Consider the following 144,179-nt stretch of genomic DNA (forward strand, 5'->3'; position numbering starts at 1 on the left):
AGAACTCAGACCCAGTTCCGAGAACATATCCTAAAGGTTTGGTTTCCTTGGAACCACTTCCATGACCAATGTTTGCACCAGTTAGTGGTTAATTAGGGAGGAGAATGACTGCCAGTGATGTAGAATACAGTGTTTATTATAGGGATTAGATCTTACACAATTGTGAGAGCTTGTGAAAAAATCTGTAATGCAAAACAGTGCCTTTGTGTCTGGTTATGGATTGGAAGGCAAGGTAGGTCAGCAATGCTGGCAGTCAGGAAGAAAATCTGGATGTAAAGCAGAGGAGAACCGGGATAAACCGGAAGTAGCAATAACAAACTCTAACCCTCGAGGAGAAACCAAACTCCGTGTCTTTTACTAACTTGAAACTCACGTGCGTAGGTGAATGTAGAGGAAGCTAGTGCCTTTTGCCACAGAGCTGGACAGGCTGCCAAACCAGGACACCAAGAAGCTCCCCAGTGGAACTGGATGAACTGGAGTCCTGGCTGATGCTCCAAGTCAGCAAAGTGAGCCAGCAAATGAGCAATAATGTACTCAAGCAGCATCAAGTCTTGCCCAACTCAGACATATATGTAAGATATCATATTAAAAATGCCTCCTCCCTTCTCATTTAGAGTCTTTATTTTGTGTAATGTCTGGGAAACATCATAGAATCAGTAAATGACTTAACCAGTAAAGTAAAGGAGAATGAATAGCTAAAGAAAAAAGTGAAAAAAAATGTGAAAAGGTGCAATGAATGAAGGCAATCTATTGATAAAATATATCATAAAAATACAAAATGGTATCCAGAGTAGTCAAAAGCTCAAAAATGTGGACACTGTCTTTCACACACTGTGGAACAGAGCATATAGTGGGATATTCACTCTTGAGGCATATTTAGAAATATATAGGTATATTTTACATCTATATCATTGTATACTTACATATTTGATGTACATATGTACTATGGGTATTAGATATATTTTGGACCCAATTCTAAAAATATTTCATAACAAAATAATTATAGATGTACAAAGGGAATTAGTTCCAGAGACACATATAATTTATTAACATTAATATAAACACCTAAAAGTTTTTTTAATTCTTAAAAGCACTATAATGCACCAATATAGCAGAATGACACACGGTCACTAAAAGAGATACAGAGCAGCGTTTCCCAAAGGTCTGAAGACCCCTGGTTCAGCAGAGTATTAAGAGATGTTACAAAGAAGCACTTCTCAATTATCAAATAATTTTCAGTGATGCTGGTTTAAGAAAAATTAGGCATTACAAACTTTTTTTAATCACAGGCTCTCTGTACACTCTGTTAACATTCAAGAGGGAGTACTGTCTGTGGGGTTTCCCAAATTTCTTTGTCTATGAAATCCTTTTCTGTTCAAGGAATATCTTTTCATTGTAATGTGTTGTGGAATTTAACTTGGAAATCCTAACATTGAGGGACTGTGAATCAGTGAGGAAGAATTTCACCTCTAAAAACACATGTAGGCTCATGTGTCAGTTTGGACACAGCAAGAAATATAGTATAAACGTAAGAGCACTACTCTGGATCAAGAGACCTCACTGATGACCAGACCAGTCACCCGTAGCTCCATGATCATGAGTAAACTATTTAATGTCTGTGATCTGCAGTTTGCATATTTTCAAAACAGAACATTCTTTGGGCTGGCCCAGTGGCATAATCGTTAAGTTCACGTGCTCTGCTGTCGTGGCCCGGGGTTCGTGGGTTCAGCTCCCCGGCACGGACATACGCACCACTTATCAAGTTATGCTGTGGCAGGCATCCCACATACAAAGTAAGGGAAGTTGGACACGGATATTAGCCCATGGTCAATCTTCCTCAGCAAAAACAGAAGGATTGGCAACAGATGTTAGCTGACAGCTAATCTTCCTCACCAAAAAAAAAAAAAAAGAACATTCTTCTATCTCTACTAAATGATGTTTTTAAGAAGCAAATATGATGTCAAGGATAAAAATATCTTGTAATATATAAGCACATATCTAGAGAATATTGATCAATATTACCATAATTATGAAAATAAAGATTATTCTGGTAAAAATAGTATATTTCTTCTACACTTCAACTACTGAGATTCATTTTTGCCAAGTTTTCCCAATTTATGAATTATTTTAGCCACCTACATTCCTTCATCCTAGGTAGATTGAATTAATAGTGCTTTTTATGTGTTTCCTTTTTTAGTATTATAGTGAATAATGATGTTGATTGTGATGGTGATGAAGTTCCATCTCTAAATTCAGTTTTCTGCACCCATTTTAATTCTGCAGATGGCTAGTAGAAGCTCCTACTTGAGGATTTTCCTGTTTTTTTAGTGTTCATTTTTCAGTAGGACAGAAGGTGAAACACTGACAGAGAATCTGTCTGCATTTGCATCTAAGCAAACTAAATTCTATTCTTTCACTTGTATTAGAACATAACAGGTTACAACATTCCTGTAAAAGGAGAAATAGCCACATTTGTTGTGAAGGAAATCACAAACTAAGACATTTTAAATGAACTGAAATGGTTTTCACAATGTTAGCTGAGGACCAGTGTGATATTGGAAGCTGGTGTTCATTGAAATAGAACGGAAGCCCCAATAAAAAAATGAAAGCACCACAAAAATACTAGTTTTCAACCTGTCAATTCATCAATGGTGCTATCTGGGATGGAAATTTTTCACTCAGAAGAAATGTTAAGTGCATAGGACAACGTGTCTTTGGTTGTCTTCGCCATGGAATTCATAATAGGTATTTGGGGAAATGGATTGATTGGAATAATCAACTACATAGACTGGGTAAGACACAGGAAAATTAGCTTCATTACTCTCATCCTCACCAGCTTATCCACAAGCAGAGTATGTTTCTTGATCATGACACTGATTGATTCATTTCTGCCGGTGCTGTCTGTAGATCCACATAGCATTGGTCAAATTGGAAAAACTAATATTCAGTTTTGCATGATGATCAACCACTTAAATGTCTGGTTTGACATCTCTCTCAGCATCTTCTATTTCCTGAAAGTAGCTACACTTTTTCCATCCTGTTTTTCTTTGATTAAAGTGGAGAATTAGCGGTGTGGTTATTATTATTTGTCAGAGGTTTTTGTTCTTTTTTCTTTTTAGCATCGCAGTAATGGACCAAATAATTCCTGATATTTAAAATATAGAAACAAACAAGACTTGGAAGAATAACATGTATGAAACACAAACTATTATTTTCTTAGTGCTCATCAGTGTTGAGATCACCTTGCCCGTAACTATTTCCATAGCATCGCTTCTTCTGTTACTTTTTTCTCTTTGGAGGCATATCTAGAGGATGAAGTTCAGTATCACAGGGTCCCAAGATCCCAGCAGTGAAGCTCATGGAAAAGCCACGAGAATGGTGACCTGTTTCTTTTCTCTTTTTGGTTTCTATTGTGTTGATTCTTATAATAGTTTACAGCCATTAATTGTCCCCTAACAGGCTGATTGGGACATTTGGTAAATTAATAGTATCTGCCCATCCTTTAGGCTATGCATTTATCCTAATTTTGAAAAAACAGCAAGCTGAAGCCAGCTGCTGTTAGTATTTGGGGGCAAGTGAAGTACTTGCTAAAAGAAAGGAAAACTTAAACTCAATAAAAAATGACTCTCAAAAAGGAAAATAAGTATGATAAGAATGTTTGGGGGACTTAAAAAATCTATTTCTATGTTCTCCCATTGGACTTTCTTACATTTTAAAACATGTTCCAGGAATAGAATCTTTTCTACATGTCTAGAAATAAATACATACATATTTAGAATTTTATAACTTACAACGTATTTATAACTTCCCAATTTTATAATGAAATCAGATGCATTTTTTTTTTTTTTGTGAGGAGATCAGCCCTGTGCTAACATCTGCCAATCCTCCTCTTTTTTTTGCTGAGGAAGACTGGCCTGGGCTAACATCCATGCCCATCTTCCTCCACTTTATATGGGAAGCCGCCACAGCATGGCCTGACAAGCAGTGCATCGGTGCACACCCGGGATCCAAACCAGCGAACCCCGGGTCACTGCAGCTGATCGCGTGCACTTAACCGCTTGCGCCACCGGGCCGGCCCTCCAGATGCATTTTTTTATAGGCTGAATGACACCTAAGGAGGTAGACAAACTGTGTTTTTCTTTAAGAAATATTCATAGCTGTGTAACACATTACCACAAATTTAGTGGCACGTGTATTATCTCACAGTTTTGGGGGCAAAGAGTCTGGCCATGATTTAGCTGTGTTCCATGATTCAGGATCTCACCAAGTGGAAATAAAAGTTTTGATGATGTTGCGTTCTATCTACAGGCTTCACTGAGGAAGAATTCACGTCCAAGCTCACTGAAGTTGTTGGCAGAATTCATTTTCTTGCGACCCTCTCCACAGGCACTTCATAACGTGGCTGCTTACTTCTTCAAGGCCAGGAAGAATCTCTCTCACTCAGGGGAGGCTCAGCTACTCTGTTAAAAACTTTTCCTGATTACATCAGGTCCATGAAGGATAACCTCCCCTTCAATTATCTTAAAATCAGTTGATTTTATCTGCAGAATCCCTTCATGCTTGCCATATTCCGCAGGCCAGAAGTCAGTCACAGGTCATGCCCACAGCTATGGGGAGGTAATTATACAGGATGTGAACATCAGGGATCTCTAATCACGAGGAGCAAAAGATTTGAATTTTGATGTAGTGCAATTTATTAGTTTATTCATTTTATGAATCATGCTTTTGGTATTGTTTCTAAGATGTCCGCCTAACTCAAGTTTAGAAAACTTTTTTTCCATGTTTTCTTCTAAAGTTTATAGTTGCTCCTGTTACATCTAGGTGTATGGTCAATTTTGAGTTAATTTTGTACAAGGTATGAAATAAGGTTCTAAATTCATCTTTATACATGTGAATAACTAATTGTTTATTCAACTTCATTGTTGACAAAAAGATTATTTCCCCATTGATTGCCTTGATACCTTTTTTGAAATCAAATTACAATGGATATAAACGTTAATCTGGGCTCTCAATTGTGCTTCCTAGATATATATGTCTATCTTCATGAGAGTACCAGACTATCCTGATTAATGCAGCCTACTAGTAAACTTTCATATTTGGAGCTATAATCCTCTAACATTGTTCTTTTTTAAAAAAAATTCTTTTGGCTATTCTGGGTGCTTTGCATTTCCATATACATTTTAAGAACAGTTTTTCGCTGTCGGCAAATAGAGCCTGCTGGGATTTGATAGGGATTGCACTGAGTATGTAGATCATCTCTTTACCTGAAGAGACTCTCCTTATTCCAGATTTCAGTTCAGTTGGTCCTCCTTCCTTGCACAGCTCTCTGATGACTTTAAAATATAATTTTGGCCAGTGATTCCCTGTATGCTTGTTGTTGTAGGAGGAAATTTTGTCTTTTTCAAGCTACTACATTGTACTAATGAGTGGGAGTTTTCACGGGTTAACTCTGAAGTATCAAAAAAAAGGATCAAATGAATAAGTAACAAGCCTCCATGCCTGCTCTGTACCAGACAGGCAAACAGGAACGCTCTTTACACAGCCAGTCTACTCACTACTCACAAAGACCATTGGATGAGGTTTGCATTATTATCTGCATTTTACTGATGATTATACTCAGGCAGAGATTAGTTTTAAAACAGAGTCCAAGATCAGAAATATATGATGCAGAGAGTCTGGGTTTTCCTTCCTGGCAGTCTGGCTCCAAGATCCTCTGCTAAAAACAGTTATACTGTAAAAACTGAAACTGCATAAAATCCAAAAGTGGAGGCAGATTCTAACATCTATTAACCTTAAAAATATGAAGTAATCAAAATGGATTAAACAGAGAATAAACTGAATATTCATACATACAGAAGTGTTGAAACTATAATGGAAACCATGTTCTTTTGAAGTTTCCAAGGAATATTTATAAAATTTATGAATACTTAAGTGAAATTAATATTTAAATATTAAATAGACTCAAGAGAGAAACTTTATCAAAAGCTTAGTCATGAGATATGTTTTGATAGCTATTCATAATGAGCTGAAAAGCCTGAATGAGAAAAGGTGGATTTAAACCTAGATGACCTCCCTGGGACTCATTTCCTATTTTGTAAATTATAAGATAATAACTCTTTCCATCCATGATGTGTGTGTCTGTGTGTGTGTGTGTGTGTGCGTGCGTGTGCTTATCATCTTGTGAAAAGTAAAATTATACATAAATGTTACTTATCAGCAATCAGCCTTTAGGGAGTATTGGCCTTACTGGGATTCCCAAGAAAACATTGCCACTTTGATAAGAAAAGCTTAGATTCTTTCTATGTGAATCTGACATTAAAATAAATAAATCCATAGTGATGAAGATCCTAGTTATGACCAAGCTCCATATAACAATTTAAATATTCACTGTATATTCTGTGTAGTAGGTTTTAAAATTTTACTAAATGACAAAGTTGATGAAGACAAATTATGGAGAGGTTAAACAAGGAAAAGTTGCAAAGCAATGAAAGAGAATATCTCTCTATTTGCATGGTGCAAATGTGAATTCAGATTTCATTTCAACATCGGTTATGAAATATTCCAGCCTATGGAAAGAGCATAAAGTATGTGAATAAGAGTTAACTTGAGCTGTTTGGAGAGTAACAATGTTTTTCAGAAAGACAGCATCAAGCTCTTTCACTAGCATACCCTGGTATTTTCCTGCGTTACGTTGGGCATGGGGTTTAAAAGAAACAATAACTTTACTATAAATTCAGAAATCAGCTGCACATAGAAGTTAAGGTCAGAGTATTAAAGGAATCATGACCAGTGATATTAGACTTGACTTTTTTTTTCTAGACATGATAAGTTTAAGTTTATTACAAAAATATTAATCCTAATAATGACAGAATTTATTCTGCGAAATTTTGTCAGTGGCCTCATAGCAATGGTGAACCACATTAACTGGGTCAAGAGACAAAAGATATCCTCAGCTGATCAAATTCTCACTGCTCTGGGGTCTGCAGAATTTGATTTCTCAGAGTAATATTAATAAATTGGTATACAACTGTTTAATCCAATTTTATATACTTCAGAAGTAAGAACTGTTGTTTGTATTGCCTGGACAATAACTGACAATTTTAGCATTTGGCTTGCTACTAGCATCAGCATATTTTATTTGCTCAAAGATAGCCAATATCTCCAGCCTTATATTTCTTTACCTGAAGTGGAGAGTTAAAGTGTAGTTCTCATGACACTGTTGAAGCCTATGTTCTCTTTGGTTTTTCATGTTGCAGTGGTAAGCACAGATGATAATACGCAGAAAAATGAAGATGAAGGAAACATCACTTGGAGGATCAAATTGAGGGACATTGTGCAACTTTCACATTTGACTGTAGTCACCCTGGCAAACTTCCTACCCTTGCCTACATCCCTGACATCTTCTCTGTTGTTAATCTGTTCCCCGTGGAAGGCTCTCAAGAAGATGCAGGTGAATGTCAAAGTATCCCAAGATCCCAGCTCCAATGTGCATATAAGAGCCGTGCAAACTCTCATCTCCTTTCTCTTGCTATTTGCTGTTTACTTCCTGGCTCTACTCATCTCATTTTGGAGTTCTAACATGCTGCAGAATGAGCTGGTTCTCATGCTTTGTGAGGGTCTTGGAATCTGTATCCTTCAAGCCACTTGTTTATCCTGATTTAGGCAAAGAAGAAGCTAAAATGACTTTCTGTCAGTTTTATGGCAGGTGAAATGCTGGCTGAAAAAATGGAAACCCTCAACTCCATAGATCGATAAGAGGGACTTTGTGTATGTTCTAGAAGAAAACAAGCTGATGGAGCCTGTAACATTTTACACTTCTTGCTGGTTTTTCCATAGTGTATGTAATTGAATAATTTTCAGTTTCACCTAGAAAAGTCTTACCTAAGCTTACCACATAAAGATGTATACATGTGTATGTGTGAAAAATATAATAAATATTGGAAATAACATACCATCACCAAATTTTTTTTCAAGTAAACAATATAATTATAAAAAATATCGTAAGAAATTCCACAGAAGTATGAAGCCATATGTGTTTCACATACATATTCTATGTTATCTTCTTATGATTGAAAAATGTATGGTCTATATTTATGCATTTTTAAGAACTGACAACTTATCTCAGGAAATCATTGCTATTTTTCATTGTAATTTGTACCATAGTGTGTTTAGATTTCATCATTGGAAATTTTAATCTTTTGCATGGTAAGGATATTCAATGCTAAATTACACATTGAAGATGTATGTTTGGCATAGATATTATTCCATCATGAATACCTACCTCATAGTTAATAGAGAGCAATCAGAACTGTTATTAAGAAGGGTGTAAACAATATCATTCAACAGTGACAAACACATTGAGAGTAAATTATATATATGTGTACAATAAACAATACTGAAGTATATTTGATTTAAAGAAGTAGGTGAAAAGGTTGGAAAAAAATGAATTCTACCATAGGCATAAAGATGAAAGGAACATGATCATGGTCTCTTTTTAATGTTGTTATATGTTTCCACATCTATTTAGAAAAGTCACTTCCTCAAGCTTTTGAATTAAGGATGACCATTTTTGAAATTGAGATGTGATGTAAAATATTTCAGTTTTCTCTTAAACCACCTCCGGGCCTTGAACTGTCAAAATTCTCCTACATCTACCATTCTTAAAATTCTTTTTAAATTTCTGATAGAAAACTCAAATCTTCCACATCTAAAATATACTCACCACAAGAATAGTAAAGACGTTATGGGGTATAATTCAGTGAACTTTTCTGCATACATTAACATGACATCTATTAAGTCTGTGTAATAATTATAGAGAATTTCTTAAAGATCTGTTTTACTATATTCTTTGGAAAATGATGAAATGGGAGAAACTGTGTTGGCATATTTATTGATAGCTAGTTCTATTATAAGAAAGAAACGTATAAGCTTACTCAACAACTGAATTCTACACAACAGTATTAATTCTTGGTGTTTTGAAATTTAACATTTTTTAAGTAAGGTAAGTAAATTATCATTAATATGCTGATTTTCAGTTACTCTTGATGAATCAGTACATGAAGGTGTTCTTTCAGGCTAAGCCCCAACGCTAAGAATGATATGTGTATCATAAGGCCATGGGGAAGATAGGTAGTGTTCTATCACAGTGAACTCTGCCACTTAGAAAACTGGATGAAGTCACATCTATCATTTAGAGTTCTCCCATTTAGCTGCCATCAACATCATCATCATCATCATCATCCTCATCCTCACGTATCTCTTCTAATAATATACTTGAAATGTTTCTATGCACACTTTTGACAATGTGTAAGTACTTTCCTAAAGACTATCACTGTGGGTAACTTATATTACTACACAATAAAGTTCAAGTGAAGCTAAATACATTTTAAAATTGAATTTATTTTAGTTTAAAATGTATTACTTGAGCAAATTATTTATAGATGATTGGAAACATCAGGAGATAACTAAAAGAGATGTAGCTTGCAGTGTAAATAAAATGCCTTTAATAAAAAACAGAAAGTAAATAAACCACTTCATGAACAAGCTCTTATTTCTATAGAGAGATCTTTAGGTGTCAAAGAAACAAATAGGAGTAAGCTCCTATATCTTGTACATCATCCTGGGTGATGATGAAATTCTAAGGCACAGAGCCCCATTTGCAACAACAGAAGCAGAGTAGGAGGACTCCTGAAAAATTTTAAGCCATGGAATAAGTTGACGTTACTGTAATTGATGTATTCTATTTTTCTCATTTGTGTGGCATTCTGAAATCAAGTGCTACTCCTTGACATCCCTGGAATGAGAGCCTGTGGTGATGACCCCGCAACAGACAAGCTGCCATCCAAGAAAAGTAACTTACATTACATTCATTGCCAGTTCTTTTTAACTTGGTGGAGAATGACCAGACCGTGATTTTATTCTATTATATGAGAAAAGTTTGGCAAAGAAGGGAATTGTGAAACTACTAACACTACTAAAGATAACACTTGTTATTTTTAACACTATTTGTTAGCACTACTAAAAATAAAAAATTTTCTTTCAGAGCTTGTTCTTACAAGCATTTTATTCCATTTCCCCCTAGAAGATGACCTATGGAATAGCCAAGGATTGTTCCTATCACTGAAACAATAAGCCTGAGAAAGTGAATATTCAAGATTAAAAATTCAATAGACAGATTTAATAACCAATTAGACATAGTAAACAGAGAATTAGTAATTGGAAAATAACTACCCAGAATGAAACATAAGAAGACAAAGAGGTGGAAAACACAGGCTAGAAGGTGGCAGACATGAAGGCTACAGTCAGAAAGTCTCGCAATCTTCTGGAGTTCTGGAAGACAGAAGAAAGAAAATGAGGTGGAAGCAATATTACTGAGATTTCTCCAAAGTGTTACAATGTATCAGTCCATTGATTATATAAACCATCAAACCTCAGGCAAGATAACTAAACCAATTTAACCTATAAACATTACAGGACACCAAAATCCAAGAGAAAAATCTCATATGTAGCCAGAGATAAAAAGGCAGATTACATTAAAAAGATCAGGTGTTTGAAAAACAGCTGATTTCAACAAAAAATGGAAGCTAGAACTGCATGGAATAATATTTTCAGTGTGTTTCAAAAAAAGAGCAGACTTTTGGTAAAGAGAAATTCAAAAGGATATATTTCACGTGGAAGAAATATTATTCCAAATAGAAAGTTGAGGATGCAAGAATGACTGAAAATTAATGTAAATGGTAAATATGTGTGTAAACTTAAATGAATCTTGACTGTCTAAAACAATCATGTTTTGAGGGATTAAAGTATATAATGAATTAAATATATAAAGAATGACAACATATAGACTGAGGGGAAAAATTTAGTAGAAAATGGTAGATTTAGTTGAATTGTATTTAACTCTTCATTTTCTATGAGGAGAGTCAGAGTATCACAATCAAGGAGCTTGCAATTCTACTCCTAGTTATATACCAAGATATCTGCATCAAATAATGTGTAAAAGAATGCTCATAGTAGCATTATTTAAGATAGCTAATAAAAGAAACAGCCTAGTTAACGGATGTTAACTAGACTTATTGTGGTGATCACTTGCCATAAATACAAATATTGAATCATTATGTTATACACCTGGAACTAATATAATGTTATATGTCAATTATACCTCAGAAAAAAAATCTAATGAAGATTAAAAAAAAAAAGAAACTGCTGAAATATCTGTCAGCTAAGAATGAATGAATATTTTGGTAAACTCAATCAATGGACTAACATTGAAGGGAATGAACCTTATGTACATGCAACAATGTGAAAAATCTGAAAACATAATGTTGAATTAAAAAGAAGCAACAAAATAATACATTATATGATTTTATTGATAAAAGTTTAAAAAGCAGGCAAAAGAAAGCTACAGAATTTAGAGTTGCACTTTTAGGTGGTAAAGTATAAAGAAAATCAAGGAAATGATCCTCACAATGTATGGATATTGGTCACCTACGGAGAAGTGGAGAAAGGTGTAGTGACTTGGAAAGTGGCCTGGAGGTGGGCTTGGGATGTTTGCCATATGCCATTTCTTGGCCTGCTTGGTGGTTACATGGGTGTTTGCTTTGTGATGAATAACTGCATTTCACATTTTTGTTTTGTCTGCTTCTAAGTGTGCATTATAATTTTTAATAAAACATTATCAATAAGGAGAAATTTCCCATAAAAATCAATCATTATTGTGTTCATTACATACCTGGGGGGAATACACCATCTATATATATGGTACTCAAGGCTAAGACAGATGTAGTGGTAACTTTCTTATTTTAGGTGCAATATGCAGAAATTTAAGATAATAGTATCGGCAGTCCTCGAAGCTTTCTTCGACCCTTAATTATCTATGTCCATGACAAAACTCTGACATGCTCCATCTAGTTTTCCTTTGCTCCTGAATTACTGATACACTAGGGGTAAAGGGTGAACATATTTTCCACAGTTAGGTTCGCATGGTACTTGTATTAGTTAGCTTTTGCTGAAAAACAAACCACTCCAAAACTTCACTGTCAAATTACAGTAGATATTTATGTCTCACATGCCTGCACAATTCAGTTTTTTTAGGCTGGATGGTGTTGGATGGCTCTGATGATGTTAATTGGGCTCTGCTGAGTATCTGGGAGCCAGTTATGGTTTGGCTGATGGGCAGTTTAGGCTGGATCTTGCTGGGGCAACTTAACTCCGTGAGTCTCTGATTCTCCTCTTGGGAGCAGTGCACTAGCTTGGGCAAATTCTCATGGTGATTGCAGAAGAGCAAGACTGGGCCAGCCCCAGGGTGGAAGCCATTCCAAACCTCTGCTTGTTTTTTTTTTTTTTTTGATTTTTGAGAGGAAGATCAGCCCTGAGCTAACATCCATGCCAATCCTCCTCTTTTTCCTGGGGAAGACCGGCCCTGAGCTAACATCTATTGCCAATCCTCCTCCTTTTTTTCCCTTTTTCTCCCCAAAGCCCCAGTAGATAGTTATATGTCGTAGTTGCACATCCTGCTATTTGCTGTATGTGGGATGCCGCCTCAGCATGGCCAGACAAACTGTGTGTTGGTGCGCGCCCGGGATCCAAACCCCGGGCCGCCAGTAGGGGAGTGCACGCACTAACGGCTAAGCCACGGTGCCAGCGCCCCCTCTACTTGTTTTAAGTCTACTATATCCCCATTTTTCAAAGCTAGTTTACATGATTGAGTTATGAATCAAGAGACAAGATATTCACATTGGCCATGGGTGCAGGATACAGCAATATTGCATGCCAAAGAGTATAGATATATGGGGACTAAAAAATTGTAGGAAAATGCGGGAATTGCATAAAAAAGAATTACAGGACTACCCCAGTCCTCCCTCTTGACTACAATTATTCATTTTCCCCCATACACAAATATACTCATTCCTTTTGAGCATCCCCCAAAGTCTCCTTCAGTTACAGCATTAGTCTTGAATTCCAGGACCCTCTGATCTACATCTCATTTGGTTATGGCACTTTTTCATCTAGAAAAGAGAAATTAAAAAGACACGTTGTCTACATGTCAAAGATGTATTACACAGGGTTAAAACAGGACAGGATAACCATAACAAACAGTACCATCAAAAGAGGGGACGAAGAGGAAACCTACAGCAATTCTGGCTCATAGAAATTCTGAAATCACACAGGGAAAATATTTTCGTGCCTTGATCCTTTGCAGTAGAGCATATTTCTTGATTAGGCCCCTGTTGTGCTTTTCAGTCCATTGTTCTCACCGCTCTTGGCTTTGCCTTCTGGGATGTCCTTCTTTCCCCATCATTATGTTTGAATAGCTTTGAAGAAGGCATTGGAAATATGCCCTTTGTGTACTGTGTTCAGCCTGCTTCTTGGTGCAGAAGGTTGGGGTCCAGATACCCTTTTACATTTTAAAGAGTCTCAGTCCAGACTGGCGGCAATTTTACAATAGAGCTGACTCAAAAACCTCTTTGCATTTTCTATGTATTTGATTATAATGTATTCCATGAGCCAAAAGTCATATCCAAACTGCTCGTCAGTACTTACTTTTCTCTGTATAGAGTAATTATGCCACTTTGGGCATATCAGGTTCCTGTTCGAAAACACTCTTAAGATTTAGCAAATCCCTCAATTCTTAGGCTCTCTATGACTTCTCTAAATCCTCTTTGCCAATTGGATGGTTCCTTTGGAAGTCATCTCTTTCTTTTAGTTCCATATAGTATACGAGTAAAATCAATCATTTGATGCTTTCAACATTTTGCCTCATGATCTCTTCACCCAGATACAGAAGTTCATTCTATTCATTTTCTGCCTTCCAAGTTATAATGAAAACAGAATCACAAATATTTCACAAGTTCTCAATGTGACACCTTTTTTATAGCCTTCTCTATCTGTTTTCTCAAAACTAAGGTCAGATATTTAGGCTCTTGTTGCCATTATAGCCCATTTCTAATACCAGTTTTTCTACGAGTTAGCTTTCACGTGCGTAACAACCAGAAAACTCAGTAATGGACAACAATGAACATTTATTTCTTATATGTGTCTAGAGACCAATGATCGAGGTTGGACTTTCCTAGACTGCTCTGCTGTTTTCAGATGGCCAATACTGTGTCTGGAGGTCAACTGGAGGCTAGTTGATCAAAGCTGGACCTGATGGAGCAACTTGGATCCTTATGTCTCTCATCCTTCTCCCTGGACCAGTTCGATAGTCTGGACATGCCCTTCTCATGGTGACAGTAGAATGTGTATAGCAGTGAACAAGGCCCAAAATGCAAGCTCCATTGATTTAAGCCCCAGTGACGCAGGACACTGCTTGCAAAATATCTGCTAACACCTAATTAGCCAAAACAAGTCACGCAGCCGAGCATAGAATCAAGGAATGGAAGAGATCCTCCCTCTCATGGTAACAGAGTAAAGCAAAGTTACAAGCTGAGGAATTGGGTTCAACTTAAGCAATCTACCATAGTATCTCACACGTTCTAAGCAACATTTATATTCTTTTATATACCTCGGTCTCTATTATCTTCTCTTATCTGGAATTCTTCATCTATAGCAAAATTGTAAAGAATTTTGAGAGCTCCATTTTGATTTATAATGCAGAGATGACTACTACTGCATTCTTTTCTGGAAATCTGCAAATTCAGTGTTGTTGCGGATGTTTCCTACCAGTCCCCCCATTTTCCAGATATCATCTTCTTCTCACCGTTTTCTGTTTATCAATAACTCCACTCTGTTAGTTCCTCCAAAGTTTGCATTGATCTTTTCTCTGGAATCTTACTGGTCAATTTGCTTCCTCTTTATTAAAAATACTGGGCAAGCAACCACTGTATGTGCACTTTTTTGTCATGTTTTTCCCCATCCTAGCATTATTTTTCTAAATTTTACATTTTGGGGACTCTTGTTATAGTAAGATGTATGGTGTTAATATGTTTCAATTTTGATGAAGCACCTAATATTTAAATACATTCAACTCATTTTCTTTTCATTGATGAGGTGATATAATCCAAGGGTATATTCCATCATCAAAACTCCACTCCAAGGTTGAGTTTAATCCATTGTCATCTTCCCTGGTTCTCCCTGTGAAATCTTCCATATTCCTTCTTTTAATGGCCTAATTTTACATGTTTTTATAGATTTTGATACATAACACATGTCATTCTTAACTTTTGAGCCACATTCAGATATATCTTAAATTCAATAATTAGTGCCAGAAATGTCTGCATGTTCTATTAATGTCTTTTGTAGTCATGTTAGCAGTAAGAACTCGGAGTGTGTCAGTGCCAGAGCCAGGACTGGGATTCAGGCTTATCTTCTATTTGGGCTGGTGTATAACCCCAGAACTGTCTTATTTCCAAAATCTTTGTGATTATCATGACACAACTTTAGCTCTAAATGGGAGTAAAAGTGATTCTTTATCAAGAACCAAATTGGGAAGAAGATTCTTAAGTCTGTCTCACAACATATACATTGATGTTCAAATGGAACAGCAGAGTGTGGATTTTCTCATATTAGTGAGAGATATTTCAGTATTAGGTCAAAGAAAAGCAAGTCAAACAGATTTATGGCTTATACAGCTGAAAATTCCAGGGATAGGGCAGCTTCTTTTATGGTTAGATTTAGATAACCATGACAGCTCTGGGCAAGCCCAAAGATAAGTCTTGAAAATTAGCATATTTGTTCTCAGCCTCCATAGTAACAATAGAATGAATTCTGTCACACTACTGTACCCTCCTATGACCTCAATACTCGTTACATGGAGGTAGACTCCCTACCAAAGATGTTATTCTTTATTACATTTAATAGCCTTCCCTCCCGTGGTAGGTAACATAATGGCCCCTCAACAATGTCCACATTCTAAGCCCCAGAACTGGTGACACACGTATGTTGCCAGACAAAGGGGAATTATGCATTGTAGATGGAATTAAGCTTGCTAATTAGCTGTTCTTGAAATGTGGAGATTATCCCGGATTCTCCAAGTGGGCCCACTGGAATCACAGGAGTCCTTTTAAGTGGAAGAGAGAGACAGGAGGATCAGTGTGAGAGAGGAGATGGGAAGATGGAAGCAGAGAGTGAAAAAATGTGGTTGCTGGCTTTGAAGGAGAAAAGAGACTTTGCCCTAAGGAATGCAGCCAGCCTCTAGGGCCTGGATAAGGCAAGGAATGGATTCTCTAAAGCCTCCAGGAGGAAGCACCCCTGCCAACACATGGATCTTATTCCACCTTGGTTTCAGACCAGTGAGACCCATTTCAGACTCCTGCTCTCCAGAACTGTATGATCACAAATTTGTGTTGTTGAAGCTACTAAGTTTGTGATAATTTATTATAACAGCAATAGGACACTAATTTACCTCCTTATGCAAAGCACTCTGATTTTTTTACCATAGAACTTGTGATATCTCTCTGTTTGGCTAATGACATTCATGGATTATTCAAATACTTGATTTCTGGCTTCTTTGTAGAAACTCTTTCTGAAAAGGACTGGTTAGATTCCAGAATATTTACCTATCCATGCGCTGCAGTTAATAGGCAGATCAGTTTCAGCCATATTGAGCACATTTACCATTTCCAAGAATATCTTTATTTCGGTATGCCAAAATGGCAATATGACTGGGACATGAACATAATTTATTCTTGGGAAATTTATCTGGGAGATTGGATTATACTCTTTAATTTCAAATGTCCTACTCCACAATCTCCAATCTCGGTAGTTGTGGTCTCCAATCTCACTCTCTGTGGCTCTATTGCCATGCTAGCATAGAGTTAGCATCAAAGGTTCAGCCACTGGTAACTCAAGACAATTTGTTTCAATTTTTAATTTCTTCTATCTTTAGGATCCCTTCCCAAATCATGTTCTTCAGGTGTGTGTTGGTATAAAATTAACAAAACCTTACAATTCTTTTGGCCTATATTACTTTCTCATGCATCACACTTTGTACCTTATCACTTGAGCCCTGCTGGGAGTTGAGTAGGAGTATAGGTCAAAACACTAAGAGGACGTAAGGATATGTTTTGATGAGAGTCAGCATTCCTCTCCAAAGGAACCATCTCAGGGAGAAGTCATGACATGTTTTTGAGGCAAGGGAAGACTATACTCCTCAGTGAGGAGATAGAGACTGGTTCATCTGACAAAGTGGGCTAAGTAAAATTGAGGGGTTCAAGGTCCCCCAGATTCTTTGAAGTCTCTCCATCCATCCCCATCCCAAATTCTAGGGTCTCTCTTCTTTTTAAAGAATGTAGTGCTGTGAATTCACTTTGCAATATGATTCATCTCTTCCTGGATTTGATATGGTTTGGTTTTCAGAAATTTCAGCCCTTCTCTACAGGAAAGAAGGATTTCTTTTATAATTATTATAGAAATATTCTGATCTTTTACTTAGACTGTAAACTAGGAATTTAAAGTCTTAAACTCATCATTTTCATTATCCAAGTTTTCTGGCACACTTAGAAACAACCAAGCAACCCATTGTACCTCTTATTTTCACTAAAATGTTTGATGGTAGCAACTACTTGCTCATCCAAAGCCTTGCCTTCCGTGGACACTTGATTATAGGTGTCTATGATGAAAATTTTAGTATTGGTTCAATGCATACCTTGAATTACCCCTTTACCAATGGAAACAGGGTCCTGAATGACCTTGTGTCTAATCATTAGAGAAAACCAAATCCAGAGAACTGAGGTTCAGTTCCAAGAACATATCCTAAAGGTTCAATTTCCTTGGAACTACTCCCATGACCAATGCTTGCATCAGTTAGGTTTTAATCAGGGAAGGAGAATCACTGTGAGTGATGTAGAATACAAGGTTTGTAATAGGGATTAGATTTTACACAATTGTGAGAGCTTGTGAAGAAGTCTGTAATGGAAGGTACTGCCTTTGTTTCTGGTTGTGGGTCGGTAGGCAAGGTGGGTCAGCAATGCTGGCAGTCAGGAAGAAAATCTGGGTGTAAAGCAAACGAGAACCAGGATAAACCAGAAGTGGCAATGAAAAACTCTAACCCTCCAGGAAAAGCCGAACTCCATGTCTGTTTCTAATTCAAACCTCATATATGTTGGTGAATGTAGAGGAAACTAGTGCCCTTTGCCTCAGCAGTGGACAGGCTCCCAAACCAGGACACCAAGAAGCTCCCCAGTGGAACTGGATGAACTGGAGTCCTGGCTAATGCTCCAAGTCAGCAAAGTGAGCCAGCAAATCAACAATAATGTACTCAAGCAGCATCAAGTCTTGTCCAATTCAGCCATATATGTAAGATATCATAGCAAAAATGTCTCCTCCCCCCTCATTTAGATCCGTTTATTTTGCTTAATGTTTGGGAAACATCATAGAGTCTGGCAAAGACTTACCCAGAAAAGTAAAGGAGAACGAATAGCTAGAGGAAAAACTGAAAAAAAAAAAAAAAAAGTGTAAAGATGCAGAGAATGAGGGCCATCTATTGGCAAAATGTATTATAAAAATACAAAAATGATATCCAGACTACTCAAAGGCTCAGAAACATGGACACTGTCTTTCATACACTGCAGGAAATAGTATATAGTGTGATATTCCCTCTTGAGGGGAATTTAATAGAAATATAGATATACTTTACATCTATGTCTATCTATACACACATACATATTTGATGTACATATGTACTATATGTATTTGATATATTTTGAACCAAATTCTAAAAATTCATCATAACAAAAATAATTACAGATGTGTAAAGGGAATTAGTTCCAGGGATGCGTATAATTTAACATTAATATAAGTGGGTAAAAAAATTTTTAGGTCTTAAAAGCACTATAATGCCCCAGAATGACACATGGTCACTAAAAGAGATGCAGAGCAGTGTTTCCCAAAGCTCCAAAAGTCACTGGTTCAGCAGGGTATTAATAGATGTTACAAGGAAGCAGTTCTCAGCTATCAATTAATTTTCGGTAAGGCTGGGTTAAGCAAAATTAAGCATCACAAAAATTTTTTTTAATCACAGGCTCTCTGTATACTCTGTCAATATTCAAGAGGGAGTACTGTCTGTGGGGTTTCCCAAATTTCTTTGTCTGTGAATCCTTTTCTGTTCAGGGAATATCTTTTCATTCTAATGTTTTGTGGAATTTAACTTGAGAAACACTAGTATTGAGGAACTGTGTATCAGTGAGGAATAATTTAATTTCTAAAAACAGGTGTAGGCTCCTGTGTCAGTTTGGATGCAACAACAAATATAGTAGAAAGGTAAGGCTGCTACTCTGGATCAAAGGACTTCATTGAAGGCCTGATCTGTCACCTGTGGGTACGTGATTTTGAGCAAACTATTTAAGTTCTGTGATCTCCAGTTTGCATATTTTCAAAAGAGTATTATTCTATCTCTACGAAATGATGTCTTTAAGATGCAAAAGTGATATCAAGGATAAAAATACCTTGCAATACATAAGCACACATCTAGAGAATGTGGATCAGTACTACTATAACTATCAAAATAAAGATTATACTAGTTTAATAGTATAATTCTTTTAAAAATGTCAACTACTGAGATTCCTTTCTGTTGAGTTTTCCCAATTTGTGAATTATTTGCAACCACATATGTTCCTTCAGCCTAGGTAGACTGAGTTGATAGTGCTTTTTATTTGTTTCGTTTTTTAGTACTGTAGTGAATGATGATGCTGATTGTGATGGTGATGAAGTTCCATCTCTAAATTCAATTTTAATTCTGCAGATGGCTCTTAGAAGCTCCTACTTGAGGATTTTCATGTTTTTTGTAATGCGCATTTTAGAGCAGGGCAGAAGGTGAAACACTGAAAGAGAATCTTTCTCCATTTGCATGTAAGCAAACTAAATTTTGTTTTTTCCCTCATGTTAGAACATAGGTTACAGCAGGCAATACTATAAATGGAGAAATGTCCATGTTTGTTGTGAAGGCAACCACAAACTAAGACATTTTAGATGAACTGAAGTTTTTTCACAGTGTTAGCTGAGGACCAGTGTGATAATAGAAGCTGGTGTTTATTGACACGGAATGGAAGCCCAATGAAAACAAAAAAGGGCCACAGATATCCTAGTTTTCAATCCATCAATACATCAGTAGGGCTATTTGGGATGGTAATTTTTCACTCAGAAGAAATGTCTAGTTCACAGGACAACATCTTTTTGGTTCTCTTAACTATGGGATTCATACTTGGTGCATGGGGAAAAGGATTGATTGGAGTAATGAACTATATCTTCTAGGCAAGACACAGGAAAATCGGCTTCATTGACCTCATCCTCATCAGCTTATCCACAAGCAGAGTACATTTCTTGATCATGACACTGATTGATTCATTTCTACCGGTGCTGTCTGTGGATCCACATAGCGTTGGTCAAATTGGAAAAACTAATATTCTGTTTTGCACGATGATCAACCACTTAAATGTCCGGTTTGACATCTCTCTCAGCATCTTCTATTTCCTGAAAGTAGCTACATTTTTTTGATCCTGTTTTTCTTAGATTAAAGTGGAGAATTAGCAGCGTGGTTATTATTATTTTTCTGAGGTCTTTCTTTTTTCTTTTTAGCATCACAGTGATAGACCAAATAATTCCTGATATTTAAAGTATAGAAACAAACAAGACTTGGAAGATTAATATGTACGAAACACAAACTGTTATTTTCTTAGTGCTCATCAGTGTTGAGATCACCTTGCCCGTAACAATTTCCATAGCATCGCTTCTTCTGTTACTTCTTTCTCTTTGGAGGCATATCTAGAGGATGAAGTTCAATATCACAGGGTCCCAAGATCCCAGCAGTGAAGCTCATGGAAAAGCCATGAGAATGGTGACTTGTTTCTTCTTTCTCTTTTTGATTTCTATTGTGTTGATTCTTATAATAGTTTACAGCCATTTATTGTCCCCTAACAGGCTGATGTGGACATTTGGTAAATTAATAGCATCTGCCCACCCTTTAGGCCATTCATTTATCTAATTATGAAAAAACAGCAAGCTGAAGCAAGCTGCTTTTATGATTAGAGGGCAGCTGAAGTGCTTTCTAAAAGAAAGGAAAACTTAAACTCAATAAGAAATGACTCTCAAAGGGGAAAATAAGTATGCTAAGAATGTTTTAGGAGTTTTAAAATTCTATTTCTATGTTCTCCAATTGGACTTTCTTGTATTTTAAAACCTATTCCTGGAATAGAATCTTTTTTACATGTCTAGAATTAAATATAAAAATTTTTATAATTATATAATTTACAATGTCTTCATAATTTCACAAATTTATAGAGAAATCAGATGCATTTTGTTATACATCAAGTGACACCTTAGGATGTAGGCAAACTGTATTGTTCTTTAAGAATTATCCGTCAGCTGTGTAACAGATTACCACAAATTTAGTGGCTTAAACCAACAAACGCACGTATTATATCACAATTTTGGGCGGTCAGGAGTCTAGGTAAGGTTTAGCTATGTTTTCTGCTTCAAAATCTCACCAAGTTGAGATAAAAGATTTGATGATATTGCATTCTATCTACAGGTTTCACTGGAGAAGAATCCACTTCCAAGCTCACTCAAGTTGTTGGCACAATTCATTTTCTTGAGGCCCTCTCCACAGGTACTTTATAACATGGTTGCTTACTTCTTCAAGGCCAGAGAGCCTCTCTCACTCAGGGCAGAACCAGCCACTCTGTTAAAACTACGCGATTACATCAGGTCCATGAAGGATAATCTCCTTTCAATTAACTAAAAATCAGTTGATTATATCTGCAAAATCCCTTCATGCTTGCCTATTCTGCAGGTCAGAAGTAAGTCACAGGTCCTTCCCACACTGAAGGAGATGGAATCATATAGTGTGTGAACATTAGGGAGAAATAATCATGGGGAGCTAAAGTTTTCAGTTTTGATGCAGTTCAGTTTATGAGTTTATTCATTTTATGAATCATGCTTTTGGTATTCTATCTCAGAGGTCTGTCTAACTCAAGTTTGGAAAATTTTTCTTCTATATTTTCTTCTAAATTTTATAGTTGTTCCTCTTACATTTAGGTCTATGATCAATTCTGAGTTAAAATTTTGTATATGGCATGAAATAAGGATCTAAATTCCTCTTTATAAATGTGAATATGTAACTGTTCCAACTTCATTTGTTGAAAAAAAGATCATTTCCCCATTGATTGCCTTGAGACCTTTTTTGAAATTAAATGACAATACATACAAATATTAATCTGGGCTCTCAATTATGGTTCATTGGTATATATGCGTGTCTTCATGAGAGAATCACACTATCCTCACTAATGCAGCCTTGCAGTAAACTTTGATATCAGGTACTGTAATCCTTCAAATTTGTTCTTTTTAAAAAATTATTTTGGCGATTCTCGATGCTTTGTATTTCCATATACATTTTAGGAATAGTTTTTCACTGTCTGCAAATAGAGGCTGCTGGGATTTGATAGGGATTGCACTGAATATGTAGGTCATCTCTTTACCTGAAGAGACTCTCCTCATTCCAGATTTCAGTTCAGTTGGTCCTCCTTCCATACACAGCTCTCTGATGAATTTAAAATATAATTTTGGCAAGTGATTCCCTGTATGCTTGTTGTTGTAGGAGGAAATTTTGTCTTTTTAAATCTGCTACATTGTACTAATGAGTGGGGGTTCTCACAAGGTTAACTCTGAAGTATCAAATAAAAGGATCAAATGAGTAAGTAACAAGCCTCCATGCCTGCTCTGTACCAGACAGGCAAACAGGAACGCGCTTTACACAGCCAGTCTACTCACTACTCACAAAGACCATTGGATGAGGATCCCATTATTATCTGCATTTTACTGATGAGTATACTGAGGCAGGGAGTAGTTTTAAAACTGGATCCAAGATTAGAGACATATGAAGTCGAGAATTTGGATTTTCCACCCTGGCAGTCTGGCTCCAAGATCCTATGCTGAAAACAGCTCTAGGTGCTATAAAAACTGAAATTGAATAAAATCCGAGGGTAGAGGTTGATTTTAACATCGATCAATCTTGAAAAATAATAGTCAAAAATGAATTAATCAGAAAGAAACACCTGTGTATTCATATATGGAAAAATCTGGAATCTGCAATGAAAAACATATTCTTTTGATGTGCCAAAGGAATATTTACAAAATCCATGAATATTTCAATTAAATATTAATGTTTAATATTAAATAGAATCAGAAACCTTATCAAAGACCTAAGCATGAGAGATATGTTTGATAGCTCTGAATGGTGGGTTGAAAAGCCTGCATGGGAGAAAAAGGAGATTTAAACCTAGATGATCTCATGACTGTGATTTTACATTTTGGAAAATACAGGACAATAATTCCAACCATGAGATGTATGTATGAATTTGTGTGTGTGTTTATAAACTTATAAACAATAAATGTATACATAAGTATTAGTTTTCAGCAACCAGCATTTAAGGTGTATTCGCTTTCCTGGGGTTCCCAAGAAAATCTTGGATGCTTTTAATAGGAAAAGGTTGAATTCTCTCTACAGGAATCTGGCATTAAAAAAAAAAAATACATAGTGATAATGATCCTAGTTATGAGCAAACTCCCTCTAAAAGTTCAGACATTTGCTCTATGTTCTATGTATTAGGTTTTTAAATTTTGCTAACAACTAAAGTTGATGAACACAAATTATGGAGAGGTTAAACAAGCAAAAAATTGCAAAACCATATGTCTTTATTTGCATGCTAGCAAATGAGAATTTAGCTTTCACTTCAACATCAGTTATGGAGTAATCCAGCCCATGGCAAGGACACACAGTGTATAAACAGGAGTTAATTTGAGCTGTTTGGGGAGTGACCATGTCTTTCAGAAAGACAGCATTGAGCTCTTCCATTAGCATACCCTGCTGCTTTCCTACTTGACATTGGTCACGGAGTTTAAAAGAAACAAGAACTTGACTCAACATTCCAGCTGCACATAGAAGTTAAAAACAGAATATTAAAGGAATCACGACTGGTGGTATTAGAGTTGGCTTTTCTTTTTCTAGACATGACGACTTTACTACCAAGCATTTTTTCCATCCTAATAACGACAGAATTTATTCTGGGAAATTTTGCCAATGGCTTCATAGCGCTGGTGAACTGCGTTGACTGGGTCAAGAGACAAAAGATGTCCTCAGCTGATCAAATTCTCATGGCTCTGGCGGTCTCCAGAATTGGTTTCCTCTGGGTAGTATTAATAAATTGGTATACAACTGTGCTTCCTCCAGTTTTATATAGTTTAGAATTAAGAATTGTTCTTCGTATTGCCTGGGCAGTAAGCAACCATTTTAGCATCTGGCTTGCTACTAGCCTCAGCATATTTTACTTGGTCAAGATAGCTAATTTCTCTAGCCTTATATTTCTTTACCTAAAGCGGAGAGTTAAAAGTGTACTTCTCGTAATACTGTTGGGGACTTTGGTCTTTTGGGTTTCTCATCTTGTAGTGCTGTGCATAGATGAGAATATGAAGACTAATGAATATGAAGGAAACATCACTCAGAAGACCAAATTGAGGGACATTCTACGCCTTTCAAATATAACTCTATTCACGCTACTATACTTCATACCCTTTACTCTGTTCCTGACATCTTTTCTGCTGTTAATCATTTCCTTGTGGAAACATCTCAAGAGGATGCAGCTCAACGGCCAAGGATCCCAAGATCCCAGCACCAAAGTCCACATAAGAGCTATGCAAACTGTGGTCTCCTTTCTCTTGCTATATGCCAGTTACTTCCTGGCCATAGTTATCTCAGTTTGGACTTCTATTAGGTTGCAGAATGAACTGCTTCTCATGCTTCCCGAGGGTCTCATAATGCTCTATCCTTCAAGCCACTCGTTTATCCTGATTTGGGGAAACAAGAAGCTAAGACAGACCTTGAAAAACGTAAGAAAGATGATAAGATTACCATACCATTAACCGATTTTTCTTGAGGTAAGCAAGCTAATTTTACAAAATACTGTAAGAAATTCCTCAGGATTAGGAAGCAATGTGTATTTCATACACAGATTGTATGTTATCATCTTCCAATGGAAAAATTTATGAGCTATATTCATGCATTTTTAACAACTGACTGCTTATCTCAGGAAATCATTGTTATTTTCCATTGTAATTAGGACCAAATTTATGTACCACAGTGTTTTTAGATTTTATTGTTTGAATCTCCGATATTTTCCATGGTAATGATATTCAATTCCAAATCACAACTTGAGGATGTAGTTTGGGATAGAAATTATTCCACCCTGAATTCTTACACCACGTTTCATAGAGAGCGATCAGAACTGTTGTAAGGAAAAGATGAACACAATAAAATTCAAGATTGACAAATATATTTAGTATAAATTTTATATATGTGTACAAAAAATAATACTGAAGAATATTAGATCTAATATGTCAGTGAAAAGCATAGAAAAAAATCAAGTTGCACAATGAGGCTGAAGAGAAGAGGGAAATGATCATGAACTGGTTTCAATGCTGTTATGTTTTCATATGCAGTTAGGAAAGTCATTTCTTACAGTTTTTGAATTAAGAAGAACTTTTTTTGAAGTTGAGATCTAATGTCAAATTATTCGATTTTCCCCTAAACCATCTTTGGGCCTCTGAATTGCCAATCACCTCCTCCATTTGCCACCTAAAGATTCTTTTCAAACTTCAGATAAGAACACTCAAATCTTCCCTATCTTAAAAATATATTCACAATAAGAATAGTAACAAATTATTTTACATAATTCAGTGACCTGTCTGCATATGTGAAAATGGTATCTATAATGTCTATATAATAATTGTAGGGAATACCTTCAAGATCTATTTTATTATAATCTTGTAGAAAAAGATGAAATAGAAAGTGTGTTAATATGTTATTGATAGCAAGTTCTATTATAAGAAATAAATGTATAAACTTGTTTAACAACTAAGTTTACTCCTCTATATTAATTCTTAGTACTATGAAATTTTAACAACATTATGTAAACCTTAAGATAAATTATTTCCACATCTGATTTATTCATTTGTTTTTAGTCATTTGTCAGCTCCAGTAGAATATAAACAGTGTAATGTGAGGATCTTGTCTATCTTGTTTTCTGCCGACTCCCCAGGACATAAAAGTGAGCCCACAGAATAGTTGGTCCAAACGATATTCTGATGACTAAATAAATGGATGAATAAACCATATTAGCACTGGAAAAACCAATGAAAATGAAAGTCCTCACAAAATCTACAGGTTGCATGGATTTCCTGGTTTTATTTCTTCACCGTTTAAATGCCTCTAAACAAATCTGCATGGTCTCTGTTCCAATTTCTGCTTTAGACTGGGTAGAGAAAATGCTGTCAGAAATAGGCTCCAAAACAGAGAGTGACTAAACACAAAATACACTTAATATTGCTCTTTTAGCAGTTCTGATGTGTCAGAGGAGCCTTCTCCATGCAGTTATCCAGCGAGCGAGGCTGATCTAAAGTATGCCATCTTTTACATGTGGCTTCCAAGATTGCCTATGGAGTCATCTCATTTCCAGAGATTGTGGAGGAGAAAGGTGTATGGATGAGTGTGCATCGGGAGAGTTTTGGGGACTGGTAGTAAATGGTGTACATAATTTTCACTCACTTGACATTGTTCAGATTTTGGTCACATTGGTACAACCATCTGTAAGGAAGACTGGGAAATATAGTCTCTCTATAGCCCAGAAAGAAGAGGAGAACATGCAATTTAGGAGACGGGAGTTTAGGGCACTTAGCAATAATTCAGTTGAAATAGCCAATAACAAAAGAAGTTCCTCCATCTAGAAGTATGTTGTATCTTGTTTAAGACACTTTGACAATTTTGTACATGTCCTTAGATCAGTCTTGAATATCAGTTCTTTTTTCTATTTCTTCATAAATTCTAAAGAATTTAAGTTCAAACTGAATATTCCTATCCTCTTAAAACCATAATTGATTCTAAACTGCAGCGTTTGTAGTTTCTTCATGTATATTCCCAGCAGATTTTGCTTATAACATCTGAGTTAGCTCCTACTATGTTATGTACTAATTATTTATAGTTATTTGTTCTAGGACTTGGATGTGTTCTTTGAACTGGAAATAATTGCATTAAATTTTTTCTGTAAATCATATTGAATCAACAAAAATATTTGATAGGTAAAAGGATCTTATTGATGAGTAACAAATAATGACTGAACTACTAAAATTTAATATTAATTAATTATACAATTAATTTTAATTTTAACATTTTCTATTCAAAATCTAAAATATTTGTGTTCAAATATATGACTCAGGGTAGATGAAAGTACAAATTAGTAGAAATTAATGTCTCATACTCTCATGTTTACACACCTGACTTCATCCTTTTAGTCATTACCACAAAGGAAAATTCACAGCTGCTGCCAAGGATAGGTGGACATCATTAGCATTTACTCTGGAAATTACATAGTAGGTGACTTGAACTACTAAGAAAAGTATTCATGAAGCTTTGTATCTCTTATCAGAACTGTTTGGTTTATCACTGAAATTACAATACGAATAGAATGAACTATTCTTCAATGAAGATCTCTGAAACTATATTACATGGCAGAATTTTGGCGGTAAGTTCTGGAATCATGATGAAAACATTTATAAAAGCATTATAAATGGATGTCAATAAGCAACTGTCTAACTATAAAGCTGTCAGCGAGGCACAACTGTAGAAATATTATCATAGAAATGTCATTTCAAACGAAAGTCTCCTTTCTGGTCGTAGCAACAAGCAAACTCATCTTAAGAATGCTTGGAAATCGGTTCATTGGGCTACTAAACTGCATTGAATGGATCAAGAATGGGAAGGTCTCTTCAGCTGATTTCATCCTCACCAGCTTGGCTATGGCCAGAATCATTCAACTGTGGATAACACTATTTGGTTCATTTATAATGGGGCTATCTCCACATCTGCATGCCACCAGTAAACTAACAAAAGTGGTTACTATTCTTTGGGCACTAACTGATCACTTTACCTGGTTTGTCACTTACCTAAGCATTTTCTGCTTCCTTAAGATAGCCAGTTTCTCCTACTTCTTTTTCATCTGGTTGAAGTGGAGAGTGAACGGAGTGGTTCTTGTGCTTTTCCTGAGTCTTTCTTCTTCTTGTCTGTTAACCTTTTAATGCAGGATGCTCTTAGTGAGTCGTGGATGAATACCCATAGAGTACATGAAAGACATGTGACTTGGCATTTAGATGTAGATAAAATTTTCCCTCTCAAAAGCCTTCTTCTTCCTAGCTTGACCTGTGTCATCCCCTTTCCTCTGTCCCTGACCTCTCTGCTCCTTTTATATCTGTCTTTGCTGAGACACCAAGAATTTGCAGCTCAACCTGATGGGTGTGAGGGCCTCCAGCACAGAGGCCCATAACAGGGCCATGAAAATGATGACAACCTTCCTCCTCCTCTTCGTCATTTACTTTATTTCCATTCTAGTAATAAGTTGGATCTTCCATAAGGTAGAGAGGTATTAGGTTATGATGTTGGTCACGGTGATTTTAACTATCTTTCCCTCAGGCTGCTCATTTACTATAATTTTGGGAAACAGTAAGCTAAGATAGATCACCTGAGACTACTGTAGCATCTTAAATTCTCTCTGAGAAAAGCAAAACTTTCAGCTTCATAGGCAGAATTTAAAAGGACTTCCTATATTCTGTGGGAAAATAGCTTAATAGAAAACCTTGTAAATTCATTTTCAATTTCAACATTTCTTCCATCGGGCCCTTTTAGGTGTTGTTAAACAGCACTGAAATTTCCCTTACAACTGTTGTTACCTGATAATATTTTCTCTAAGTGATCTGCAATAGTGTCTGATTAAAGGAAATATCTCTGCTAGAATAACACTTGCTTGTAAAAAATGAGTATATGAGATGAAGATTTTAAAAATACATAATAAAATATTAATAAATGTATAAGTAATATACAGTGCAATATGAATAAATGTATATGAAATCACAGTCATAGAAAGAGAAAAGAGTAATGAAATTTTTCCAGACTAAATATAATTTCAAAACTAGAATAGGAAAAGGGTTATAAAATGTTAAGTCTGATTTAAGTGTAATAATACTTTATATAAATATAAAAGAGTAAATATCAGTCTGGTGTTACTAATTTTGGAAAGAATCTGAGGCAATGGAAATTTTCGTACATTGTTCATTGGATTATAAATTGGTAAAACAACTTTGTGCTACAATAGGGCATTGTGTAATTAAAGTGAAGATGTATACCCTGAGACACATTAATTGCACTCATTTTCATACACTAAAAATCTTTGGTACTTGTGAACCAGGGTACATAGGCAAAAATGTGTATATTATTATTTTTATTTTTATTTTTTTGTGAGGATGATTGGCCCAAAACTAACATCTATTGTCAACCTTCCTCTCTTTTTTGAGGAAGATTAGCCCTGAGCTAACATCTGTGCCCATCTTCCTCTATTTTGTATATGGGATGCTGCCACAGCGTGGCTTAATGAGTAGTGTGTAGGTCTGTGCCCAGGATCCAAAGCAGCGAACTCTAGGCCGCAGAAGCAGAGCATGTGAACTTAACCACTATGCCACTGGGCTGGCCCCTATTATTTTTCTTAATAGCTGAAATTGAGAAGTCATGCAAATATGTATCAGTGATAAAAAGGATAAATGAATTATGGCATGCTGATGCAATAGGATTCTGTACATTAATGAAAATGAACAAATTAGATCTGCAAATTTTTTAAGTTCTTTGTTAGAGAAAAAAGATGTAGACATAGAAAACTAATTTGTAAAGCATAATGCATATTGAATGTAATGTTTGAATATGTTTGTATATATGTATCACTACTTTGTTATAATAAAATAACTCAGATTTATTCATAGTAGGTGGGAATGCAAATAAGTAGGTGGGAGAATTTTGCTTGCTAATAATGCTATTAAAATATGAAAGAGAGATTATATTCTGTATTATTATGTAGAGGATATATACATGTCTATATGAAATTGCAATAAAAGCAAAGAACTGTTTGTTTGAGGTCACTTTTGTCATCATCTTTAGATTGCAGTGAAGGAAAAAACTGGCAAGTACATCATCAGAAATATGTTGGTTTTAAGTTACTCTTGATGAAGTAGCAGAGGAGGTATTCTTTAAGTTTACCTGGATGCTGAGAATGATGTACATATCACAAGACCATGGAGAAGATGGGTAGTGTTCTCCCATCACAGTGAACTCTGTCTCTTAGAAAACTGGATGAAGACACATATATCAGTTAGAGTTCTTCCATTTAGCTGCCATCATCATCGTCATTATTATGTATCACATTTAATGATTTATATTTGAAATTATTACATACATAAGTTGGGCAATGTCTAAGTAATTTCCTAAAGATCATTGTGGGTAACTTATCTTAGTAAATAGCAAAGTCCAAGTCAAACTGAATACATTTAGAAATTGAGTGTTCTTTAGTTTAAGTGCATTACTTGAGCGAATTATTTATAGGTGGTCTTAAAATCACAGAGCCCTCTTTCTAACAATGGAAGTAGAATAAAAGGACTACTGAAAAATTCAGTAATGGAATAGGATTGTGTCCCTGTGATGTATTAATTTTTGCTTATTGGAATGGCATTTAGAGATCAAGTTCTGCTCCTTGTCTTTCCCCATAATGAAAGCCTGCGGTGATGATCTAGCAATAGACAAACTGCCATGCAAACAAATCCATTACCAGTTGCTTTCAACTTGGTGGAGAATGACTAGACCATGAGTTTATCTATTCTGTGACCAAAGTTTTGGAAAAGAAGGGAATTGTTACCATTTTCTTGTTAACACTACTAAAAATAAACAAAAACTTTAAGAGCTTGGTATTATGAGCATTTTATTCAGTTTCCCCATAGAAGATGACTTACAAAAGAAGAGCAAGAGATTGTCCTTATCACTGAAACAGTAAGACTGAAAAAACGAATAATCAAGATTAAGAATCCAATAGACATAATTGACAACCAATTATATACAGTGGAAGAGAGAATTAGTGAATTGAAAGATAACTACCCAGAATGAAGCATAAAGAGATAAAGACGTGGAAAATACAAGCTAGAGGGTAAGAGACACAAACGTTACAGTCAGAAAGTCTAACATACTTCTGAAGTTCTGGAAGATAGAGGAGAGAAAATGCAGTTGAAACAATATTGCTGAGATTTTTTTCCAGAAGTGGTAAAATGTTTTAGTTCATTGATTTAAGATCATAAATTAATGAGATAAGATAACAAAAAAATTTAACTTACAAACACTACAGGGAACCAAAGGACAAGGGAAAATCTCATAAATGGTCAAAGAAAAAGAGTAGATTGTATAAAAAGGAACAAATATTTGAATGATTTTTAAATGAGCTTGGAACATATCTGGGAGCCAGTTACAGTTAGGCTGATTGTCAGTTTAGGTCGGATCTCGCTGGGAAAACTTGACTCCAGAAGCATCTTATTCTCCTTGTAGGACCAGGGTACTAGCCTGGGCATGTTCTCATGGTATTTGAAGAAGAGCTATACTGGGCCAACCCTAATGTGGAAGTCATTTCCAATCCTTTGTGTCACGTCTACTAATTCCCAATTCATCAAAGCAAATTTACATGATTGATCTCTGAGCCAAGGGGCAAGGCAGTCATCCTGTCCATGGTGGAGGATACTACAAAATTATTTTCTGAAGGCTGTAGCTACAGTGAGAATTAAGGAATTTCAGAAAAATAAAGCAATCTATCCCAGTTTAACCTCTTAGCTAAATTATTCAGGTTCCTCCCATATATAAAATATGCTCATTCCTATCTGAGCATCTCTCAAAAGTCTTAATCACAGAATTAGGCTTGAATTCCAGAATCTTATGATCTACAGTCAGGTTGCTTATGTCTCCTCTTTATCTGGTAATCAAGGAATTCAAAAGACAAGCTATCTACCTGGCAAAGATATGGTACACAGGATCGAAACAGGAGAGGACAACCATAACAAACAGTCCAATTGAAAGAAGAGAATAATAGAAGACATACAGCATTTCCGGTTCATAGAAATTCTGAAATAATGTGTGAAAAATATTTTGATGAGCCTCCACTTTGTTTTGTTTTATAAAAATTTATTTATTTAAAAATTTTTTCCAGCTTTATAGAGGTAGAAGGACAAATAAAATTGCAATATATTTGAATTATATTACATAATCTTTGATATATGTATCCTTTATGCAAGAATTCCCACAATCAAGTTAATTAACACATCCATCACCTCACCCGTTTACCTTTTTTTATGAAAAAGCTTAAGATTTACTCTTAGCGAAATCAATTATGCAATATAGTATTATCAACTGTAGTTACCATGCTATACATTAGATCCTCAGAACTTATTCTTCTTATAACTGAAAGTTTGTGCCCTTTTAGCAACCTCTCCCCTTTTCCCTTACCTCCACGCCCTGGCAACCACTTTTCTATTCTGTTTCTAGGAGTTTGTCCTTTTTTTTCTTCAGATTTCACATATAAGAGACACTATGCATTGATTCTCTTCGCTGTCTGGGTTATTTCACTTAGCATAATGCCCTAAAGGTCCATCCATGTTGTCACAAATGGCAGGATCTCCTTCTTTTTTAAGACTGAATAGTATTTCACTACATATATATATATATATATATGTATATACATATATACCACATTTTCTTTATCCATTCATCCATGAACAGACAGGTTGTTTCCACACCATAACTATTGTGAAAAATGTTATGATACACATGGGAGTATATGGGGATATCTCTTCCAGATGGTGATTTTGTTTCCTTTGCATATATACCCAAACATGAGATTGCTGGATCATATGGTAGTTTATTTTTAATTTCCTGAGGAACCTCCATACTGTTTTCTATAGTGGATTTAGCAGTTTACATTCCCACCAAGTGTACAAGAGTTCCCTTTCCTCACATCCTTGCCAGTACTTACCTCTTACCATTTTGATAATAGCCATTCTAACAGGTGTGAGATGATATCTCACTGTGGTTTTGATTTGCATTTCCCTGGTGATTAGTGATGTTGAGCACCTCTTCATGTACCTGTTGGCCATTTGTATGTCTTCCTTGGGAAAATGTCTTTCAGGTCCTTTGCCCATCTTTAAATTGGATTATTTGTTTTTTTGCTATTGATTTGTATGAACACCTTGATTAATCCTTTATCAAATCTGTGATTTTCTCCCATTTCATAGGTTGCCTTTTCATTTTGTTGGTGGTTTCCTTTGCTTGTGTGTACGGAAGTTTTTTAATTTGAGGTAGTCCCACTTATTTATTTTTGCTTTTTTTTTGTCTTTGTTTGTGTCAAATCCAAAAAACATTGTCAAGAGCAAAGTCAAGGAGCTTACCCCTATATTTTTTTTCTAGGAGTTTTATGGCTTCTGGTTCATGTGTAATCTTTAATCCACTTTTAGTTGATTTTTGTGTATGATGTTGGATAGGAGTCCAATTTCATTCTTTTGCATGTGAATATCCTGTTTTCCCAACACCATTTACTGAAGAGACTATCCTTTCTTCATTGTATATTCTTGGTGCCATTGTCCAAAATTAATTCACCATATATGCATGGGTTTGTTCCTATGCTGACTACTCTGTTCCATTGATCTATGTATCTATTTCTATGCCAATACCATACTGTTTTGATTACTACAACTTTATAACACAGTTTGAAATCAGGAAGAGTGATGTCTCCAGCTTTATTCTTCTTTCTCAAGATTGTTTTGGCATTTCAGAGTCTTATAGTGCCATAAAAATTTTAAGATTGTTTTTCTGTTACTGTGAAAAATGCAGTTGGAACTTTGATAGGGATTGCATTGCATCTGTGGATTGCTTTAAATAGTATGGATATTTTAACATTATTGATTCTTCCAAGCCATGAACATGGAATATCCTTCCATTTATTTGTGTCTTCTTCAATATCTTTCATTAATGTCTTACAGTTTTCAGTACAGACTTTTCACCTCCTTGGTTAAATTTATACCTAAGTATTTTATTCTTTTTGATGCTATTGTAAATGAGATTTTTCTTAATTTCTTTTTCTGACAGTTTATTGTTAATGTACAGAAACACGATGACTTTTGTATATTTATTTTGTTTCCTGAATTTTTACTGAATTTGATTATTAGTTGTATCATTTTGTTGGTTGATTCTTTATGATTTTTTATATATTATGTCCTTTGCAAACAGAGACAATTATGCTTCTTCTTTTCTTGTTTGGATACCTTTTATTTCTTTCTCTTGCTTAAGTGCTCTGGCAGGGACTTCCAGTATTATTTTGAATAGGAGTGGAGAGAGTAAACACCCTTGTCTTGTTCCTGATCTCAGAGGAAAATCTTTCAACCATTCACCATTGAGTATGATGTTAGCTGTGGGCTTGTCATATATAGCGTTTATTATTCTGAGGTATGTTCCTTTTGTACTTAATTTGTTGAGAGTTTTTAACATGAAAAGATGTTGTTTTTTGTCAAATGCTTTTTTTGCATCTATTGAGATGATAATATGATTTTTATCTTTCACTCTATTAGTGTGGTGTGTCACATTTACTGATTTCCATATGTTGAACCATCTTTGCATCCCAGGGATAAATCCCAGTTGATCATGATATATGATCATTTTCTTAAAAGTTAAGATATAATTGACACATAATATTGTGTAAATTTGAGGTGTACAACGTGTTGTTTGAGTCTCAGTTCAGGCTGGCAGCAATTTTACAATAGAGCTCTCTCAAAACCATTTGTGTTTTCTAGGTATTTGATTCCAACCTATTCCATGAATAAAAAGCCATGCCTACAGGGGCCATCCCGGTGGCGCAAGCGGTTAAGTGCGTGCACTCCGCTGCGGTGGTCCGGGGTTCGCCGGTTTGGATCCTGAGCGTGCACCGACGCACTGCTTGACAAGCCACGCTGTGGCGGCGTCCCATATAAAGTGGAGGAAGATGGGCACGGATGTTAGCCCAGCGCCAGTCTTCCTCTGCAAAAAAAGAGGAAGATTGGCAGGTGTTAGCTCAGGGCTGATCTCCTCACAAAAAAAAAAAAAAAAAAAAAAAGCCATGCCTACACTTCTTTTCAAAACTTACTTCTCTCTCTGTAGATTAATCATGCCTCTTTAAGCATATCAGTTTGCTGTGGGACAATACTTAAGATTTAGCAAATCTTAGAATTCTTGGGTTGTTAGTCTTCTCTAAATTCTGTTTATAAATCTGACAGTTCCTTTCTTTTAGTGTCATATAATCTGCACCTAAAAACAATCATTTGATGCTTTCAACATTTTGTTTTGTGATCTTTTAACTTGGATACAAAAGCTCATTTCATTCATTTTCTGTCTTCCCAGTAATCTCGAAAGACAGAATTACAAATATTTCACAAAGACTGAACATGGGCTAACATTTTTAAAACCACCTCTATCATTTTCCTCAAAATCAGTGCCACATTTTGGTTGCCATAATATATTTGTTGCCATAATACCCCACTTTTAATACCAATTTTTGTACCAGTTATCTTTTACTGCATAGCAGCCACAAATCTCAGTGATAGACATCAATAACATTTGTTTCTTATATGTCTCTGAAGAACAGTGATTCTGGATAAATTTGCCTAGACATCTCTGCTATTTTCTGATGGGCTTAACTACGTGTCTGGGGATGAACTGGAGGTTAGTTGATCAAAGCTAGACCTGATGGAGCAACTTGGTTCCTCATATCTTTCATCCTCCTCCTTGGACCACTTCACTAGTCTGAACATATGCTTCTCATGGTGACAGAAGAAGCGCAAGGGTGAACAAAGCCCAGTATGCAAGCCTCAGTGACAGAAGTCCATCAATGCAAGACTATGCTTGCAAAATATCTGCTAACATCTAATTGGCCAAAATAAGTCATGTGGCTGAGCACCAAGGTAAGGAATAAAAAAGATCATCTCTCTAATGGTGAGAGGATATAGCAAAGTTACAGACTAAAGAATTGGGACCACCTGATGCAATCTACCATAGTATCCCACATATTATAAAAGCAACTCCAAGCAACATTTATGTTCTTGTGTATATCTGAGTCCCAATTTTCTAACCTTATCTGGAATTCTCCGTGTATAGTACAATCTTAAATATATATGAGAGCTCATGTTTATTCATATTAAGAGATGACTGCCACTGCCTTCTTTTCTGGAATTCTGCAAATTCTGTGTTTTTGTGGAAGTTTCCTACAGGTCCCCACATTTATCTCAGGTATAAAGTTATCATAATATTTTGCTTATCAATAACTCCATTCTGTTATTTCCTCCAAAAGTTGCTCATCTTTTCCCTGGAGTCTGACTGGTCAATGTCTTCTTCTCTTTAAAAAATACTGGGCAGGCAACCACTTTATGTGCATTTTTTTGTTCGTGTTTTTTCCCTTGCTAGCATTACTTCTCTAAATTTACCTTTTGAGGACCCTTGTTATAGTAAGATATAAGATGTTAATATGTTTCATTTTTGTTGAAAATACCTGTTTTTTAAATGAGTTCGATCCATTTTCTTGTCATTGAATAAGTAATATACTCCAAAGATATGTTCCATCATCAGTTAAACATCCACTCTAAGCTCGAATTTAGTCCATGGTCATCTTGCCTGGTTTTCTTTCTCACATCTTCTATGTATTTTCTTTTAATGTCCCAACATCACATATTTTTATTCATTTTTGTATCTAATATATACCATTTTTAATATCTGAGCCACATTCAAATATATCTTGAAATTCAGTAGCTAATGTCAGAAATGTCTCCATCGTCTATTAATGCTTTGTGTAGTCATCTCAGTAAATAAAATGGGCCCAAGGACTACCAGTTTATAAGCACCCGAGCCAGAACTGGGATTCAGTCTTATCTTCCATTTAGGCTAGGATATATGTCAGGGCTGTCTTATCACCAAAATCTTTGCGTGTTTCATTACACAACATTAGCTCTATGTTGAGGTAAAAGTGATTCTTCATCAGGAACTAAACTGGACAAAAGATTCATAAGTCTATCTCATAACGTAATATGGTGTTCAAGTGGATCTATAGGCTGTGAATTTTCTCATATTAGTCAGGGATATTTCAGTTTTAGTTCAGAGAAAAGCAATTCAAACAGATTTATGGCTTGTACAACTGAAAATTCGAAAGATAGAGCAGCTTCTTGTATGGTTAGATTTAAATGAACGGGACAGCTCTGGCCAAGCCCAAAGATAATCTTGAAAATTAGCATACTTGTTCTCATCCTTTATAGTAACAATGGGATGAAATACTTCACACGGCTTCCCCCTCCTATGACCCCAACATTCATCTCGTGTAGGTAGACTCCCTATCAGTGATGTTATCCTTATTACATTTAGTGACCTTCCCTCCTTGGGTAGGTAAAATAATGGCCCCTCAATGATGTCCGTATCCTAATCCCCAAAACCTGTGAATCAGGTTATGTTGCAAGGTAAGGAAGAATTAAGTGTTGCAGATGGAATTAAGGTTGCTAATCATCTGACCTTCAAATGTGGAGATTATCCTGGATTATCCGGGTGGGCCTATTGGAATCACAAGGGCCATTTAAGTGGAAGAGAGACAGGAGAAATAGAATCAGAGAAGGAGATGTCATGATGAAAACAGAGATTGGGGTATTGTGGTTGCTGGTTTTCAAGAAGAAGGAGTCTTTGATTTTAGGAATGTGAGCAAACTCCAGGAGGTGGAAAAGGCAAGGAATGGATTCTCCCCTAAAGCCTCCAGAAGGAATGTGTCTGTCGACACATTGATTTTAGTCCTGTGAGACCCATTTCACACTTATGACCTCCAGAAGTATATGATAATCATTTGTGTTGTTTAAGCCACTACATTTGCGGTAATTTGTTAAAGAAACAATAGAAAATAAAGACTTTTTTAAAATTAAAAAAACTCTTTGAATTCTTCACCATAGACACCTTCCATATTCATGAATTATCCAAACATATGATTTCTAACCATGACTCCTTCATATAATCTGTTTCTGAAAAGTACCGGTCAAATTTCAGAAAAGGTACCTGTATTAGTTAGAATTCTCCAGAGAACAAGAGTCAATAGGATATACATAGATATAGACATAGATGTGGATATAGATATAGATCTAGATATAGAAAGAGATTTATCATAAGGAATTGGCTCATGTGATTAGAGAGTCAGAGAAGTCACAAGACATGCAAAATAGAGATCCAGGATAGCTGATGGTATGAGCTGAGTCTGAGTCAAAAGGCCTGAGAACCAGGAGACTCTATGGTATAAGTTTTAGTCAGAGTCTGAGTCTGAGGTCAGGAGAGGACCAATGTCGATCTTAAAGACAGTTACACAGAGAGAGAGTGAATTCTCATTGCTCAGCCTTTTGTTCTACTCAAGCCTTCAGTGGATTGGATGAGGCCCACACACACTGGGGACAGCAATCTGCTTTATTCAGTCTACTGATTCAAATGATAATCTTATCCAGAAACTTCATCACAGATACACCCTGTATAATATTTATCCCAGTATCTGAGCACCCTGTGGCCCAGTCAAGTCGACACATAAAATTAACCATCACAAGTCCATCCCTTGCCAAGTGGGCACCCATACACTTCTCCTTAAATCATACTTCATCTCCAAACAAAAGACAATAACGAGTAATAATTCTGCCTGCCATGATATAACCATCCTGTGTACAACCAAAAACATACTAAGCCCTTTCCTAGAAGAGGAGGCAAGATCCTTGGGTGATGTTTACTCTTCTTGATATTCCCTGACCTAACTACTATGATATAAAATGAACAATATGATATCAAGTCAATTTATCTTATTTTGCATGATAAGGGAATAAGAGAGGAGAGAAAACAAAGATACATGTTTCATATATATATATATATATGTATATATATGCAAACAACAAACATACTTATAACAAGTAAAGAGGAGATACTCATGACACTTACAGTCCTCATTTTTGTAACTGGTCACATGGTCAAAGCTGGTATTTATAATTACCTTCTTCTACTACCCATTCAGTATTCCCTTTGAATTCAACAAGCACCTCAGCTGATCCTGACTCAAACCTTTGTTCCTGGAGCATCTGGGGCATTAGCAGTCCTACCTCGATTGTATTGTTGTAGTTTTCCATTGACATGAATCGCAGGACATGGTAATACTAGGAGACTACCTGGAAGACCTCTGTATTCCAGACATACACTTTCTTTCCTCCATCATGGGGTAGTAGTCCAATTTCCCCTTGGTAGTCAGGATCACTTACCCTAGCCAGCACAGTATCTCCCTTCTTTGCCTGTTGATTCAGAGGTGTGAGGAGTCCAAAGTGGTTGGGCAGCTGTTTTAACTTACAATTCAATGGAATCATGGTTGTATCTCCTGGTAGAAGCGTTCGTCCCTTTTAAACTATGACCTCCAGGCCAGCAGAGCATAAGGTCATGGGAACAGGCAGCAAAAACAAGCCAACCCTTGGGTTACTAGGGATGATAGTAAATGGTACCACATCTATTTCCACCCCTTGGTTCCCGGTCTCGTGAATTCTGGGTATTGGAGAAAGAGCACCATATACTGGACGCTGATTCCAAGCAGATGTAGCCTTCCAGAGAACCTTGCTCCAGATCTGCAAGTTATTGCCAGCTACCTGGCACTGTAAGTGAGTCTTCAAAAGACCATTCCACCATTCTGTCAAACCAGTTACTTCAGGAAGGTGGGGAACATGATAAGACCAGTGAATTCCATGAGCATGTGGCCATTGCAACACTTCTCTTGCTGTGAAGTTAGTTTCTTGATTGGAAGTAGCTCTGTGTGGAATAATTTGATGGTGGAAAGGGCATTCTGCAAGTGCATGGATCATAGTTTTGGCAGAGCATTGTGTGCAGGGAGAGAAAATCCATATCCAGAATAAGTGTCTGTTGCAGTAAGAACAAGTTGCCCCTTCCATGATGAAAGCAGTTCAATGTAATCAACCTGCCAACAGGTAACTGTTGGAGAATCCCTTGGAGAATGGTACCATATCTGGGACTTAGTATTGGTCTCTGCTGCTGGCAGATTAGGCATCCAGGCATGACCATAACCAGATCAACCTTTGTGAGTAGAAGTTCCTGTTGCTGAGCCCATGCATAATCTCCACTCCTGCCACCATGGCCACTTTGTTCATGAGCCTATTAGGCAAGGTCGGGGGTGGCAGGGGAAAGACACTGACTGGTATCCACAGAATATGTCAAGTTATTCACTTGATCATTAAAATCCTCCTCTGCCTAGGTCATCCTTTGGTGGACATTCACATGGGATGCAAATATCTCCACATTTTTTTCCCCTTCAGAGAGGTCTGTCTACAGACCTCTTCCTCAAATTCCCTTTCCACAAATTTTGCAATCGTGTTCCTTCCAAGTCTGTGACCATTTAGCCAAACCATTAGTCACAGCCCATGAATCATTATATAATTACACATCTGTCCCTTTCTCCTTCCAAGCAAAGTGAACAATCTGGTACACTGCTTGAAATTCTGCCCACTGGGAGGATTTCCCTTCAACACTATCCTTCAGGGATGTCTCAGAAAGGGGCTGTAGTGTTGCAGCTGTCCACTCGTGGGTGGCACCTGCATATTGGTAGAATCATTTGTAAACCAGGCCTAAGTCTTTTCATCCTCTGTGCACTGATTATAGAGAACTCCCTGTAAGGCCACAGTGCAGGCTGGGAGAGAGAGGCAGTGTAGCAGAAGCAGGGCCCGTGGGCGTTTACCACTTCTTCATGTACCTACTTGTGCCTCCATACTCCACTTCCATTTGAGGATGAGTGTGGCGGTTCATGCTCAGCTTTATGGCTTCATGGGTCAGATAATACCCGGTTCATGATGGGAAGCTCAGGTTGTATGGTAAATTGGGGGACCATGGTTAAGGGTTCAGCCTCTGCTAAGGCCCGGTAGCAGGCCAAGAACTGTTTCTCAAAAGGAGAGTAGTGAGCTGCAGGGGATGGTAGGGCCTTGCTCCAAAAACCTAAGGGCTTGCACTGTGATTCTTCCATAGGGGCTGCCACAGGTTCCAAACAGCATCCGTATCTGCCGCTGACACTTCATATGAAAGACTTTATAATTTATTTTATTTATATTCTCCAGAGGTAGGCAAAGATTTAATATCATACAGTAACAGGTAAAGCCTTGTCTATTGTGTCAAGAAACACAGAGAACTTGCTGCTTTAATTATACAACATCAGCCACAGGATAGAATAAATATAGAACCTCCAAATTCACTACGCAAAGAACACCAATCTCCTGTCCAGAAGACACAAGTTATATTCTTGCAAAAACAGACCAAATAGATTAACAAAAGACTAGCAAACCAAATTCTGGGGCATTTCTCACTTGACAGAAAATAGGCCTTCTCTACCAAATAGACCAAAAAAACCAAAATTCTCAGTCACTGCCGCTGTATTCATTTCCTATTGCTGTGCAACAGGTTACACCAAATTTAGTGACTTAAACCAAAATACTCATGTTTATTATCTCACAGTTTTTTTGGGTCAGGAGTCTGAGCAAGTCTGAGCTGTGTTCTCTGCTTCAAGGTCACACCAAGTTGAAATAAAAGATTTGATGATATTGCATTCTGTCTACAGGCTTCACTGGAGAAGAATCCACTTCAAAGCTCGCTCAAGTTGTTGGCAGAATTCATTTTCTTGCAGCCCTCTCAACACGCAATTCATAACATGGCTGCTTACTTCTTCAAGGCCAGCAAGAATCTCTCTCACTCAGCACAGGCCCAGCCACTCTGTTAAAGCTTTATCTGATTACATCAGGCCCTGGAAGGATAATCTCCTTTTCAATTGACTCAAAATCAGTTGATTTTGGATCTTAATTATCTACAAAATCCCTTGAAGCTGCAATATTCTGCAGGTCAGAAGTAAGTCACAGGTCCCGCCCACACTTAAGGGGAGGCAATTGTACAGGCTGTGAACATCAGGGAGCAGTAATCACAGAGACCATGGTAGGGTCCCTACGCCACAGCTGCCACAAATGAGGAATAATGTATTGATAGAGCACAGGTTGGAACTGGAACCAAACTTGGCCAACATTCAGAATCATGAATAAAAACACAGATTCAGGAAGAAAAGAGAAACATAGAGCTGGTAAGAATCCAACTCTCTTTCCCCTTAGGACTTACTTGGAGCCTGGAAGAGACACACCTGTCTTAAACAGCCCATAACAGACTTTTCTTGGACCACATAGTTTAGCGAGTTGGCTCTGGCACATGAGTCCACTTGGGTGTCCTCTTCCCATAAAAAGAGTCAAAGTATAATTTTCAAAAAGTTGAAAACATGAATCTCCTAAAAATATAAGGTAAGAATGTATCAAAGACTTATTTAACTCATCAGTTGGGAAAACAGCAGGTAGTAAGTCTGATTCCATATCTCTGACTTTCCATCTGGGGTCAGATTCCTTCTGCTTGAAGAGCAACATTTTTAGAATTTCCATTATTGAAGTTGCTGGAATTTTGTTTTTATGAAAATGTTTATTTTACTCTCATTTTTATTTATTGCATTTACTTTCAAAATTAACTTTATTGAGGTATAATTTACCTATAGTATAATATACCTCATTTTAAGCATACAGTTTGATGAGCTTAACTATTGTGCACATCCCTGAAACAATAACTATGATAAAGCATAGAACAAAAACCACCTGAAGAGGATAATATGATCATCTGCATTTTATTGATGATTATACTCAGCAGAGAGTAGTTTTCAAACAGATTCCAAGATTAGAAATACATGATGCAGAGAATCTGGGTTTTCCTTATTGGCAATCTGACTCCAAGATCCTCTGTTAAAAACAATTATACTGTGGAAACTGAAACTGAATAAAATCCAAAATTACAGACAGATTCTAACATCTATTGATCTTAAAAATATTAAGAATTCAAAAATGAATTAAACAGAGAAAATAAAACTGAATGTCCATACATAGAGAACTATAGGCTCTACAGCAGAAACTACATGTTCTTTTGAAGTTGCCAAGGAATATATATAAAAAGTATCAATATTTTAATAGAATAATCAATATTTAAATATTAAATAGACTCAAGAGAAATTTATCAAAGGCTTAATTTTTAGAGATATGTTTGATAGCTATTAATAATGAACTGAAAAGCTTGAATGAAAAAAGATGGATTTAAACCTAGATGACCTCCCCAAGACTCATTTTCTATTTTGGAAATTGTAAGACAATAATTCTTTCCATCCATGAGACTTGTGTGCGTGTGTGTGTGTGTGTGTGTGTGTGTGTGTGTGTGTGCTTATCACCTTGTGAAAAATAAAATTATAATAAATGTTAGTTATCAGCAATCAGCCTTTATGGAGTATTGGTCTTACTGGGATTCCCAAGAAAAACTTGATGCTTTATAGGAAAAGCTTAAATTTTTTCTACGTGAATCTGACATAAAAAAAATAAATCCATAGTGATGATGATCCTAGTTATGGCCAAGCTCTATATAACAATTTAAATATCCACTCTATATTCAGTGTAGTGGGTTTTAAAATTTTACCAAATAACAAAGCTGATGAACACAAATTGTGAAGAGGTTAAACAAGGAAAACACTGCAAAGCAATGAAAGAGAATATGTCTTTATTTGCACGGTAGCAAATGAGAATCCAGCTTTCACTTCAACATCAGCTACGAAATATTCCAGCCTACAAGTAGAGCATAAAGTATACGAATAAGAGTTAATCTGAGCTATTTGAGGAGTAACAATGATTTTCATCAAGACAGCATTGAGCTCTTCCATTAGCATACCCTATTGCTTTCCTGCTTGACATTGGTCACAGAATTTAAATGAAATAAGAACTTTACTGAACGTTCAGACATCAGCTGCACATAAAAGTTGAGGTCAGAATCCTAAAGAGATCGTGACCAGTGATATTAGACTTGGCTTTTTTTCTTTCTAGACGTGATAACTTTCCTAAGAAGAATTTTTTCCACCCCAATAACAACAGGATTTATTCTGGGAAATTTTGCCAGTGGCTTCATAGCACTGATGAACTGCATTGACTGGGTCAAGAGACAAAAGATGTCCTCAGCTGATCAAATTCTCATGGCTTTGGCAGTCTGCAGAGATGGATTGCTCTGAGTAATATTAGTAAATTGGTATACAACTGTGTGTAATCCAATTTTATATAGTTTAGAAGTAAGAACTGTTGTTTATATTGTCTGGGTAATAATCAACCATTTTAGCGTTTGGCTTGCTACTAGCCTCAGCATATTTTATTTGCTCAAGATAGCCAATATCTCCAGCCTTATTATCTTTACCTGAAGTGGCGAGTTAAAAGTGTGGTTCTCATGATACTGTTGGAGACTGTGCTCTCTTCGGTTTTTCATGGTGCGGTGGTAAGCATAGATGATAATATTCAGAAAAATGAATAAGAAGGAAACATCACTTGGAAGATCGAGTAGAGGGACACTGTACAACTTACAGATTCACTCTAGCAAACTTCATATCTTTTCCTATGTCACTGACATCTTCTCTGCTGTTAATCTTTTCCCTGTGGAAACATCTCAAGAAGATGCAGCTCAATGGTAAAGGATTCCGAGATCCAGCACCAAGGTCCATATAAGGGCCATGCAAACTGTGATCTCCTTTCTCTTGCTATTTGCCATTTACTTCCTGGCTCTAATCATTTCATTTTGGAGTACTAACATGCTGAAGAATGACCTGATTCTCATGGTTTGCCAGCCTCTTAGCATGCTATACCCTTTAAGCCACGCATTTATCCTGATTTGGGCAAACAAGAAGCTAAAACAGGACTTACTGTCACTTTTATGGCAGGTGAAATGCTGACTGAAAGAATGGGAACCCTCAGCTCCATAGATCAATAAGAGGGGCATTGTGTATGTTCTAGAAGAAAAGAAACTGATGGAGCCTGTAACATTTTATACTTCCTACTGGTTTTTCCATAGTGTATGTAGTTGAATAATTTTCAGTTTCTCCAGGAAAAGTTTTCCCTAAGCTTACCACATAAAGATATGTACATGTGTATGTATGAAAAATATAAGAAAGATTGGAAATAACATACCTTTACCAATTATTTTCTAGGTAAACAACCTAATTATACAAAATATTGTAAGAAATTCTTCAGAGTTACGAAGCCATATGTGTTTCACATACATATTCTATGTTATCATCTTCCAGATGAAAAATGTGTGGTCTATGTTTATGCATTTTTAAGACCTAACAACTTACCTGAAGAAATCATTGTTATTTTTCATTGTAATTTGTATCATAGTGTGTTTAGATTTCATCGTTTGAACTTTTAATCTTTTGCATGGTTAAAATATTCAGTTCAAAATTACACATTGCAGATGTATGCTTCAGATAGATATTATTCCATCATGAATACCTACTTCATGGTTAATAGAGAGCAGCCAGAACTGTTATTAAGAAAGGTGGACATAATATGATCCAAGAGTGACAAACACATTGAGAGTAAATTTTATACATGGGTACAATAAACAATACGGAAGAATATTTGATTTAAAGAAGTAAGTGAAGGGATGATGGATTGTAATTAGTATTTGGGTGATTTGGGTGATGAACATGATGTAATCTATGCAGAAATGGAAGTATAATGATGTACACCTGAAATTTATACATTATAAACCAATGTTACCACAATAAAAATTGAAAAATATATTAAATTTTTTAAAAATAAAGAAGTAGGTGAAAAGTTTGGAAACAATTAAGTTCAACAATGGGGATAAAGATGAAAGAAACGTGTTCATGGTCCCTCTTTAATGCTATTATAAGTTTCCATACCTATTTAGAAAAGTCATTTTCTCTAGCTTTTCAATCAAGGAAGACCATTTTTGAAATTGATATCTGATGTAAAATATTTCAGTTTTCTCCTAAACCACCTCTGGGCCTTGAATTCTCAAACATCTCCTACATCTAACATTCTTAAAATTCCTATTAAACTTCAGACATGAAGAGTCAAATCTTCCGCATCTAAAAACTATTCACTATAAGAATAGTAAAGAAATTATGGTATACAGTTCAAAGAGCCTTTCTGTATACATTAACGTGGCATCCATTTAGTGTATGTAATAATTATAGAGAATTTCTTGAAGACCAGTTTTATTGTAGTCTTTGAAGAATGATGATGAGAGAAAGTGTGTTGTCATATTTATTGATAGCAAGTTCTATTATAAGAAAGAAATGTATAATCTTTCTTATATTGAATTCTGTACAACTGTATTAATTCTTAGTGTTATGAACTTTAATGTTTTATAAGTAAAGTAAGTAAATTATCATAAATATGTTGATTTTCAGTTATTCTTGACGAATTAGTACATGAAGGTGTTCTTTCAGGCTAAGCCCTAGTCCTTAAAATGATATGTGTATCATAAGGCCATGGGGAAGATTGGCAGTGTTCTATCACAGGGAACTCTGCCATTTAGAAAACTGGATGAAGTCACATCTATCATTTAGAGTTCTTCCATTTAGCTGCCATCATCATCATTATCATCATGTATCTCATCTAGTGATGTATATTTAAAATGTTTCCATACACAATTTGGGCAATGTCTAGGTAATTTCCTAAAGACTATCATTGTGGGTAATTTATCTTAGTAAACAACAAAGTTCAAGTAAAGCTGAGTACATTTAAAAATTGAATTTGCTTCAGTATAAAATGTATTACTTGAGCAAATTCTTTATAGATGATTGCAAACTCATCAGGAGATAACTACAAAAGAGATCTACCTTTTAGTGTAAATAAAATGTCTTTAATAAAAAACATAAAATAAATAAACCAGTTTATGAACAAGCTCGTATTTCTTTTTTTTTAATTTTTTATTATTTTTTTTTTATTTTTGTTTATTGCAGTAACATTGGTTTATAACATTGTATAAATTTCAGGTGTACATCATTATACTTCTATTTCTGCATAGATTACATCATGTTCACCACCCAAATACTAACTACAACCCATCACCACACACTTGTGCCGAATTATCCCTTTCGCCCTCTTCCCTCCCCCCTTCCCCTCTGGTAACCACCAATCCAATCTCTGTCTCTGTGTGTTTGTTTGTTGTTGTTATTATCCACTACTTAATGAGGGACATCATATATCTAAAGAGAGGGCTTTAGGAGTCAATGGACCAAATAGGAGTAAGCCTCTAATCTTGCAAATTATCCTGGGTGATGATGAAATTCTAAGGCACACAGCCCCATTTGTAACAATAGAAGCAGAGTAGAAAGACTATTGAAAAATTTTAAGCCATGGAATGAGATGGTGTCATTGTCATTGATGTATTCTGTTTTGCTTATTTGAATGGCATTTTGAAATCAAGTTCTACTCCTAGACTTTCCCAGGAATAAAAGGCTATGGTGATGACCCTGCAACAGGCAAGCTGCCATCCAAGAAAAACTACTTACATTACATTCATTGCCAGTTCCTTTCAACTTGGTGGAGAATGACTAGACCATGATTTTATTCTATTCTGTGAGAAAGGTTTGGCAAAGAAGGGAATTGTTACACTACTAACACTACTAAAAATGAGACATTATTTTTAAAACCACTTCTTAACACTACTAAAAATAAGATTTTTTCTTTCAGAGTTTGTTCTTATGAGCAAATTATTCCATTTCCCCATAGAAGATGATTTATAGAAGAACAAAAGATTGTTCCTATCACTGAAACAATAAGACCGAGAAAATGAATATTCAAGTTTAAGAATTCAATAAACAGATTTAATAACCATTTAGACACAGTGGAGACAGAATTAGTGAATTGGAAAATAACTACCCAAAGTGAAGCATAAACACAGGAAGTGGAAAGCACGGGCTAGAGGGTAACAGACATGAAGTTTACAGTCCGAAAGTCTCACAATCTTCTGGAGTTCTGGAAGATAGAAGAGAGAAAAATGAGGTGGAAGCATTATTACTGATATTTCCCCAAAAGTGATACAATGTATCAGTCCATTGATCGAAGAAACCATCAAACCTCAGACAAGATAATTAAAACAGTTTAACATATAAACATTACAGGAAACCAAACTCTAAGAGAAAAATCTCATAAGTAGCCAGAGATAAAAAGGCAGATAATATTAAAAAGATCAAGTGTTTGAAAGACAACTGATTTCAACAAAAAATGGAAGCTAGAACTGCATGGAATAATATCTTCATGTGTTTCAAAAGAAGAGCAGACTTTTCGTAAAGAGAAATTCAAAACGATATTTTTCATGTAGAATAAACATTATTCCAAATACAAAGTTGAAGAGGCCAAAATGAATGAGAATTAATGTAAATGGTAAATATGTGTGTAAACCTAAATGAATGTTGACTGTCTAAAAGAATCTTGTTTTGTGAGGTTAAAATACATAATAAATTTAATACAAGAAGAATAACAACATATGGACTGAGGGTGAATGTAAAAAGGGCAAAATTAGTTCAATTGTATTTTGAAATTTTCATTGTCTGTGAGGAGAGTCAGAGTATCATATTCAAGGAGCTTGCAATTGTACTCCTAGTTATATACCAAGACAAGGACATCGAAAAATGTGTAAAAGAATGTTCATAGTAGCGTTATTGAAAATAGCTTAAAAAAGAAACAGCCTAGTTAGTGGATGTTAGCTAGACTTATTGTGGTGATCATTTGCAATAAATACAAATATTGAAACATTATGTTATACACTTGAATGTTATATGTCAATTATACCTCAACAAAAAAAGATCTAGTGAAAAGAAAAAGAAAAAAGGAACAGACCAAATATCTATCAACTAAGAATGAATGAATGTTTTAATAAACTCCTTCAGTGGACTAATATAGAGAAACAAAAAGAAATGAACTGCATGTACATGCAACAATATGGATAAATTTGAAAACATAATGTTGAATAAAAAAGATGCCACAAAAATAATATATTATAGCATTTTATTTACAAAAGTTCAAAAAGCAGGCAAAATAAACCTACAGAGTTTAGAGTTGCATTTTTAGGTAGTAAAGTATAAAGAAAATCAAGGAAATGATCCTCACAAAGTATGGATATTGGTCACCTACAGAGAAGTGGAGAAAGGTGTAGTGCCTTGGAAAGTGGCCTGGAGGTGGACCTGGGCTGTTTGCAATGTGCCATTTCTTAAACTGCATGGTGGTTACATGGGTGTTTGCTTTGTGATGAATAACTGCACTTCACATTTTTGTTTTGTCTGCTTCTAAGCATGCATTACAATTTTTAATAATACATTGTCAATAAGGAGAAATTTCCCATAAAAATCAATCATTATGGTTGTTTATGGGGGAAATCCACCATCCATATACATGGTACTCAAGGCTAACACAGAGAAGTGGGAACTTTCTGATTTTAGTTGCCACATGCAGAAATTTGAGATAATGGTATCTGCAGTCCTCAGAACTTTCCAAAAGCTTTCTTCGATCCTTAGTTATCTATGTCCCATGACAAAACTCCATCTGTTTTTCCTTTGACTCCTGAATTACTGATACACCAGAGGCAAATGGTGAACATATTTTCTACAGTTAGGTTAGCATGGTACCTGTATTTGTTCACTTTTGCTGAAAAACAAACCACCCAAAACTTTGCTGTCAAATTCCAGTAGAAATTTGTATCTCATATGTCTGCAAATTCAGTTTTTCTAGGCTGGACTGTGTTAGATGACTCAAATGATTTAAAGTGGGTATGTCTGGGAGCATACGGCTATGTCTGGGAGCCAGTTATGGTTTGGCTGATTGGCAGTTTAAGCTGGATCTTGCTGGGGCAACTTAACTCCACGAGTTTCTGATTCTCCTCTTGGGAGCAGTGCACCAGCCTGGTCAAGTTTTCATGGTGATTGCAGAAGAGCAAGAATGGGCCAACCCCAGGGTGGAAGCTATTTCAAACCTCTGCTTGTGTCAAGTCTACTAATTCTCCACTTTTCAAAACAAGTTTACGTGATTGAGTTCAGAGTCAAGGGACAAGATATTCACCCTGGCCATGGTGGAGTATAAAGTTTTATTGCATGTCAAAGGGTATAGATACAGTGGGGATGAAAGAATTGTAGGAAATTGCAGGAATTGCAGGAAAAAGAATTACAGGACTACTCCAGTCCTCCCTTTTGGCTACAATTATTCATTTTCCTCCCATGTACAAATATACTCATTCCTTTTGCGCATCCTCCAAAGTCTCATTCAGTTACAGCATTAGTCTTGAATTCCAGAATCTTCTGATCTACATTTTGTTTCATCTGGAAAACAAGGAATTAAAAAGACAAGTTATCTACATGTCAAAGATATAGTACAAGGGCTGAAACAGGACAGGATAACCACAACAAACAGTCCCATTGAAAGAGGGGCAGAAGAGGAAACATACAGCAATTCTGGCTCATAGAAATTCTGAAATCATGTGAAAAATATTTTCATGCCCCTGTCCTTTGCAGTAGAGCATGTTTCCTTATTAGGCTCCTGTTGTGCTTTCCAGTCTGTTGATCTCATGCCTGTTGGCTTTGCCCTCTGGGATGTCCTTCTTTCCCCATCACTAATTTGGATAGTTTTGAAGAGGGCATTGGAAAATATCCCCTTTGAGTAATGTGTTCAGCCTGCTTCTTGGTACAGAAGGTTGGGGTCCAGATACCTTTTTACATTTTAAAGAGTCTCAGTCCAGATTGGCAGCAATTTTACAATAGAGCTGACTCAAAAAAGTTTTGCAGTAGTTGTGGTCTCCAATCTCACTCCCTGTGGCCCCTCTGCCATGCCAGCATCGAGTCAGCACCAACAGGTTCAGCAACTAGTAACACAAGACAATTTCTAAGATATAAGAAGCTGGATAAGGCTGAGGGTAGGTAACCAGCTCTGAAATTATGAAAGTATGACTGAGAAATGGGGTGTGACCCAATTCCAAATACACAGACACTATCCATCCCTTCTGAAAACTAGAAGAATAATGATTGAGCCATTCAGGGTCACAGAAGTAATCAACACAAAACTTTCCAACTGCAGATACTCTAAAACTCAGAGATTCACCTCCATTTCCCACTGCTTTCTGCTGTTGCGAACTCATGAATTCTCTACCTGCGATTATACTCATCCGAATTGTTTGAAAGAAATATTGGAAATAGTAATAACACGGCCACATTAAATACTGATACTAGTGAAGAAAATGGCAAGAAAAACCATCATGAGGCCTTTGATCTTACCTCAAGAATTTAATAGAAATCATCAGGAATCATAACTAGGTGAACCAGAAGGTCTGAAGGTGGAGTGGGAAAGAACAACTATTTTAGGTGGCTGTGGTTTCTACTCTCTTCATAGATATTGACATTTAAATAATGCATCCACTATAATTCCCCTGATAACAAAGACATCAGTAATAGCAATCCTTCTAAGCAATTACTCTGTACCTCTGTGCATTTGATCTTAAACTGCTTACCTGTTACTGAAGTTTTTTTTCTGTGTTTCTCTGAATTCTAGTCTTGATATTTTTTTCTTGACTTAATTGGTTTAGGCTCTTCTAGAAAAGACTTAGGATCATTTTTACAGGTTTACGCACCCTTCTCTGGTTTTCCTTCAAGTGAGAAAATCTACCCGTACCTCGAATAAATCTGGCAAGATTTCAACTTCTCTTTTGTGAGTGGAGATTCAGGAAAGCTGGTATTTTGATCCAAATGAGCTAAGCATTAGGGCACAAAGAAAACTGCAAATCAGTGCAAGTTATTCTTTCTCACAGTTGCATGATAATCAAATGGAATTCAGTCTTTCAATCATTATCACTACTAGAGTGTTATTGCCTAGGATTAGCAGAACTCTTTGAGGGGAAGAAAAACCTTTATATGTTATTACAAATTTTTTGCCCACAACATGTCTGAAAGATTTCTAGATTAAAACTGTACGATAAAGCATCACATATGTGCCACACTTCATGAGATGTGGAACGAAGTAAAGCCAACAATTAACTGCATCCTTAGAGAGTAAGATTTTTCACTCTTTAGGTATGAATTGGAGAATGTGTTGCTGATGGTAGAATGAGGAGAATTCATGATAGGAGTTTTTTGGAATTGTTTGATAGGACCCATGAACTGTATATACTCAAGTATCATATTTCCTTGGGTGACTTCATCCTAACAAATTTCTCTTCAGAATTGGTTGTGTTGAATATTATATGTAAATTTTTTGTAATAAAATTACTTAATACTCTTTTTATAGCACTCCTATATCTCAATATTAAACCAGGAAAATAAAAAAAACACTATTTTCCTTTGTACATGGACTACTCATTTGACTCTTTTTTTTGCCATTTTTTTTGTATATCTGTCAGTGAGCCCATATTATTATATTTGGTTTATTCCAATTTTTAATTTCTTCTTTCTTTATGATCCCTTCTTATTCATGTTCTTCAGGTGTGTTGATATAAAATATAAAATTTAAAAATAAAAAATTAGCAAATATAAAAAATATAATAAATAATAAAATATAAGATTAGCAGAACCTTATAATTCTTTTGATATGTATTACCATCTCACGCATCATACTTTGTACCTTATCACTTGAGCCCTGCTGGGAGTTGAGTAGGACTATAGGTCAAAGCACTAAAATGACGTAGGGATATGTCTTGAGGTGGGTCAGCATTTATCTCCAAAGCAAACATCTCAGGGAAAAGTCATGACAGGTTTTTGAGTCAAGGGAAGACTACCCTCCTCAGTGAGGAGACGGAGGTTGCTTCATCTGACAAAGAAGCCTAAGTAGAATGGAGGGGTTCAAGAATCCCCACATTCTTTGAAGTCTTTCCATACATCCCCATCCCAACTTCTAGGGTCTCTCTTCTTCTTAAAGAATGCCATGTCATTTACACAGGAGGTTGTAGGGTTGTGAATTCACTTTGCAGTGTGATTCATCTATTGCAGGATTCGATATGGTTTGGTTTTCAGAAATTTCAGCAGTACTGTACAGGAGAGGATGATTTCTTTTATAATAATGATAAAAAATTTCTGATTATTTACTTGGACTGTAAGCTAGGAATTTAGAATCTTAAACTCGCCATTTTCTTTCTCCAAGTTTTCCAGAACACTTAGAAACAACCAACAAACCCATTGTACATCTTATTTTCACTAATACATTTCATGGTAGAACTACTTGTTTAGTCAAAGCCTTGTCTTCTATAGACACTTGATTATAGACACCACCAGATGATAATTTAAGTAACTGAGTGTCACTGCATGCCACGGATTACCAGTGTCCTCTTTACCTTTGGAAACAGGGTCATGAACGACCTTAAATCTAATCGTATGAGAAAGCTAATTCCAGAGAACTCAGATCCAATGCCAAGAATGGATCTTAAAAGTTTTGTTTCCTTGGAACTACTTTGATGACCAATGTTTGCACCAGTTAGGGTTTACTCAGGGAAGCAGAAGCACTGTGAGTGATATGGAATAAAGAATTTGTAATAGGGATTAGACCTTACACAATTGTGAAAGCTCATGGAGAAGTCTGTAATAGAAGGCACTGCCTTTGTGTCTGTTTGTGAAGGCAAGGTAGGTTAGCAATGTCACAATCAGGAAGAAAATCTGGATGTAAAGCAGAGGAGAAGCATGATAAACCAGAATTAGCAATGATAAAGTGTAACTCTGGAGGAAAAACAGAATTCCATGTCTGTTTCTAACTCAAACCTCACATGTGTAGGTGACATGCGGAGGAAGCTAGTGCCCTTCGCCACAGAGCTGGACAGGCTTCCAAACCAGGACACCAAGAAGGTAAATGAGGCACCACAGTGGAACTGAATGATCTGCAGGCCAGGGCTTGATGCTCCAAGTCAGCAAAGGGAGCCAGCAAATCAGCGACAATGTGCTCAAGTGACATCAAGTCTTGCCCAATTCAGTCATATATGTAAGACATCATAGCAAAATTCCTCCTCTCCATTCATTCAGAGTGGTTTATTTAGGTTAAGGTCTAGGAAACTTCATAGAATCAGGCAAAGACTTACCCAGAAGAGTAAGGGAAAATGAATAACTAGAAAAAAAAAACTGAAAAAAAAATGTATATAAAGATGTAAAGAATGGAGGTTATCTATTGGTAAACTATATTATAAAAATACAAAAATGGTATCCAGACTAGTGAAAGGCTCAGAAACATGGACACTGTCTCACATACACTGGGGGACAGAGCATATAGTGGGATATTCTCTCTTGAGGGGAATTTAGTATAAATATACATAATTTCACATCTATATCTATCTTCACACATACATATTTGGTGTGCTTATGTACTATATGTTTTTGATATATTTCAGACCCAATTCTAAAAATTTATCATAACAGAATAATTACAGATGTGCTAAGAGAATTAGTTTTAGAGATGCAAATAGTTTATTAAAATTAATATAAAAGTCTAAAAAAATTTTTGTACTTAAAAATACTACAATACATCAATATAACAGAATGACACATGGTCATTAAAAGAGATATAAAGCAGCATTTCCCAAAGTTCTGAAGATCACTGGTTCAGTAGGGTATTAATAGTTATAACAAGGAAGCAATTCTCAATTATCAAATAATTTAGATGATGCTGGGTTAAGCAAAATTAGGCATTAAAAGAATTTTTTTAAATCACGGATTCTCTGTATAGTCAGTTAATATTCAAGAGATAGTACTGTATGTGGAGTTTCCCAAATTATTTTATCTATAAAATCATTTTCTGTTCAGGGAATAACTTTTAGTTCTAATGTTTTATGAAATTTAACTTGAGAAACTCTAATATTGAGGGACTGTGTATCAGTGACAAATAATTTCATTTTTAAAAACACATGTTGGCTCGTGTCGGTTTGGATGCAACAATAAATATAGTAGAAATGTAAGAGTGCTACTCTGGATCAAAAGACCCCATTGAAGGCCTGATGTGTCACGTGTAGTTACATGGTCTTGAGCAAAATATTGAAGTTCTGTGATCTCCAGTTTGCATATTTTCAAAATGGAGTATTCTTCTATCTCTACTAAATAATGTTTTTAAGAAGCAAATGTAATGTCAAGGATAAAAATACCTTGTAATATATAAGCACATTGTCCAGAGAATATTGAGCAGTATTACTGTAATTATCAAAATAAAGATAATTCTGGTAAAAATAATATATTTCTTTTAAACTTCAACTACTCAGATTCATTTTTCCCAAGTTTTCTCAATTTGTGAATTATTTACAGCGATTTACCTTCCTTCACCCTAGGTAAAGTTGAATTATTGCTGTTTTTTATTGGTTTCCTTTTTGAGTACAGTAGTGAATGATGATGCTGACTGTGATGGTGATGATGAATTTCTATCTCTAAATTCAGTTTTCTACACCAATTTTAATTCTGCAGATGGCTCTTAGAAATTCCTACTTGGAGATTTTTGTGTTTTTTTTAATGTGCATTTTAGAGTAGGGCAGAAGGTGAAATACTGAAAGAGAATCTTTCTCATTTGCATGTAAGCAAACTAAATGCTACTCTTTCCCTCATATAGAACATAAGAGGTTACAACTGGCATTACTATAAAAGGAGAAATATGCACACTTGTTGTGAAGGAAATCACAAACTAAGACATTTTAAAAAAACTGAAATGTTTTCACAACGTTAGCTGAGGATCAGTGTGATAATAGAAGCTGGTGTTTACTGAAATGGAATGGAAGCCACATTCCACAACAAACAAAAACAAAAAAAGCACCACAAAAAATACTAGTTTTCAATCCATCAGTTCATCAATAGTCCTATCTGGGATGATAGTTTTTCACTCAGAAGAAATCTCAAGCGCACAGGACAACATCTTTTGGGTTGTCTTAACTGTGGAGTTCATACTTGGTACTTAGGGAAATGGATTGATTGGAATAATGAACTACATCATCTGGGTAAGACACAAGAAAATCAGCTTCATCACGCTCATCCTCACCAGCTTATCCATAAGCAGGATGTGTTTCTTGATCATGATAGTGATTGACTCATTTCTACCGGTGCTGTCTGCAGATCCACACAGCACTGGTCAAATTAGAAAGATAATATTCTGTTTTGCGTAATGATCAACCACTTAAGCGTCTGGTTTGACACCTGTCTCAGCATCGTCTATTCCCTGAAGATAGCTATGTTTTTTCCATCCTCTTTTTCTTTGATTAAAGGTGGTTATTATTATTTTTCTGAGATCTTTGCTCTTTTTTCTTTTTAGCATCCCAGTGATAGACCAAGTAATTCCTGATATTTTAAATCTAGAAACAAACGAGACTTGAAGGATTAACATGGATGAAACACGAACTCTTATTTTCTTAGTGCTCATCGGTGTTGAGATCACCATGCCCATAACTATTTCCATAGCATTGGTTCTTCTGTTACTTCTTTCTCTTTGGAGGCATATCCTGAGGATGAAGTTCAGTATTACAGGGTCCCAAGATCCCAACAGTGAAGCTCATGGAAAAGCCATGAGAATGGTGACTTCTTTTTTCTTTCTTTTTTTGATTTCTATTGTGTTGATTCTTATAATAGTTCATGGCCATTTATTGTCCCCTAAGAAGCTGATGTAGACATTTGGTAAATTAATAGTATCTGCCCATCCTTTAGGCCATTCATTTATCCCAATTTTGAAAAACAGCCAGCTGAAGCAAGCTGTTCTTAGGATTCGGGGGCAGCTGAAGTGCTTTTTAAAAGGAAGGAAAACTTAAACTCAAAAAAATGACACTCTTAAAAAGGAAAATATAGGAATATAAGTATGTTAAAAATATTTGGAGAGTTTTAAAAATCTATTTCCATGTTATTCCACTGGACTTTCTTATATTTTAAACCGCATTCTTCGAATAGAATCTTTCTATATGTCTGGAAATAAATATATACATATTTTTAATTATATAATTTACAGTGTATTTATAATTTCACAATGTTATAATGCAATCAGGTGCATTTTTTAATATGTTGAATGACATCTGAGGAAGTAGACAAACTGTATTGTTCTATAAGAATTATCCATCAGCTGTGTAACAGATTACCACAAATTTAGTGGCTTAAACCAGCAAACACATGTATATCTCATAATTTTGGGGAGTCAGGAGTCTGGCAAGGTTTAGCTGTGTTCTCTGCTTCAGGATCTCATCAACTTGAAATAAAAATTTTGATGATATTGCATTCTATCTACAGGCTTCGCTGGAGAAGAATCCACTTCCAAGCTCACTCAAGTTGTTGGCAGAATTCATTTTCTTGCGGCCCTTTCCACAGGCACTCCATAACATGGCTGCTTACTTCCTCAAGGCCAGCAAAAACCTCTCTCACTCAGGGGAGGACCAGCCACTCTGTTAAAAGCTTTACCTAATCAAGTCAGGCCCATAAAGGATAATCTCCCTTTGATTTAACTCAAAATCAGTTGATTTGGGATCTTAATTACATGCAAAATCCCTTCATGCTTGCCATATTCTGCAGATCACAAGTCAGTCACAGGTCCCGCCCACACTGAAGGAAAGGGAATCAGACAGGGTGTGAACATCAGGGAGCAGTAATCACAGGATAAAATGTTTTCAGTTTTGATGCAGTCCAATTTATTAGTATATTCATTTTATGAATCATGCTTTTGGTATTGTATCTAAGAGGTCCACCCAACTCAAGTTTAGAAAACTTTTCTTCTAAAGTTTATAGTTGTTCCTCTTAAATTTTGGTCTATGATCACTTTTGAATTAATTTTGTTTATTGTATAAAATAAGGAACTAAATTCATCTGTATAAATGTGAGTATCTAATTGTTCCAACTTCATTTGTTGATAAATAGATCATTTCCACATTGACTTCCTTGATAGTTTTCTTGAAATCAATTGATCATGAATGTAAATGTTAATCTGGGCTCTCAATTTTGTTTCATTGATACATATGTGTGTCTTCATGAGAGAACCATACTATCCTGATTAATGCAGCCTAGTAGTAAACTTTGATATTAGGAACCGTGATCCTCCAATTTGTTCTTTTTTAAAAAATTCTTTTGGCCATTCTGTGGGCTTTGCATTTCCCTACACATTTTAGGAATAGTTTTTCATTTTCTGCAAATAGAGCCTGCTGGGATTTGATAGGGATTACACTGAATATATCAATCACCTCTTTACCTGGAAAGACTCTCCTCATTCCAGATTTCATTTCATTTGGTCATCCTTCCTTGCACAGCTCTCTGACTAAATTAAAATATAATTTTGCCAGTTGATTCCCTGTATCCTTGTAGTTGTAGGAGGAAACTTTGCCATTTTCAACCTGCTACATTGTACTCATGAGTGGGAGTTCTCACAGGTTAACTCTGAAGTATCAAATAGCACAGCATCAGATGAGTAAGTAACAAGCCTCCATGCCTGCTCTGTACCAGACAGGCAAACGGGAACGCGCTGTACACAGACAGTATACTTACTTCTCCCAAAGACCACCGGATGAGGATGGCATTATTATCTGCATTTTACTGATGATTATACTGAGGCAGAGAATAGCTTTAAAAGAGTCCAAGATCAGATATGTATGAAGCCGAGAATTTGGGTTTTCAACCCCGGAAGTCTGGCCCCAAGATCCTCCACTAAAAATGATCATAAGTGCTATAAAAACTGAAACTGAATAAAATCCAAGGGTAGAGGTTGGTTTAACATCTAATAATCTTAAAAAATACCAAATAGTCAAAAATTAATTAAACAGAAAATAAAAATGCTATTCATACATGGAAAAGTCTGGAATCTGCAACAGAAAACACACATTCTTTTGAAGTGCCCAAGGAATATTTACAAAACCTCTTAATATTTTCATTAAACATTAATATTTAAATATTAAATAAAATCAAAAGAGAAACTTTATCACAGACCTAAGCATGAGAGATATGTTTGACAGCTCTGAATAATGGATTGAAAAGCCTGCATGGGAGAAAAGGGGGATTTAAACCTAGATGATCTCCTGACTCTGATTTTACATTTTGGAAATTATAGGACAATAATTCCATCCATAAGATGTATGTGTGAATTTGTGTGTGTGTGTGTGTGTGTTTATGAGCTTATAAACAATAAATTCATAGTAAGTGTTGGTTTTCAGCAACTATCATTTAAAGTATCTTGGCCTTTCTGGGGTTCACAAGAAAATCATGGATAGTTTTGACATAAAAAGCTTGAATTCTTTCTCCATAAATCTGGTATTAAAAATCAATAAATAGGGTCAGGGCTGGTGGCCTACTGGTTAAGTTTGGTGCGCTCTGCTTCAGCAGCCTGAGTTCAGTTCCCGGATGTGGACCTACACCACTCGTTGGTGGCCGTGCTGTAATGCCAGCTTACCTACAAAATAGAGGAAAATAGAGGAAGATTAGCAACAGATGTTAGCTCAGGGTGAATCTTCCTCAGCAAAAAAATAAATAAATAGATAAATAAATAAATAGATCCATAGTGATGGTGATCCTCGTTATGAGCAATCTCCCTCTAATAGTTTAGACATTCACTATATGTTCTTTGTACTGGATTTTTAAATTTTGCTAACAAGTGATGTTGATGAATACAAATTACAGAGAGGTTAAACAAGGAAAAAATTGCAAAACAATATGTTCTTGTTTGCATGCTAGCAAATGAGAATTCAGCTCTCACTTCAACATCAGTTATGAAATAATCCAGCTCATGGCAAGGGCACACAGTGTATAAATAGGAGTCAATTTGAGCTGTTTGGGGAGTAGCAATGTTTTTCTTAAAGACAGCACTCAGCACCTCCTTTGGCATAGCCTGGTGCTTTCCTGCTTTACATCGGTCACAGATTTTAAAAGAAACAAGGACTTTACAGAACATTCAGAGAGCAGCTGCACGTAGAAGTTAAGGTCAGAATATCACAGGAATCACAACCAGTGATACTAGACTTGGCTTCTTTTGCTTTCTAGACATGATAAGTTTACTACCAAGCATTTTTTCCATCCTAATAACGACTGAATTTATTCTGGGAAATTTTGCCAATGGCTTCATAGCGCCCGTGAACTGCATCGACTGGGTCAAGAGAAAAAAGATGTCCTCAGCTGATCAAATTCTCACAGCTCTGGCGGTCTCCAGAATTGGATTGCTCTGGGTAATATTAATAAATTGGTATACAACTGTACTTACTCCAGTTTTCCATAATTTAGAAGTAAGAATTATTTTTCATATAGCCTGGGCAGTAAGCAACCATTTCAGCCTCCGGCTGGGTACTAGCCTCGGCATATTTTATTTGCTCAAGATAGCTAATTTCTCCAGCCTTATATTTCTTTACCTAAAGCAGAGAGTTAAAAGGGTACTTCTCGTAATACTGTTGGGGAGTTTTGTCTTTTTGGCTTCTTATCTTGCAGTGCTATGCATAGATGATAATATGCAAACCAATGAATATGAAGGAAACATAACTGGGAACACTAAATTGAGTGACATTTTACGACTTTCAAATATGACTCTATTCACACTGATAAACTTCACACCCTTTACTATGTCCCTGACATCTTTTCTTCTGTTAATCATTTCCCTGTGGAAACATCTCAAGAAGATGCAGCTCAATGGCAAAGGATCCCAAGATATCAGCACCCAAGTCCACATAAGAGCCATGCAAACTGTGGTCTCCTTTCTCTTGCTATATGCCGGTTACTTCCTGGCTCTAATCATCTCATATTGGAGTTCTGATAGGCTGCAGAATGAACCAGTTTTCATGCTTTGCCAAGTTCTTAGAATGCTGTATCCTTCAAGCCACTCATTTATTCTGATTTGGGGAAACAAAAGGCTAAGACAGGTGTCGAAAAATATAAGAAAGATTATAAGATTACCATACTGTTAACCAATTTCTTGAGGTAAGCAATCTTATTTTACAAAATATAGTAAGAAATTCCTCAGGATTAGAAAGCGATGTCTATTTTGCATACATATTATGTATTATCATCTTCTAATTGAAGAGTTTATGAGCTATATTTATGCACTTTTAAGAACAGACAACTTATCAGGAAATCAACGCTATTTTCATTGTAATTAGGACCAAACATATGTACCACAGTGTCTTTAGATTTTATTTTTTGAATCTCCAATCTTTTGGATGGTAATTATATTCAATTCTAAATTACACATTGAGGATATATGATTGGGATAGATATTATTCCACCATGAATTTGTACTTCCTGGTGAGTGGAGAGCAATCAGAACTGTTCTTTGCAAAAGATGCATACAATAAAATTCAAGAGTGACAAACATATTTAGAATAAATTTTAGATATGTGTACAATAAACAGTACTGAAGAATATTAGATTTAATATCAGGAGGTGAAAGGCTTAGAAAAAAATCAGATTGTAAAATTGAGGTGAAGAAGAAAGAAAAACAATTATGACTTGTTTTCAATGTTGCTACGTTTTCATATGCAGTTAGGAAAGTCATTTCTTATAGTTTTTGAATTAAGAAGACATTTTTTGAAGTTGAGATCTGATATCAAACTATTCAGTTTTCCCCTAAACCACCTTTGGGCTTCTGAATTGCCAATCATCTCCTCCATCTTGCTGCCTAAAGATTCTTTCCAAACTTCAGATGTGAACACACAAATCTTCCCTATCTTAAAAATATGTCCATATAAAGAATAACAGCAATTATGGTACATAATTCAATGACTTTTCTGCATGTGTTAAAATGGTATCTGGGATGTCTGTGTAATAATTATAGAGAATATCTTCAAGATATGTTCTATTATAATCTTGTGGAAAATGATGAAATAGAAAGTGTGTTAACATATTTTTGATAGCAAGTTCTAGTATAAGAAAGAAATGTATACAGTGTTCAACAAGTGAATTGATGTGTCTGTATTAATTCTTACTATTATGAAAATTTATCAACATTATGTAAACCTTAAGATAAATCATTTCCACATCTAATTTATTCATTTACTTTTAGTCATCTGTCTGCCTCAGTAGAATATAAGCAGTATAATGTGGGGATCTTGTCTATCTTGTTTTCTGCTGACTCCCCAGGACATAAAAGCCAGCCCATAGAATAGTTGGCCCAAAGATATTGTAATGACTAAATAAATGGATGAATAAACCATATTAGCACTGGAAAACCAAAGAAAACAAATGTCATCACAAAATCTGCAGGTTGCATGGATTTCCTGGTTTTGTTTCTTCACCATTCAAATGCCTCTAAACAAATCTGCACAACTCAGTTCCAATTTCTGCATTAGATTGGGTAGACAAAATGCTGTCCCAAGTAACTCCACCACACAGAGTGACTCAAACACAAAATACACTTAATATTGCTCTTTTAGCGGTACTGATATGTCTGAGGAGCTTGTTTATGCAGTTATCCAGGAAATCAGGCTGATCTAAAGTATGCCATCTTTAACATGTGGCTTCCACCATTGCCTTGGAGTCATCTCCATTCCAGACAGCCAGGAGGAGAAAGGCATATGGAGACGTGTGCATGGGGAGAGTTTTGGGACTGGGCCTATAAAGGGCGCACATTATTTTCACTCACATTACATTTTTCAGATTTCAGTCACATTGCCACAACCATCTGTAAGGGAGGTGGCAAATATAGTCTCTCTATAGCCTAGAAAGAAGAGGACAACATGGAATTTAGGACATGGAAGATGGATGGCACTTAGTAATAATTCAATTAAAATAGCCAATAAGTTATTGTAAAGCAAAAGAAGTTCCTCCGTTTGGAAGCATGGTGTAGCTTGTTTATATCATTTTGATAATTTGTACATGTTCTTACATCGGTCTTGAATATCAGTTCTTTTACCTATTTCTTCACAAATTCTAAAGAATCTAAGTGCCAACTAAATGTTCTTATCTTTATAAAACCATAATTGATTCTCCACTGTAGTGTTTGTGGCTTCCTCATGTATATTTCCAGTATATATTGCTTATAACATCTGATTTAGCTCCTGCAATATTAAGTGATGTGGGGCCACTGAGTCACGAGTGGAAAAAGAATCTTCCGACACCAGCCGCTCGTTTGTACGTGTACCTTTATTTTGTGTTCAGTATGGGGACAGGATCCATGGGCAGTAAAAATCTGCAGTACAAGTGTCTGTGCAGGGCCATTATATATAATTTTAACTGCTTTTACTACTCTAAAAAAATGTCAAAGGAAAAAATATTAGGTGATCTAGTCAAGCCAGTTGATGGGTTCTGGTTAATCTCAAAGATTACGGCTTGGGTGTGGATGAATGAGATGTGTGCTTGCATTCCAAGGTATGGTATGCCTCAAGGAACACGTAGGCAGGAGATTAAAGTCATTGATCACCTCCTGAGGTAAATTCCTTCTCTCTTAGCCAGAAGCGATTTAGTAATTCGAGACTGAGTGGAGTCTCATGGAAATTGTAAAAGTTGTAAACAAGGTTTCAAACATGTCATTGAGTACTAATTATTTACAGCTATTTGTTCTAGGACTTGGGTGTGTTCTTTGAACTAGAAATAATTGCCTTAAATTATTCTATAAATCAACTTGAATCAGTAAAAATACATGATAAGTAGAAGGATCTTATTGATGAGTAACAAATAATGACTGAATTATTAAAATTTAATATTAATTTTAATTAGTTATACAATTAATTTTAATTTTAAATTAATTTTTCCAGCAATTTCTGTTCAAAATCTAAAATATTTGCATTCAGGTGTGTGGCTTAGGGGAGATAAAGGGTAAATTTGTGGCAAATAATCTCTCTCATATTTGCATGGTTACATACCTGACTTTATCCCTTATTAGTACAAATGGAAATATGCAGCTGGTGCCAAGGATAAGTGGACGTCAATAGTGTTTACTCTGGAAATTATATACTAGCTGAATGTTAAGTAATAAGAAAGGTATTCATGAAGCTTTGTATCTCTTAACAGAACTGTTTGGTTTATCACTGGAATTACAATACAAATAGAATGAACTATTCTTTCATGAAGATCTCTGAAACTATATCACATAGCGGAATTTTCACTGTACTTCCTGGAATTATAAAGAAAACATTTATAAAAAGTATCATAAATGGATGTCAATCTGCAACTGTTTATAAAGTTGTCAGTGAGGCACAACTGTAGAAATATTTTCATAGAAATGTCAATAGGAATGAAGGTCTCCTTTCTGGCCGTGGCAGCAGGAGAACTTGTCTTAGGAATACTGGGGAAATGGGTTCATTGGACTGGTAAACTGCATCGAAAGTGTCAAGAATGGGAAGATCTCATCAGCTGATTTCACCTTTACCAGCTTGGCTATGGCCAATGTCATTCAACTGTGGATAACACTATTTGGTTCATTTATAATGGGGCTGTCTCCACATCTGTACCCCACCAGGAAACTAGCAAAAGCGGTTACTCTTCTTTGGGCACTAACTGATCATTTAACTACCTGTTTTGCCACCTGCCTAAGCGTTTTCTGCTTCCTGTCTTAAGACAACCAGTTTCTTCTACTTCTTTTTCATCTGGCTGAAGTGGAGAGTGAACAGAGTGGTTCTTGTGCTTTTCCTGGGTCTTCCTTCTTATTTTCTGTTTACTTCTTAATGCAGGATGCTCTTTGTGAGTTGAGGATGAATACCTATAGGGTACATGAAAGACATGTGACTTTGCATTTAGATGTAAATAAAATTTTCTATCTCAAAAGCCTTCTTCTTCTTAGCTTGACCTGTGTCATCCCCTTTCCTCTGTCCCTGACTTCCTTGCTCCTTTTATGTCCGTCTTTGCTGAGACACCAAGAATTTGCAGCTCAACCTGATGAGTGTGAGGGCCTCCAGCACAGAGGCCCATAACAGGGCCGTGAAAATGGTGACAACATTCTTCCTTCTCTTTGTCACTTACTTTACTTCCATTCTAATAACAAGTTGGATCTCCCATAAGGTAGAGAGGTGTTAGGTTATGATGTCTGTCATGGTGATTTCAACTTTCTTTCTCTCAGGCCACTCATTTATTATAATTTTTGGAAACAGTAAGCTAAGACAGATCACCTGAGACTACTGTAGCACCTTAAATTCTCTCTAAGAAAACCAAAATTTTTAGCTTTGTAGGAAGAATTTAAAAGGACTTCCTATATTCTATGGGAAAATAGCTTAATAGAAGACCTTGTAAGTTCATTTTGAATTTCAACATTTCTTTCATAGGGTCCCTTAGGTGTTGTTAAACAGCATTGAAATTTGCCTTACAATTGCTGTTACTTAATCATATTTTCTCCAGTGATCTGACATAGTGTTTGATTATAGGAAATATCTCTGCTATATTAACACTTTGCTGATAACAAAACATTTGAGGTGAAGAATATTATAAAGTATATAATAAAATATTAACAAATGTATAAGTAATAATGCAACATGAATAAATGTATATGAAATCACAGTAATAGAGAAAAGAGTAATGAAATTTTTTCAAACTAAAGATAATTTAAAAATTAGAATAGAAAAAGGATTATAAAATGTTAAGTGTAAGATAAGTGTAATAATATTTTATATAAATATAAAAGTGTAAATATCAGTCTGGTGTTACTAATTTTGGGAAAGATCTGAGGCAGCAGGAATTTTTCAACACTATTCATAGGAATATAAATGGGTAAAACAACTTTGTGCTACAGTGTGGCATTATGTTCTTTTTTTTTTTTTTTAAAGATTTTATTTATTTGTTTTTCCCCCAAAGCCCCAGTAGATAGTTGTATGTCATAGCTGCACATCCTTCTAGTTGCTGTATGTGGGATGCGGCCTCAGCATGGCTGGAGAAGCGGTGCGTCGGTGCGCGCCCGGGATCCGAACCCGGGCCGCCAGCAGCGGAGCGCGCGCACTTAACCGCTAAGCCACCGGGGCAGCCCTGGCATTATGTTCTTAAGCTGAAGATGTTCCTTAACACACATTAATCACACTCTTATTTTTATACACTAAAAATCTTTGCACATGTGCAGCAAGATATATATGGAAAAATGTGTATGTTAGTATGTTTTTAATAGCTGAAATTGGGAAGTCATACAAATGTCCATCAGTGATAAAATGGATGTCAATTATGGCATACTGAAACATAAAATTCTATACAATAATAGAGAAATGAACATATTAGATCTATAAATTTTTTAGTTGTTTGTTAGAGAAAAAAGACATGGACATAGAAAAGTAATTTGTAAAGCATAATACATAATTAATGTAATGTTTGAATATGTTTGTATATATGTATTACTACTTTGACTACTATAATAAAATAACTCAGATTTATTCATAGTTGGTGGGAATGCAAATAAGTAGGTGGGAGAATTTTGCTTGCTAATAATGCTATTAAAGTATCAAAGAAAGATTATATTCTGTATTATTCTGTAGAGGATATATACATGTCTATATGAAATTGCAATAAAAGCAAAGAACTGTTTGTTTGAGGTCACTTTTGTCATCATCTTTAGAATGCAGTAAAGAAAAAAACTGGCAAGAACATCATCAGAAATATGTTGGTTTTAAGTTACTCTTGATGAAGTAGCAGAGGAGGTATTCTTTAAGATTACCTGGATGCAGAGAAGGATGTACATATCACAAGACCATGGAGAAGATGGGTAGTGTTCTCCCATCACAGTGAACTCTGCCTCTTAGAACACTGGATGAAGACACATGTATCAGTTAGAGTTCTCTCATTTAGCTGCCATCATCATCCTCCTCCTCATCATCATTATGTATCACATTTAATGATTTATATTTGAAATGTTTACATACATATGTTGGACAATGTCTAAGTAATTTCCTAAAGATCGTTGCGGATAACTTATCTTAGTAAATAGCAAAGTTTAAGTCAAACTGAATACATTTAGAAGTGTGTTGTTTAGTTTAAGTGCATTACTTGAGCAAATTATGTATAGGTGATCTTAAAATCAGAGTTAAGGCACAGAGCCCTGTTTCTAACATTGGAAGTAGAATAAAAGGACTATTGAAAAATTCAGTCACGGAATAGGTTTGTGTCCCTGTGGTGATGTATTACTTTTGCTTATTGGAATGGCATATAGAGATCAAGTTCTACTCCTTGTCTTTCCCCATAATCAGAGCCTGTGGCCATGACCCAGCAATAGATAAGCTGCCAGGCAAGAACATCCATTACCAGTTGCTTTCAACTTGGTGGAGAGTGACTAGAACATGAGTCTATCTATTCTGTGAAGAAGTTAGAGAAAAGGAGGGAATTGTTACCATTTAATAAACTAAACTATTAAAAATAGAAAAGCTTTAAAAGCTTCATATTATGAGCATTTTATTCAGTTTCCCCATAGAAGATGATTCATAGTAGAAGAGCAAGAGATTGTCCTTATCACTGAAATAATGAGACTGATAAAATGAGTAATCGAGATTAAGAATTCAATAGATATAATTAACAACCAACTCGATAAAGTGGAAGAGAAAATTAGCGAATTGTAAGGTAACTACACAGAATGAAGCGTAAAGAGATAAAGAGATGGAAAATACAGGCTAGCAGGTAAGAGACATGAACATTACAATCGTAAAGTCTAACATACTTCTGAAGTTCTGGAAGATAGAAGAGAGAAAATGAAGGGAAAGCAATGTTGCTGAGATTTTTTCCAAAAGTGGTAAAATGTTTCAATTCATTGATTTAAGATAATAAGATAATGAGATAAGATAACAAAAAATATTAACTTATAAACACTACCAGAAACAAAAGACCAGGAGAAAAATCTCATAAATAGCCAAAGCAAAAGAGTATATTATATAAAAGGAACAACTATTTGAATGATTTTTAAATGAGCTTGCTATGTATCTGGGAGCCAGTTACAGTTTGGCTGATTGTCAGTTTAGGTTGGATCTTGCTGGTAAAACTTGACTCCAGAAGTCTCTCATTCTCCTCCTAGGACCAGTGTACTAGCCTGGGCAAGTGCTAATGATAATTGAAGAAGAGTAATACTGGGCCAACCCCAATGTGGAAGTCATTTCCAATCTCTTTGTGTCACGTCTACTAATTCCTAATTCATCAAAGCAAATTTACACTATTGAGTTCAGAGCCACGGGGCAAGGCGGTCATCCTGCCCATGGTGGAGGATACTACAAAATTATTTTCCAAAGGCTGTAACTACAGTGAGAATTAAGGAATTTCAGGAAAATAAAGCAATCTATCCCAGTTTAACCTCTTGGCTAAATTATTCAGGTTCCTCCCATATATAAAATATGCTCATTCCTATCTGAGCATCTCCCAAAGTCTCATTCAGTTACAGAATTGGGCTTGAATTCCAGGATCTTATGATCTACATTCAGATTGGTTATGTCTCCGCTTCATCTAGTAATCAAGGAATTCAAAAGACAAGCTATCTACCTGGCAAAGATATGGTACACAGGATTGAAACAGGAGAGGATAACCATAACGAACAGTCCCATTGAAAGAGGGGAAGAATAGAAACATACAGCAATTCTGGCTTATAAAAATTCTGAAATAATGTGTGGAAAATATTTTCATGACCCTCCACTTTGTTTTGTTTTTTAAAAATTTATTTATTTTTAAATTTTTTCCAGCTTTATGGAGGTAAAATGACAAATAAAATTGTAATATATTTAAACTGTATGACATGATCTTTGACATATGTATTCATTATGCAAGAATTCCCACAATCAAGTTAATTAACACATCCATCGCCTCGCATGGTTACCTTTTTTTTATGGAAAAGTTTATGATTCACTCTCTGAGCAAAATCAATCATACAATATAGTACTGTCAATTGTAGCTACCATGCTATACATTAGATTCTCAGAACTTTTTAATCTGATAACTAAAAGTTTGTACCATTTTAGCAACCTGTCCATTTTCCCCTATTCCCAGTCCCTTGCCATGACTTTTCTAGCTCTGTTTCTATGAGTGTGCCATTTTATTTTTTTTTCCTTCAGATTCCACATATAAGTGATACCATGCATTATTTGTCTTCTCTATCTGGCTTATTTCACTTAGCGTAATGCCCTCAAGGGCTACCCATGTTGTCACAAATTGTGGGATCTCCTTTTTTAGGGGCAAATAATTTCTATATATATATATACTTATATATATACACTACATTTTCTTTATCCATTCAACGGTGAACAGACACTTAGGTTCTTTCCATACCTTAGCTATTGTGAAAAATGTTACAATAAACATGGGAGTACAGATATCTCTTCCAGACAGCGATTTTGTTTCCTTTGCAAATATACCCATTCATGAGATTGCTGGATCATATGGTAGTTTATTTTTAATTTCCTGAGGAACCGCCATACTATTTTCCATAGTGGCTATAGCAGTTACATTCCCACCAAGTGTACAAGGGTTTCCTTTTCTCCACATCTTTGCTAGAACTTCAATCTTATCATTTTGATAATAGCCATTCTAACAGGTGCAAGGTGATATCTCACTGTGGTTTTGATTTGCATTTCCCTGATGATTAGTCATGTTGAGCACCTTTTCACGTACCTGTTGGCCATTTGTATGTCTTCCTTGGGAACATGTCTTTCAGGTTCTTTGTCTATCTTTAAATTGGATTATTTGTTTTTTTGTTATTGATTTTTATGAATGCCTTGCATATTTTGGATATTAATCCTTTATCAAATCTGTGATTTTCTTCCATTTCATAGGTTGCCTTTTCATTTTGATGATTGTTTCTCTTGCTTACTTGTGCAGATGTTTTTCAGTTTAAGGTAGTCACACATTTATTTTTGCTTTTGTTGCCTTTGTTTGTGTCAAATCCAAAAAATCTTTGACTAGACCAAAGTCAAGGAGTTTATCCCTATATTGTTTTTCTAGGAGTTTTGTGGCTTCAGGTTTATGTTCAATTTTTAATCCATTTTGAATTGATTTTTGTGTATGATGTTAGATGGAGTCCAATTTCATTCTTTCGTATGTGGATATCCTGTTTTCCCAACACCATTTATTGAAGAAACTATCCTTTCCCCATTGTATATTCTTGGTGCCATTGTCCAAAATTAATTCACCATATGTTCATAGGTTTGTTTCTGTGCTTGCTACTGTGTTCCATTGATCTTTGTGTCTGTGTTTATGCCAATGCCATACTGTTTTGATTACCACAACTTTGTAACATAGTTTGAAATCAGGAAGAGTGATGCCTCCAGTTTTGTCTCTTTCTCAAGATTGTTTTGGTTTTTCAGAGTCTTTTGTGGTTCCATGCAAATTTTAAGATTGTATTTCTATTTCTGTGAAAAATGCCATTGGAATTTTGATAGGGATTGCATTGTGTCTGCGGATTGCTTTAAGTAGTATGGACATTTTAACATTATTGATTTTACCAATCTGTGAACATGGAATATATTTCCATTTATTTCTGTCTTCTTCAGTATCTTTCATTAATGTCTTATAGTTTTCAGTACAGATTTTTCACCACCTTGGTTAAATTTATACCTAAGTATTTGATTCTTTTTGATACTATTGTAAGTGGGATTGTTTCATAATTTCTTTTTCTGATAGATTTTTGTTAATGTATAGAAACACAATGATTTTTGTATATTGATTTTGTTTCCTGCATTTTTACTAAATTTATGTATTAGTCCTATCATTTTTTTGGTGGATTCTTCATGATTTTTTATATATAATATGTCATTTGCAAACAGACAGTCTTCCTTCTTCATTTCTTTTTTGGATCCTTTTTATTTCTTTCTCTTGAATAATTGCTCTGGCAGGAACTTCCAGTATTATTTTGAATAGGAGTGGAGAGCATGGGCACCATTGTCTTGTTCCCAATCTGATAGGAAAGCATTTAACCATTCACCTTTGAGTATGGTGTTAGCTGTGGGCTTGTTATATATGGCCTTTATTATTCTGAGGTATGATCCTTTTATCCTTAATTTGTTGAGAGTTTTTAACATGAAAAGATGTTGTATTTTGTCAAATGCTTTCTTTGCATCTATTGGAATTATAGTATGATTTTTATCTTTCCTTCTATTAATGTGGTTTATCACATTTATTGATTTCTGTATGTTGAACAATCTTTGCATCCTAGGGGTAAATCCCAGTTGATCATGATGTATGATCCTCTATTTAAAAGTTGAGATATAATCAACATATAAGATTGTGTAAATATGAGGTGTACAACATGTTGTTGTTATATTTGTATATTGCAATATCATTACTACAACAATCTTAGCTAGGTGTATGATCCTTTTAATGCACTGTTGAATCAGATGCTCTGATGTTTGGTGCATATATATTTACTATTGTTATATCTTCTTAATGAATTGACCCCTTTATTGTTATATAATGATCTTCTTTGTCTATTATTACAATGTTTGGCTTAAAGTCTATTTTGTCTGGTATAAGTGTAGCTATCCTTGCTCTCTTTTGATTTTCCTTTGCATGGAATATCTTTTTCCATCCCTTCACTTCAATCAATGTTTGTCCTTAATTCTGAAGTAGATCTCTTATAGGCAGCCTCTAGTTTGTCTTGTTTTCTTATTCATTCTGCCACTCCATGTCTTTTGATTGGAGAATTTAGTCCATTTGCATGTAAAATAATTATTGATAGGTGTGGACTTATTATTGTTATTTTGTTAATTATTTTCTGGCTATTTATATTTCCTCTGTTCCTTTTTTTTTCCTCTTCCTCTTTTCTTTTGTGATTTGATGATTTTCTTTAGTTGTATGCCTAGATTTTTTTTGTCTTTAACTTTTGTGTATTACTATAAGGTTTTGTTTTGTAGTTACTACATAGCTTACATAAAGCCTTGTATTTTTAATAGTTGATTTGAAGCTGATAACAACTTAACTTTCAATGCATACAAAAGCTCCACATTTTTACATCCTCCCACATTTTATGTTTTTGATATCAAAAGTTACATTGTTTTACGTTGGGTATCCATTAATAAATTATCGTAGCTAGACTTATTTTTAATACCTTTATTTTACCTTTATACTACAGTTACAAGTGATTTAACCACCACCATTACAATGTTAGAGTATTTTGAATTTAACTACACACTTACCATTACTAGTCAGATTTATACCTTCATATGTTTTCATGTTACTAGCTTCTTTAGTTTCAGCTTGAAGAACTCCCTTTAACAGTATTTGTAAGGGCAGTCTAGTGATCTTGAACTCATTTAGCTTTTGTTTGTCTGGGAAAATCTTTATCTCTCCTTCAATTCTAAAGGACTACTTTACTAGATAGATTATTATTGGTTGATAGTTTCTTCTTTCAACACTTTATATATGTATTATCCCAATCCCTTCTGGCCTGCAAGGATTCTGCTGAAAAATGCCCTGATAGTCTTATGGAGGTTTCCTTGTACATAACAAGTCCCATTTCTCTTGCTGCTTTTAAGATCTTTTCCTTGTCTTTAACTTCTGACACTTTAGTTATGTGTCTCAGTGTGGGTCTCTTTGGATTCATCTTATTTGGAACTTTCTAGACTTGCTGGATCTGCATGTTTGTTTCTTTCCCCAGGTTTGGGAAGTTTTCAGTCATTATTTCCTTGAATAAGCTTTCTACACTTTCTCTTTTTCTTCTACTTCTGGGACATCTCTAATACATATGTTGGTCCACATGATGATGACCCGTTAAGTCTCTTAAGCTATCTTCACTTTTTTTCATTCTTCTTTTTTTTTTGCTCCTCTGATTGGATTTCTAGTTCCCTGTGTTTGAGTTCACTGATCTTTTTGTCCTCTTGAGTAGCCTTCTGTTGAACCATTCTATTGAACTTTTCAGTTCAGTTATTTTATTCTTCAGGACTATGATTTCTGTTTGGAATTTTTTTTGTATTTTCTGTCTCTTTGTTGAAATTCTTCTTTTGTTTATGTGTTGCTCTCCTGACTTGAGTAAGCATCTTTATTACCATTATTTTGAACCCTTTATCTAGTAAATCACTTATCTCCATTTCATTGAGCTTGGTTTCTGAAGATTTATCTTGTTCTTTTGTTTGAAACATATTTTCCTGTTTCTTCATTTTCATTGACTGTTTTTCTTTTTACATATTCGATAAAAAGCTACCTCTTCCAGTCTCAATAGACTTGCCTCATATAGGAGATGAACTTCATCTGTTATCCTGGCCTGAGAACCTGGTTGCCTCTCAAATTTCTGTGATTGCCCAAGCTGTTCTCTTTGTTCTTGTTCTTAGTGTCTCCCGGTACATGAGGGTGTGTCAAGATCTTTCAGTGTCCAAAAGGCTTGGGAAATGCCCACACGCCTTTTTGGGCTCACAGATAAATAATAATTGCCTGCCCCTTCAGTTCCGTGATGCAGAGAAACAGGAAACCCAGACTTTAGGTGCATTTAGGGATGTCAGGAAATTAAATATATAGTCTAGCCCCTGTCACAGAAACAAGTGCACGGTGTTTTGCCCACTTACTCTGTGCTGAGCCATGGGGAATAGTCGCTGGGAGTGCCTATGCTCCCAAATATAACCACCTCTTTGTTTTGTGTGGTCTTGAGGGACTCATGAGTGGTGAGTCTCATTAGCTCCCAGAGCTAGGTGATTTGAAAGCCAGTCCCTTGGTTAGCCTCTGTAAAAGTTGTGGTGCCAGATGTGTGGACATGTACCTTACAGAGAAAAACTGGAGACTTGGTTTTGTTCTTGTTGCAATCTGGTTCCAGCCCTTCAGGCTCTCAGGAGGATTCCGGTCACCCCTACATACAGGTGGATTTTATCTGGAACCTTAGGCAGCAGCTGGGAAAGTATGTAGTCAAATCCCTTCTAGCGAGAAACTGGGAGGTGGCGTTTTTGCCTGCTCCCACTACACTGAGCCTGGGGAGAGATTTCTGTGGGAAGTGTTTGAGTGTTCATTTAAAACTGTTTTCTTTGTTTAGTGTGGTCCTGTGTGACTCATGTATGCCAAGCCCTTTTGTCTATCAGAGCTAGGTGATTTGAGGGCTAGTGTCTCAGGTGGCAGTTGCAAAATTTGGGGTACTAGATGTGTGGACAAGGTCCTTCCAGGGAGAATCTGATAATTTCGTTTTATTGTTGGAGTGAGCTGGGGGAGAATGCCAGGGAAGTGTGCACCAGCTATTTTGGTCTCCTGGGATAATTCCAGTCAGCAACTAGGTTGCAGGCTGATTAGAAGCCAGACCCCCAGGGAGCAGCTGGGAAAGTATGCAGTCAAACTTCTCCCAAGGAAAAACTAGGAGATGGACATTTTTACCCTCTCCCTTGCACTGAGCACGAGAGTATAACTGTGTGGAGTGCTTACACATCCATTTAAATCCTGCTGTCTTGTTTGCTATGGTCCTGTGGAACTCCTGCATGCTGAGCCTCATTGGCTACCAGAGCTAGGTGATTTGAGGTCCTATCCTTCAGGTGATAGCCATAAAACTTGGGTCACTAGATGTATGAACAAGTTCCTTCCAGGCAGAAGCTGGTGATTTGGTTTTATTGTTGGAGCAGGCCAGAGGAGAATGTGAGGGAAGTGCCCACTAGCTCTTTTGGTTTCCTGTGATGATCCCAGTCAGCAGCTAGATGCAGGCTTGTGAGAAGCTGAACTATGAGGCAGCATCTGGAAAAGTATGCAGTTAAGCCCCTTCAGGGAATCCCTGGGAGATGGGTTTTTTGCAGGTTCCCTCTGTACTAAGCTCAGGGAGGATAGCCTCAGGGAGGGCTTGTGCATCTGTGCTTCTTTGTTTGCTATGGTCCTGTGGGATCCATGAATGCAAGCCTCATTGGCTTTCAGAACTAGGGGATTTGGGGCCTATCCCTTGTGTGACAGTCCTAAAAGTTGGGGTGATAAATGTGTGGTCAAGCTCTTTGCTCCTCTGGGAGAAACTGAGAGTTCCTTCTCGATTGTAAGGTGCTGTGCCAGGCATGGGGTTTATGATGAGTGTGTGTCTCAGCCTTTCCTATCTTTTTCAATGTGCCTATTTTCTTAGTCGCCAGGTGTGTAGGAATTACTCAACCAGTTTCTGGATTTCTCTCAGAGGGAAATGCTCTGAGTATATTCAGTGTGTCTGTGGGAGGAGGGACATTCAAGAGTCTCCTATGTCCCCACCTTGGTGACGTTACTTTCCTCTATTTTGGCAGTAGAGCATATTTTTTGTTAGGCTCCTGTTGTGCTTTCCAGTCCATTGTTCTCTATGGCTGTTGGTTTTACCCTCTGAAATGTCCTTTTTTTCCACCACTCTCTTTGAATAATTTTGAAGAGGCCATTAGAAAGTGTTCCATTTGTGTAGTGTTCTCAGCCTGCTTCCTGAATTTACAATGTTGGGGGCTCAGATATCTTTTTACCTTTTAAAGAGTCTCAGTCCAAGCTGGCAGTAATTTTACAATAGAGTTCTCTCAAAAACGTTTTGTGTTTTCTATGTATTTGATTACTGTCCATTACATGAGTCAAAAGCCATACTTACACTTCTTTTCAAAACTTACTTCTCTCTCTGTAGATTAATCATACCTCTTTAGGCATATCAGGTTGCTGTGGGTCTTACAATTCTTGGGTTGTTTGTCTCCTCTAAATTCTGTTTGTAAACCTGGTAGTTCCTTTCTTTTAGTGTCATATAATATCTAACTAAAAACAATCATTTGATGCTGTCAACATTTTGTCTTGTGATCCTTTCACCCAGATACAAAAGATCATTTCATTCATTTTCTGTCTTCAAAGTAACCTCAAAAGACAGAATTACAAATATTTCACAAGGACTGAACATGGGCTACCATTTTTCCAGCTTCCTCTATCATTTTACTCAAAATGAGTTTCACATTTTGGTTGCCATAGTATATTTGTAGACTTCATATATTTTTATGCATTTTTATATCTAATACATGCCATTCTTAATATCTGAGCCACATTCAAGAATATCTTGAAATTCAGTAATTAATGCCAGAAATGTCTCCATCATCTATTAATGTTTTGTCTAGTCAGCTTAGTAAGTATTATGGTCCCAAGAACTCACAGTTTATAAGTGCCAGAGCCAGGATTGGGATTCAGTTTTATCTCTATTTAGGCTAGTATATAAGTCTAGGACTGTCTTATCACCAAAATCTTTGTGTGTATCATGACACAACATTAGCTCTAAATTGAGGTAAAAGTGATTCTTTATCAGGACCTAACTGGACAAAAGATACCTAAGTCTATCTCACAACATAACCATTGGTGTTCAAATGGAAATACAGGATGTGAATTTTCTTATGTTAGTCAGGGATATTTCAGTTTCAGGTCAGAGAAAAGCAATTCAAACAGATTTGTGGCTTATACAGCTGAAAATTCCAGGGATACAGCAGCTTCTTGTATGACTAGATTTAAATGACATGACGACTTTGACCAAGCCCAAAGATAAGTCTTGAGAATTATCAAACTTGTTCTCAACCTCTGTAGTAACAATGGGATGAATTCTGTCACACACTTGCACCCTCTTATGACCTCAAGATTCATCTCATGTAGGTAGAGTCCTTGCCAGTGATGTTATCCTTCTTACATTTAGTGACCTTCCCTCCTATGATAGGTAAAATAATGGCCCCTCAACGGTGTCCATGTCCTAATTCCCAGAACGTGAAGCAGATTATGTTGCAAAGTGAGGTAGAATTAACAGTTGCAGTTGGGATTAAGGCTGTTAATATCTGACCTTCAAATGTGGAGATTACTCTGGATTATCTGTGTGAGCCTATCGAAATCACAAGGGTCCTTTTAAGTGGAAGAGAGGTAGGAGAATCAGAATTAGAGAAGGAGATGTGACGATGAAAACAGAGATTGATGAGGTTACTGACTTTGAAGAAAAAAGGATCCTTGATCTTAAGAATGTGAGCAACCTCTAGCAAATGGAAAAGGCAAGGAATGGATTCTCCCCTAAAGCCTCCAGAAGGAATGCGTCTGCTGACACACTGATTTTAGCCCAGTGAGACCCATTTCAGACTTATGACCTCCAGAAGTGTATGACAATAATTTTGTGTTGTTTAAGCCACTACATTTGTGGTAATTTGTTACAGCAGCTATAGAACATAAATACATTTTTTAAAGTGAAAAAACTCACTTAATTCTTCACCATAGCCACCTTCTATGTTTATGAATTATCCAAACATATAATTTCTGATCATGACTCCTTTGTATAATCTGTTTCTGAAAAGTACTGGTCAAATTTCAGAATATGTACCTGTACTAGTTAGAATTCTCCAGAGAATGAAACTCAATAGGATGTAGGTATAAATGTAGATATAGAAAATGATTTATTAAAAGAAATTAGCTCACATGATTGTAGAGGCTGAGAAGTCACAAGATATGCAAATAGAGATCCAGGAGAGTTGATGGTATGGTTCCAGTCTGAGTCCAAAGGCCTGAGAACCAGAAGAGTCTATGGTATAAGTTTCAGTCTGAGTCTGAGTCTGAATTCAAGAGAGGGGCGAAGTAGAGCTTAGAGATAGTTACAAACAGAGAGCGTGAATTCTCTCTTACTCAACTTTCTGTTCTACTCAAGCCTTCAATGGACCGGATTACATCCACCCACACTGGGGACAGCAATCTGCTTTATTCAGTCTACTGATTCAATGTTAATCTTATCCAGCAACATCATCACAGATACTCCTAGTATAATATTTAACCAAATATCAGAGCACACTTTGTGGCCCGGTCAAGTTGACACAAAACATTACCCATCACTAGTCCCTCCTTTGCTAATTAGGGACCCATACATAACTCTGTAAATCACACTTTATCTCCAAATAAAGCCAATAGCAAGTAATAATTCTGCCTAATATGATATAATTGTCCTGTGTACAACAGAGAACATACTAAGCCCTTTCCTAGAAGAGGTGGCAAGATCCTTGGGTGATGTTTAGTCTTCCTGATATTCCATAACTTGAATACTATGATATAAAATGAACAATACTTGAATACTATGATATTAAGTCAATATATTTCATGTTACATTATAAGGGAATAAGAGAGGGAGGAAAACAAAGGTATTATATATATCTGTATAAATATATACACACACAGACACAAACATACTCCTAACAAATGAGGAGATATTCATGACAATTACGATCCTCATTTTTGTAACTAGTTACATGGTCGTGACTGGCATTTATAATTACATTATCCTACTACCTATTCTGTATTCCCTTTGAATTCAGCAAACATCTCAGCTGGTCTTGACCCCAACTTTCATTTCTGAAGCATCTGGGTCATTAGTAATTCCTGCCTCGATTGCATTGTTGCAATTTTCCATTGACCTGAATCACAAGGCATGGTAATACTAGGAGATTACCTAGACAATCTCTGTATTCCAGACAAACACTGTCTTTCCTCCATCACAGAGTAGTAGTCTAATTTCCTCTTGGTAGTCAGGATCAATTACCCAAGCCAGCACAGTATCTCCCTCTTTGCCTGTTGATTCAGAGGCATGAGAAGTCCAAAGGGGCTGGGCAGCAGACTTAACTTACAATTCAAGGGAATCTTTGTGTCTCTTGGTAGAAGTGTTCATCCCTTTTTAACAATGACCTCCAGGCCAGCAGAGCATAATGTCATGGGAACAGGAAGCAAAATTTTTCTATTGGGTTACTAGGGGTAATAGTGAATGGTACCACTTCTATTTCTACCACGTGATTCCTGGACTCATGAATTGTGGCTATTGGAGAAAGACCACTATATATTGCATGCTGATTCCAAGCATATGTAGCCTTCTAGAGAACTTTGCTCCAGATCTGCAAGTTATTACCACCTACCTGGCACTGTAAGTGAATCTTCAAAAGGCCATTCCACCATTCTGTCAAACCAGCTACTTTGCAAAGCTGGGAAACATGATATGACCAGTAAATTCCACGAGCATGGGCTCATTGCAACACTTCTCTTGCTGTGAAGTTAGTTCCTTGATCAGAAGCAATGGTGTATGGAATAACTTGATGGTGGAAAGGGCATTCTGTAAGCGCATGGATCATAGTTTTTGCAGATGTGTTGTGTGCAGCAAGGGAAAATCCATATCCAGAATAATTGTCTATGCCAGTAAGAACAAAATGTTGCCCCTTCCATAATGAAAGCAATCCAATGTAATCAACACGCCACCAGGTAATTGATTGATTGCCTTGGAGAATGTTGCCACATGTGGGACTTAATATTGGTCTCCACTGCTGGCAGATCCAGCATTCAGCACTGGTCATAGTCAGATCCTTTGTGAGTGGAAGTCCCTGTTGCTGAGTCCATGCATAATCTCCACGCTGCCACCATACCCACTTTGTTCATGAGCCTATTGGGCAAGGTCAGTGGAGGTAGGGGGAAAGAGGCTGACTGGTATCCATAGGATATGTCATCTTATCCACTTGATTATTAAAATCCTCCTCTGCTGAGGTCATCCTTTGGTGAACATTCACATGGGGCACAAATATCTTCATGTTTTTTGCCCATTCAGAGAGGTCTGTCCGTAAACTTCTTCCTCAAATTCCCTTTTCACAAATTTTCCAATCGTATTCCCTCCCAGTCTCTGGCCACTTAGCCAAACCATTGGCCACAGGCCATGAATCAGTATAAAATTGCACATCTGTCCATTTCTTCTTCCAGGGAAAGTGACCAGTCAGGTACTTTATTTAGAATTCCTCCCACTGGGAGGATTTCCCTTCATTGCTGTCCTTCAGGGATGTCTCAGAAAGGGGCTGTAGTGCTGTAGCTGTGCACTCTTGGGTGGCACCTGCATATCGGGCAGAATCATTTGTAACCCAGGCCTAAGTCTTTTCTTCCTCTATCAACTGATTGTAGAGAATTCTCTATAAGCCCATAGGTGCAGGCTGGGAAAGAGAGGCAGTATAGTAGAAGCAGGGGCCATGGGCATTTATCACCACTTCTTCATGTAACCTACTTGTGCCTCCATGCACCACTTCCATTTGAGGATGAGTGTTGCTGTTCATGCCTAACTTTATGGCTTCGTGGGTCAGATAATGCCCAGTTCATGATGGGCAGCTCAGGTTGCATGGTGACTTGGTGGCCCATGGGTAAGAGTTCAGCCTCTGCTAAGGCCCAGTAGCAGGCCAAGAACTGTTTCTCAAAAGGAGAGTAGTGAGCTGCAGGGAATGGCAGGGCTTTGCTCTAAAAACTTAGAGGCTTGCACTGTGATTCTTCCATAGGGGCTGCCACAGGCTCCAAAGAGCATCTCTATTTGCCATTGATTCTTCGTACAAGAGACTTTATAATCCATTTTAGGTATATTCTTCAGAGGTAGGCAAAGATTTAATACCCATACAGTAACAGGTAAAGCCTCTTGTCAGTTGTGTCAAGAAATACAGAGTGTATGCTGCTTTAATTACACAACATCAGCCTCAGGATAGAATAAATATAGAACCCCAAAATTCACTAGTACAGAAAGCACCATTCTCCTTTCCAGAAGAAGCAAGATTTATTCTTGCAAAAACAGACAAATCGATTAAGAAAAGACTAGCAAACCAAATTCTGAGGCATTTCTCACTTGACAGAAAATACGTCTTCTCTACCAAAATAGACCAAAAAAAACAAATTCTCAATCACTGCTGCTGTATTCATTTGCTATTTCTGTGGACCAGATTACCTCAAATTTAGTGGCTTAAACCAAATAACTCATGTTTATTATCTCACGGTTTTTTTGGGTCAGGAGTCTGGGCAAGTCTGAGTTGTATTCTCTGGTTCAGGGTCTCACCAAGCAGCAATCAAAGTTTAGATAATACTGCATTCTCATCTGCAGGCTTGACTGGAGAAGAATTCAGGGCCAAGCCTGCTCGAGTTGTTGGCAGAATTCATTTTCTTGCGGCCCTCTCCACAGGCACCTCATAACATAGCTGCTTACTTCTTCAAAGCCAGCAAGAATCTGTCTCAATCAGGAGAGGACCAATCACTGTTAAAGCTTTACCTTACTACATCAGACCCACGAAGAATAAACTCCATTTCAATTACCTCAAAATCAATTGACTTGAGATCTCAATTATCTGCAAAATCCCTTCATGCTTGCCATATTCTACAGGCCAGAAGTAAGTCACAGGTTCTGTCCACACTTAGGGGGAGGGAATTGTACAGGGTGTGAACATCAGGGAGCAGTAATCACAGGGACCATTGTAGGGTCCCTATGCCACAGCTGCCACAAATGAGGAATAATATAGTGACAGAGCACAGGTTGGAACTGGAACCAAACTTGGCCAACATTCAGAATCATGAATAAAAACACAGATTCAGGAAGAAAAAAGAAACAGAGTTGGTGCAAATCTAATTCTTTTGCCCCCTAGAACTTACTTGGAGCCTGGAAGAGACATACCTGGGCTTAAACAGCCATAACAGACTTTTCTTAGACCACATAGTTTAGCGAGTTGGCTCTAGCACATGAATCAACTTGGTTATCCTCTGGCCATAAAAAGAGTCAAAGTATAATTTTTGAAAAGTTGAAAACATGAATCTCCTAAAAATATAAAGGGAGAATCTGTCAAAGATTTATTTAACGCATCAGTGGGGAAAACAGCAGATGGTAAGGCTGATTCCATATCTCTGACTTTCCATCCGGGGTCAGATTCCTTCTGCTTGAAGAGCACCTCTTTTAGAATCTCCATTAGTGAGGTCCTGCTGGAATTTTGTTTTTCTGAAATGTTTATTTTACCCTTATTTCTATTTATTGTGTTTACCTTTAAAATGAACTTTATTGAGTTATAATTTATATACAGTATAATATACCCATTTTAAGTATATAGTTTGATCAGTGTTAACTATTGTGTACATCCTTGAAAAATAACCATGATAAAGTAGAGAATAAAACCACCCAAAGAGGATAATAATATCACCTGCATTTACTGATGATTATACTCAGGCAGAGAGTAGTTTTAAAACAGAGTCCAAGATCAGAAATATATGATGCATCGAGTCTGGGTTTTCCTTCCTGGCAGTTTGCCTCCAAGATCCTCTCCTAAAAACAATTATACTGCAAAAATTTAAACTGAATAAAATCCAAAAGTGGAGGGAGATTCCAACATCTATTAATCTTAAAAATATTAACTAGTCAAAATGAATTAAACAGAGAATAAAACCAAATATTTGCACATAGAGAAGTGTAGATTCTACAATGGAAACCACACATTCTTTTGAAGTTTCCAAGGAATATTTATAAAATATATGAATACTTAAATTAAATAATTGGTATTTAAATATTAGACTCAAGGGAGAAACTTTTTATCAAAAGCTTAATCATAAGAGATATGTTTGATAACTATTAGTAATGAGCTGAAAAGCCTGAATGAGAAAAGGTGGATTTAAACCTGGATGACCTCCCTGAGACTCATTTCCTATTTTGTAAATTATAAGACAATAATTCTTTCCAACCATGACGTGTGTGTGTATGTGTGCGCGCGCGTGTGCTTATCATCCTGTGAAAAGTTAAATTACACATAAATGTTACTTATCAGCAATCGGCCTTACTGGGATTCTCAAGAAAATCTTGCTGCTTTGATAGGAAAAGTTGAGATTCTTTCAATGTTAACCTGACATTAAAAAAAAATAAATCCATAGTGATGATGATCCTAGTTATGACCAAGCTCCATAGAACAATTTAAATATTCACTGTATATTCTATGCAGTGAGTTTTAAAATTTTACTAAATGACAACCAAACTGACAAAGACAAATTCAGGAGAGGTTAAACAAGGAAAAGTTGCAAAGCAGTGAAAGAGAATATGTCTCTATTTGCATGCTAGCAAACGAGGATCCGGTTTTCACTTCAGCATCAGTTATGAAATAATCCAGCCTGAGGCAAGGGCATAACGTATATGAATAAGAGTTAATTTGAACCGTTTGGGAAGTAACAATATTTTTCATAAACACAGCATTGAGCTCTTCCATTAGCATACCCTGTTGCTTTCCTGCTTGACATGGGTAACAGAATTTGAAAGAAATAAGAACTTTATTCTACATTCAGAAATCAGCTGCACGTAGAAGTTGAGGTCAGAATATTAAAGGAATCACAATCAGTGATATTACACTTGGCTTTTTTTTCTAGACATGAGAACTTTACTACAAAGCATTTTTTCTATCCTAATAATGACAGAATTTATTTTGGGAAATTTTGCCAATGGCTTCATAGCACTGGTGAACTGCATTGACTGGGTCAAGAGACAAAAGATGTTCTCAGCTGATCAAATTCTCACAGCTCTGGCCGTCTCCAGAATTTGATTGTTCTGAGTAAAATTAATAAATTGGTATATGATTGTGTTTAATCCAATTTTATATAGTTTAGAAGTAAGAACTATTATTTATATTGCCTGGACAACAGCCAACCATTTTAGCATTTGGCTTGCTACTAGCCTCAGCATATTTTATTTACTCAAGATAGCCAATATCTCCAGCCTCATATTTCTTTACCTGAAGTGGAGAGTTAAAAGTGTAGTTCTCATGATACTGTTGGAGACTTTGTTCTTTTTGATTTTTCAGGTTGCAGTGGTAAGCATAGACAACAATATGCAGAAAAATGAATATGAAGGAAACATCACTTGGAAGATAAAATTGAGGGACATTGTACAAATTTCACATTTGATTGTACTCACCCTAGCAAACTTCATACATTTTACTACATCCCTGATGTCTTCTCTGCTGTTAATCTTTTCCCTGTGGAAACATCTCAAGAAGATGCAGCTCAAGGATCCCAAGATCCCAGCCCCAAGTTCCACATAAGAGCCATGCAAACTGTGGTCTCCTTTCTCTTGCTATTTACCATTTACTTCCTGGCTCTAATCACCTCATTTTGGAGTTCTAACAGGCTGTAGAATGAACTGCTTCTCATGCTTTATGAGGCTCTTGGAATGCTGTATCCTTCAAGCCTCTCATTTGTTCTGATTTGGGCAAATAAAATGCTAAAATAGGACTTTCTGTCAGTTTTACGGCAAGTGAAGTGCAGGCTGAAAGAATGGAAACCCTCAGCTCCATAGATCAATAAGAGGGGCATTGTGTACGTTCTAGAAGAAAACAAGCTGATGGAGCTTGTAACGTTTTATACTTCCTACTGGTTTTTCCATAGTGTATGTAATTGAATAATTTTCAAAGTTTTACCTAGAAAAGTTTTACTAAGCTTATTGCCTAAAGGTATATACATGTGTATGAAAAACATAAGAAAGATTGGAAATAACATACCATTACCAATTTTTTTCAAGTAAACAATCTAATTTTACAAAATCTTATAAGAAATTCTTCAGAATTATGAAGTCATTTGTGTTTCACATACATAGTCTATGATACCATCTTCCAATTGAAAAATGTATGGTCTATGTTTATGCATTTTTAAGAACTGACAATTTTTCTCAGGAAATCATTGCTATTTTTCATTGTAATTTGTACCATAGTGTGTTTAGATTTCACTGTTCGAACCTCTAATCTTTTACCTGGTAAAGATATTCAATTCTAAATTATACATTGAGGATGTATGTTTGGGATAGATATTATTCCATCATGAATTCTTACATCTTGGTTAATAGAGAGCAATCAGAACTGTTATTAAGAAAGGTGTACAACATATGATTCAAGAGTGACAAACACATTGAGAATAAATTTTATATATTTGGACAATAAACAGTATGGAAGAATATCTGATTAAAAGAAGTAGGTGAAAATCTTGGAAAAAATTGAATTCTACAATAGGGAATAAAGATGAAAGAAACATGATCACGGCCTCTTTTTAATGCTGTTATAAGATTCCTTACATATTTAGAACAGTCATTTCCTCTAGCTTTTGAATTAAGGAAGACCATTTTTGAAATTGAGATCTGATGTGAAATATTTCAGTTTTCTCCTAAACCACCTCTGGGCCTTGATTTGTCAAGCATCTATTATATCTATCATTCTTAAAATTTCTTTTAAACTTCAGATAAGAAGACTCAAATCATCCCCATCTAAAAACTACTCACTATAAGAATAGTAATGAAATTGTGGTATATAATTCAATGAATCTTTCTGCATGACCAATGCAGTTGCACAGGGGCCCTGTGCTTGGTTTAATGCTGTGCTCTCACCATTTTGGTTTTCCAACACAAGGTAGTTCTTTGCCAATGAGGGGATGGACTTGCACCAATTCACCAGGGATTTACTCTCCCACCCTCCCATAGGGCTTGCCAGTGACATACACAGTCTCCTTGCCCTCTACAAATGTCTCTAACAGCTTTGAATCTGCTGACTCATCTGGCACAATGGGCAAAGCAGAGTGGACCACAGCCTACACCTGCTATAGAGCCCTCTCTTGCTCTGGGCTCCACTGGAAACCAGTAGCCTTTAGGGAAACTCCATAAATGGGTGAAAGTAATATTCTCAAATGTAGTGTATGTTGGCTCCAAAATCCAAAGAGGCCCAACAAACACTGTGCCTCTTTTTTAGTGATAGGACATATAAGATAGGGCAACTTGCCATTTACATTAAAAAGATGTCTCAACATGTGAACCAGACCATTGGACCCCTAAAAACATCACCTATATTGTAGGTCCCTGAATCTTCTCAGAGTTTCTCTCTTTTCTTCTGGTGTTTTACTCTTGTTTAATTTTACAGTATTTTATTGTATTTAAGGAACTCGCCACTTGCTGCTCACGGGTACCAGTTAATACAATATTATTAACATACTGAATTAGCATGATATATTGCAAAATATCAAGAGAACTGAGAGCAGGAGACGTGACATAGCCCAGACATAAAACAGTGAAGGCGTGCTATTGTTCTTACCACACTAAGGCAAATTGTTTTGATTTTTTCCCATCATGGGTAAAAATTAAAAAATATTTACCAAATCAATAGCCACATACAAAATGCCAGAGTCTGTGTTTTGCTCAGTAAAGATACCCCATCCTGGAGGGCATCTGCAACTAATGTTTATGGTAATCTGCATTCATCGTATAATCCATCTGGTTTTGGCAGAGGCCATATAGGTTGGTTAATTCAACAGAGATATGAAAAGAACCACCACTCCCTATAACTTTCAAGTCTTTTGTGGTGCCAGTAATCAATTCCATTCCTTGAAGAATATGATTATGATTTTTTTATTCATTATTTCACCAAGAGGGGACAGGCTCAGAAGCTTTCCCTTAGTCCTCCTTATAATAATATCCCTTACTCCACAGGTCAGGAAGTAATATGAAAGTTTTCCACCTGCCAAATCTGTCCATTTCACTTATACATTCACGAGGAGGTAAATAACTTCAAATCCATTAAGTCCACTTTGAGATGGACATGAGCCAAAACTCTAGTTAGCATCTAACCTTCAAAAACTCCTAATGGACTCCAGTATTTGGCATCCAGGTATTAGTGTTACTTCAGGCCCCATACCTAAAATTTCCAGATTATATGGATACATGCCCTTTCCTCTGGGAACTGTTATCTGGCAAATGGCTGCCAGTCTTTGGGAAAGGACCACATGAATATATCTTGAATATTCTTGTGGTGGATTTGTGGGATCCTCTATCAAGGGGACATAGACTGCACTTCAATCACTGAATTCTGGTTCTCTGAGTTGCCTCAGTCCTAAGAACTGAGCGAAGACTTTGATTTTCCACCTCAAAGACTGACCTGAGGAATCTACTCTTCAACCCTCTTTTCCTTTTGGTTGGTGTATTTAACAAATTACAAAGTCTCTTCACCTACTATCTCATGAACCTGTCCCAATAAGGCTGTTGCTCTCACCACATCATTGAATCTGACCTTTGGAAAACCACAGTGAGTCTATGTTGCCAAGGCTCAGCCTTCATCTTGCAAAGTTTAGCAGCACTGGGCAAAGCTTGTTTGCTTTCCAGGACACTGTTCTCTCCTGGTTTCTATCTGTGCTCACTGGGCACCTCTACTCAGTCTATTTTGCTGGTTCTTCCTCTTTTCCCTAAAGTATAAATATCAGACAGCTCAAGGGCTCAATTCTTGGATTTTTGACCAGTTATGCTTACTTTGTTGGCTATCTCCTCCAGTCTCTGTACTGATAGTGAAATAGAGATTAATAAAGGCTGATTATTCATTTATATATATATATATTTACGTATCTCACCATGGAAAACATACTTTTTTTTTTCAAATGTCAAAGTTGCATTTAAAAGTAATACTACCAAAAATATAAGGAAAAGAAGGGAGTTTCAATAATATTTTTGCTTGAATTTCTGCTAAATCAGAGTGATGGTGACCCAGCATCTAATATGATTTTATTTAAAATAACAATATAGGTATTGATAGATTGATAGGCAGGGTTAGCATTATAGATATAATGATCTAAGTGGAAAGCTATATAGATAGAATTATAGTTGAGCAATCCATTTTTTGATTAGTTGCATTTGGTACTGTCAGCATATAAAACTTTTCATGAATAAAAAAGTTAAGATGAAATACACTAACCTCGTCTCTGCATACTTAACATAACTTTGATGCTGAAACGGATAAAGACACTGCTCCTCTCTCAGGAATTCACTTGTTATTCTGTTTTCTGGATGTAATATGTGGGAAATTATCCTTGTTGCCATTGTTACCTTGTTTGGGAAAGATTGTCTTTCCTTAAAAGATTTGTTTGAATGAAAGCCTGAAGTATTTTTCAATCCTGAGTGAAAAGGTGCAGTGGTGGGGGCTTCAAGGAGAGCTTCTCTGGGGTGAGTAGTCCTTGCTGGGACCTGAGTTCTACTCTCTTTTCTAAGAACCCGTGAAGGTTCAGCACCAGTACCCACTTCACACACCCCCTCCCAAGGTTGTTTGTACTTTGTCTTCTTTCCCAACCTCGTATTTATTACCTGCAAACAGACAAGGAGACTTTCCTCTCTCTGCACTGATGGTATGTTTGTACTTTTGTTCTTTATATTTTTTCCTTAAAATTTGTCCGTGCTGGCACATTTTGCCTTCTCAATATGTGTTTCCTCTACCTGTAGGGCATTTGTGAGAACTTCCAAGATTTTTTAGATTCACTTTCTTTGCTCAGTGTTGTTTCAGAGGACTCAGGGGTGGGTCGACCCTTCACATCTTTATTTTGTCTTCCACCCTTGAAGTTTTTGACACGTGTTTTTTATTTTCTTTGGTAGCTATTGCTGAGTTGATTTCATTGGTCCCTTGTTTACTTTTTTAGCTATTGAAGCAGAATGATTGTGTCATGCTGCTTGTTTCCCCGTCTTCAGCATCCTTTATCTACGTTGGTGCCTATAGTGAGGGTCATGGAGAAGATACTGCTGAGGAGGGTGAGGAGATGTGGATAAAATCTGAAGGTATTTGGTGCCAATGGAGAAATGTGCCCTATTGGCCAGGAGAGAGGCACAGAATGAGGAGGATTCTTGTTTTATGGATGATCTCATGCAAACTCAGTGATTGCTTTATGGGACAACAGAGAGATTTCCATCTCTTTTCACATACACAGAAAAAATATTCTCAAAGTTTATTGAATATTACATTTAATACTTGTAATATAAACTTGGGAGTATTTTTTAAATAATGCCTTAACAACTATCATAGTATTAAGCATGAGGTAGATACATAATAAACGTCAATGAAGCAGTGAAAAGCCTGAATTATTGGAGTAGAAAGAGAAAGAGATTTTGATTCAAATATATGTGTGTGCATGTATGTGTAAAAAGTAAAATGATAAATTAGTATGATTCTCAGTATTTTGTAGGAAGACCTTTGGATAACCTATGGATAGATCCCTATACAGGCCTAAATTTGATGCGTTTAAAAAATTCTTGTTGTATATGTGTGAGAATTTTGTAATGTTACTAGCCCAGAACTCAAGTTGCCTGACTCAAATATTTAAATAAGGTAAAAAGAGAAGACAATGGAAATGAATCTATCTTCATTTGCGTGTTAGCAAATGAGAATTTAGCTTTTCCTTCAACATCAACTACATAAGACTTCAGCCTCTAGTAAGGCACACAGTATCTGGATGAAGTTCAGCTGAGCTGTCTGGGGCAATACAATGATTTTCATGAAGAAAGCCATGAGCCCATCCATTGGCAAATCTTGATGTTTGCTGGTTTCACATTTGTGCACAATTTTTTAAAATAGAGAATATTATTGAATTTTCAAGAACCAACTATACATAGCATTTTAGATGAATGCATTAAGAAATTTTCAGCAGTGATATTAGACGCTGGGGCATTCTCTTACAGACAATGGTCAGTGTCTTACAGAGCACACTTACAATCATTCTAAGTGCCGAATTCGTAATTGGAAATTTAGGAAATGGATTCATAGCACTCGTGAACTGCGTTGACTGGGTCAAGAGAAAAGAGATCTCTTCAGCTGATCAAATCCTCACTGCTTTGGCAATCTCCAGAATTGGTCTGCTCTGGTTAGTATCCATAAATTGGTATATATCTGTGTTTTGTAGAATTTTACTCCTGCCTGGAAAAACATTAAGAATAAGCAGTATTGGCTGGACAGTGACCAATCATTTCAACAACTGGCTTGCTACAATCCTCAGCATCTTTTATTTTCTCAAGATAGCCAATTTTTCTAACTCTATTTTTCTTTACCTAAAGTGGAGAGTTAAAGAGGTGATTTCAGTGATACTGCTGGTGACCTCAGTCCTCTTGATGTTTAATATTGCACTGATCAACATGCATATTAATGTCTGGATCAGTGAACATAAAATAAACATGACTTGCAGTTCTAGGATGAGTAACTTTGCACAACTTTCCACTCTTACTTTATTCACTAACACTCTGTTTACTTTCATACCCTTTGCTGTGTCCCTGGTGATTTTTCTTCTGTTAATCTTCTCCTTGTGGAAACATCTCAAGAAGATGCAGCACAATGCCAAAGGCTCCAGAGATGCAAGCATCGAGGCCCACATAAAAGCCATGAAAAGTGTGATTGCTTTCCTGCTACTATTTGCCATTTTCTTTCTGTCTCTTTTTGCGTCAATATGGAACTTGACATTTAATTAAAATTAAAAAGTATTGTGTTGCATATTTTAAAACTACATTGGCAAATACAATTTATTTCCAAATATGAAGTATATTTTCCTAATAATGATAAATATAATTCAAGAATTCTTGTATGTGAAACTAATAGTATAGAAAGTGTAATTGAAATAAAGCAACTTCATAATTCTGAGGAATTTCTAACAATTATTTGTAAATTGGGTCTTATATTTGAGACAATATATTTCCAATAGTCTATATTTTATTCTTCATTTTTAATTTGAAATTTTAGGCACATACTCTAGATTAGGAATTTATTTTTATGTGTATAAAAGTATGAAGTTCTATTTTTAGTAACAGTCACATATTTACACACATATATCTTATATATTATAGGTTTCTCATTTTAAAATCTCAAGAAGATTAATGATTGACATAAAATCCATATTATTTGTGACTGTAAATAGTTCTTATATATTAAGTGGTCCATATTCATTTCCTTTGTGTATATGTATATTACTTGTACATAGTCTATAAACACTTGTATATATTCTGCTAAGTTGTAATATTTGGATAGTGTTTATTGCAAACATACTTTTACAAAATTCACAATGTTATGCACAATTGAAGAATATTGGGGAAGTATAAATTTATATTAAACAAGAATTTCTTATCAACTGATTTTCCTCTAGCACGTGCAAGATGAATCCCTAAATGATCTATGGGCCTGAAGGTTCTCCATCTTTGACCTCAGCCACCACAGCGCTGAAAGAAAGGCCTGTCTCAGCTTATTGTTTCCCAGAATCAGGACATATGAGTGACCTGCAGGATAAACGATTCCAATAACCTGGCAAAACATAATGTATAGACTACCAAATCTTGGCTGATTGTAGTCTTTTAATTGTATATAACTTTTTGAGAGATTAGTGTTTTTGTTTTATTTTATTTCATCATGAACCTCTATTTTACTGGTGGGTGGAAAACAACTAGGTCATAAGAACAGAAATTTAGAGTAACTCATGAGTAACCAACATATAATTAGCATGAACTTTGGATATATGTATATGTTATTAATATTGGTTGTATAGTAGAAATGAAAACTAATAAAATAGGTGAAAATTTTAGAATAAATTAAGTTTAAAGGTGAGGTAAAAGAGAGAGAATCATGGTCATATGTCCTATGTTCAATATTATTAAATCTTGAATACAATAGAATCATGTATATTCTTAGAAATAAACAGTTCTTTAATATGTCTTACATTCACAAAAAAAATCTCTTCAAGTACAGGCTTTATGTTTGAAATAGATTTTCTTGTTTTCCTAACGTAGTTCATTCATTCATTCATTCGTTTACTCATCGAACAAATATATGTCTGTTGAACATCTTTTCTATATGCCTGTTGGTAACATTTTAATAAGAAACATAGGCTATAAAATAAGATTAAAAATGGGCTTATGTAACAGGTAGCCACTAAAAAAATGGAAGTTATAATATTTATGTACTAGGTAATCTGTATACTTCATAATTTGTTATTACTTCACATGTGCATAATACCATTTTTCATGTAAAGAAACTGAGGTTCTGAGATGTTAAATGACTTACCCAGTAGTACACGAAGACACAAGCACAGAGCTAGAGTTACAATCCCCAGGAGAGTGGGGATCTTCCCCAAACTCAGATGAAGCATCAACAGGAGGAGACTGCTCACAAACACATCCGGAATCTGGTGGAAAAAGCATGTCAAAAATATGTAATTTTGGTGCTTATGTTAAATGTTCTTATTTTTTCTATGATATTTGATACTTGGTTAATGTGTCTACAAAAATGTAATTGTTTTTGTTTGTTGAGTTACAAGCCAGTTGCCTTACTAAACTGTTGTATGTGCTCTTTTTAAAGCTCATTCTCTTGTCTTTTGCAGATAGAAAATGATTTCATGTGCATATAATGATTATTTTATTTCTTCCTTTGAATTATTTGCAATTCTTCTTTTCTTTAGTGTGGGCTTGTATAATGAAATGACTTGAACCTTCAAAATGTTAAGTAACTGTGGTGATAACTGGTATCTTTGCAAATGGAGAGCTTGCGAGTGTTTCACCAATAAGCATAAGACTGACTTTAGCTTTGGGGTAAATACTTTTAAAAATCATCTTCAGAGAGAATTTTTCTCTTTCTATCTTTCTGTGTGTGATATTCTAATAAAACCTGCATCAGAAGTATCAAATGTGTGTTTTTTTATTTAAGATGATTGTGTATTTCCTCTTTCTGACCAATTAAAATAATGATAAATGTTAATAGTGGTACACAAAACAATGGTATGCCTTCTAGTCTATGCATAGATTCAATGAAATATATACATATTCACACTTATATGTACTGTAATAAAATTACAAACATCAAAGGAAAATTAAAATACAGATGGTAAATACAAAGTAATGAGAGGTAACCTCCAAAGAGGGAAAATATCAATTTGAAAAACATGAGAAATATTATCAAAAAATAATATGCCAGGGACCAGCCCCATGGTTAAGTTTAGTGCATTCCGCTTTGGTGGCCCAGGTTCGGTTCCTGGGTGTGGACCTACACCACTCATCAGCTGCCATGCTGAGGTGGTGACTCACAAACAAAATAGAGGGAGATTGGCAACAGATGTTAGCTCAGGGCAATCTTCCTAAGCAAATAATAATAATGATATGCCAGAAGACAATTGATTCATATTTTCAAAGTGCTAAAGAATATAACTATAATCCTGAATTGTTGGCTGAAAGTTTTTTCTGGGGAATGAATTAAATAGTATTATTTCCAAATTAAAAAACTGAGGATCTTTACTATACACACCTTCTACAATAAATGCTACTAATGGATCTACTTCAGTAAGACTTTTATGGACTGAATTGTGCCCCCCCCCAAAATCCATATGTTGAAGCCCTAACCCCCAATGTCACTGCAGTTGGAGATAGGTCCTTTAAGGAGGTAATTAAGGTTAAATGAGGTCATAAAGGTGCAGTCCTAATCCAGTAGAATCAGTGTCCTTATAAGAAGAGGAAGAGACATCAGGAGTCTCAGAGGAAAAGCAATGTGAAGACACAACAAGAAGTCCGCCATCTGCAATTCAGAAAGAGAGTCCTCACCAGAAATCAACCCTGATGGCCCCTTGATTTTTCACTTCCAGCCTCCAGAACTGTGAGAGAACAAATTTCTGTTGTTGAAGCCACCCAGTCTGTGGTACTTGATTATTGCAGCCCAAGCAGTCTAATACAAAGATAAAAAATAAATTAAAAGAGAAGGATTGGGACGGAAGGAGCAATGATGAGCAGACGAACTGTTGAAATAGGCTGAGAAAATAAGTAAGCGTTGGCTGTGTATAGTTGTGATGAAATTGATATTCTGTAGTTTAAAGCAAGCTAGTATTAAAATTCTACATAACATGAACTACACACTCAAAATTGCTAAATTTTATTCTATATAAATTATAACTCAGTAAATCCAATTAATATAACAAAAAAAAATCTGCATAACACATATTAGAAGAAATGACAAGTATAAAGGGGTGTTATTACATGCCAAGGCTTTGGCCTGTATTGAAAGGAAGTAGTGGTTTAACTCAGGCATGATTAGAAAAAGAAACATATTACATATATTAACAAGTGTGTTTTACTTAACAACAAAAATAGTAAAAGTAAGTAAACTCCTAAATAGATAGCCGGGAAAAAGGAATAACATTAGTTCCATCAATCTAAGACAAAGCAGACGAAGAGAATTAGAGAAGAAAAGAGAAAGCATGACTGAAAACCACAAGGAGGACATTAGAAACAACTCCAAAGTTATCAGAAATCACTAAATGAATTGTTAGTCATTAAAAGGCAGAAACATTCGAATTTTAGATTAGTAAATGTATATGTATGTATATAAAATATTTTGTGACATATTTATATAATAAAATCTTACATATTTCTAAGTTTATAAATCTTATATATTTTATCCTGTACACAAGAGTCACACCTAAAAGAAATAAATGAAAAATCGTTGAAAATACATAAACAAAGATGTAAGAATACAAATGATCAAAGGACGGTTAGATGCTTTCTGATATTCAGCCTTTCCTTCTAGGCTAGCAACAGAACCCTAATATTATCTTGTGCATCTTGGTGTCCAAATGACTTAAATTTGGATGTTTTTTCAGGTGAGAGATAGATAAACTTCTATCTAATTAAATCACTAATATGTTTTTCCTCATGTATTTAGCTTCATATTATTATGAAGCTGAACTCTGAACTAAAGTACCAACCAAACAAGAGTTGGTGGAGCAACACTAATATCAATGAAACATTTTTAAGGTAAAATTCATCAATATTTAAAGAGAGATATTTAAACTAATACAAGGAAACAACTATAAACAAGAGACAATAATTAGGGGCATGAATGCTTTTAAAAATATAGTACCAAGTTAAATAAATAAATTTTAAAAAATGGACAAAGTGCTATATCAATATATATGAAAATATTAAATATTTCACAAGGTGATAGATCAAGCAGAATTTATAATTATAAAGAGGATGTGAGCAACACAACTAAGTTTGATCCAGTAGAGTTTAATCTGATAGAGTCCTATACCAACAGAGAATGCACAATCATTTCAAAGAAATATTTAACTTTTGCATAGATCATGTAATAGGCAAAAAATTCTCAATAAGTGAAAAAGAATGCTACCACACAAAATATGTTCTCTAATCACCACAATTCAACATTTTAAACAATAGTAATAATAATAATAATAGTAGTAATGGTATTCCATAATTTGAAAAGTAAATTACTCACTGATTCAATCATAGGTGAAACCAAACAAAAAAATATGTTGGGGTCAGTCCAAAATTTAGAACTGAACAAGAACAAAAGCAGTATCTAAATCAAACCTTGAAAATTTCAGCCTAAGCTTGAAAATTCATACTATGAATGCATTTCTTTAAAAAAGTTGTTTGAAAAGATGAATGAGCCAATTACTTAAATCAAGAAGATAGAAATGCTGAGAGGTTAATGAATGTGGAATCAAGCCAAATGCCATAGTGCAATGAAAGGAAAATGCAAATGCAAATGAGCATGGAGCAATAAAGGAGAAACAGGTTTTGAATAAACATATTCTAAAACAAATAGGCTGCTGCAAATTCTCGAACACTGGGCTATGTGTACAATCCAGCTCTGAAATCTCCTCTGAATGCACTTTGGCCTGAAGCACATTAAGGATACAAGAAAAAACAGGTGAATCCGATGTCACACTTTAAGTGTTTGTCAACACGTAATTTTTTAAAGACTCAGCAAAATGTTGATGGAAGATGTGAAACAATCTTTTATTACCTATGCTCAGTGAATTTACATTGAATGGAAAAAAGCAGTCAAAAAAAGGACATAAAAATGAATGACAAAATAATCTTTAAAAAATAGAAATAAGTTAGGAATAGAATAACGTTTACTTAGTTTTATTGTATATCGAAAACTATAAGGCGGGCCTGGTGGCGTAGTGGTTAAGTGCACGCGCTCCGCTGGGGCGGCCGGGGGTTCAGATCCCGGGCATAACCTGGGCGCACTGCTTGTCAAGCCATGCTGTGGTGGCGTCCCATATAAAGTGGAGGAAGATGGGCACGGATGTTAGCACAGGGCCAGTCTTCCTCAGCAAAAAGAGGAGGATTGGCGATTGATGTTAGCTCAGGGCTGATCTTCCTCACAAAAATAAATACATAAATAAAACTATATTCAGTGCTCTACATGTTTTATCATGTATAATCCTGAAAGCAATTATACCACATTTGGTACATAGGAAACCAGGAATAAGAAAGGTTAAGTGCTTTGCCCAAGGTCACACAGCTAGGAAATGGAAAAAATTGAAATGTTAGCACAAGCAGTCTGATTCCCAAGCTTGCATAATTAACTACTTTATAATCTGCATATAATAATGAAATAAGAAACTAATGACATTAAAATTAAATTAAAATAAAATATAGATGAGGTTAAAGCCAAAGGATGCTTTGTGAAAAATCAATAAATAGACCAAAAGAAAATACACATAATATTAGAAACATAATAACTCTACATAGTAAAACAAAAAGTGAATTATATTAGCACACTATTTCAGCAAAAAATTAAACATTCAAGTAAATTGGACATTTTTTAGTGCCTAAGTAGCACAGCAGCTTCTCCAGTGCCAGGCTCCCGGGGGACATTCTGATCCACAGCAGCCAGCAGTCAGCACCTTTTCCCAGCATGCCCCTTGAGCAGTTTCACAACAGAGCACCTCTGATAAGATATCTTGCAGTGAACAGCTTTCCCAACACCAAGCAGGTAGATTTCTGGTAAGGTCTAGACAGTGGATTTCTAGCAGTTTCCGGTGGCACAGCTCTGTGTGCCATAGCTCTGCCATCTTCAACAAGGTCTGGGTTTTAGCCTGGATGAGTAGAAGCTTCTCCTTGGGTGCCATATCTTAGACCTAGGGATAATGACTGTTCCTATATCTGCTATTTCTATATTCTGCAGAGACCTTTTTACTTTTTTCTAGTCAATCCCTCAGGACTCCAATCCTCTGTTACAGTTAATAATTATTTATGTCAAACTTTTCCTCATCAAATTTCTGTGTGGTCTGTCTCCTGATGGAACTCTGACTGTTAACAGATGATCATATATTTTTTGACCAAATTTTTCATTGAAGCCATATATGTGGAAGGAAATTGCAATAACCTGATAAAAAGTGTATATTAAACAAACGCAGGAACAATATGCTTAATGCTAAAATGTAGAATCTCTTACACTAATGCCAGGATTAAGAAAAGCTTTGTATTAGAGGTATTAGCCAATGCAGTGAGAAAAGATAAGGAAATAACTCACATGAGAATTTGAATGAAAATGACAAAACAGATCTTTTTTCTTGCAGACAACATGTTTACCTATGGATAATCCAAAGTAATACACAAAGAAATAAGTGATAAGTTTATCAAATAAAATAAGTAAGGTTAGCAAAAGAGCCAAATATGGTATTCATGTACATCTATTTGCCAGTAATTACTAATTAGAATATGACATATGAAACTGAACTTTTTCGCAGGAGCAACAAAAACTATACGGTGCCTGGAAATAAGTCTCAGAAGTAAAATATCTTATATTATTGACACATTTATTAAATTGTATTGAAGAACGTAAGAGAGAAGATCTAAAAGAATGTAGATAGATAACATGTTCTTGAGTAGATAGAATCAATTTCCTAAGATAGTAATGGTGTCCAAATCCTTGTGCCAATGCAATTCCAGTCAAAATCACAATGGAGTTTCAGGAATATTTGTAAAATTCCTGAATATTTTAATTAAAAATTAATATTTTAATATTAGACTCAAGATAGAAATCTTTGTTACAAAACAAAGTATGAGAGATATGCTCAATAAATATTAATAATGGCCTGAAAAGCTTGATGAAAGAGAAGGGGATTTAAATCTAGATGAGCTCCATGATATTCACTTTTTATTTTGGAAATTATTGGACAATAATTTGCGTCTTACCGTTCCTTAGAATTTTTCAGGAGACCAAGCAAAATGTGTAGTTTGTGTGTGTGTGTGTGTGTAAACAATAAAGATATTTATAAGCACTAGTTATCAGCACCCAATTTTAGGGAGTTTTAGCCGTCCTGGGGGCCCTAGGGAAACTGGGAAGTTTTAAATAGGAAAATTTGGAAAACCTATGGATAGGTTCCTTTAAGTCTTTCTACGTGGATCTAACATTTTTGTTAAAATAAATCCTCAGTGATAATGATCCATTAAGGTCATTGCTAGATGACTAAGATCCATCTACCAATTTAGACATTTGCTCCACGTTCTATGTATTAGATTTTAAAATTTTACTAGCTAACATCTAAGCTTGATGAATCCAAATTATGTAGAGGTTAGGAAAGGCAAAAATTGCAAAACAGTGAAAGAGAATATGTCCTTATTTGAATGTTAGCAAATGAGAGTTTAGCGTTCATTTTAACATCAGCTATGAAATATTCTAGCCTATTGCAAACACATAGTGTATGAACAAGATTTTGTTTAACTTGTCTTGGAAATGTTTTTCATAAAGACAGTTTTGAGTCCATCCGTTAGCATACCTTGGTGTTTCCTGCTTGACATTAATCTCAGAATTTAAAAGAAAATGAAAACTTTACTGCACATCCAGAAACTAGGTCCTCGTGGAACTTTAAGTCAGAATATTAAGGAATCATAAGCAATGACATTAGGCTGAGTGTTTTTTTCCCCAAGCCATGATAAGTTTACTAAGAGCATTTTTTCCAACCTAGTAGTTGCAGAATTTGTTCTAGGAAATTTTGCCAATGGCTTCATAGCGCTAGTGAATTGCATTGACTGAGTCAAGAGGCAAAAGATGTCCTCAGCTGATTGAATTCTAACTGCCCTGGTTGTCTCCAGAATTGGTTTGCTCTGGGGGATATTAGTAAATTAGCATTCAATTGTATTTAACCCAGTTTTATATAGTTTAGAAGCAAGAACTATTAATATCGCCTGGACAATAACCAACCATTTTGGCATCTGGCTTGCTACTAGCCTCAGCATATTTTATTTGCTAAAGATAGCCAATATCTCCAGTTTTATTTTTCTTCACCTAAAGTGGAAAACTAAAAGTGTAGTTCTCATGATGCTGTTGAGGACTTTGGTCTTTGGTTTTTCATCTGGTATTGGTAAGCATAGATGACAGTATGTGCATGAATGACTATGAAAGAAACATCACTCGGAAGACCAAATTGAGGGACATTTTATACCTTTCAAATACGACTATATTCACAGTAGCAAACTTCATACTCTTTACTGCATGCCTGACATCTTTTCTGCTGTTAATCTTTTCCCTATGGAAACATCTCAAGAAGATGCAGCTCAATGGCAAAGAATCCGAAGATCCCAGCACCAAGGTCCATGTAAGAACCATGCAAACCGTGGTCTCCTTTCTCTTGCTATTTGCCAGTTAATCCCTGGCTCTGGTCGTCTCAATTTGGAGTCCTAATAGGCTGCAGAACAGACTGGTGCTCATGCTTTGCCAGGCTATTGGAATCATATGTCCTTCAAACCACTCATTTATCCTGATTTGGGGAAATAAGAAGCTAAGACAGGCCTTTCCGTCATTTCTGTGGCAGCTGAGGTGCTGGCTGAAAAACAAGACATAAGTGGAGCATTATGTGTCTTCCAGCAGAAAACAAACTATGAGTCTTTGTAAACTTGATGTATGTGTGACTATAAATAATAATGACTTGATGGTACAGATAAGGAAGATTGAATTTAATACAAGAAAGTAAAAAGCTTAGGAAATTCAAGTTGCATAAGAAGGAGGAAGAAGACAAAAGCGTGAAAAAGAAAAACCATGGCCATGACCTGTGGTTAATGATGTTAAAATTTTTTTTTTATGTTGAAATTCTTATTAGGGAAAACACATACAAACTCACATGTGAGGAGTTATTTGTTTAAGGCTTGCTTCCCAAGAGAAATTTCTTCAACTCAAAGGCTTTTTGTTTTGGTGTGACTTAATTTGCTTTTCCAGCCTACTTTCCTTTCAGATTCATTTATTAATTAATAAATCCATTAAATAAATCTATTTAATGGAGACATTAAAATAAGAAACATTTAAAATATGCTGTGTGAACATATACACATTTATGTAACATTTAGTTATTAAACAGAGAAGTTATTTTTATTTCACAGGAACTATACGTACTTCATAATTTGTTAATACTTTCATAAATACTAAGATATCTTATTGATAATGCTCCCTGTTAATAATATGTCAGATGTTAACCTCCAGTTTGGGAATGAGTTATTGCATAGAGTTATTGCATAACTCGATTAAGTTGGCATACTGGATTTTTATGGAGAGTGATCAGGAATAGACATTCTGAATAATCCTAAAATTATGAAATCATTTAATAAATATTAAAAAATGGTGTTTATGTTCACCAGGATCCACATATGAGAATATTCATAACAGAATTATTATAAGAGTATATTCCATCAACAATAGATCAATAAAATGTGCTAAATTCATCCAGTTGAATGCTATTCAACAACAAAAATAAAAAATCTACAATTACATACCGCCACGTGGATGATTGTTTCACACAAAAATAATTTTAAATAAAAGGAATTAGTCTTGCCCCCCTAAAAAAACTCATATAAATTATTCCAATTTCCTAACACTCAGCTGCAGGCAAAACAAAACTATAATATCTAGAAATCATATTTAGGTAGGAAAACGAAAAAGGATACTATGAAAATTATTTCCACAAACTCTCTGTTTGAGAGTAGACTAGGTGGTGTGATCAGGAAGGGGCATCCAGTGAGCTTCATTTTTTTTTTTTTTAACCTAGGTGGTGGTAACACCAGTGTCCAATTTAGAAGAATTTAAACTAAACATCCTCTTCCTCTTTATCATATCCTCTTTCAAAAATGTTGTCACTATTATTAACTACTTTATTCTAGAAAAATGTATCATATATTTCACTTTTGCATATATTAAAAACCCCATCATACATTATTATTTTTAAACAATTAAAGACTTAAATAAAAAGAAAAAACTCTTACATATTTACCCATGTAGTTGACCATATCTGATGCTGTCTACGCCTTTGAATAGATTCTTATTTCTATCCACCATCACATTCTTCCTGCCTTGAGGATGTAGGTCTGCTGGTGATAAATTATTTTTGCTTTTTATGTCTGAAAAAGTCTTTATTTCTCTTTCAGTTTTGAAAAATATTTTGTCTGAGTATTCCAGGTTGAGAGGTTTTTTTCCTCTTCCATTACTTTAAAGATGCTACAGTAGATTCTTGCTTACCCTATTTCTGAGAAGACATCTTCTACCATCCTTATTTTTTTCCTCTGAACATAACTTCTTTTTCTCTTGCTATTATTAATATTTTCTCTTTAAAATCTACTTTTGAGAAATTTGATTATGATGTGCCATGGTGTAGTTTTTGTTTTTTTTCTTGTTCTTGGAATATATTGAGCTTCTTGGGTCTATGGGTTTATGGTTTTCATCATAGTTGGGAAAATTTTGGCCATTATTTCTTCTACCAAGCCCTGCCTTTTACATCACTCTAATTACACATCCATTAGGCCCCTTGAATTTCTCCAAAGATCAATGATGCTGTTTTATTTTTTCAAAATTCTTTTGCCTTCTGTGTTTCATTTTGGATAGTTTCTGCTGCTATGTCTTCAAGTTTACTAATATTTTCTTCTGCAGTGTCTATTCTGCTGTTAGTCCCATCCAGTATCTTTTTTTTTTTTATCTCAGACACTGTAGTTTTAATCCCAGAAGTTCAATTTGGGTCTTATTTATACCCTCCTTGTATCTTAACTTTCTGGACACCTGGAATAGAGTTACAATAACTGTTTTAATGTCTTTGTCTGCTAACTCTAATATCTGTGCCAGTTCTAGTTTGGCTTTGTTGATTTTTCTCCTCATTTTGGGCTATATTTTATTGCTTCTTTGCGGACCTGATAATCTTTGATTGGATGTCAGACATTGTGAATTTTACCTTGTTGAATGCTGGATATTTTTGTATTCCTATAGATATTTATGAGCTTTGTTCTGGGATGCAGTTAAATTACCTGAAATCAGTTTGATCCTTTTGGGTCTTGCTTTTAAAATTTGTTAGGCAGACCAGAATAGTGTTAATAAAGAGCTAATTATTTCCCACTGATGAGACAAGACTTTTATGTGTATTTTACCCAGTGCCCTATGAAATATGAGGTATACCAGTGTCTTATTCCATTGGGACTGCTATAACAGCAACAACAAAAATAGGCTGGGTGACTTATCAACAAGAGAAATCCATTTTTCACAGTTCTAGAGGCTGAGAAGTCCAAACTCAAGGAGCAGGCAGATTCAGTGTCTAGTGATGTCCCACCTACTGGTTCATAGATGGTGGCCTTGGTGTGTCCTCACATGGCAGGAGGGGCAAGGGATCTCTCCAGAGTCTCTTTTATAAAGACACTAATCCCATTCATAAGGGCTCCACAATCATGAGCTAATCACCTCCCAAAGACCCCTCCTCTGAATTCAATTACATTGAGAGTTAAGATTTAACATATGAATTTAAGGGGAACACAAACATTCAGTCTATAGCATCTAGTCTTACTGGTGGCAATAGGCACTCTTCCCTTCCTTTTGTGTGTGCAAGGCACTGTTTCGTATAATCCCTTGGATGGTTCTTTCCCAGCCTTGGACAGTTTCCTCAGAGGCCTGTGTCTATTGGTTGTCTGCCAAATACTTGATGGGGACCCTCCACAGATCTCTGGAGTTATTTCTCCTTTCTGGTACTCTATGCTGAAAATTCTTGCAGTCTTGGTCTCCTGGATTCTCAGCAATATTTCTTCAACTTGAGAAGTTCACTGGGCTCTAGCTAAGTTCCTACCCCTACACTATGCCCTGAAACTTTCTCAAGGCTATCATCTTGGTCAATCATAAGGCTCACCTTATTTGTTTTCTGTCTCTCAAGGATCAGTGTCCTTCATTGCCTAATGTTTAGCATCTTGAAATCTGTTATTTCGTATATTTTGCCTGATTTTTTAAATTTTTAGATGGGAGTGTAAATCTGGTCCAAATTATTCAATTTTTCTGAAAAGTGGAAGTTCTTAAGCCAAAATTCTTTGGATAACTTCTAGTTTTTTTTATTTGAATTTCTTTTTTTTAAAGGAAAATTCATTAAAACTCAATGAAGTTAATTTTTATCCACTAACTAGTAATTATTTTGTCATAAAATACCTCCTTAGAGACAAAATTCTTTACTAACTGATTTCTTATTTCAGTTAAAATTCAGGGGATATGAACAATAAAACTACTATGAGCATGCATATCAAGTCTTTGCATGAGCATATGATTTCATTTCTCTGGGGTAAATCCAAGAAACGGAATGTCTAAATCATACAATAGGTGTATATTTAACTTTTTAAGAAACTGTGTATCTTTGCTTCAAAGTAGTCGTGCCATTTTATATTCTCTCCAATCCACATATCCATCAACAAATGAATGGATAAATTAATTTTGGTGTTTTCCATACAATGGAGTACTACTCAGTAACATAAAAAGCATGAACTACTGATATACACAACAACATATATGAATCATACTATAATTATACTGAGTAAAGAAGCCAGACAAAAAAGAGTATATGATGTATGATTCCATTTATATGACATTCTAGAATATGGAAACTAATCCATAACGAGAGAAAGTGGTTGCCTGGGAATGGTCTTGGGGGGGATGTGGAGGGGTAGAAAGAAGAAATTACAAGACATAAGGAAGCTTTTGGGGGTAGTGTGTATGTTTGTTATTTTGATTAAGGTGATGGTTTCACAGATATATAAATATGTGATACTTATCCAATTGTACACTTTAAATATGTGCAGCTTATTGTATCTCAATTAGTACTAAAAACAGTTTAGGAGTGGGGGCCAGCCCAGTGGCACAGTGCTTAAGTTTGTGCACTCTGCTTCAGTGGCCTGGAGTTCACGGGTTCAGATCCCAGGTGCTAACCTACACACTGCTCATCAAGCCATGCTGCCGCGGCATCCCATGTACAAAATAGAGGAAGATCGGCATAGATGTTAGCTCAGGGACAATCTTCCTCAAACAAAAAGAGGAAGATTGGCAACAGATGTTAGCTCAGGGCCAATCTTCCCCCCAAAAATAAAAAAAATATTCAGGACGAAAACTACACACACATATGCATTCTGATAAATCTTCTCTTTGCGACTTTAGAAGAATCCGATGTTTTCACTTTTTTGTTTATTGGTATCCCATACTTTCTGTTTATTGCAATACAATGTGTAGAAATTCTCCTCTTTGGCTTATGTACCGTATGTGACACTGAGTTGTCTTTCCAAGGGCTACTTTTTGAATGCAGAATGCTGTACATGTGTAAGTGTGTATGCACATGTGTGCATGCGTGCATGTGTGTGTGTCTGGTAAGGGGATGGGAGAGTAGCCACAAAGAGTTCCTTTGGGGTGAGTCCTACCTTCCTTGGGACCTAGGTTCTCTTTCTTCTTCTAAACTCCCATGAAAGCTCAGTTTCAAAGCTCAATCTATTATCTCATCTCTGTTTACACTTTTGTGGGAGTTGGTGTGTTCCTCAAATTCAGCTCAATGTCCTGGAAGATCCCAAGCCTGGAATGCCCATCCTACCTCTGCCTCGGTGGTGTGTGGGGGCTTCTACTCTTGAGAATTTTTCCTTAAAATTCCTCATTTTTGTCTTTTTAACGCTTCAATTTGGATTCCTTTAAGTTGGAGGGTAATACTGACAATTTTATGGGATTTTGTGGATTTAGTTTATTGCTTCAATATTGCTTTTTTGAAAGTTTTTGAAGAAGTAAGAATACTTCTTCAAGAAGTAATGATTTGATTCCACCATCTTGTTTAGGTAACCTATAATTACTTACTTGCATTGGAGTTTGATTTAACAGTCAGAGAGCAGATGTTGTTAGAGAAATGTTAGAACAAGCTGAATAAAATCCAAACAGCTTTGATAGGGTAGTGGGTATTACTGAGTGGTAGTGAGGCACAAAATGAGGACAATGCAAGCTCTGCAGATGAGCCTCTCCTCTTCTCAATATTGCCCGATTTAACTGAAAGATTGCTTTGTGGGGTAAAGATAGAGTTCTATCACTTCTTACAAGCCCTATAAAAGGTTCCCAAAGTTTGTTGAATATTTTAAGTTATGTATTAAATAATATCAAGTGTAACCATGTTTTAAAAATATCTTGATATCTAATATGATTTTTAACATCAAGAGAAGCTTAATGAATATTAATGAAGGAGTGAAAGTCGGAATTATTAGAGAGAAAATAAAGAGGTTTGAATCCACATAATTTTCCTGAGCTTCATTTTCCTATTGCCAAAAAGAAGACAGTCATTCCTACACAATGATCCCACAAAGTTGTTGTGCAAGGTGTGTGTTTAGGCACTTGCAAACAATTCACCGATAAATAAATATAAATTATCAGCATCCCATTCAGGAGTTGTGATTTCTCTGGGTTCACTCAGGAAACTTGAATGCCTTAGATAGCAAAAGATTTGGATAACCTATGGAAATGTCCCTTCAGTCTTCCTTCATCATGCCTCAGTGGTGACAATTTTAGTGTTCACCAAACTGCATCTACTAATGTAAATCTTTGCTGTATGTTAGAGCTCTATGCATTGCATTTTTGAATGTGATTGATAATAACTCAAATTGGTGAACAAACTGTGTAGAGGTTAAATAAAGCAAGCATTGCAAAATAATGAAAGAGAATATGTCTTTATTTGCATGTTAGCAAATGAGAGTTGAGTTCCTCTTTCACCATCAAGTATGAGAAATTTCACTTTTTTTTTAATAAGATTTTATTTATTTATTTATTTTCCCCCCAAAGCCCCAGTAGATAGTTGTATGTCTTAGCTGCACATCCTTCTAGTTGCTGTATGTGGGACACGGCCTCAGCATGGCCGGACAAGCCGCGCGTCAGTGCGCGCCCGGGATCCGAACCCGGGCCGCCAGCAGCGGAGCGCGCGCACTTAGCCGCTAAGCCACGGGGCCGGCCCAGAAATTTCACTTTATGTTGAGAACATACAGTACCTGGATCAGAGTGCAGCTAGCTGTCCAGGAGAAAATGATCTTTATAACGAGAGCTATGTGCCGACCCGTTAGCACACCTTAGTTCTTTCTGCCTTGAGCTTGAGCCTACAATTTTTTTAAAGGAAGATATTAACTGCACATCCAAGAAATAAGTATATATAGTATTTAAACGTAAATCAAGAAATTGTCAACATTGCAATTAGAAATTGAAGCTCTCTCTTTGCAGACATGGTAAGCTCCTTGCATAGCTTCATCTTCATTTTAGTAAATATAGAAATCATAATCGGTATTTTGGGGAATGGATTTATAACACTGGTGAACTGTATTGATTGGCTCAAGAAACGAAAGATCTCCTTGGCAGATTGAATCATCACTGCTTTGGCAATCTCCAGAATTTGTCTGATTTTCATAACAATGGTGATGTGGTTTATAAGGGAGTTTTATCCATCTTTATATGTGAATAGAAAGAAAACTATACTTATTAGTATTGCCTGGACCGTGGTCCATCATGTTAGCATTTGGCTTGCCACAGGCCTCAGCCTCTTTTATTTTCTTAAGATAGCCAATTTTTCAAATCCTGTTTTTCTTTACCTAAAACATAGAGTTGAAATGGTAATTCTGGTATTGTTTCTGGGAACATTAGTATTCTTGCCTTTAAATCTTGCTATGGTAATGGTACATGTTATTATCCACATACATCCATATGAAAGAAATATGACGTTAAGTTCTAAAAGGAGTGACATTGAAAACTGTTCAAACTTGATTACATTCATTGTGGGATCCTTCATACCCTTTTCTATATCCCTGAATTTTTTTCTCCTATTAATCTTCTCCCTATGGAAACATCTCAAGAATGTGAAGCACAATGCAATGGGATTCAAAGACTCCAGCGTCAAGGCCCATATAAGAGCCATGAAAAATGTGATATCTTTCCTCTTACTATATGCTATTCATTTCCTGTCTCTTCTTATAACAATTTTCCATGCTGAGATCATGCAGAACAAACTAGCCATTATGCTAGGTCAGGCTTTTGCACATGTTTATCCTTCAGTCCACTCAGTTATCCTGATTCTGGGAAACGGTAAACTAAGAAAGGCTTCACTTTCTGTGCTGTGGCAGCTGAGGTGTGGTTGACAGCTGGGGAAGATTCGTAGATCACTCTTTAGAGCATCATATATAATCTAGAAGGAAAAAGTTCAGGAATGTGTGTATGGTACTTCACCTCTCTTTGGTGTTCTTCTGTAATGTGTGATAGTGAATATTTTAAAATGTTTATCAGGCATAGGTTCTTTTCTATGCTTATTAAATGTGAGTTACATGTATATATATTTAGCATATTCATACAAATATGGGTTATCTAATTATAAAATTATTAATGGGTTATCTAATTATAAGAGCTTTTGCCAGCAAAAAATGATATAAATAGTATTTCAGTTTTCACTTTGGAAAATTTTAATAAAAATGTCAACAATATACATCGTAGACATATACTTAATAAATGTCATACTTTTTATGCATATCAGTTTTCCAATTTTAAGAATCGATTTACAAATATTTGTTAGAAATTTTTCAGAATCAAGAAACAACTTGTATTTCACTCACTCATTCCACTTTTTTACCTTTTCATTCAATGGTTCATGATATATATATATTTATTTATTTGTACATTATCAGAAAACTGCAAATTGCCTTGGAAATTCATTGATTGATATTTCCCATTGTAATCTTTAAATATGTACCCAAATGATTTAAACTTTAATGCATAAACTTCTAACCTTTTAGCTTGCAATTGTCAGTGAATTTGAAATTTTAGTTTGTGGGCTGATTTTTTTAAACGTATGTTTTATTTGATCATGCACTTGGGTCTCTGGTGAGTGAAAAAACAGAATGGACGTTAAGAAAAGACTAGAAAAGTATATGAACAACAGACACATGAATTTAAGACACGTGACTTTTACAGGATCGATTTGATGGTGGAAAGAAGATTGGACTTAATCCAATATGTCAAAGTTTATTTAAAATCAAGTTCAAGTAGAGACATAAAGGATACACAAGCCTGGGGGGTAACGTTGGTAACTTTTGAATATAATGAAATGCTGTCTATTACTCTCTGTTTCTACAGTAGAATGTATGATCCATGTGACCAGCAAACTTGCTAGTCTTGTTCATTATTGTAGCCTGGAGACCTAAAAGAAAGCCTGCACACAAAGCAGTTCAATAAGTATTCGATCAATCAATAAGTGAATGAATAATCGAGTGACCTATGTATACTAGGACTGGAGGAGCAAGCTTAGTCCTACCAAACTTGAAGCCTACCTATTACAGAGATTTCCCAGACCCAGCTTACAAATTTATATTTACACTCCATGAATTCAAGCACTTCCAGAAGCTGGAGCAGCAGACTGACTCCTTTGGTGCAGAGAATACATCCCCAGGGGAGCACATCCCCAGGAAAGAAGCTGGTTTTATAATCTGAAGCAGAAATAAATCAGAATAAAAACAAAAAACTGGTGGTCGCTATCACAATAGTATCAAAAAAAAATAGAAGAACATGTCTATTGGTTCCTTTATAAATGGTTGCTTTCTTATGATATTTGCTAGCTGGTTATTGCGTAATCACAAAGATTTTTAAAAATTGATTAATTTTAAAAATACCAGTTATAGTATTAAACTGTTACAATATTTTTTCTTACTTTTTTACTTTCTTTAATTGATTTTCTGTTCTTTTCTGGGTAATAAAACATATCTGTGTGTAAAGATAATTTTACTCCTTCCATTCTAATATGTATATCTCTTTTATGTGCTTGCTTGTCTAATGTTAAATAAAAATATACACTACATTGATAGATATTCTTATTTTATTCCTTTTTCTTTAGAGAATTCTGTAGTGTGTCACAGATACACATAAGATTAGCAGTTACTTTGAGATACATAATTTTGATCATGTTCAGAAAGTTTCCACATTTTTCTTACAAAAATTATTTTAAAAAATACAGATTATCCAAAACAACATTGATGTTTTTTGAGATGATCATATCTTTTTTTCCTCTTCTGATTTATTAAAAGAAATAATGAACATTCTTTAACATTCCTGGTATAAAGCCTACTTGGTCATCATCTAACTAATAATATACCATTTGAATTTGTTTAAAAGTATTTTACTTGTTTTTGTAAAGTGGGATTTATTAGTTATTATCTTTGTCAGAGTAGTCATATCAAGATTATTTCTTTTTATTCAAAAACTTGTGACATTTCAATATTTTGTATAAATTGTTATATTAAAGGACTGTTACTTGAGGAAATCTTGCATGAAACTACTTATATCCAGCAACTTTTGGGAAGAGTTAATCATCTGTTAAATTTCATAATATTTTACTTAGCTATTAAGTACTTTAACTTATGTTTAATATATTTTAATGTCATTTTGTATTTTATATCTGTAGAAACTGACCATTTTCCACTTTTCAAGTTGATTTTTTCAGAATGTAGAAAAAAATGTTTCCTCTTTTTAAGCTCTTTTCTTGGACTTTACCTGGTTACTTCTAAGATTGTCTATTTGTTTCTTTTCTTAATTCAAGTATTTTAACACACTTTTGTTAATTTTTTGCATTTTCAAGAAGTTATTACTATTAATACTGAATTTATGAGTAATTTCTTTTCACCCATTTAATATTAAATTTCATTTATTTTTTATTATTCCTATTTCTGCTCCTCAGATTTACTTTATTTCTCCTTTTCTAATTATTTGAATTTATTTCTTACTGAATTTATTTTTAATACTCCTTGTAGTATAAAACCATTCAAACATCTAAAATTTCCTGATTATGTCAACCAAATCACATGAGTTTTTATGTCTATTTTCAAAATTTTATTTTTTTGTTTGCAAAAAGTAAATTTTATTTTCAAAATTGTCAGTAAATGTGACTTTTCTATTTGATCAGATATTTACATTATATAAATATTTCAAGAATACAAGTAGTTTGATTTCCATTTTTAAATTATATTCTAAGGTTATGATAATCTGATTTATAAAAGTATATTGTATAATTCCATTTTATTTTCTTTACTTTATTTTCTTTAAATAAATTTCATTAGGAAAGAATGTGCTTTTTGCTTTAAGTTACAAAATATGCATATATATATGAATATAGTATTAAGCATTTTTAACGTATATTCAAGACATTGGTTTTCTAATTTTTGTCTCTTTTATCTGTTAAAATCTTTGAATCTTCTGCTACAGTTATAATATATTCATTATCTTCTGTAATATCTAATAGTTTCTGTTAACGTTTTTTCAAATGTTATTTGACACATAATTCTCCAACAGAGACAGGCTTCCAATATTAGAACAGTTGTAGAATCTATCTTAAATTAGTGGAATATTTAAAAATATATGGGAAGATCAAGCATAACTGGATACAAAATAATTAAACTTGGTTGGATTTTCCTCCAAAATGTAGCAGCATGGAACTATATTATATTTCACATTTTTAAAAAAGAAAAATATTTGTATTGTAACAAGTTTAGGTAACTTGAGTAAATAGGAAAAGAAGGTATAATTCTGAAAATTATACATAGTATAGTGGATTACAAATGGTCACAATCTCTTTGACGCTTCTCTTAACGAGAAGGGAGTCTATTTTCCCTCTCATTGAATCTGGGCAGGTTCCATAACTGCTTTGATCAGTTGAATATGGCATAATGCTGTTTCTAAGCCCAGCTTTATGATACTGGCATTATGCACTCCCTGTCTTTTGGAACGTTCGCTCTTGGAACTAAGTCACCATACTGCGAGAATCCAAGCCACGGACAGAGGTCATGGTAGGCATCTCCATGTGTAGGTCCTGCTGGGCTCCTCGCTGACAATCTTCATCAGTTGCCAGCCATTGGGTTGAACTGGCTTAGACCTCCAGCCCATTTAAGCCTTCAGATGACTCTGGTCCCAGTCATCATCTGAAGGCATCTAAATGAAAGCCCACAATTAAGAACTGCCTGGCCAAACCCAGTCAATCCACAACCCCCCCCCCCCAAATAATAAACTGCTGTTTTAATCCAATAATTTCTGAGGTGTTTGTGATGTAGAAATACTACAGATATTGAGAGTAGAAGGAGAAAGAGATAAAAAGAATCCCATCAATCCAATCTCAAAGTAAGAAAAGAGAACAGAAAAAACGAGAAAGAGTGACAACTAGCAGAATTCTAAGATGGCAAAACAAGTCCAATGTTATCACAAATTCCAACGAATTTAAATAATTTCCTATCAAAAGACAGAGAATTTCAGTTTAAATAAGAAAACAAAACATAACTATATTCTACCTACAAGAGGTATACCTAAAGCAGAAAGCCACAGCGATTGAAAATAAGTGGATAAAAATGTACCAAATACTAATGATCACAGTGACTGCCGCTTGCCTCCCAGTATCTAGTATCTCACGCTTTGTTAATGATAGAATCTCACTGCTGTGTTGGACATATTTATGCCACTAATGCTCATCCGTGTAATTTTTACTTATGGAAGAGATAGATACTCTTCCACATGGTTAAGTTACTAGCATTCAATTGATTGTTTATTTGTTCATTTTTGTCATATCAAGCTGAATAATAACTAATATACTACCCAAACAAAAGCATCAGACAAACGAACATTTAAAGTAAACAGTAACAACAGTTAAAGAAGGGTTATTTCAGAGTAATAATAATAATAGGAAACATCCATGGAAAAGATGCCATGATCATAAATTTTAACACACCTAACAACACATTCCCTAAATAGATGAAGCAAAACTAAAAGCACCACAAATAGAAACTAATGAGTCCACAAATAGTGAGAATTTAACACACATTTCATAAACTGATATATCAAGCAGAACTAATAATGACATGAAAAATTCAAAGAACACAATTAGCAAAATTGATCAAATACTTTTATGTGAAATCTGTACTCAATAGAAATCTACACACGATTATTTCAAATATTCATGAAACGTTTACACACCTGGACCATGAATGTGCTAACAAAGAGTGTCTCTCTCAACAGATTCTTTGGAACAGATATTGCATAGAATATAATGCAATAAAATGTTAAATTAATTTTAAAAAGCCTGGAAATTAAACTACTCTCTGTTAATTAGGTTTCTCAGTAAGAGACAAACATTTAGAACTCAACAACAGAAAAGCTCTGTGTAATCAATCTTGAGAAAATCAGCTAAAGCTAAAAATTCACATCTATTATCTCATATATTAGAAAAAAGTTTTCTAAATGAATGAGACACATATTGAATTCAAGAACTAAGAAAATGAACAACAGGGTAACCCCCCAAAGAGTGTAAAGAAGTTGAGAAGGAGCTAATATTTACTTTTTGCTTATTTTGTGCATGGTACCATCCTAGGCAGTATGTGTGTGCTATTATATTTAATTCTGAAAACAGTCTTTCTCCCTTAGGTTGATGAAGACTCTAAGACAAAGAAAGGTTAACTAACTTCCCCAAGTCACACAGTTGGGAAACGGAAAAAATATTGTTTGGACCCACCAAGTCTGAAGCTTCAGTCATTATGCTTTTAGATGTGAATAAAAATAAAAGGAGAAGTTAAATGAATAGAAAACTAAAGTACAATAAAGACTAGTAGCACAACCAAAACCTTTTAAAGATCAATAAATTCAAAAGTCTGATGACTGATAAAAATAGAAGGCAGAAAAAAAAATCAACATTAAGACAAAAAGTGGGCGATAACTACACAGAGTTGAACTTTATATAATCAGCGTTGTGAATAATTTTATCCCCCAAATTGCAAAACTCTGTCAAAATGTCCAAGTGTTAGCATAGCATAGATCACCAAAAATTTTTATATTAATAATAAAAAACTTTAATAGAATTCTAGAATTAAAGATTTTGAATCTATTATCAAAATTCAAAAAAGTGAAAAAATCAGTCTCACAATATATCTTTAAAAATATATCATAAATGAGAAAATTTATTCCAAGAATATGAAGATAGTTTAAAACTAGAAAATAGATCATTTTAATTTACATAATGTCATCTCAATAGACGTTGAAAAATTATTTGACCTAATTTAACCCCTAATCAAGATTAATACCCAAGCTAAGTTTAAGTAGAAGTAAACTTCAATGACTTGAAAAGGTGTCCACTAAACAAACACAAAAGTTTTATAGCTGATAGTGTAACATAGAAATACAGATGGTCCCCAACTTACAATGGTTCTACTTAATTTTTCTACTTTATGATTGTGCGAAAGTGATACATGTTTTGTAGAAATTGTACCCAAAATTTTGAATTTTGATCTTTTTCCAGGCTAGCAATGTGTGGTACAATACTCTCTTGTGATGCTGGGAAGTGGCAGTGAACCGCAGCTTCCAGTCAGCCATGAGATCAGGAGGGTAAACCACCGATATAATTACAGCCATTCTGTACCCATACAACCAATCTGTTTTTCACTTTCAGTACAGTATTCAGTAAATTCCATGAGATATTCAACACTTTATTATAAAATAGACTTTGTATTAGATGATTTTGCCCAACTCTAGGCTAACGTAAGTGTTTTGAGCACATTTAAAGTAGGCTAGGCTAAGCTGCAATGCTCTGTAGGTTAGATGTATTAAACGGATTTTTGATTTACAATATTTCAACTTACAATGAGTTTATTGAGATGTAACCTCCTGTAAGTCGAGGAAGATCTGTACTTCCTTTTAGTCAAGATTAAGATAAAAATACTTGTTTGTTAATCATTTTACTAGAAAACTTAACCAAGAAATCATGACAAGAAACATTAATAAATTACATAGAAAATGAATGGAAATTTCTTTTTATTATATGCTGATGTCTACCTATATAATCTAAAAGAATCAACCAGGGCCAGCCCAGTGGGGTAGTGGTTAAGTTCATGCGCTCTCCTTCAGCAGCCCAGGGTTTGCGGTTTGGGTCCTGGGCATGAACCTACGCACCGCTCATCAAGCCATGCTGTGGCGGCATCCCACATACAAAATAGACGAAAGTTGGCACAGTTGTTAGCTCAGAGCCAGTCTTTCACACCAAAAAAAAAAAAAAATAATCAACAGGAAAACTTTTAGAATAAGAAAATTTGACAAGTTTGTGGGATACACTGTCAACGTATACAGGCCAAAAGTGCACCTATTCATCAACAGTAATCTATTAGAATGATGCTACAGGCTGAATGTTTGTGTCCCCCTCAAATTCATATGTTGAAACCTAATCCCCAATGTGATAGTAATTGGGGGTAGGGCCCTTGGGAGGTGATTAGGTCATGAGGACAGAGATGTATGAATGGATTAGTGCCCTTATAAAAGAAACCCCGGAGAACTCCCTTCCCCCTTCCACCATGTGAGGACACAGTGAAAAGTTGGAGGTCTATGAACCAGGCAGAGGGTCCTCACCAGACAAGAAATCTACCAGTGCCTTGATTGTGGTCTTCCCAGCCTCTAGGACTGTGAGAAATTAGTTTCTGTTGTTTACAAGCCACCCAGACTATGGTATTCTCTTATAGCAGCCTGAATGGACTAAGACAAATGAGTAATTTAAAAATAATTCCTTTCACATTGATAACAAGAACCATAAAGTGATTATAAGTCAGTCTCACAAAAGTGTTAGAAAGACATTATATATTATATAAGTATATAATGTCATATAATACCTTAATGAGGGACTTAAAAGATCTGAACAGAGATGTGCTCGAGGGTCGATTTCCTAAGATTTCAATTCTGCCCAAATTAATTTACATATTCAATATAATTCTAACCAGAATTCCAAAAGGATTTCTTGTGAAGTGATTTCATATGATAGAGATGGCACTAGAAATAAAAAAAAATACACTATTCAACTAATGATATTGAGACCACTGGCATTCAACATAGGAACAAAAATTATATTTCTAATTCATAACATAAAGAGAAGCTACATTCAATATACTATCACTTTAAATTTGAAAACAGTTTTTTAAAACTCTTACAAGAAAGTCTAAATAAGACTTATAGCTTCAGTTTAGGGAAGCTCAAGCTATAAAGATTGATGAATTTACATTTGCTGATAAAAGTAATAGAATTAGTCCATCCTAAGTCAAACCATTAGAGCTCTATGTCTAGGCTCTTACCTGTCATGTCCTCTGACTCCTTTTAAAGGAGTAACATAGCATGCCATTGTAAATATTATAAAACAGTGTGTGAAGATGAGGGAACACCAAAGCAATGGAGAGAGTAGAGTATAGAATAGAATACAGTACACTTGCTTGTGTACATCTATGTTGTGTGTTATAAATGCATCATGTTAAACAGGTGAGGAAATATTAACTCTGCAGTAATTACTCTTATGATATCAATATATATTTTTTAAACATTTAAGATAAATAATATGTTTAGAAATACAGGGGTACTTTTTCCTCCCAGGAGGGATGGGAAGATGGAGCTTGGGGTGGCCTGGGCCAGCCTGAGACCAGCAATGAAGTGAAGAGAGCCCAGGGGGACTGCGGAGGTGGAGGAGGCTATCAGAACATCTTTTCTGTTCTAGACATTCTAGAAGAGTAAAAAGGTTCCTTCTAGCCCAACTGTGTATTTTTGTGAAAGGATAAACTGACTCTCAAGATAGAGACTGACTAGTGCAGGGTCACCCTGCCAGGCACTGGGGACGTGGCCATTCCAGTGTTCTGTCTTCACCGTTATTATCTCAAACCAGAGGCCTGGAAACCTCCTGTACTTGCCCCGGGACCCCCGCAGGCAGCAGAACCGACAGGCCAGTGGGAGGAAGAGAGCAGCAACAGGAAAGAGGAGGGATCCCCCTTCCTTCGGTGTTTCTCCCCCTGCTGCCAGTGTCACCCCAGGGGCATATAAATAGCCAATAAATACACATAAATAGGAGGGTCCTCTCTGGAAAGTGATTTTAAACTTTTAAAAGTATTTGCAATGTATATGATAGAAACCATTAATAAAATGTCAATTGTAAAATATATATAAATTAGGCAAAGCACATGTATATAAATTAGGCAAAGCACATAAACACAATTTTCAAACTAAAAAATACATTAAACAAAAAGTCAGCCTCACATTTAAACAAAAAAGTAAACACAGTACTACTGTAAAACCAATAATAGATGTTCTTTTTTTGAATTTCAAGTTGGCCACATTTTCCTTTTGTTGATTGCTATTTGGAGTTAGCATGTATGCAAATTTATGAACAGTCCTTCATTTACTGCTGGTGAGAACTTATACTGATGTATCCATTTGTAGGGCATTAATAAGAATCAAATATTTGCATAGATTTTAGATTTTAACTCAAATTTTAACTCATTTGCATAGATTTGAACTGCTTCTAGGACTTCATCCTACAAATAGAGATTTTATCATAGGATTTATCACATGAAATATTGTGAAGCTTCCAAAATATGGATTTTTATTTTTATTTTTTTTAAAATACTGATTTTTAAAAGAATATTCTTTAAATAAATATAGAATACATAAGTATACACCATACCACACAAATATTAAAAGGAATGTTGTAAGGCAATGCTGCCCAATGGGTATTCTCAGGATCACTTTGCCAGCATGATGTTGATGAATGTTGTGTGGAAACAGTGCTCCTTTTCAAAATAATTTTGAGAAATGCTAGGTTAAGCAAAGTTAAACAATTTTCTGTGCTGCAGAACCTCTCAGAGTGCTTAATAGGATAAGGTATTTTGTTAAAATCCAGTAGAAGGATATAGTATGTGATGTTTCCAAACATTTTTGATCATAGAAAACCATCTTTCCCCCGTAAAACAACTTGAACAACTAAAGTTTATGATTTATGGGTATAGAAAGATAAGGTTTCTATAACATGTTTGTAGGGGTTTGTACACACACTCACACACAACTAAGCTTTGTTTAGATGGAATAGAATATATTCTTTTAACTTATCAATATTTTTTTCCTAGAATGTAAACTCAGTAGCTCTTTAATATTTAAAAATTTATTTTTACAAAAGTATTTATGACTAATGGAATGAGGGATCTGATTTTGAATCCAAAGCCCTGGTTTTGAGTTCACTTCTGCTACTAAAAGCTTTCAAGTCTAATAAATGCTGATGCTGATAGTGATGGTGATGCCAAATTGCCATCTCTCAATTCAGAAATCTCCTGCCAATTCCATTCTTCAATCTGCTGTTAGTCTCCTGATTGGGCACTATAATGTGCTCGTAGTTTGCATTTTAGGGTGAACCAAGCAGTGAAAACAGTGAAAGGAAATCGGCACATATTTGCATCTGAGAACACTACACTTCACTGTTTGGATACTCTTTTTAGTATGGAAGATTATAACCTGTGACTCTAATAAAAGAAAATAAAAAATTTGCTAGAATGGAAATTGCTAGCTGAGTCATTTGAAAAAGGGGAGTTATCATTTCATAAAGACCGATGTCGCCCTATCCTATAGTAGACTGATTTTTTTTTTTTTAGTGGAATCAAATGAAATAGTAACAGAGAAATACTAAAACAGTAAATATTAAATATCAGTCTCTTAACTCATGAGAAATTATCATAAAATCTGGGATTTTTCTCTCTGAATGGAAGCCAAGTGTAGAGGAAGACATTTGATGGTGGTACTAACTTTGGGATTCATCAATGCCTTGACGGGAAAGAACAGGATGAGTTACTTTAATGACTAGCTGGTCTAAACTCCAGGATATATTTCCTGATGTTCACACTAATCCATTCATTTCTACTGGAGCTCTTTTCAGATCTTTATAGCACTAATAAAATTGGAAGAGTGATAGTTTGCTTGGGTTACAGACTGGCTGCTGTACATATTTGTTAGGTTTGCCACCTGCCTCAGATTTTTCTCTTTCTTGGTGATGGCCCCCTTTTTCTACTAAACTCTTTCTATAGCTAAGATGAGGGTTTATATGGTTATTATTGTTATGTTTCTAGGATCTTCTAGCTGTGGCAGGTCTCACTTAGGGCCAGGGATAAGTTGTCCTGAAAGGGAAGAACATAAATCTCCTATAAATAGAGATATACATTTAAAACTAGACAAAAATAAAGTATAATCCTCAAGAGATTCTCACATATCTTCTGTGTTCACCATTTTGTCTTTGTAATATGTCAAAATGTATCATCTCTGGAAAGGGTTTCACACGCCACCTGGTCTTGGCTGGTGGGTTCTTTCAGAAGTATAACTCTGAAAAACTCAGTGTTTTACTTATTTGATTCCAGTCAGCTTTACATGCCAGCAGACAAGTCACAGTTCTTTTCTAGTTATCCTCCTTATATTTGCTATATTTCATCACTTTTCCACCTCTGTACCTGTATCTCTAGACTTTATAGCAGATACTGTGAGCATATGAGGTTTTAGCAGGAAAATCAGATATTTAGTCTCTCTGCCTTGAGTTCCTTTGTCAAAATAAAAGGATTTATTGGATATAACAGCTATTAGTTGGACTTTAATCTGTGAATTTAATACAGTTAGAACTTTTAACATGGGTGTGACAGCCATACCCTTGGAATGATCTCAGCCTGAAGAATGAGTTTTAACCAGACTTGATACTCATATACTATCTGATGTTGAGAAGCAATTACCTCTTCGAGCCCTGTAAGATCCCAAATTTCTAGACTCTTTCTAGTAATTTTTGTTCTTGCTCTCAAAGTAGATAGTTATTTCTGAGCTCAGTTTTTTAAAAAATATGTTGTCAAATGTGCCACTAGTATTATTCAATACAATCCTCTCTGCCTAGAGTTACAAAATCTTCAAATATGTTATCTATCTTCCGAGTACCCACAGGTGACAGTTTACCAAATGTTTTCCCACTTCTCAACATGTGTTCCGGCGAACAATAATGATTTTCTTGCCACTCACTGCAATTAATCAAATATTAAGTCAATATTACATATTTTAAATATTTTGTTTCAGCAGCACCCCACCTGCAGAGGACAATTCCATACTAGCGAAGATAGTTTGGGCTATGCTGCGATAACAACACCCCAAAATCTCACAGACTTCACATGGGAAAAGTTTTTGTTTTTAAATTTTGCTACATGTCCAGTGCTCATAGTAGTCTCATGGCTGTCACAGGCTGACAGAATCTCTTTCTTGACTCAAGACAAGGTACCTGCAGTGTCTTGAACTGGTGAATAAATGCACTCAGTCAGAAGCAACACGTCATTTCCGCAATATTTTATTGGCCAAAAAGTTCATATGATAATATATAATGTCAAAGGGAGAGGAGAATCCTACAAGATAAATTCTATAATAAAATTATAAGAAATGGAATGTTAAGTGCATAGCCTTAATTCTTATTTTGCTACCTCTATGCTACTTATAAGATACACATCTAAACCCTGATGATACAGAACAATAAAAAGTAAAACTTGGAAAATTATACCATGAAACACTAGCAAAAATAAGCTAGTATAAGTATTTTAATGTCAAAGTGGATTTAAGGAAAAAACATTAGGGTAGATTATGTTGCTTCATATGGTTAAAGTTAAATTTACTGTGAAGATACTACAGTTCTAATGTTGTATGCAGCAAATGGCATGGTATCAAAATATGTAAATCAAAAATTGACAAGACTTCAAAGACGAATAGAAAAATCCATACTCAGAGGGTAGTTGAGCATTAAATCTCAATAAATGATAGAATAAGAAGACAAAATTCAGAAAGGATAAATAAGATTTAAATAAGATTAGCAAATAGATTTAATGCATATGTGAAGCATTGCACCTCAAAATTACGGGATACATGTTGTTTTCAGCAAAAACAAAACATTTACCATCTACTATTACAAAACTTTACCATTTACCCTTACAAAATTGACCATCTACATGCCATGAAACAAATTTCAATAGATACCATCAGTTATTAAGCTTCAAAGGATGATCTCTGATTTTAATTCAATTTTCTAGAAATTAATAACTAAGAGATAATAAAAAGTTCCATGTGAATGGACATTTAAACACATATTTTAAAAATTGTCCATGGGTTGAAGAAAAATCATAATACTAATTAGAAAATATTTAAACCTAAGTAAAATAAATACCTTGCGAGAAATGGTTAAAGGTTATTAGAGGAAAATGTATATCTTTAGAATAAATATGTTAGAAAAACAGAAAGGATAAAAATCAGTGTCCTATGTATCCATTTCAGAAAATTAGGAAAATAACAGCAAACATGCTGAAAGGAAGTCAAAATAAGTAAAGTATATATAAGAGAAGAAATTAATGAAAGATAATACATTTGAAGATCAACCAAGACAAGTTTGCTTATTGAATACACAGATAAAATTGATAAACTTCTGGTGAGACAAATCATCAAAAGAAAAGCAAATAGCAATATGAAGAATTAAAAGGAGATATTCTGCAGATAGTAAAAATATAATAAGATATTATAACCAAATTTATATAAAAAATATAAATAGCTGATTGATAAATATCTAGAAAATTGTAACAACCAAAATAAAGGCAGAGAAATAGACAACAGAATAGTTTTAGACCAAAATCATAGAAACGTACACTCGTGTGCCTAAGAATAAGTTACATGTTTAAGAATGTTTATGGCATAATCTTCATAATAAGCCCCAAACTCAAAAAAACCCAAATGTGTGTTTCCATTAGAATTAATAGCTTGTGAACACTCCTTGTACTGATACCCCTATTATCATTATTCAGCAATAAAATAGATGGCCTATCTCTACATGCATGATTAATTTTAAAAACATAATATTGGTCAAAATTAATTAAATGCAAAAAGAATATGTACAGTATTATTCCATTCATATGCAATCCAAAACCAGACACAACTAAACTAGTATTCAGGGATGTATATTCAAACGCAAAAAATATAAAGTAAAACAGGACAAAGAGCACAACTTTAGAAGAGTTGTTACCTCTGGGAAGAAGAGTGGGGTTATGGTGAGGAAGGGGCATTCATCGGGTTTACGGGGTTTATAAAGTTCCTTTTCTTGACCTGAGAGGTGTTTACATTGGTGTGTACTTTATAATACAGCATTTATACTTCAGAAAGTGTTCCATATATTTGTTATATATAATAATAATAATAGGCAGCAAAAAGAAAGAAAAATAGAAAAGAAATATTTCTCAACAAATATTATGAGGCTAGCAAAACATTAATACAAAACTCTGACAAGCACAATATGAGAAATGAAAATTAAAGGCCCATCTTCCTCCTAAATACAGATGAAAATATCCTAACACAACATTGGCAAACTGAATCTAGTAATAGCTAAAAAAAAGACCATACATCAAAGTTAATGTGGATTTGTCCCAGTATTTCAAGTTCTGTTTAACACTAGGAAATTAATTATTATAATTTGCACAATAACAGATAAAAGGATACATGATAGGATAATTCAGGGATACATAAAGAAAAACCAACAAATTAGCACTATTTGTGAGAATTCTTAATCTCTAAAGGAATCCACAAATAATCTACAGCAAGTATCATATTTAATTAAGGTGAAATGATGCATTCTCTCTGCTCTGGGATCAAGAACAATATAGGAATGCTCACTATCAATCGTTCTATTTGACTTTTTACTGACCAGTCCATTAGTGTAAGAAAAATTATCCTTTCTATACTATTAGAACAGAAAGTTGTAAGGACGTATAAGAATTTACTCAAGAGTTGAAGATATCTTGAGTGACAGCAAGTGAAAGAAAATATTAAAACTGTGTGCTCCAGGAGCCAGCCCATGGCATACTGGTTAAGTGTGGCACAATCTGCTTCAGCGGCCTGGCTTCACAGGTTCAAATCCCGGGTGTGGACCTACACCACTCATCAGCCATGCTGTGGTGGTGTCCCATATGTAAAGATTGGTACAGATGTTAGCTCAGGGCTATCTTCCTCAGCAAACAAACAAACAAACAAACAACAACAAAAAACGGTGTGCTCCATTTGACTATCTCCACAATTGAAGGAAATTACTTTAGAAAGTCAAACCCATCTTCCCATCCGTTGCCTCCTTCTCATTTTTGTTTGGAAGTTCTGAAAAAAGTCTTTCCATAATTTTTCCCTAGTATCTATTCTCCTTCTCCCATAGAAGTGGAATACCACTTTTCTTTGATCTGATTCATCTTTTTATGGAGATACTCCAGGAAGATGCAGCTCCAAATCATGGTCTTGCTATCCATTCTCTATCTCTCTATTATGTGCAATTTCACAAGTTCTAAAGGACTATAATATTTTCTCATATGCAAGCACTGTCCTATCTTTGAGGTGACTTATTTGTGCAGATTCTGGGTATTAACAAGTTATGGCCAGCATCCCCAAACCCTTTTCTCTGGATAGACAGGAAGACCATCTTGTTTCCTGAAATAAAAAGGTATAAAGGATTTCTTCATATCTGCAAAGGGAAGCCCATAAACCACGTATCCAAATACTTAAAAGTTATAAATAAAGCTGACAATCTGTTAAAGGAAATATGTTCTATACTACCTTGACAAATATACCATCATAACAACAAGATAGAAAATATCTACATAGATATTTTAAGTTGTGAACGAAATTTGCAAATTATCCATGATGCAATTAAATTATTTTTATAAACATCTGAGTTCTATAGATCAGCTAGCAAAGTTTGTCTGAGTAACAAAATATAGACATTCATAATTCATAAATTATATATTTACTAAATAAAAATTACTTTTTATTCATCCAGCAAAATAGCTATTTATTATGCTATAATCAAGATTATAAAAAATAGTGTTTTATTTATCTCACTGTTAAATTAAACAATCTTTCTTGAGTCTCCACATTTTCAGAATTTTGCTAATTTACTTTCTTTCCTTGATATTGCTTGAGAGGACAGGTTGAGGTCAGTAAACTTGACTTTTTCCCCCAGCTTTATTGAGATATAATTGACATATAACATCTCGTAAGTTTAAGGTGTACAATGTGATAATTTGATATACATATATTGCAAAATGATTACCAAGAAGATTAGTTAACATATTCACCACCTCACATAGCTACCATTTTTGTGTTTGTTTGTGTATTGTGAGAACTTTTAAGATCTACTCTCTTAGCAACTTTCAATTTTACAATACACTATAGTTAACTATAGTCACCTTGCTGTATGTTATATCTGCAGAATTTATTCATCTCATAACTGGAAGTTTGTACGTTTGTATCACCCTCACTCATTTCCCCACCAACTCCCCTGACCCGGCAACCACCAATCTATTCTTGGCTTCTATGAGTTTGGAGTTTTCTAGATTCCATATATAAGTGACATCAGGTAGTATTTGTCTCTCTCTGACTTATTTCTCTTAGCATAATGCCGACAAGTTTCATCCATGTTGTCACATATGGCAGGATTTCCTTCTTTCTTTTATGGCTGAATAATATTCCATTGTGTGTGTGTGTGTGTCTGTGTGTGTGTACATATATATACACCTTTAGTTTAATGTAATCCCACTTGTTTATTTTAGTTTTTGTTGCCTGTGCTTTTGATGTCTTATTCAAGAAATCTCTGCCAAGACCAATGACAGAGATCTTTTTCCCTATGTTTTCTTCTAGGAGGTTTGTTTTCAGGTCTTACATTTAAGTCTTTATCCATTTCAAGTTCATTTTTGTGAGTAGTGTAAGATATGGGTCAAGTTTTATTCTTTTGCATGTGGCTACCCACTTTCCCCAACATCATTTATTGAAGAGACTGTCCTTTCCCCATTTTGTATTCTTGGCACCCTTGTCAAAAATTAATTGACCATATATGCATAGATTTATGTGCGCTTTCTATTCCTTTCCACTGATCTATGTTCCTGTTTTCATGCCAGTACCATACTGTTTTGATTACTATAGCTTTGTAATATAGGTTGAAATCAGGTAGTGTGATGCCTCCAGCTTAGTTCTTCTTTCTCAGGATTGCTTTGGAAATTCAAGGTATTTTGTGGTTTCATACAAATTTTAGAATAGTTTTTTCTATTTCCATGAAAAATGCCATTGAAATTTTGATGAAGATTTCATTGAGTCTGTAGATTGCTTTGAGTAGTATGGACATTTTCATGATATTAATTCTTCCAATCTATGAACATTGCTATCTTTCCATTAATAAATTTCTTCAACCTTCTTCAATTTCTTTCATCAATGTTTTATAGTTTTGAGTGTACAGATCTTTCACTACCTTTGTTAAATTTATTCCTGAGTATTTTATTCTTTTTGATGCTATTATAAATGGAATTTTTCTCTTAATTTCTCTTTCTGATGGTTTGTTGTTATTATATAGAAACACAACTGATTTTTGTTTATTGATTTTGTATCCTACAGCTTTACTGAATATGTTTATTAGTTATGACAGATTTTTTGGTGGAATCTTTAGGATTTTCTATATATAATATTTTGTCATTTGCAAACTTAGACAATTTTACTTCTTCCTTTCCAATTTGGATGGCTTTTATTTCTTTTTCTTGCCTAATTGCTCCGGCTAGGATTTTCAGTACAATGTTGAATAAGAGTGGTGGGCATGGACACCCTTGTGTTGTTCCTAATCTTAGAGGAAAAGTTTTTAGCTTTTTATTGTTGATTTTCTAGGTATTTACCCATTACTTCTAGGTTGTCCAATTGTTGGCGTATAATTTTTCATAGTACTGTCTTATGATCCTTTGTATTTGTGTCATATCAATTACACTGTCTCTTCTTCCATTTTTAAATTTTATTTATTTGAGTCCTCTTTTTTTCTTGGTAATAGTAGCTAGTTTGTCAATTTTGTTTATCTTTTCCAAAAAACAGCTCTTACTTTCATTGATCTTTTCTACTGTCTTTTTAGTCTCTATTTCATTTATTTCCACCTCTGATCTTTGTATTTTGCAAACTTTGGGCTTAGTTTGTTCTTGTTTTTCTAGTTCCTTGGGGAATAAAGCTAGGTTATTTGAGATCTGTCTTGTTTCTTAATGTAGGCATTTATTTCTGTAAACTTCCCTCTTGGAACTGCTTTTGCTGCATTCCATAAGTTTTGGGATGTTGTGTTTTCTTTTTCATTTTTCTCAAAATATTTTTGAGCATTATTTTGGTATCAGGTAAATCACTTATCTCTATTTCTTTAAGATCTGCTTCTGGAGATTTATCTTGTTCTTTTGTTTGAAACGTATTCCTTTGTTTCTTCATTTTCCTCAACTCTATGTGCTGGCGTCTGGGCATTAGATAAAACAGCCACTTCTCTTAGTCTTGACAGAGTGATTTTGTATAGGAGATGAATCTCATTGATCAGCCTGACCCATGATCCTTGTCGTGTCTCAAACTTTTGTAATTGTCCAAACCACTGTCTTTGTTCTTGATGCCTCCCAGTAGTTGAGGTTGTGCCAAGACCCCTCAGTGTCCCAAAGGGGAGGATTGCAATCGGCACCTAGATGAAGATTGATTGGAAACCAAACCCTCAGGCAGCAGCTGAGAAAGTATGTAGTTAGGCCCCTACCAGGGAGAAACTGGGAGACGGACATTTTTGCCTGCTCCCTCTGCACTTAACCCAGGTGTATAGCCATGGGGTGGGGTGTTCTTGCACCTGCTAGCAGTTGCTTCTTTGTTTGCTACAGTCCTATGGGTCTCATAAGTGTAAGCCCTGTTGGCTATCAGAGCCAGGCAATCCAGAGGCCTGTTCCAGGGACAGTAGCCACAAAAGCTGGGGTACCAGATGTGTGTACAAACTCCTTCCAGGGAGCTGGTATCTGAGAAGGATCTCAGTCAGCCTCTAGATGTGTGTTAAAATAGCAGCTTTTAAAGTATGCAAATAGACTTCTTTCAGGGAAAGACTGGAAAGATGTGTGTTTTTGATTGCTCCCTCAGCACTGAGCCCTGGGAGGACAGCCAGTTAAGAATTGTTTCTTTGTTTGCTACAGTCCTGTGAGACTCGTGAATGTAGTAAGCCCTGTTGGCTATCAGAGGCAGGCAATCCAGGGACCCATCCTTCCGTTGGCAGCCACTAAAGCCGAGGCACAGACATGTGTACAAGCTCCTTCCAGGGAGATACTGGCAATTTGGAGCAGGCGTAAGGAAGAGGATGGAGAAGGTATCAGCTGCCTTTCCTGGTCTCCAGGGAGGATCTCAGTCTGACCTTAGAAGTGTGCTGAATTAGAAACCAGACTCTCAGGCAGCCTCTTTTAAAGTATGCAAATAGACCATTATCAGGGGAAGACTGAGAGGTGGGTGTTTTTTGCCTGCTCCTTGCTGAACCCTGGGGTGATAGCCACAGTGAGTCCTCTAGTGTCTGTTAAGAACTGTTTCTTTGTTGACTATATTCTTGTGGGTCCTGTGGATGCAAGCCCTTTGGCTTTCAGAGCTAGGTGTTTTGAGGGTCTGGCCCTCAGGTGGGCATCTTAAAAGTTGGAGCTTTAGATGTGGGGTCCAAACTCTTCACTCCTCAGGGAGAAGCTGGGAGTTGATCATTCCCTCCTGATTGTATGGTGCTGTGCCAGAGGTGAGGTTTATGGCCAGAGTGTTTCTCTGTCTTTTCTTCCCATTTTGATGTGAACATTTTCTCATTTGCCCAATGTGTATGAGTCACTCAACTAGTTTCTGGATTTCTTTCAGAGGGAATTACTCCATGTGTAGCTGTTCATTCACTGTGTCTGTGGGAAGAGAGGAGTTGAAGAGCCTCCTCTGTCACCATCTTGGACTGGAACACCTCTGTCTTTTTAAATAAACGTTATCGGGGTATAATTCGCATAGAACAAAAATGCAACATTTTTAGTGTACATTTCTGTTGGAGTTTTGAGAATATATATGCCTGTGTGACTACAACATCAATAAAGATATAGAACATTTCCACCACCACAATGAGATTCTTTCTGCCCTTTGCAGTCCATCCTCCACCTCACCATCCCTGCCCCCACAAGGAACTACTTATGTGCTTTTAGTCACTATAAAGGAACTCTGATTTCTAGAATTTTACATATATATAGTCACACAATATTTACTGTTAAATGTGAGGCTTCTTTAAGCTGAGCTTTTGAGGTTCATCTATTTTGTTGTGTCTATCAGTAATATGTCCCTTTTTATTCCTGAGTAGTATTCTTGATGTATAGTAGCATGGATATACCACATTTGAAAAAAAATTCTTTTACTTGTTGATGAACATTTGAATGGTTCCCAATTTTTTGCCATTATGAATAAACTCTTATCAACATTCAACATATGTGTCTTTTTCTGAATACATGATTTCATTACTCTTAGAAAACTACCCAAGAGAAAAACTCATACCATATGGTAAGTGTATGTTTGATTGTATTAAAAACTGCTAAAGAGTTCTCCAAAGTGGGTACACCATTTTATATTCCCACCAGCAATGTATGATGGTTATTATAAGGAATTGGCTCACACTATTACGGAGGTTGCTGTCTTCAAGCTGGAGACCCAGCTTGGGTACCTTATGTAACCTTGGTCTTGGTGTAGATGTTGGGAGACATTCTCCTTGTGTTTATTGCATTTCTGCATGGCCTAGGTCTTCTCTTCTGAATAAAGGGCATGTTTGATTAACAAGCAGCAGGACCAGGACTAGGGTGAGGAGTGTAAGGGACACTCACCTAAGGGGCAAAATTCAGTGAGCTTCTTGGTCTTAGGGCCCTTCAGGTGTGGAGTCAGCACTTGATTTAGTGCCTTATTAATTTTTTTGCCATTGGTGCCTCCCTTGCCTCACTCTAGACTTGGCCCTGGCACAGAGCCTTGGAATTTAGAAATAGCATGTCCCTCTTGGTCTGAGGGGAGATCCATTTAAAGATAAAGCTCCTTCCTTTCCCCAGAAACATTTGCTTACATTCCAGTGTCAAGATAAGGTCTCTTTTTCTCCTCAGAAGGGAAGATGGACAGGTCACCCATAGTGTTCAGAGTTTATAAGATAAGAATTTCCTAACTTCAGGATTCCTCTCTTATGATGCACCCCCACTGCATGCACAAGTGACATCTGGCCCTCATCTTGTCTCCCTGAGGGGACTGAAGCTCGGGGAACCAGTGCTATGATGTTCCTCTGGCTGCTGCTGCTTCTGCCGTGAATAATAAATACTCTAGTGTCTTTTGTACCAAAAGAGGCAGGCTAACTTATTAGCTTACAGCAATTTTGGCAATAAGGTTGGAGCACTGGCAAAGCCATGGCCTTCTGGAGAGAATGTTGAAGGCTCTGCAGGCTGATTAATATGACTTGAGGAAGTCCATGGGAATTGGTAGCTGGCATGTTGATCAAACTGCATGGTCATTTGGTCAGTAAATAGTCTTCCATTTTGTTGCTCAACAATGAGTAGGATTGAGAAGTGGTTAAAAACTGAGTAAGGCGGTAGAATGGAAACTTTTAGTTTTTGTTCTCCACTACAGGTAATAAGAGGTGGAAGGATTAAGGATTCCCAAAAGCTGGTATACTCCTTTTGGTAGACCTAAAACATTGGATGTTTTTTCAGTTGAGCCATGAGAAGCCACTGCAGGGCTTGAATTTGAAAGTAAATGTGTTTTGCTTACTGGCACAGTATCTCTGTGCTCGTAAGTATACCTACGTTTCCATACCAAGTATCTGTATCCCTCTGCTTCCTTCTTCCCCTCTACTCTGATCTCAGCTTCTTTAGGAATTCCGGCTGAGATTGAGATCTCTTTGCCCCTAGTGGAGAACAAAAACCTTGTGCACCCTTCCAAATATGTGGCAAAATATTGAGGAAGGTAAGGACTCAGACTTGCACAGCTCTGTTGGATATAGGTGCTAAAGTTACCATTCTGCTGGTTCTGTGGGGGGAAGAAGTGCTGGGCACAGAGATAAAAACAGGTGTTGAGGAATTGAGGATGGAGCCACAGTGGCATGTGTGCTGGCAGAAAAAGAGAAACCCTGAGCCTGCAGACCCCCAAGACCCCGGGAGATGCACAGGAAAGGAGGGAGACGTTGTGGCGAGAAGTCAAGAAAAAAGAGCCTCCCTGGATACTCCAGCCATTCCTCTCAGCTTAGCCTCGTTCTCCCGCATTCCACAAATCACAGCCAGAAGACAGCAGAGTCTCTTATTATGGCCCCTAATAAGCAAATGTTTTAACTTTGCTGTTTCTATAGGGAAAAAGAAAAAAGTGACTGAGTTCAACTGATAAAGTTTGAACAAACAGTGCATTAAAGAAAAAAAAAGTTAGACTTTTTGGATAAGGCCTTTGGGGATCACTCAATGCACTCCTTTTTGTTATTTTTACATCTGTATGTGCAGTATGATGTTAAATACTTATACTTTTGTCTCATAAGTGCCAGAGACAATCATCCACTGAAAGTGGCAGGTAGAAAATGTGTTAGTGGGACAAACTCCCCTGCCATTTGCTAGTGGTGGGTAGATCCAGATTTATCATGAGTGACTCTACCCTCTGATGTCCAAAATTTTCCTTATTGAACTTTTTGGGCTTTGGAAACAGAGCCATTCCTTGTGTTCAGGATAATATGAAAAATTCCTCTGCATATTTTTTTAAAAACAGAAAAACTTGGCCAATTCTCAAAAGATAAAACAATCAATGAATGCCAACCCTCAAAGGCTTTAGATATTGAAATTATCCAGCAGCTGTTATAGCTATCCTCCGTGTGGTAAAGGTATACACTCTCAAAATGAATGGAAAGAAAAAATTTCTCAGTAGAGAAATAGAAACTATACAAAAGAATGAAACAGAAATTTTAGAACTGAAAAATAAAATACCTGAAACAAAAAAAAAAATTACTGGGTGTGATCAATAGCAGAAAGGAAAAGACAGAGAATTGCCTTATTTCTTCTAACGTATACCCTATTCCTAAGTGATCTCATCTAAACCTGTAAATAACTTCAACTACCACTTATACCAGGCTCAGAAAATACTCAGCACACATGCTATACCTCTGCCTTCAATCAATCTCCAGGTTTGGCACCAACCTCCTTCATCCCTAGGCATCCACCCTTAATTGATCATTGGAACTTGAAATAAAAGCTTTTTTCCATACTGGATAGATACTGAGTGCCTACTTTGAATCCACTAACACTTTTTCCTGGCTAACCTTTGTTAATCATTCTAATCATCTTTCATAAATTTCCATGCTAAATCTGCTGGAAATTAACAAGAAAACAGGAAGAAAAATTAGAAAAATAGTGACCAGCAGAACAGATGTAGTTTTACAGTTTTATAAAAGATCAAGTGGAGGCCTTGCAACTACTTTCCTGTTAAGGAGAAAATCCCTGAGACAAGAGGCTTAATGGAGCCAGATTAAGGAATCCTAAAGTCTGCTGTTCTCTGGTACAAATTCTTTGTATGAGTGAGGGTTCTTACTGCATATTGTATTAAAATCACTGGTAAACATGAAATATTTCTCTCTGAGATAGCTAATTCTGCAAGTTAGTGATTCCCAAAATTGCGGCATTATTTGTTGAAATATATTAAAGAGTAAAAGAAACTTGCAAATTGACTTGCTATAACTGTCTCATTTTACAAGAGGAAGCTGAGGTTTGCATGTGATTCAGTAAGCAGTGAGCTAGAACTAGAATCCACATCTCCCCATTTCCACATCTGCATATCACTACAAGGGACTCATTGCTTTAACTTACAAATGTAGAGCAACTTCAACGTATATTTCTACCATTTTAGAGCGTCATTTACACTATTGCATATACATACTGCACAGTACAAATACCTGCAATACCAACTAATTTTACATAAACTGATACATATCCTTTTGCAAAAATCTAGTTTAAACATTACCAAAGCATGGGTAACTGTCTCCATCTCCCACTGAAACAAAGCTGAGAGAACTAAGATTTCCTATCCTGTCTGTAGTAGGAAGAAATCGACCTCCCAAAGATGTCCACATCCTAGTTTATTCTAGCTCTACTTTCTGGAATTTATGAAAATGTTAAATTATAAGGCAAAGGAGAACTTAAGTTGCCGATCAGTTGAACTTCAATTAGAGAGCGTATCCTGTATTTCCAAGTGGGACCAATGTAATCCACCAGGGTCCTTAAATGTGGAAAAGAGTGGCAGAAGAGTCAGTGTCAGAGTGAAATGATATGAGAAAGACTTCTTAACCAGCCATTGCTGTCTTTGAAGATGGAAGGAGGCAATGAGCCAAAGAGTGTGGACAACCTCTAGATATGACAAGGCAAATAACGAATTCTTCCTCAGAGCTTCTAGAAAGGAACACTGATGCCTTGATGTTAGCCCAGCGAGACCTATTTTTGACATCTGAACTATAGAACTGCAAGGTAACAGATTTGTTTTGTTTTAAGCTAATAAATTTGTGCCAATTTGCTACAGCAGTAATAGATAAATATACTTCCCACAGGTTCATTTGGTGCTTTCCTGTGACCCCTGTCAAGATATGGAGGCTTGTTATAAAATATCTACCAGAGGGGAATAAAATTATTATTGGTACTAATCCAAGGCAACTAAGAAATCTGTTCCCTTGTGAAACAATAACAATTCTCAAAATTCAATTCAAATGAATATTTATTGAACTCATATTAAATTACAAATGTTTAAGAAATGTCCTCCCATGATGTCAAATTCTTTCCACCCAGCCCAAGGTCAATGTATTGCTGTTTCTCCTGGGCTGGGAAGCCCGATCTATGTTTCATTAGTTGCTATGATTATGCAATTCTCTATTTCATAGTAGTAGGCTTGTTCTGAAGCTCAGAATCTTCTTAGAAAGTAGTGGGTAGCAGGGGGGTGGACAGCTAGTGGAACATTTGATTCATTTTCTGAAAATGAGAAAAAAAGAAAGAAAAAATGAAATGGGAGTTACCTAATGCTCAAAAGATCAGCCTCATCTTTCCCATTTACCACTGTGACCTTGGGCTTAAGTCACTGTGTGACTTAATTTTTGAAGGTGTAATTCCTTATCCTCCCTCCCTCTCCTTGTGCCTTAAGTGAGATATTTACACAGTCTGGGTATCCATTTTTCTTCACGAAGAAATCATTTTAGTGGCTTCCAAAATAGCCAAGAGTGAGGCCAAGTATTAAAACTGGCACCTCCTGATACAAAGCCCAAGGCTTTGCAATTTTTAACAAAATTATATCTTCTATGCATCAGAAAATCTGATGCCTTTTCTTCAGGCTCTGCCTTAAAAATATTCCATGGCCTGGACTAGGATCCATATCCTAGAGAGTCAGGAAGAAAGGAATCTTGGAAAGCTAAAATGAGAGGACTTATTTACCCTATGCCTATTTGGTTACTGAAAATCCTGATAATTAGACTTGGAAGATAAATCTCAGAGAGAAAAGAGGTTGTCTTTAACCTCTACATTAGATTTTATAGCTTATCTCAGCATCTGGGAAAGCCATTACATTTGGAATCCTTTCCCAGTGGATTAAAACCAGAACTGAAAATGGTTTCAGATCTCCAATACAATATCAGGGGCAAGAGAAGAAACTTACAAAAAAGCACTGAGACAGACTCATTGGTTCCCATGGAAGTGCTGGGCTCATCTGCAATTAAGTGAAGAAAAGGTTTTTATTCATTTCCAGTAATGTGTGTCTAGCATTCAGTGTGTCTAGCATTCAGCCAACAGCCTCAAGTAGCGCTAGCTAACGTAGGATTCCACTGAGTCTGTGGCACTGAAAGTTTCCTTCTCCTAACCGCCAAGGCACTCTGCCGTGCCTGAATCTTACCAGTGGAAATGGAACGCAAATGGTCTCCATGAGAAGGATTTGGGTAAAGGGTTGGTCTCCATTCACACTTGGAAGCCCTGAGAGTAGCACATAAATTGGTCATATCCTCATGTGCAAGAGCCATACTCTCTCTTCTCCCCCAAAAGTGGATTGAGCTAAGTGAATGTGAGGGTTGGTTGAGAAGGGTGTAAACACAGGCAGAGTACCTACCAGAGACTCACTTCTTGAGTCTTTCCTGGAAAGCATCCCAACTAAAAATTCCTCAAAGACCAAGAATAGGCAAAAAAGACAAGGATTTTTGGCCTTACCTGGTACTCTAGTCATGGGCTCTTCCGAATAAACACTGGTGACATTTGCTAGAAGTAAGGAAGTAATGTTTTAATTTAAAAGGTTAAAACCTCCATGGATTTTCTCTTTCTGTTAAAAACCAAAGAGTCTCAGTTTATTGGTAATTGCCACAGTCAGAAAACATCTCCTGATAGACACGTTAGGAAACAGGTGGGGTCCAGGATATTAGCAGAAATGACTAGATGGATCTGGGCCATGAGAATGTTTCTTGCTCTTGTAGTCAAACATGAAAGTTTTCCTGACACCCCATGGGTTGTAAGAGGAAGGAAGACATAGGTAACTTAATAACCATCCACTACATGCTGGGTTGTTGGAACAAAACAAACACTGAGGCAGAGAACCATTTTGCCAGGGACATAAGTTCTACAAATTAGATAATTAGTGGAAAAGCACAAATTTAAAGCCAGAGAACCAAACCTTTTTTAACAGGACCTTCAACTTCCACTAAAATACAATTCCTAGATTCCTCCACTACTACCTACAATCCTCCAATACACTTAGAGTAGTGCTGGAATATAGTAGATCTCAATACATATTAGCTATTATTTGTATACACAAGAATCAGATTTTTTAGAAATTTGTTTTTATAGGTAAGGCCCAAGGGTCTTTCTTAGCAGAAGTCCCAGGCATCCCTCGAACTACTGGGGTTTCTTTGTAGACGGAAGGCATTGAAATCTTATGACCCCTTGGCTAAGTGCTAGACAGAAAAGTGAAAAATGATGGAGACTTGAGAGAGGGATGTACAGAGATAGAGACACTGCTTAATTAATGAAGCTCTTAAATTCCTTTTTCTTCTGTTCAGCTTAAATTCAAATGAGATTTACACATCATAATCTTGATCTAAAAAGTTCCCCATGAGAATTTAATTGTAGTCAACTGAAAAAGAAAAGGAAATTCTTAATCTTGTTCTTTCCACTACACCCATCAACCCCTTGGAGATATCAAGGAGCTCATCCTCTTTAGAGAAGCCCAGAAGGCTGGTCCGGGAGATCAGGTAGGGGAAGACCTCTGGGCTGGAGCTATGTTGGTATTCAACTGGTTTCATCTCCTGACACTCTTGGAAAATGCTTCAGTTTTCCTCAAGTTTCAAAGAACTTTCAGCAAAGTTTACTCCACCTCAGAGAACAAAGCAGCAAAAGTATCCCCAAATGTGTGAGTTACCATAGGATATTCCTATGCAATGAGCTATAAACAAAGAAAGAGAGGCAGGGAGAAATTTCTGCGTTTTTGAAGACAAGAATCCTTACCTGTAGCCTCAGTGGCTTCTTTCTCAAAGCTGAGGATGTCTGATTCCACAGCAGTAGACATTTCTAGGAAAACAAATTGGAAGATGGGTGTGGTCACAAGCTTATGCTAGGAATCAAGTACTCTGGAGGACAGCAGGCTTTCTCTCAGAAATGTAAAAGATGGGAGCCCACCAAATCCTGCCCAGACCTCCTCTGAAGCCAGAACCCTCACTTACCAAAAGCCTGTGTGTTCTTCAAATAAACACGAGTGGTTGGCTCTAGGGAAGTGGTTGACTCAAGTGCAGTGGTCAACTCAAGAGCAGTGGTCGACTCAAGAGCAGTGGTTGACTCTAAGGCAACGGCTGACACTAGTGCAGTAGTTGACTCTAGCAGGTCAGTAGTCGAGTCTGGTATGGCAGTGGCCGACTCTAGCACAGTGGTCGACTCTAGGTCAGTAGTTGAATCTGGTAGGTCAGTGGTTGACTCTAGGGCAGTGGTTGAATCTAGTAGGTCAGTAGTTGACTCTAGGGCAGTGGTCAAGTCTGGTAGGCCAGGGGTCAACTCTAGGGCAGTGGCTGACTCTAGGGCAGTGGTCAATTCTAGGGCAGAGGTCGATTCTAGGTCAGTGGTTGACTCTAAGACAGTGACTGACACTAGGGCAGTGGCTGACTCTAAGGCAGGGGTCGACTCTAGGGCAGTGGTCGACTCTAGGGCAGGGGTTGACTGTAGGGCAGTGGTCGACTCTAGATCAGTGGTCAAGTCTGGTAGGTCAGTGGTTGACTCTAGGGCTGTGGTCAACTCTAGAGCAGTGGCCGACTCTGAAGCATTGGCTGATTTTAGAGCAGTGGTCGACTCTAGGGCAGTGGTCAACTCTAGGGCAGTGGTTGAGTCTGGTAAGTCAGTGGTTGACTCTAGGGCAGTGGTCGACTCTAAGGTAGTGGTCAATTCTACACCAGAGGTAGACTCTAAGGCAGTGGCCGATTCCAGAGCAGCGGCTGACTCTAGGGTAGTGGTCGACTCTAGGGCACTGGTCAACTCTAGGACAGTAGTTGACTCTAGGGCAGGGGTAGACTCTAGGGCAGTGGTCGACTCTAGATTAGTGGTTGAGTCTGGTAGGTCAGTGGTTGACTCTAGGGCCGTGGTCAACTCTAGGGCAGTGGCCAACACTGGAGCTGTGGCTGACTCTAGGGCAGTGGTCGACTCTAGGGCAGTGGTCAACTCTAGGGCAGTGGTTGAGTCTGGTAGGTCAGTGGTCGAGTCTGGTAGGTCAGTGGTCAACTCTAGGGCAGTGGTCGACTCTAGGGTAGTGGTCATTTCTAAGGCAGAGGTAGAATCTAGGGCAGTGGTCGATTCTAGAGCAGTGGCCGACTCTACAGCAGTGGTTGACTCTAGAGCCATGGTTGACTCTAGGGCAGTAGTTGACTCTAGGCCCGTAGTTGACTCTAGGGCAGTAGTCAATTCTAGGTCAGAGGTCGATTCCTGGTCAATGATAATGACTTGGTCAGTGATGAATTCTAGAGGAACCAAAAAAGAAAACAGCTCGAATACTTTCTAGCAAGAATATTTCCACTATCTCTGTACCATTCCCATTCTAAGCTAGATCTTTTTCTGGGGAAAACATGGAACTTAAAAGGGTATATTGGGGCCGGCCCCGTGGCTTAGCGGTTAAGTGCGCGCGCTCCGCTGCTGGAGGCCCAGGTTCGGATCCCGGGCACGCACCGACACACTGCTTCTCCGGCCATGCTGAGGCCACGTCCCACATACAGCAACTAGAAGGATGTGTAACTATGACATACAACTATCTACTGGGGCTTTGGGGGGAAAACAAATAAATAAATAAAAATCTTAAAAAAAAAAAAAAAAAGGGTATATTGAATCAAATGTGGTCTCACCACAAGTCTCTCTTCTGCTAACTGCTAGAAAATCCAGAAGACTAATTGCCACCCAGGAGTATGCTCAGCGTCCCCTATGCCGCACTCCTTTGAGGGTATCAGTTTAGGAAGGAGCATTTGATATTGTGCCTCTAAATGTGAATTGGTCAAACTGGAACAAAATAAAAATTTCAAAGATTCCCCCTCTATAGTCCTTCCACTTCCTGAAAACTAAACAAAAACAAAAGGGAGTCAGAGCAAAGAAAACAGCTATTTCCAAAGTGCATGAGCAAGAATGGCATCGACTCTAAAATGGGCTGCTCCTGCTATTTTGTCATTTAATGGGCTATGTCTAGGACTTCATTTTCCAGTCTGTCCCATAGAATGCACAATCCAGATGTTTTGGGGCTTGCTAACCATAAAAGCATCATAACTGTATAAGCCTGCTGGGCATACAACCAGGGTCTTCTTGGACTATAGTCAAAGATATGTAGTTACTGTGGCTGCCTATTTCAGCAGGTTACGGGCACCCTGCCAATGAGGCCAAAATCGTTAGCTCTCTAATTTAGTCATTTTGCTTTATCATTCATTAATATGCAGTAAAGAACCCCAAACCCAGCATCTGATAAACTGAGAGCTACCAGAAGGAAAACTGGGAGAAAGGGGATGGGGAAAAGTAACCATTTTAATGCAAATTAATGAACACGCATCCTCCTGAGAAATGAATTGAATTCAGGAAGGACTAGAAAAAGAAAGCCTTTTGGGGGAAAGCTTCCTTTCTCTGGTTCATGAGGACGCCTGTTTCTTTCCTTTCTCAATGTGACTCACAAGTTTCCATTCCAGACCCACTGATCTGCATGTGACTGAGCTAGCCACTGAAGCACTTGGAATTTTACTCTACCATCACATGAGGGCACCCCTAGGACTTTTTACCTGAATTAAACAGAATAAAGCCTCTTTAGCACTCAGTAGTAAATAGGACCACAGAAAACCCTCAGTAGTTCTGTAATCACCCACCTTAAGCCCATCTGGCCCAGCCTTATTACCTTTATGAAGTCAATTCAAACACACAACTCACATCTTAGCTTAGCCACTCAACCACCCAAGGCCTCAGAGCTCAGTTGCCCATCCCCACCTTGAGACCAACTTGACATAAATGTTACCCATTTCACTTTACAATGTTCGTTGCAGATCTCTTTTTGTCTCTGTCTATCTGCCTGTCTCTCTGTACTCATACACATGTGCACATACCACAAAAAGATTTCTTCTCCAAACAGCCCACTTACGCTGAAATTTGACAGGGTAAGCCACAGCCAGGGCGAACCAGGCAGAGAGGACCAGGGCAGTCCTGAGCATGGTGCCAGCGGGGAGTGCAGGAGGCTCTCAAAGGTGTGGAGGCAGGTGGCACGTCCCGGGGTTGCTGGGCCCAGAGCTCCGCTGGGCTTTTATAGAACCCTTAGCCCCAAGTCCCTGAAGGCGGCATTCCCAGGTGGTTGTAAAAAAAGGCCTGGTCCACACAACGAGAATGCCCCTGGAGAGAATGCCAGAAGAAGGAACTGGGGGAGGAGAAGCAAGGAGGAGGTTTGGAGGAAAACTCTGATAAGGTCCTTTGCGAAATTAGGTTCATTTATCTGCTTCTCAAAGAGGGACAGGGGAGAAATTCTAGTTCTACTAGATCATTGAGGTGACTTCCTCCTGACCCAAGATTGCAAGATTGTCATCTGGGCTGAAGCCAAATCATGCTTTACTCAGCCCCTGCAATGTTATTTTGTGTCAGAGTGCGAGACTGAGTTTCAGATCAAGTGTCATGGTGAGTCATGAAGCTTTAGCCCAGGAGCCTCCAACCAAGCTTTCAGTTTCATAAAGGCCCTCTTGAGCCCACTGGCTACTTTGACTCTAACTGCAAATGGTATGGTAACCGTGGCAGGATCCCGAAAGAGAACTGTGGATGATAGTAATAACAATTACTACTAGTACTTCTAACTGCTATAACTACTAGAAGCATCCCAAATTATATTACAACATTTCACATGGGCTACTATCTCATTTGAATCTCACCATGATCCTCTGCGGGAGTCATTATTATCCCCATTTTTCTGATGAGGAGCCTAGAAGTCGAGAGATTAAATGACTCCCGATTCCCCTGAAGGTATTCACGCTATAGGGATGCCATTAACAGCGAGTACCTCTTGGCTGTGTGGACTCCTGCTAGTGACCTTCCCAGTCCTCTAGGGGGCAGTATTAACCTGCAATGTGTCCGCTGAAGCACAGACTTTAAACCTCACAATAGACGTAAAATAGGCTGAGAAAATACAAAGTTTTGGGACTAGCTCACTGAAGTCAACCTCAGCGCTCAATTAAATGTCCTACCACTACCTGGAAAGCAGGTCTTTATCTCTTATGCACAACTGCCATCACAGGGTCAAACTCTCATGATGCCTTTAGGTCTCAGTTTTCTTTACTTAAAAAGTCACAGCTAATGCCTGCTCCTCAGAAACCACAGAGCAGACAATACTGAGAGAAACCTCTCAGTAATAACATCTAATATTTATCAGGTGCTCAACTATGTGCCATAGGCATATATTAATTTAATCTAATACCATATGTAAGGTAATCTTATTATTCTCTTTTTTTGATGAAGAAACTATGACACAGAGAGGTTAGGGAACTTATGAAAGGACACACAGCAAGTGTTATAGAATCAGGAAGCAAACCAGTGGGCAGTCTGATGCTAGGGCCTATGCTCTCAACCACTCTATTGTTTATCCCCCGCCCCCACCCTGTTATCTCCCTGATCTCCTCATTGCTAGCTTTGTCCTGTTAAGTGTGACACTGCGTAAGCTTCACCCTAAACACAGGGGGAAAACACATGCACACACACATTGGAGAACATTTTCTTTTTCTGGAAGTTAAATTTCCGTTGCATGTCCTGTGCAATGAAATGTAACCCGTACACAATAGTCAGGAGCTTGGGGAGAAGCTCATGAAAAACTTGCAGCCAAATAACACCAGCAAACGGTAGGACTCAAATGAGACAATAATGCAGTAAGTCATGGAAGAAGGGAGATTTTATCTGCATCAGCCACAATATGAGATTTTTTCCACCCCAGAAAAGTACTAGAATCGACCTCTAAACGTACTGAGTTGAATTTCCACACTCTTTTGAAGAGAGTTGGACCAAGAGTTATGAAGGTATTGGAGGGGCAGGAGTGACCTACTCCCCCTAGAAGCTTTGACTTGTTTTTGACCATCTAATTTTGTGGACACCCTTTTAGATGTTTATCCAAGACTCATGGCACCATGACCACAGTGACCACTATGTTGGTCACCATATGAGAGCAATTTGGTTTCACTTCATGGAGATAAGTTATTCTGTCTCTTCACCTGAATATAGCTCAGTCCTTAACACAGTGGGTTTCAGAGAGGAACCAGGTCTCTATTAAGGTGAGATCTCGTAAAATTATAAAGCTATAATTGCATGGTTTTTCATTAATAAGAGTTATAGTTCTGTTATTGTGTTAATGTAATATTTTGACGTTGCTTTTTACATATGCTATCTGATGTTATGGAATCATGTACTCTCATGGTCGAAGGTATTTTAAATGGTACTCAACTCAGTCATACATTCAAGGTCTTTTTTTTTTTAATATAAGGGTATTTTTCTCTTATATGACACAACTATCAACTGGCCTATCATCCCTAGTGATGGGGAACTCACTACCTTGAGAAGAACAGCTCATGTTGGGACACACTCTTTTCAGCAGCTAAATTATGCCTTCCTGTAATTTCAACCTGCTTGTGCAAGTTGTACTCTTGAGGGTCATATGTAGAAAATTAGGTCCCTCTTCTCTCTTCAGATGTCAGAAGCAACTATCATTTTATATTTAATTTCTTTGCAATCCTAAGAAAGGTGTAAATTTTGAAGAACAAAAATTGTTCCCTCAAATTTACCCCCCACCTAGCACAGTCTAGCACATAGGAGGTGCTGTTATTTATCATATATAAATATTATATTTTATATATTTATGTTATATATAAATTAATAAATGAATGACTAGATGACTCCTGGTCACTACTCTGATCTCACTTATTTAGACCTCTTAAGACCTCTTCTAAAAAAGAACTAAAATAAAACTAACTATCACATATTAGATCTGATTAGAATAGAAGAAAGAATTCCCTATCCTTCCCTCCTGTAAAATACATGGTATTAATTTGATTATATTAAATTAATTTTTATATTAACATTGAAAAGTAGGCCTGGCAGAAAGTATGAAAAGTTTCCTGAGAGCATTAAAGAGATTCAAAAGCCTTTGCATCCACTTCCTCCAGAGTGAGACCAGTTTCTGGCAAGTGACTTGAGCTGGGAGGGATATTCTGCAGATGTGCCTCAGTCCCTCCCTCACGCCTACCCCCAACAGACACAATCTCTGAATCACGTGACAGCACGGATCCAGGCATTTGACTGAGGGCAAGGACCTTCTTTCATTCCAAACCCCAATAATCATTCCCCCCTTGGGGAGCAGTGTCCAGAGATCAAGACTCAAGTTTCTCCCTTAGGGTATTGAAAGCCCAGAGTGAGATAAAAATACTGTGCACTAGCCATGTAACCTCACAGATTAGATATGGACAAACACTGACGTCACTGAAGTGCCAAAGAAAGAGGAGAAAGGTGTATTGTAGAAAATATATTTGAAAAAATATGCATGAAACTTCCAAAATTGGTAATAGACATAAATTTACAGATTCAAGATGCTCAGTAAATTCCAAAAAGAATAAACTCAGAGAAAACTACACCTGGACAAATCATAATTAAACTGCTGAAAACGAATTCAAAAGAAAAAAAATCAGAGAAAGGGCAGTGTGATATCTTTAAGGTGCTGAAAATAAAGAACTTTCAACCCAGAAGTCTACATCCAGAAAAAATAGCATTCAGGAATGAAGGTGATATTGATAAATTTTCAAATGGAGGGATTTTAAGAGAATTATTCAGCAGTAGAACTGCTCTTAAAGAAATGCTAAAAGAGCATCTTAAGGCTGAAAAGAAAGAAATGATAACACAGGGAAACCTGTAACTTCAGCAGTAAAGGAAAATGCAATGGAATTGGTAAATATATGTTCATATAGAGTAGACTATTTTAGTTCTCATAAATTCTTTAAATATACATGAATGTAGAGAGCAAAAAAAAATCATAGTGTCTGAGAGCTTTCAGTGAATGTAAATATAACACATATGGCAACTATAACATAAAAGGGAGGCCACAGGGTCCTATATGGTGATAAGAGTTCTATGCTTTACTTGAACTGATAAAATATTAACTCTCAATAGACTGAGACAGGTTAGGAATGTCATATCCCTACGTCAACCACTAAAGTAATTATATGAAGTCTAAAGTCAAAAAGCTAATAGATAAAATGGAATACTATAAACAATTTAAAAATTTTAAAAGACAGGAAATGAGGACAAGTGGAAAATAAAACCCAGAGAGAAAAAACATAAAAAAATAATACATTCATTGATCTAAGTCCCAACATTTCATTTTATTTTATTTTTTATCTTTTTAATTCTTTTTTTCTTTTTTTTTTTTTTTGTGAGGAGGATCAGCCCTGAGCTAACATCTGATGCCAATCCTCCTCTTTTTTGTGGGGAAGATTGGCCCTGAGCTAACATCCGTGTCCATCTTCCTCTACTTTATATGGGACGCCACGACAGCATGGATCAACAAGCAGTGCCTAGGTGCGCGCCCAGGATCCGAACTGGAGAACCCTGGGCCGCAGCAGTGGAGCGCACGCACTTAACCGCTTGCACCACTGGGCTGGCCCCCCAACATTTTAATAACACATTTAATGTAAATGGTCTAAACAAACCAAGGGGGAAACAGAGATTGTCAGATTAATTCAATAAAAAACAAGGCCCAAATATATGCAGTGTAACAGAAATTCATTTTAATATAATTATATAGAGAGGTTGAAAATAAAGCATAGAAAAGATATACCATGGTACCATTAATAAAAGTAAACTGGAGAAACTATACTGATACGACACAATGCAGACTTCAGAATAAGAAAAGTTAATAGGGATAAAACGTTTAAAAAATGACAGAAAGGTCAATACCTAAGAAGACATAATAGTCTTAAATATGCACACATATAGCAAGAGAGTTCCAAAATACATGAAGTATGAACTGATAGAACTGAAAGGAGAAAAAAACAAATCCACTATCCACTTGGAAACTACAACTGTCTTCATTCAGTAATCAGTAAAGCAGGTAGACAGAAAATCAGTAAGGACGTAGGACACTCAAACACTAGCAACCAACTTGACCTAATGGGCATTAATAGAACACTCCACTCACAGAAGCATAATGCATATTCCAAGTGCACATGGACCATTTATCATGAGAGATGTATTCTGGCCCATAAAACCAGCCTTAAAGCAGTGAAAATAATTGAAATCATACAAACTATGTTATCTGATCATAAGAGATTTAAATGAGAAATTAACAAGAGAAAAACAGTCTAGGGACTGCAAATATTTAAAATTAAACATCATACTTCTAAATACATCAAAGAGAAAGTCTCAAAGGAAATTATAAACATTTTGAAGTAAATGAAAATAAAAATAAAAATACTGCATATCAAAATCAGAAGGTTGTGGTCAAAGCAGTGCTTAGAGGGAAATTTATGGCATAAAATTCTTATACAGTCACACGTCACTTAACGACAAGGAGACATTCTGAGAAATGCGTTAGGTGACTTCATCATTGTGCAAACATCATAGACTGTACTTACACAGACCTAGGTAGTATAGTGTACTGCACACCTATGCTATATGTTATAGCCTATTGCTCCTAGGCTACAAACCTACACAGTATGTTACTATCCTGAGTACTGTAGGCAATATCTAAGCATATCTAAATATAGAAAAGGTATATTAAAAATACAGTATAAAAGACAAAAAATGGTACACCCATATAGGGTACTTACCAGAATGGCACTTGCAGGGCTAGAGTTTGCTCTGGGTGAGTCACTGAGAGAATGGTGACTAAATGTGAAGGCCTAGGACACTACTGTACACTACTTTAGACTTTATAAATACTGTACACATAGGCTACACTAAATTTATTAAAAAATTTTCTTTCTTCAATAATAAGTTAACCTTACCTTACTGTAACTGTTTTATTTTAAAAAATTTTAGTTTTTTAAAACTTTTTTGGCTCTTGTAATACAATTATCTTAAAATACAAATACATTGTACATGTATACAAATATAAAAGAAAATATACAAAAATATTTTCTTTATATTCTTATTCTATAAGCTTTTTTTCTACTTAAATTAATTCTTTTTTTTTTTACTTTTTAAAATTTTTGTTAAAAACTAAAACACAAACACACACATTAGCCTAGGCCTACACAGGGTCAGGATCATCAATAGCACTGTCTTCTACCTCCACATCTTGTCCCACTGAAAGGTATTCATGCCTGGAGCTGTCATCTCCTATGATGACGATGTCTTTTTCTGGAACACCTCCTGAAGGATCTGCCTGAGGCTCTTCTTGAGGAGGTGTCACTGTTTTCAGAAATACGTCTGTAGTGGTTTGCTTGGTTTGTTTCTTTTTTTCATCATAGGTTTGCTTGCAAGCAGATAATGCACCATGAACATTCCTTTCTATTAATGAAGGGGTCCATGTTTTCAAAATTTTTAAGGAGCTCACTAAGATCTGAAGAAGTGTCTGCTAAACTCTTAACTGTGAATTTGCTTGAGGGTTCTTCTTCTTTTTCTCCTCCCACAGTTTCCTTTTCTCTTGTTTGTTTACACCAGCATTACCAAAACACATGAGGAATGTGTTGTGCTATGATGTTACTACAGCTGTGTTGTTGCTAGGTGACAGGAGTTTTTCAGCTCCATTACTATCTTACGAGATCAACATCATACATGTGGTCTGTTGGTGATGGAAATGTTGTTATGTGACACATGACAGTATTAGAAAAGAAGAAGAGTCTTATATCAAATATGCTAAGATTCCTGCTTAAGAAATAAGGAAAAAAAAGGAACAAATTAAAGCCAAGGAAGCAATGATAGGAAACAATAAAAGAAACAGATAAGAAATCAATAAAATTGAAAACAGTAAAACAATAGAGAAAACAAATAAAACTAAAAGCTAGGTTTTTTAAAAAAAAAGAGCAATACAATCATAAAATACTAGCTAGACTGATGAAGAATAAAAGATGGAAGACACAAATTAAGAATATCAGGAATAAAAAAAAAGCATATCCTTATAGACTATTGACATTAAACAAAGTAATATTATGAAAAAACTCTTGCCCATAATTTGACAACCTAGATGAAATGGACCAATTCCTTCAGCTATGCAAAATATGAAAACTCACTTAAGAAAAAATAGATAACATGAATAGAAATTTACTAAACAAATTAAATTTATAATCTGAAATTTTCCTAAAGAGAAAACTCCAAGCCCAGATGATTTCAATGACAAATTCTACCAAATATTTGAGAAAGAATAACAATAATTCTACACAATATCTTCTTAAAATTGGAATAGAAGGAAACGCTTCCTGAATCATTTCATGAGGGCAACATTACCATTAACAAAATCAGGTGTAGATATCACAAGAAAGAATCTATAGACAAGAGTTATTCACAGGCAGAGAGGCAAAAACCCTTAACAGAATATTAGTAAATCAAATGTACCAATATATTAAAAGGATAATATATCAAGACACAGTAGAGTTTATCACAAGAATGTCAGATTAGCGTAACGTTAAAGAACAATCAATGTATCTCATCATATTAACAGATTAAAGAAGAACGAAATCACGTGATTATCTCAATAGATGCAGAAAAATCATTCAATAAAATTTAACTTCTATTCATAATAAAAAGCTCCCAACACCAATGGATAGGCCACCCAAACAGAAGATCAATAAGGAAACATTGGCCTTAAATGACACATTTGACCAATTGAGCTTAGTATATATATATAGAACATTCCTTCCAAA

At 36.0% G+C, this 144,179-nt stretch overlaps 5 protein-coding genes, 1 long non-coding RNA gene and 4 pseudogenes across 6 annotated transcripts; 8 read left to right on the top strand and 2 right to left on the bottom strand.

The window, feature by feature from the left end:
* The window catches only part of LOC101401423 (taste receptor type 2 member 19-like), a 7,739-nt pseudogene extending 82 nt beyond the window's left edge, over nt 1–7,657 (top strand).
* A 16,266-nt stretch (nt 7,658–23,923) lies between these two features.
* On the top strand, nt 23,924–24,846 carry LOC101401163 (taste receptor type 2 member 46-like). The gene has a single exon (XM_004435497.2). The coding sequence runs from the start codon at nt 23,938–23,940 to the stop codon at nt 24,844–24,846; it is 909 nt and encodes a 302-aa protein (XP_004435554.1). The 5' UTR covers nt 23,924–23,937.
* Nucleotides 24,847–41,968: 17,122 nt separating this feature from the next.
* LOC101400627 (taste receptor type 2 member 46-like) lies at nt 41,969–44,720 on the top strand (annotated as a pseudogene).
* Nucleotides 44,721–59,734: 15,014 nt separating this feature from the next.
* Nucleotides 59,735–60,643, top strand: LOC101400368 (taste receptor type 2 member 46-like). Its single transcript, XM_004435496.1, has one exon. The coding sequence runs from the start codon at nt 59,735–59,737 to the stop codon at nt 60,641–60,643; it is 909 nt and encodes a 302-aa protein (XP_004435553.1).
* Nucleotides 60,644–82,666: 22,023 nt separating this feature from the next.
* On the top strand, nt 82,667–83,589 carry LOC101391090 (taste receptor type 2 member 31-like; annotated as a pseudogene).
* Nucleotides 83,590–88,761: 5,172 nt separating this feature from the next.
* Nucleotides 88,762–89,538, top strand: LOC101399834 (taste receptor type 2 member 14-like). The gene has a single exon (XM_004435495.1). The coding sequence runs from the start codon at nt 88,762–88,764 to the stop codon at nt 89,536–89,538; it is 777 nt and encodes a 258-aa protein (XP_004435552.1).
* Nucleotides 89,539–95,767: 6,229 nt separating this feature from the next.
* Nucleotides 95,768–98,699, top strand: LOC101399585 (taste receptor type 2 member 45-like; annotated as a pseudogene).
* Nucleotides 98,700–105,366: 6,667 nt separating this feature from the next.
* Nucleotides 105,367–106,394, top strand: LOC101390843 (taste receptor type 2 member 14-like). Its single transcript, XM_014791311.2, is given in 1 exon segment — nt 105,367–106,394. A coding segment is annotated over 1 exon segment (906 nt). The 3' UTR covers nt 106,273–106,394.
* A 24,140-nt stretch (nt 106,395–130,534) lies between these two features.
* On the bottom strand, nt 130,535–133,372 carry LOC147914801 (uncharacterized). Its single transcript, XR_015554899.1, has 4 exons — nt 133,309–133,372; nt 132,022–132,069; nt 131,480–131,530; nt 130,535–130,803 (listed from the first exon to the last, which is right to left on the bottom strand). It is a non-coding gene; the product is annotated as an uncharacterized LOC147914801 (long non-coding RNA).
* A 143-nt stretch (nt 133,373–133,515) lies between these two features.
* LOC106802646 (uncharacterized) lies at nt 133,516–136,514 on the bottom strand. Its single transcript, XM_087441916.1, has 2 exons — nt 136,445–136,514; nt 133,516–134,801 (listed from the first exon to the last, which is right to left on the bottom strand). The coding sequence occupies exons 1-2, from the start codon at nt 136,512–136,514 to the stop codon at nt 133,516–133,518; spliced, it is 1,356 nt and encodes a 451-aa protein (XP_087298042.1).
* Nucleotides 136,515–144,179: the final 7,665 nt, after the last annotated feature.

Source organism: Ceratotherium simum, chromosome 17 (assembly GCF_057802395.1).
Source record: "Ceratotherium simum simum isolate JZ-2026a chromosome 17, ASM5780239v1, whole genome shotgun sequence".
Classification (NCBI taxonomy): Eukaryota; Metazoa; Chordata; class Mammalia; order Perissodactyla; family Rhinocerotidae; genus Ceratotherium; species Ceratotherium simum.

What these genes read in the sequence shown, in the direction of transcription:
- LOC101401163 (XM_004435497.2), top strand. Translation starts at nt 23,938, where the DNA reads ATGACGACTTTACTACCAAGCATTTTTTCCATCCTAATAACGACAGAA.
- LOC101400368 (XM_004435496.1), top strand. Translation starts at nt 59,735, where the DNA reads ATGATAAGTTTACTACCAAGCATTTTTTCCATCCTAATAACGACTGAA.
- LOC101399834 (XM_004435495.1), top strand. Translation starts at nt 88,762, where the DNA reads ATGGTCAGTGTCTTACAGAGCACACTTACAATCATTCTAAGTGCCGAA.
- LOC106802646 (XM_087441916.1), bottom strand. Translation starts at nt 136,514, where the DNA reads ATGCTCAGGACTGCCCTGGTCCTCTCTGCCTGGTTCGCCCTGGCTGTG. An exon ending in TTACCCTGTCAAATTTCAGC is followed by an intron (nt 134,802 to 136,444) that starts GTAAGTGGGCTG and finishes TGGTTCCTCTAG; the next exon opens with AATTCATCACTGACCAAGTC.